The 144,179-nt window shown below is 35.6% G+C and overlaps 1 protein-coding gene across 9 annotated transcripts; it reads left to right on the top strand.

Moving 5' to 3' along the window:
• Window positions 1-32,993: 32,993 nt before the first annotated feature.
• Window positions 32,994-140,774, top strand: ABCC9 (ATP binding cassette subfamily C member 9). 9 transcript variants are annotated; one of them, XM_019738052.3, is made up of 42 exons: window positions 33,161-33,909; window positions 34,248-34,362; window positions 36,879-36,939; window positions 37,352-37,513; window positions 40,415-40,556; window positions 45,224-45,345; window positions 52,932-53,098; window positions 54,123-54,365; window positions 56,035-56,226; window positions 58,091-58,243; window positions 58,742-58,897; window positions 60,801-60,935; window positions 62,936-63,098; window positions 65,572-65,612; window positions 66,550-66,692; window positions 73,989-74,097; window positions 78,746-78,853; window positions 84,801-84,873; window positions 85,811-85,916; window positions 88,482-88,520; window positions 89,938-90,039; window positions 91,738-91,822; window positions 93,317-93,397; window positions 94,331-94,468; window positions 94,614-94,739; window positions 97,868-97,964; window positions 100,232-100,461; window positions 101,160-101,308; window positions 101,538-101,607; window positions 103,657-103,814; window positions 107,412-107,504; window positions 112,028-112,130; window positions 123,419-123,520; window positions 124,127-124,247; window positions 125,463-125,593; window positions 126,336-126,414; window positions 128,443-128,551; window positions 129,873-129,976; window positions 132,282-132,415; window positions 133,518-133,580; window positions 134,269-134,444; window positions 138,071-139,699. In XM_019738052.3, exons 4-41 carry the CDS (start codon window positions 37,372-37,374, stop codon window positions 134,404-134,406), a joined length of 4,647 nt encoding a protein of 1,548 aa, XP_019593611.1. In that variant the 5' UTR covers window positions 33,161-33,909; window positions 34,248-34,362; window positions 36,879-36,939; window positions 37,352-37,371; the 3' UTR covers window positions 134,407-134,444; window positions 138,071-139,699. The 9 variants fall into 9 exon arrangements, with proteins under 9 accessions (XP_074182037.1, XP_019593611.1, XP_019593621.1 ...); XM_074325936.2 differs by lacking the exons at window positions 33,161-33,909; window positions 134,269-134,444 and adding an exon at window positions 32,994-33,120 and having other exon boundaries at window positions 138,071-140,774; XM_019738062.3 differs by lacking the exon at window positions 134,269-134,444 and having other exon boundaries at window positions 138,071-140,774.
• The last annotated feature ends 3,405 nt before the right edge of the window (window positions 140,775-144,179 follow it).

The following is a 144,179-nucleotide window of genomic DNA, read 5'->3' as shown; positions in this document are numbered from 1 at the left end:
GATGTAGTGGCCCAAAATCTCATGCTCCCATACCTAAATTAAAGTAGGCAAACATAATAATGATAAGCAAAATTAAGGATTCACCAAAAGAAACCAATCACAGAACAAGATTAGGGTATAAATTGCAAATTTTTCTTTTTTGAGGTGACCAGGCTTCTTTCCCAGCAGCCTCATCAAAGAAGCAAAAGGGAAACTGACAAGATCCTGAGAAATAGCACTTGTATACTTTAACTAGGAGAAAAGCTGCTAAGGGACTGAGAAGACAGAGTGAGGAAAGAATCCATGAATAGGTCAAAGCAAAATCTCTCAAGAGTAGAAACCCCTGCATCCCATCAGAAGACCTCAGTACAGGCCCCATGACACTGAGCTGGGAAGGAGGAAGTGAGTCACAACCCAAAGGGGTCATACCCTGATTGATTAGAAGGATCTCTAATGAAGAATAATTAAGGGGATTTCTGAAGACTAAGCAGAATTTAGGTCCTTAGCAAATATTTTATTCAGCTCCATCAGGGTTCCCCCTTTCCTTTCTCCACACTCGTAGACTATATAGCTGATGTGTAGACTATCTGGTACGTCAAATGTAGAATATAAGGGGGGCAGGAGAGAATACTTTGGGATAACTGGGTGTAATATTTTTACTATTCTTCCCCAGAAAAATTTCAAAAGCAATCATTAAGAAAATGCCTCTTGACTACAGAAACCTTTGGGATTGGTTTACAAGTCTGTTTCACATGGACAAACAGCCAAAGGAAAAAAATTTTTACATTAGTCCTCAAAGTGTGTCTATATAACATAGTTGTATTTTTCTAACCCCAAAGAGTATTAGCACTCTTTCCCACAGTCATTCTGACTTTTCTGATGTTTCCTTTTAATCAAATTGTCATTAACATCTGTTTTAAGCTACACGACATTCCCACGGTAGCAAAGCTATGATGATTTTTTCATATGGAGAATGTGATAGAAATACATGAACTGAACACAACAAACCAACAAGTTGAAAAGTCTTGGGATTAGGGGGAAAAAACTTTGATCAATTAATATAAACCTTATTTTGTGGGGAGGAATGTGAGAAGGATATACTATTCTTAGTGGGGTTTTCTTTGTTGAAGGCTGCAGAGAAGAATCAACCAGTAGCAGCACTTCAGTTATTCTGAGATAAGCCGTAACTAACTCTTCTGTCTTATTGCCCCTTCTGGGACTTTCTCAAGATGGAAGGAGCCTTTCAGACTTAGTCTTTATTGTCATAAGCCATATGGTAAGACAAACAACTTTTCTTAATAGCTCTAAGAATAAACCAAGGTGTCAAAAACTACTGGATGATACTTAGAGGGAACACTTTCTATTATAGCCATTCAATGGGTAAAATTGTGGGTATCTTACATCCCAACTGATATAAATTTTTACCGATCCCAATCATCAAGCAAAGTACTGAAAGAGGGCAAGTACCATAGAACTAACTTTGTCAATATGTTAGAATAAGTTCTGGATTACTTTCCACAAACAAGAACTATCCGCAGGCCCATTAAAATTCATATAAGATTTGTGGCTCCTTTTAAACACTATCCGGTGGTATTGTACCCAAAATAAACATGCTTCACAAAAGGCAAAGGAAGAATTGGTTTAGCAAAATAATTTTATGTAATTGCCCATAGATGTTGACTAACATTCTAGAAAATTCTTTGTGGAATCAAATTTTTAAAATTACAAGGTCAGAGCTGGAAAGAATCTCAAAGATATTTAGTTTCTCTTTAGTCTACTCTTATTTGATGCGTACTTTCTCCTAATTACATTTCCTCATTTATCTGTTCAACAAGTATTTATTGGGAGCCTACTAATCTCTGCGAGGCACTGGTTATAGAGTGCTGAACAAAACACATAGTCTCTGACCTCATGGAGTTTCAACTTTACTGGGAGAGGCAGAACTAAGTTATCATGCAAATACCTATATAATCCCAATTTGATAAGTTTTAATTGCTCTAGTTGCGTGGAATTTATTATTTTTATGGATAACCATTCTGTTTGTATAGTACTGACTATGAGAAAAAATTTTTGAATGTATTTCTACATCAAATAGTGGGGGGGGGGCATCACTTTCACATGTTTCTAGGAAACATTCTAGCATCATGTTTGCACCATCTCCTCAGGTCTTTGCCAGAGTTTTAAATCCTGTATCTCAGGAGAGTGCCTCTCTTACTCAAGTTTATGTCCTACTTGTATTGACCTAACACCCTCAGAATCCAGCTCCACATGAATTCTCCCAGTTTCTGCTAGTACGTGTTGACTAGATCCCACAACTCCTTTGGGGTAAAGTCCCTTTTCTCCCTTATCAGGTCCAACATGTTCCAGCTGGGTTACTATTATCCTAGTGGCCAGGTGGGGGTAGTGGGGACAGATCTTGATTGTGTTTCATATTGGTTTGCAGGGAGAACCTCTGTATAACCTTCAAGTAAGGAGGCAGTTCAGACCCTTAATGGACAGGAGTAGGCCCCGTCTGAGGTTCACAAGGCAAGGGAATATCTTGACTTGTGAGAGTCAAGAGTTTCAGATGACCCTATCTAGCATATGTGTCAGGATCTCATTCTTGCCCATACAAGGCCTGATCTTGGCATAGCAGGCATAGTGGAAACTTGGAGTTCCACTAATCTTGTTAAGTGCTGAACTTGGGCCTCAGCTTTCATTGACACTAGCTGTACAAAATTAAGATCTTTTGTGTACTACAGAGGATGCCCTCTGGCTTACCTTGATTTTTAATTGCCAATTAATCACTCTCAGCCTTCAATTTTTTTCACAAAGAGTCAACTGAGTTTAGCACTCAATTCTCCTGTCCTTATTACTTACCCTATATTTCTCAAATGCCAGAAATATCACACTTGCTAGTTTACTTAATATCACCAAAAATATGACTTCAGATTACCACCAATGAAAGTTTTAACAGTAGCATGGATACAGTACGCAGGGACTATCTATGTTTCAACTACTACCAATGCTGGAGCCCTCATTACCAGCTGAATGACAGGTAATCCAATTTCAGAATCCCATCTTAGTGTTTGCTTTCTTGGACTCTACTTCTGGTGCCAATGTTGCATGATTAGTCCCCTAGGAAGCTGACTCTTAGAGATTTGAGAGCAGGGAGTTTATTATGGAGTCCTCTTAGGATCAATATCTATAGAATGGAAAAGAAAGAAAGGAGACAGGACTGGGTAAAGAGGTAATCAGACTGCACCATAGTCTCAAAAAAGGCCTCAACTGACCTTATGGGGAGCTCTGGAACTGGATTGGTCCTTTAGAGTTGTCTCAACTTACGGCAAGGGGCTAGACTTTTTGCACCCCTGAGTCAACCAGTCAGTGAATATGCACTACTCTGGGAAGGAACCATGACCTTGAGCAAGGTGAGACTCTTCAAAAGCATGCACCAAAGACATAGCTGGGGCTGTCTCCTGGGAACACCTCTAGCATTTAGGGGAACAAATCCTTCGTTCATGAAGGATATGTGGGTGGTGCATCATATTCATTACTGAGAGCATAAGGGAACTTCCGGATGTGGCCCCTTTCTACCAGGAATATGAGCAAAGGCATGTGGAATGACTGGGCTGTCTCCAGTATTCTCTCTCCTTAAACATACTCATACTCCACACCATTCTCCTCTGTACTAATTGCTTTATGATGCAAAAGTGTGTCTGCATCCATAGGATAGTCTCTTTTCAGAGTAACAGAGAGGACCTGTCTTAGCTCCATTTTTTATCTATCTGAGCTTCAACACCATCTTAAGAACATTTTAAAACATTTCAGTACTGAGAAAAGAAGTAAGAATCTTTGAATTTGACTGCATTCTCTTTTCTCCTTTATCTTGGCTTCTTTCCTAGTTGATGGAATTCCTTATGCTATATTGTCTGAAAACTCTTCACTGTGAGTTATAGATGTATAGTATATATGGCTCCATTGTCCAAGTCTACCAGACTTATAAATGGCACTTTGGAATTTAGAAATTCATTTTCATTTTAGCAAACCTGACTCTTAAATCAAGACTCTCTACAGAGTAAAAAATAAAAAATCGAATTTAACAATCAAATCTGAATTGGGACTTTATGATTCTCCTGATGCCCTGAAACCCATTGCTTTAAAGGATGGGAAGACACACAGAAAAACAAAATCACAATTTAAATGAAATGAACATAATTATATTTAAAGGTTTGCAAATATTATAATTGTTATAACAGTGGTGTTCCAAACTTTACACATATATTTAAATAATATATTTAAATTCAAAAAATTATTTTCATCTTACCCTTATTTTTGTGTCCATTGCCATCCTCTATTCAAGTGGTAGAAAAAAAACTTTCTATATGCACTGCCCTCAAGAGGTGGGAAGATACAGTGTATGACAAATAAGACAATTAAAATTCTTAGTGGGATTTGTAAATCTATAGCAGAAACAAATAATCTTGAAAACAAAGCTTTTATTTGAAATAGTAAGGCTCTATTGACCATAAAAAACAAACAAACAAAAAATGACTTATCTGAGCCACTATAACTTGAAGCAGATTCAAAGAATATAGGATATGACACCAAAGTGTAAATTATACTACCCCCAAGAAGAAAATAAGAGCTTAATGAGATGAAAGAAGGAAATGGAGGTGATATGTTATTGAGAGCTTAGAACAGTTGGTTTCTAAGGAAAAATCCTTCCCTACCTGCTTTTTGAATAGGGAATTGAAATTTCAGATATGTTTCAAAGTACTAGAGAACACATCATAACCAATTTTTGGACTCCTGGTAGTGGCCTAGGAGACTACAAGTTTCATAGAGAAGTGCCATGTATAACATGCCCCATAAGGTGGATCAGAAGTGACTGAGGGGTGACTAGGCTCATGAACCTGAGGATGACCTTATAGAATCACAATCAACTCAAGGGATAGACATTATTAATTCTATTCAATATTCAATTCTCCTTCCCCCTCTGACATGTGAAAGAAACATTTCCCTGTCCTCTTGCAATCAGGTGGGACCCTGTTCCTAATTTGGCCAACAAAATGAGATTAGAGGTGATGTGTCAATTTGAAGTCTAAGGGAGTAAAAAGAAAACACCAAAGTGATTCTCCAGTGTCTTTCTTCCCCTACCATAGTGACAGAGGAGGCCAAATGGTCTGGGTGATATAGCTACAAGATGGTTGGTGGAACCTTCCTCAGCATGGCTGCTGAGTGACTATGTGGAGCAGGGCTCCCCAGAAAACCTCACTGTACGTGCAGCAGGAGTTAGAAACAGACTTTTGTATGTTCAATCTCTGAGTGTTGAAGATAGTTTTTTTCTTTCCTCCCTCCCTCCCTCCCTCCCTCCCTCCCTCCCTCCCTCCCTCCCTCCCTTCCTCCCTTCTTCCCTTCCCCCCCTCTCTCTGTCTCTCTGTCTCTCTGTCTCTCTGTCTCTCTGTCTCTGTCTCTGTCTCTCTCTGTCTCTCTCTGTCTCTCTCTCTCTCTCTCACACACACACACACACACACACACACACACACACACACACAGAGCATAACTTCTCCTATTCTAGCAATGGGTAAGTTGATGAGAATTCTCAAGCTCCCAAATGGCAGGAGACTGGAAGACCTAGAGACCTGAGGTTGGAATAGGGAGGATTTAGAGTATGTAGCTTTCAGCAGTAATTACTGGCAATAAAAAGCCTAGATGTGATCAGAAATACTACAGGAAAGGTCAGAGGCCCTCTTTTGATTGTAGAATAATACATAAGTAATTGTTATGGAAGGAATACTTACATAATTAATTAATACATATGTAATATGTTATATAGTCTCTGGAAATTTAAGTTTACTCTAAGGTGCCTTTGTATGCTGTGTCATTATAACCTTCTGAGGCAGAGATTATTGATTGCCTAACTAATAAGTATTGTTTCTCTTTCTGCCTTGATCTTATTCAGCACCATCAATGATGTAGAAATGAAAATTTGTGACTTCTAGGTAATTCTTGTGAATGACCACAGGAGTGTACTCTTTGGTTTTTCTACCACATCTTTTTTCCCTGCTGCCTAAAATGCAGAGGTATTGCATTTGTGAACAGAGTGGATGGGAGAGCGTGGTGCATCGCTGGGGTCCCTGTGACTTCATGAAGCCCCTGAAATCCCAGGCTGCAGCCTCCAATCTTCATCTGAGCATAAGCTTGTGCTTTGCAGCTTCCATAGTAGGTGGCTATTGTAAACAGCTGAACCCAATCCTAACTAACACACTTTCTTACTCTTGATTATATATCAAGCAATTTGAAGAATCAGAAGCCACGGGAAACTAGCCCCAGATGGCTAGGCAGAAGCAGGACCTCAAAGATAGTGGAGAAGTTTCTTTCCCCTGCTCGTTGAAACAGACAGGTTCGCTAAGATGTACATCATTATATTTGAGTCATCTGTATCTATTGCTTCCATAATTTAGAGAAGCATGTAGACTGTATTTAAACCCTATTTAAGCATTCAGAGACTGATCAGAATAGAAATTATCAGAGGTATTTTGTTCCCTCAAGGGTGTAAGAATCTAAAATGCTTTTTTCCATTTTTTTCTTCCCCAACCCCAAAACACACACATTAATGTGACAGGTTAAAACATTTTAACATAGGTGTTCTTACCTTCTCTTTTACTTTTACCCACTTAAGAGGTACTAACTCTGTCTGGCATGTTTCCTCTCCTCCTTTGCCTTCTGAGGACAGTTCTAACTTTCCCAGATGGGTTTTTCAGAGTTTTGCCTAAGACATCAGGAAGCAAGTGATAGGAGTAGGACAAATACTAGGAAAGAATGTAGAATGAAAAAAACAAAAATGGAAAAGAGAGGTGCCATGCACAAACTTGCTTTGTGAAATAGCAGTAAAGACATCGGGTTCTTTTCAGATTACTGTTTTGTAGTTTGGATTGTGTCATATGAGCTACCACTCTGAGACTTTAATAAGGTCATAGACTTAAGCCCTCATAACTCTTAAGAGACGCCCTTTCTAAACTACATACATATTTCTCAAGTGTTGAAAATCTGTGTTCTTTTTGATAAACATAAGCATTTCTTGACCACTCTACTTCCAGGGATTCAGACATGGCCTCCCAGGGCATAGGTGAAGGTCACTGGGTTATCTCTGTCCTCCCACCAGCCAAGGTGATCTTGTCAAGCTTTATTTTCCGCAGACTGAATTATAAAAGCAATAAAATGCCTTTTCAAGTATATAGGTCTCTTTTAATAGATTGAGTTTTATGTGACCTCCTATGCCAAAAAGTTGGGTATATCCTTCACTATCAATACTGTTACTTCAAATGGAAAGTCTTTACTCCAAATCTGAGGTGAGAGTTGTAGAGATTCTAGCCAACAACCTGCCAGTCAAAGAGCGAAGTATGACCAATTTGAGGATAGGGGTACATAGATTTAGGGGAGTTGGGCAGGAGAGGTGAAAAGTAAAGACTGGAAGCAAATGGCTACTGTTGAGATGAAAGTGCAGAACAGTCATTGGGTAGGTCTCACTGGGTAAAGTAAGCTGTGTTAAAAGCTATCAGCAATGCTAAAGGGTTGTGGGATTTAAGCAGTTCAGTAGCTCTAGCCTGTGACATGCAGACAAACTCCTCAAAAGTCTGTGGGGCACAACACAATATCCAACGGTCAGAGTCGCTGCTAAGTTGGAAACTGCTAAGGTGCGTCTTTCCAAGTGTATTGAATCATGTATTTCTTTCTTTGAAAATGTAAAAATATTTTAAAAGAATTATTCATTTTTTTATACTAGTTGAATAATGCTTTATGATGTTTCTAAAAATTCAGGTGCCACTATAAATAAAAGGCATTTTATTTACATTTTAAAATTCAAAAATTTAAGATAGAGACAGAGTCTTTATATATATGTGTGTGTGTATATGTATATATGCATGTATATATACACACACACATATATTTTACATTCTACATATTCTCTTGGCAGTGGGTCAAAGGATATTTGTTAGGAGTCAATGCTACACTTGCTACTGGATACGTGGTGATGAATAGGACCCTATTTCTGACTGGCAAAAATACTTTTAATGTGTAAATGATATAAGAAGGCTGATAGGAAAAGAATTGATTCACTTGCAATATGGTGTTGGAGAAGAGCTCTAAGGACACCCTGGACCTCCAGACAGACAGTAGGTTCTGGAGCAAACTAAGCCTGAAACATCACTGGAGGCAAAAATGACAAACCTGTAGCTGTTTGACCTTGGGCATATCAAAAGAAGGCACGGTTCATTGGAAAAGACAATAATGCTGGGAAAAGTAAAAGGGAGTAGGAAAAGAGGAAGACCAAATATGAGATGGACTGATTTCATAGTGGAAGCCATAGGCATGAGTGCACAGGAGCTGAGCAGGGCTATTGAGGACAGGACATTGCGGACATCACTCATTCATAGGGTCACCAGGAGTCAGAGCAAATTCAATGGCATTAACACACACATAAGTCTTTTTGTAGTTATTTTTTCTATTTGTTCAATTAGCAAAAATGATTCGATTGTCTCACAAATATTCAGTCTCCCAATTGAACCCTGCGGGGAGGGGAGTGCAACACTGAAGAACAAAAGCTGTGAAAATTTGAGCTTCGCAATCATTAGAGGAATATTAAAAATTTACAAAATTTCAGAAATAGCTGAGAAGTGGTAGGATGCCTAACGGTCTGTGATGGTGAGAAACTTCTGCAACCAGACAGGAAAGCACCTGCTAAGTGAGCCTTCTAAGTGAGGTTAGATGGTAGAAGTTGGTGATGTTGCTTTGAATAGCTGAAATCTTTTTAAGAGAACTTTTTCCAAGACTGAGACTTTTAAAGTCTATACATTAAACAATATCCTGGAAACTAGGACACTCTCAAGGACTTTGCTGCCAAGATTTTCTAATTAGCATGGATAAGTCAAGAGTAAGTAGGTCGAACACGTTTTGGCCAAGAGCAATGCAATTATGACGTGGTCTTAATAAGTAGGCCCTTGAAAACAAAACAAAAAACTTTTAGAATGAATGGCAATTATGTAATACAGAGAACATACTATGTTATATCTTGGTAAAAACATTTTTTAAAAAGGAAATTCAGAATCAAAGACAAAAAAATGATGGGAAAAATATTGCAATACTGAGACAGAAAAATAAAACATATGCTAAGAACCTGACCTTGTGCTTTACATACCATATGTTGTTGTTTTTGGCTTTACTATGATCCTAATCAGGTAGTGAGGGCCACTCATATTTTTCAAATTAGAAAACAGACTCAATATGAGTGAAGTTTATATACTAATACTTAATTATTCAATCACCTCACTGTATTTGTAAAATAGATATGATCAGAAGCAATATAAAACTAGTTAACTTTATTTTAAAATTTAATATAAACACTGGAAGTGTATATTATCTAACAAAAACTTGCAATTTTGGCATTTGACATTTAGTAGAAAAATGAATCCTTGAAAAGTAAACTACATATCTTATTACCAAAGAGGAAGCTGGGCTCATATTGTTCTTGACTTTTAAAAGTGGTGGTTTTAATGTTAACTTATTTGAGCTGAGTGTATAAATAGGATGTGTTTATTATTAGAAGTCACTTATACCCTAGAAATTCCCTGTAAGTCCTTATGCCGATTCAGGTGGTTTTAATGTCACTTTCTTTCAGTGGTCTTGTAATATGATGTGGATGGGAGAATATGATGAACCGACTCAATTCCTTTCCAGTAATCCCAGGGCATTACTGGCTGGTGTGTAGGTCTTACTAAGCTCAAAGCTGAGAACAAAAGGCACTATGAGTTCACCTTTTAAGCACAAAGAATGTCACCTGCTCCCTTCTCCAAAATCTATGAGACACACTACGATTGGGTTTACAAAGTTGTGAGTTACCACAAAACCCTGAGGGGAAAGAGAAAAGTCGTCACCTTCTTGAGAATATAATTCCAGAAGCATTTAACTAGCCCTCAACCCCCAAATGGTAGGAGGCACTAGACTTGTATATTCTGAAATTTGGGGGGGGGGGGGCTTAAAAATTGGGGAATGCCATTGACTTTTTATCTGGAGATTTCGGAAGGCAGGAAGCCAACTGACAAGGAGGTTCACTGAAACAAGAGGCCAGCAGGGCATGAGAATATTATAGTGTGCTTATGAAGAGCTGTGAGGGTCACCATATCCCTGTTCTTAGAGGGCATGGAAGCTAGCGCTCAAGATTCCATGTTGAGAGGCCAAAGTTGAGCAGAGGGATGGAGCCACTTAGATTGTTGTTCAACAGCATGTATCCCCAGAAGGGTGTGTTCCACTGGTGAGGGTCTGTGGGAGATGCACATGAAGACCACCACATCAGTGGAGACAGACTGAATCTGATTGCAGACAGGGACCCCCTCCCACCTCTCGGAAAGCACCTGACTGTGACTTTGTCTTTGGCTAGAAGCTCCAATTCCAGGGCCCAGAACAAAAGATGACATTAGTGGTGGGAGCCTGTGAGGAGAAACAGGATTGGAGGCAAAGGTTGAAAATCAAGGATGTGGAGAAGAACATCATAAAATGATGACATAAAGCGGGACAGTGCATGTTTTCATCAAAAGATTAGGGGACAAAACTCAGTGGGAGAAATTGAATTCATCAGGAATGCCTGAATCAGCATGGAGTAGTGGTTCACAGGCTACGAGCCAAACTACCACATTTGAATCCTGGCTACTCCATTCACTCGCTACAAGACCTAGAGTAATTGTCCCTGCACCTGGGTTGTTTTGAGAAAATTAGATGGGTCACAACAGTGTCCTGAACATAAGGAACACTCAATACATATTAGACATAATGATGATGATGATGATGAAAAATTTACCACCCAGACACAAGTGGGCTCATAAACTGGACACCAATTAGGGGAAAACACATCTTAAGTTTGTACATAACTAAGTTCCAATAGTTGATATACACCTATTATGTTTATATAAAGCATGATATAAAGTTGATTATTAATAAAATACCCTTTACACATGATATAGCTTATACAATTATAAAATATTATGTTAATTAAAATTGAGTTTATAAAAATAATTATAAAGAGAGTTTTTCATTCAAACAAAATGGAACATTTGAAACTTTTTAAATCAAATTGCAAAATGTGGACTTAAAGTTACCATCTTGTGTTGAAACAAATGGTCGTCATACACACTGCCTTTTTTGTAAGATGAAATGTTAACATTTGTGTGACACACAGACTTTAGCTCTAGTGCCTGCCTGCTTGTCAAACCTCTTGGTCTTGTCACAATATCCATCCTCTAGCCTTTAGATGGCGTCTTCTGCTTGTAGAAACACCCCGCCCCCCGCCCCCAACAAACACCCCTTTGCTGTAGGCAACTTCTATTTTCCTCAAATATCATTGTAACCCTTTCCTCCTCTGAGACACCTTCCATGAATTCATTCTTTCAACATTTACTTTTTATTCATTTTCAGCATTCATTTTAACTAATCCCTTCAACAAGTATTTCCTGAACGCATGATAGTTTTAGACATCATTTCCTGCCCTTGGAGTACAGGGATGAACAAGAGACACAAAGTCCCTCCTCTCAAAGAAGAGGTACACTAGTGGGAAGAGACAGAAAACATAGGAAAACAAAAAAATGAATAACATTAACATTTTGATCAGTGATCAGGAAAGACCTCTAAGACAACAGATGTCAGCTGTTAGGACATATACTACATAGTAGCAGAGAGTTGTCTGTTTTGTTCACTGTGGTACTTCTGGTGCTTTTGACAGTGCCAGGAACATAACAGATCCTCATGAAACATTTTTTTTTTGAAGCAAACAGAATGCAGCGGGTACTTTTGGAATGCAGGGTAGCGTATTCCAGGCAGAGGAAAAAGCAAGTGCAAAGGCCTTACAGGAGGAAGTCGAGCTTGGCAGGTTTGAGCAACACAAAGAAGGCCAGGGAGGCAGAGGAAGAACAGTAGGAAGTGGGGTCGTGTAGGGAGACAGGACTTTGTAGGTCCTGGTCTGTGTGTAGTACATTAAGAAGCCACTGAAGGCAGATGTAAACGTGCACATACTTTCATCATAAATTATCAAAATGTTTTATAATTTCTTGATCTACCCTATTAATTTTTTTCAGTTTGTCATTGTTTTCTGCTCCTATCTTTATTATTTCTTTTATGCTACTTTCTTTGGGCTTGCTCTTTTTATTCACTTTTTGATTTTGATGCTTAGTTTATTCAATTTTTCTTAATTTTAACTTGTTTTACTAATATATGAACACAGCACTACAAAATTCATCTAAATATTACTTTATTCCGTAAGTTTTGATATGAAATGTTTTCATTCCACGTAGCTGTTTTTATTTCCATTTGTATTTCTTCTTTGACAATTTAATTGAGAAGTGTGTTTTAAAATTCCCAAATACATGGGCTGTTTGTTATCTTGTTTGTAATTTTGTTATGGTAAGAAAACATGGGTCTGTAGGATATAAATTCTGTGATATTTTTTGAGACTTGCTTTGTAGCCTAATATGAGGTCTAATTTTGTAAAGGTTTCCAGTGTGCTTCAAAATAATGGTTTTTAAAAATGATTAGATACAAGCCTCTATACCTCTATATTATATCAAGTGTGTTAACCGTGTTATTCAAATTACCTACATCTGTAGTAATTTTCCATCTGTTTGTCTATCATTTACTGAAATAGCAGTTTTAACTTTTATGACCATGATTATAGACTTGTCACCTTCTCCCTTTAATTATGTCAGTTTTTGTTTTTCACATTATCATAATTCATATACAGAGGGTGCCAAAAAAGGTATACACATTTTAAGAAAGTAAAGAACTATTAAAATTGTAATACACAGTATATATTGATAGCAAAAGATGAATGCAAGTCATGTTTGACTTCTGCAATTATAAGAGGTGCTCAGAGGGGTTACCATCAGCATCCAGACACTTCTGATTACGGTGAACTATTGCTTGAGCATTGACAACATCTGTTAAAATGTGTATACATTTTTTCAGCACTCCCGGTATATGTACAAATTTGCATGTACAAATTAGAAACTAATATATCGTCCTGACAACTTGTTCCTTTTCTAACAATGCTTTCAAAGTATAACAATGCTTTCTCCTATCTAAACATCTGTTTTGTCTGACACTGATATGGCCATATTAGCTGGCACCATATCCATCTGGTTTTCTACTTCCTATAGTTCACTTTGTATCCTTTCTTCTCCCTTCCTTTTGGCTAAATCATGTTTTGTTTTTTCAAAATTTCCTTTTATTCTCCATTTATTACTGTGTGGCAAGTATTCACTTTCTATTATTTGAGTAGATAACTTCGCAGTGTTCATAGGTGCCATACAAAGTGTAGAAATAACTGGTATTTTTATTCTTCTCTCAAACAATATCAAATTGGTAGAATGCATTAACTCTAATCTTCTCTGTATTCTACTCACATGTCATTATTTCTAAGATTCATCTTGATTTTAAGACTTCATCTCTCCAGAGTAAGCATTTTCGTTGTGGAGATGGTAAGTTTTAGAGTCTATGCCAATTTAATTGAGTCCATATATGTTTACACTTTTTCTTTTTTTGTTTTACAGTTTCTTGCATTTCAGACCTTTTTCCTGAGGTCGTTATTTTTCTTTAGTGAAAATCTATTAATTATGTTATAAAATCTCACAGTCACATCTTAAAATGTCTTTAGTTTCTCTTTTCTCTTTCTTTAGTTTCTCCCACTATCTGAAAATAGAGAGTGCCTCTGAAACCTTTTACACACAGAAATGGCATTATGCAAAGAAGCAATTACCTCAGGACACATCACATTAAATTCGCTTTTCAACTATTTTTGGAAAAGGAAAACTCATCTTTGGATTTCCTTCGGTTAGTGGAAATAGGTACTAATTAGGTCTTTTGTAAACGTGAAGTTGCATAAAGCAAACTTTGAAAAGCAAGGGATACTTGTATTTTAGTTTAATTTAGTTTACATTGACAGTCACTTTCCCCTTTGAAGACATTATGTCTGGCCTCTATGCTTGCTAGAGAGTACATGCTCCTGGTAGTCTAATTATTATTTCTTTGTAGCTAATCTTTTCTATCTGCTTAGTTTTAATGTGTTCTCCCTGCTTTTGTGTTGTGCAATGTCTCTTTCAGATGCATTTACATTTTATTTATCTTATATAGGAATTGTGCTGTTTCCTCTCTTTCATGACTTCTGTAAAATACCCAGACATTATTGCTTCAGATATTGCCTCTCTGCAGTTCTCTATTCTCTTCTCAGGATCTGCTATAAGACCTATGGAGAAACTTCTCTCTGTATCTCTTACAGTCGCTGTCATACTTTGTTTTTTGTCCTCTCCATCTGTATCCTGGATATTCTTCAAGTTGTTTTTCTATGACACAAAGTCCTTAGTAGCACAAATACTTCTGTTATTGTGTCTGCAGACTTTGTCTCACATGGATGTTTTTTCCCTTGTATGTTTCGTAATTTTTTTCTAAAGAGTTTGTCTTTAGAGGTGCTTGTTTATTTTTCTGAGCAAATCCCATGGGAGTGTGTTGAGTCACGTTCCTTAGAATGAGACACTTAAGAGGGGGATTCAGTGGCAGTGCTTATTAAAGAAGTGTTCCATGGAAACTGGAAAGGGAGTGGGGGTAGGGGGGATGGGACAGAAAAGAGGAATCCGAACATGGGTATGATCTCAGGCAAAGTCCCACAGAAAATCATCTCAGGTTGATCCTGCAGGGGACTCTGGAGTTTAAGTTATGCTGCACAATATTGTAACTGAGGTTAGGGAGCTATGAAAAGTTGATATCCTTAAGGGTGATGTGTCTTAGAGGGCAGTTTTCTGAAAAAAGAGGCCCAGTAGGTGCTAGATAGGAAAGCACACCAAGGAGGGAACCCCTCTCCCACCCTCACTCCCACCTGTACCCTAAGAAACAGTAAAAATGGATCTAGGGATCTGGGTGAAGCACAGCCACTGACATTATCCATTGCAATGTCTCTGCAGAGTGATTTCGCCTTTAGCTCTGCCAGGCACTTAAGAGTATAACTGGCTGAGGACCAATATTTACGTTTGCCTCTCAGTTCGGGGACTCTCTGATACCATGTGGGTTTCTATGATGAAAAGTTACAGGCCAAAGGAGATGATTTCTCATTTAAGAATTGTTTTCACCCAAAGTATAAGCCAAGGCGAGTTTGCATGTCAGCTCCCTGGGGTGCTGAGCCATTTTTTTCCCTTCTTAATTTCTCTTTACAGGAAGGGGCCAACTCCTCCAGGGAAGGCCTTTAAGCCAGGTTTCAGTTCCAAACCCTCATCTCCTGTCCTACACAAGGATTAAAATCCAGTCCAGGTATTAGCTGATCAAGTTATCTATCCCCATCCCTCCCACAGCACCTCTTGTGGCCGCACACATGTTTGTGCACAAGTCTGGCTAAAGACTTTGGGTTGTGTCTGCGAAAGGGCTCTTCTTACTCCTGTTTTGGTTTTCTGCTTATTTATTCTTTCAATTTTCAATCTGCAGTCTCTTCTCTCATTTAGATGAGTTTTGTGTGGGAAGAACTTCAAAGTTGAACTGAAAGCAAGGTTCTTGCCCTTCCATCCTTGGTTTGGACCCCAGTAGTCATGAGTGGACCCCAAATGGTTCCTAGTTACTAAGAACTCTATGAGATCAAAGAGTTCCAGAAACTAAAGTGTGTAAAAGTTGATATCCTCAAGAGGGATAAACAGGAAGAAAATGTCACACTCTAACCAGAAGAGGAGGTGAGCATATTTGTGTGCTCTGTGGCCTACAGATATATTTTATTTTCATAGCATGGAAGGAGCTGGTAGGAAATTCTCTTTTATACTCTTTTTAAAGAAAATAATATGAGGTTTCTGAGATAGCTGGTGAAACAACTGAAATGCAGTTTTCCTTCTATCCCCCAAAGCTGAAAAATCCCTATATGAGTTCTGATTTTTTTTCTTTTGTACTTTCCTCAAAATACTGTCACAATACTGCCCCTGCTAACATTGTCTTATAAGGTAACAGCCCAAATAAAGCTGTGCTAGAAGCATTTACGCTTTCAGCAAAGAACACTTTTAACAAATGATTCAAATGCAAACTGTAGGACTGATACCGAACTCTTCAAGCTAGTGTTCCAAAGTATTAAGCATTATTTTGACTTTCCCAAATGCAAGTATCTGTATTGAAAACATTCTAGGTTGGTATTAATGTAACGCATAAGAAAATCAAATAGAAGATTCAAGGCTATTTATGAGGATGCTTGTATGCTGATTCTGCCCATTTTGGCCAAACAGACATGTAAAAATCATGGTCACGTGGGGCCTGCCATTCTGTCAAGAAGAGTTCTTTAACTCTTTATAAAGACAGAAAAGGATTTGTTGAGAATAGCTCTATTCACACTGTAGGTGATAGTTATATTCAGTTTCTTACAGAGATTATGCTGTACACATCATCATCAACTATTCAGTTCCTTTCTGATGTTACTTTCCCATTCCCTAGGAACTAGAGAAACACTCTTAAGCAAATGTAGCAAATATTTCAGCTTGTGTCTTAGGATAGAAGAATGTTTGCCTAAGTCTGGAGGACTGGAGTGGGCAGCACAAGGGTCTGTTTTGCTACCAAGAAAGAAGTCCTCCTAAGGTAAGAGAAGGTAGAAGTACAAAAGTGTGGTCAAGTCCAATATGTGTTTGTTAGAAGGGGGTGTATTTGCACTTGTCACTTAGATTACCAATCAGCTCCGCCATCATCAACCTGAGATCAAAGGAACTGCAATGAAAACGTATAAGCAAAATCTCAAAAAGCTGTTGTTGTACAACCTCCCAGAGACACTGAGTCCTCCTGGAAGTGGTGGCATTATTGACACAGGGACAGAAGGTTAGCAATGTTCACAACAGCTGCATTGGCTGTATGCGTAATGATAAAGTGCTGGTTTCCATGCCTTCTCTTCTCTGTGTATAGGACATCAAAACCCCTGACTAGAGATGAGAATCCTCAGTTTTGGGCTACTTGCCATTATCAGTCGTACTGCCTGTTGAGCAGTGTCTGGGCAGTTACATTGTCAATGTGTAACAATGACTTAGTAGCTGCCACTCTTAACTTAGGTGGAATTAGGTGCATCATCTCAGTGATCTGGACAAGGAGACAAGAAAAATGTGGTAGTCAACAGAATGTTATTAGAATTAGTGTGAGACACTGGCTATTCTTAAATTTATTTGGGAAGATCGGGGGGGGTGTGTTATTTTTTGAGGAATAAGCAGAAGTAAACCAATAACTTGTCCATCATAAACACATGCTTCAAACAACTGAACAGATGATTGTATACATGGACATAATCAGACGGCCAATGTAGAAATCAAATAGACTGTGTAATTGGAAGCAGGAGATGGAGAAGCTGTATTCTCTCTGCCAAAACAAGACCAGGAACAGATTGTGGTACTGATCACAGACTGTTGATATCAAACATTAGAGTACAGCTGAAGAACACTAAAGAATCATAGTGCCAAAATATAACATAGTAACATTCCTGATATTTTAAAGTCCACATAAAAAACAGACTTGCACTGTTAAACTTAATTGACCAAGAACCAAAAGAACTGTGGACTGAAATTAGAAATACTATTAGGGAAGAATACAAAAAGACAATGCTGGAAGTAAAAAGGAAAGAAACATTGAGATAAATAACAGAAGAAACACTGAAAATTGTTAAAGACAGGTGAGAAGCAAAAGTAAAATATGATAAAAACAGGGTTAGAATCTCGAATGTAGTTTGTCAATGACTATCACACAGAGATAAAGCAAACTATTACAATAGTCCACATGAGGAGATAGAAGAGAACAACAAAAAAGGAAAAACGAGAGCTCCACCAGAAGAGTCAAGAAATAAAAGGGAAGTTCAAACCTAGACTAGGAAAGCAGAACAACCAATAAGGAAGCACATTATCTGACCAGGAGAAAATAAAGGGATGGTGGAAACAATACACTAAATATCTATACAGAAGAAACAAAAGGATGATAGATATCGTTGAAGAAGATTCCTGTAAGGAAGAACCTGTAATTCTAGAAAGTGAAGTGAAAACTACCCTAAAAGTATTGGGAAAAAAATAAATCACTACAGTATAGACGGGGTACTAACAGAATTTCAAGCCATAGGGACTGAATCTGTCAAAATTCTAACAAGAATTATGTCAACAAATATGGAAAACAAAACAATGGCCTACAGACTGGAAACCTTCAATATACATCAAATCCTCAAGAAAGGAGATTCCAAGGAGTGCAGTAAATATAGGACCATTGCCCTAATATCCCATTTAAGTAAAGTGACACTCAAGGTGATACAACAAAGGCTTCTATCGTATATAGAGCAAGAAATGCCAGATGTTCAAGCTGCATTCAGAAAAGGAAGAGGCACTCGCAATCTAATTGCAAACATTCATTGGATACTGGATGGTCCAAAGAATTTCAAAAGACGGGTAGTCTATGTTTTATTGACTACAGTAAGGTCTTTGATTGCACTGATCATGAAAAGCTGTGGGTTCCTCTGAAAGAAATGGTTGTGCCTCAGCACTTGATCGTCCTCATGCATAACCTGTATTGTGGACAGGAAGCCACTGTCAGGACAGAACATGGAGAGACAGAATGATTTCCTATAGGCAAATACGTCACTCAATGTGCATTTTATCTCATTGGTTTATCATGCAAAATCATACCTATCATACATATCATACAAAAAAAAAAAACCCCACAAAACTGGGCTAGATATAGAGGAAGGAAAAGTGAAAAGCTATTGATGGAAGAAATATCAATAACTTAAGTTATGCAGATGACACCGTCTTGTTGGCAGAAAGTAGCAATAATTTGAAACAACTTCCGATGAAAGTGAAAGAAGAAAATGCCAAAGCAGGACTGCACTTGAACATCAAGAAGACAAAAATTATGACTACACAAGAAATACCCAAGTACAACACAGACAATGAAAACATTGAAATTGTTAAAGATTTTACTTACCTTGGTTCAGTCATTAATTCAAATGGAGAAGGCTGAGTCTCAGAAGGGCAGCAATGGAAAAATTAGGAAAGATCAAGAACAAAGATCTATCATTAGAGACCAAGGCTAAGATTATTCACACCATCGTATTCCCAATTATTATGTACAGCTGTGAAAATAGGACAGTAAAGAAAGCTGATAGGGGAAAAAAATGATTTATTTGAATTATGGTGTTAGGAGAGAGCTCTGTGGATACCATGCATCACCAGAAAGACAAACAAGTGAGTTCTAGAGCAATTTAAGCCTGAAACATCACTGGAGGCAAAAATGACAAAACTGAAGCTGTCCTACTTTGGACACATCATGAGAAGGCAGGGTTCATTGGACAAGACAATAATTCTGGGAGAAACAGAAGGCAGCAGGAAAGGAGGAAGACCAAATAAATAACTGAATTGAGTCCATAAAAGAAGCCATAGCCATGAGTCTACAGAGTGAGCAGGGCTGTTGTGGACACGACATTGGGGACATCATTCAGGATGAAGTTGGAGCCAGGAGTCAGAGAGGACTCAACAGCATAATTACAGTTAGCTTTTTTTTTCTTAATGGCTCTTTTTGTAGTCTTGTTCTGAAATCTAAATTACTGTTACTCATGAAATGTAGGTGACATATTTACAGACAGAAGAAATGATCTCTGTTCTGCCTTCTCTTCCTGAGTTTTTCGAACTCTGTTGCTCTTCTGTGTCTCTATGACAGACGACAAAGTATGCTGCTCAAATCCCCCTTCAAAAGGGTCTGCTACCCGGCCAGGAGGACTACAGTCTCTAGCAGTTGACTTCCTTAGGACTTGCCTCAGTGTTGGAACAGAGATCAAGTTTTCAGGGTGCCCCCCAGCCAATGACTGAGCAAAGTGCGGCTACAGGTGGTACAAGGGCTTAGCTTTGAATCATCTTTGCTGGGGAGATCCTCACTGAGCCAGCAGAGTTTTTGTCAGGTCTCCGTCGTGGTCTGACAGCTCCCCCTGCCCAATTCTACTTCCTTCTCTTTCCTTTTTAAGATATTATACTTGCCAATAAACCGTTTTCACTCCTAACTCATTTCAGTATCTGCTTCCTAGAGAGTCCACACTGTCGACGTTCCATAATCTGTGCAACACGATATCCTTCTGCCCTAAGACCATTCTTCTTCATTATATATTATCAGACAGTTAAGTTGGTATTCTCAGACAGTTAAAAGGGACCCGGTTTTAGATTCAGACGTATTTGGGGTTTGAATCTCAACTCTGCCTTATACTTAGCAAGTATGAACTTGATCAAGTTGTTAATTTCTATGAGCTCCAATTTTCTCATTCTTCCAGTCTGGGTTTGAGCTAGAAACAGATCCCCCATTGGATGGAAACATGGATGCATGCAACTGCTGTGCTAGACAGAGGGCTCACCTCCTCCTTACTGTAGACTACATGGATTTAGTTATATTTATTCTGTATTTTCTTGTATGTGAAGAATTTACCACTAAAATACATAAAATGAATGAAATATTATTTTTTCTTCTTATTATTAAAATGAAATTACCTTCACTGTAAAAGTTGGTTACACACTTTTCCCTTTCCCATTGGAATTACCATGTTTAATCATATCTTCTGCCTCTCTTGAAGTAAATCTTTACTTTCTTGAAGTTTTGTATGTTTTCCTATCCTTTGATTAAGTTTTATAGTTGTTATTGTTTTGGCTTTCCAAAGAGGACAGGTATTAGCTCTTGGTCTTTATAACTAATAAGTCTGTTTTCAGATGTGAGTTATGTCTATTGTGTTACTTGCTGTATTTCAAAAGAGAGGTTTCACTTTATTTAACTTCCTCTTTGTCTTTTAAAATAACTACTTGAAATATTTTCCCTGGTGTTTTTCCACAGAAACATAAAATTGGGAGAGGGACAGAAAGAAAAGGAGAATTATGGAAAATGTTTTAAGTTTGTTCTCTTTTTTTTTTTTTAAATGCTTTTTACTTTCTTTGCCAAGTTTAAACCCATGAAGTCTTAACTAGATGCTTAAACAGGAAGGCCCCAAACAAATTAAGCCTGTTATATTTTATATATAAAATATATTTTGAGAAGTGATCCTTTCAATGCAATAAGCATTTATAATAAATAAACACCAAATAACTACTAATCTCTTATGATTTTATCGTTTGCCAAAGATTTTCACTTCATCTTATTTTACTCTTGTGTAAAAATACCGAAGAGGCTGAAGTGTTCCTTTTATGCTCTTCAGAGTTTTCTTCATATAACACCAAGAAGACTGAAATAATGTGTAATAGAGGGTTAAAGTGAAAGTCTTGTTTGAGACTGTAAGACAAGAGAGCCCAGAGATTTCAGACACACACGGGACAGTTCTCCCCCACTTTCTGGGGGGGGGTGGTGAGAGACTTGAGAGCAGTCACAAAACAGAGTGAGTGAGCACAACTATAATAAAGAAGAAATACGCTTTTGGGGTCTCTGACAGAATAGCTAGCATTACCTTAGTTAAGATAATAAATTAACAAAATGTACAAAAGAAAAGTCATAATGTTGAAGGTTGTAGTGATACAATAGCTCATATGTATTGCTTTTGCAAAGCAATATATATATATATATATATATATATATATATATATATATATATATACATATATCATATATTAGTCGATAGTGTGAGAAATAAAGATGTTTTTACCACTTAAATCAGTAAGTCTATACTTAGTAATATATTAAAAATAATTCAATTCAAGAAAGTAGGTGAGTACAAAAGATGTCTATACAGGCTTATATATTAAAAAAAAAAGTGGAAACAACATAAATGTTTACCTGCTGACTGATTTCCTATTGATATTAGATTAAAATCTAAAATCTTTATTGTGGCCTCATAAGGCCTTACCTGTTCTGCCTCATCTTACCTCACTCTTCTTTGTACTTACTGTACTGTAGCCAGGGGCTTTCTATTGGTGCCTCAAAGGCATGCAACCCTTTCTGCTGCGGAGCCTTTGTACACGTTCTTTTGACTTGGAACGTGATTATCTCCCCTGACCTCTCTTACCTTTCACCTGCCTTACTCCTCATCCTCCAAGTTGCAGCTTAAATGTCATTTCCATAGGAAAACTTCCCGACAATGTCTGGTCTGGCAATAATATACTCTAATTACACACTGTACTTTCCTCTTGTAGTATGTATCACAATTTAATTGTAAAAAGTGTTTCTTGTTATTTATTTAATGTGTTTCTTCTTACTAGACTTAAAGTTCTAAAAAGGCAGGAGGCGTGTCTATCTTGTTTAATGTGTTTTTCTCCTACCACATGTGAGACACATAGTAGACAGTCAATAAATATTTGTTGGAAGAGTAAGTTAATCCAAGTCTTAATACTCTTTGTTTCAAGAAACAAACGCTGTGCGAGGCTGGTGGAACCAAAAAACATCAACGTATTGATTTTCAGGGCTTCATTTTCACTAAGATCTAATGAACTGTACTTTCTTTGGCTTAATACAGATATATTTTTTCCCAAATGTATCGCAGAAAAAGGAAGTATACTCGTTAAATGGTTCACATTTGCAAACGAATAAAAAAAATGTTACTACGTGACTGACTCAATGTAAGCTTTAGAGCTTATCTAAGTTTATTAAATGACCTCAGGATCTGTTTCCCAGATTAGCCTCTGTGATCTGCTGTTCCAGGAACAACATCATGTTCTTTTTTTTTTTTTTTTTTTAATTTTGACTCTAACCTTATGTCCTTTTATAGTATTTCCTAAGGAAGTTCATCTGTATTCCCATCCCCAGTAGGAGCTTTTGAATATTCAGTGCTAAATGCATGTGTATGAGTCTGTCTTTCCAGATGTATAAAATGCATAGTAATGGGAATATAGCTCTTATTTGTGCTTTTTATTTTGTATAAATATTTTGAGTATCCTTCATTCCTAGAATCCATCTATGGAGAAACTGATCTTTGGTTTCTATTGCTTGGCTTCTATTAACTATAGTATCATTTGGAAGAAAGTTTATTGCTTTGAAAACAATATACCTGACTCAAAATCGTATTGGGCTCACACGTACAAACATCCTTATAGTATTTCAAAGAACACAGCTCATTTCTCTTAACCTTTGTGTTTACTTGAATCTCTGTTCTCATTTTAAAAAAAACTTAAGGGCAGGAGAACATCAAGTTCTTCATAAAGCTTTCGATGGGTTAGTGGGAACAAAGGCATGATTTAAGCGATGATAGAAGACTACTTGTTTGATTAGAGTCCAACTAGCCATTTTTCTTTTGTCCTCTAGGTAATCCATGCTTTGAACTTGAAGGAAGAAGAGAAGGAGTAGCAATTCCTAAAACTGCTGACTTCTAAGCACTCTCGATTTGGGAAGGAGTGTGCTGGCTGGAACTTGATTTGGGAGGACTATGCTAGCTAGAACTGGAGCTTATGTTATGTTGGGGAGACATTGCAAAAGCCACAGTGAAAGGATTGTTAAAACTGCAATTATAGAAAAAAAGGGCTGTAGCACTCAATTTAATATCTACTGTGTGGCAGCTAGATCCACAGTTGGGTGATGCAGAAAATGAGGTCTTCAGGAAGAGGACAGGAGAGGATTCAGAGAGGGAAAAGCATAAAAGAGATCATTTGGGAACTAGGTGAGCAAAGGCAAGGATATTAAAATGGTTAGAGCAGGGGGTGTATTGGAATTGTAAGTAGTAGTTTGGCTAAAATATAAGGGTTGGTGAGAATGAGGCGAGCTTTGTGAGGACCTTAAATGGCATAGTAAATCACAAAAGTTGTATGAATGTGGAAATGCTATGATTGGAGATGCATCTTAGGAAGATTAACATAATATGTATGTGTAAAATGGTTTAGGTAGAAAGAGACCAATTGAGAGGTTGATACAATAACTAATGATACTCTAAGAAAGAAGGCAGAGAGAAAAGAAAGAGGTACATGGAAGTCATTGCTAAGTATAACATAAATGATTTAATCACTGTACGAGCTTAGAGAGGGGAGAGTAAAAGGAAGTGAGCAATGAGTTCAAGATCACTTCAAAGTTTTAAATCTTAGTTACTAGTGGCATTAAATAGAGAATTAGGAGGTGGAGCTAGTTTAGGAGTGGGGAAAGAATATACTATAGATAGTTTAAATTTTTATTATGCCTGCAGTGTACTCTAAAAAAAATATATATATATATTTATATATATAAATATATATATACTTTTTACAGTATATCTCTATATATATCTATATCTATATCTATATATCTATAATCTATATCTATCTATCTATCTATCTATCTATCTATATATACTCTCTGTCTCTCTCTGTCTCTCTCTCTCTGTCTGTCTCTCTCTCTCTCTCTCTCTCTCTCTCTCTCTCTCTCTCTATATATATATATATATATATATATATATATATATATATATATATATATATATCGGGGGTGCCAAAAAAATATACAGGTGGACACTTTGGTCAGCATTGTTCAAGCAGTAGTTTGCTGTAATCAGAAGTGTCTGGACACTGATGGTAACCACTTTGAGCACCTCTTATAATTGCAGAAGTCAAACGTGACTTGTATTCATCTTTTATTATTGGCATATGTTGAGTATTACAATTTTAATACAGTTTTCCTTTCTTAAAATGTGTATACATTGTATATGTATATATAATGTGTATATATATATATATATATACATTATATATATATATACATTATATATATATATATATATATATATATATATATATATATATATATATATATATGTTTCAGAGAAAGGGTTTAGATTTTTACCAAAGTCCTAAAGATATGGAGAATATTTTCCTTATCAATATCAATATTCTGGGATTTCCCTACTGCCCTCCAAAATTATGGCTAAGCTTATTCTAATAACAAAGCAAACATATTTCAATTGCTTGTTTACTTATCTCCGTGCTGTAGAGTTCTCTACTCTTCCTCGAGGGCAGCAGGGGAAATCCTGGTTATATTCCCGGTACTACCGAGTTGGTGGTGGGAGTAGAGAGAAATGCAATTATTATCTTTTCATTAGTTTCTTCAGCAACATAAAAGGAATTGTTGAATTCCTAGTGGATAGAATAGTAGTAATGTTGAGTAAGATGCTTAGTTTGGGGCCTGGCATGTAGTAATTACTCAATTTGCTTGTTATTGTTGTTACTTATCATGAATAGAGAAGGGAATTCTTGTGTCTTCCAGTCAGGCTCATAAAGATAAGACAACTTTCTATTCTTCCCTTCTGGTTCCTTCTCCAGACAAATTATCTGTATAATTGTATTATTTCCCAGTACTTTCAGTCGTTACCTAAAGGATGAGCAAGACTGCTTCAGCTCTTCGCTTCGTAGAGTCTGGACAAAGAAAAGCTGAAACAATCTGCTGAAAGAAGAAAGGCACTAACCACTTGGAGAGTTGGGATTTGACTATTTAAGCAGTCATTTCACTAGTCCATGGCTAAATTACTAAGAAAATAAAGATTAAAGTTAAATTATAATTACTTTAGCCCAAGAGTTGTATTTGGCACCATGACTCAGCACCATTATTTGTATTGAAAAGTATTTCTGAAAGTTATCCCAGTAAACAATCAGTTGTGAGGCCATTATGCCACCATGTTTCTCAAGCAGGGATATGTGCATTAGACACTTGCTTGACACAACAGTAATCATGAAGAATATTTCCAGTGCATTGATTTTACTTGAAGATCTGGGAAGGTATCCTTTTTCCCGTTGACATTAACTTGGATGTATTATTTAGTCATTCAACAAATATTTATTGCATTTAGACAGAATGTCAGATGCTGGGAAATACTGATTTAGAAAATGGATATGGCTTGTTGGTCAAGGTAGTGGTGGTGAGGTTACACGGTAAAGTGCAATATTTATATGCATTTTTAAGTTGAAACATAAGACAACAAGTTTTGATCTGTTGGACTCCTTTGGATTAGACTGCCAGGCTCAGTTTAATAATGGAGCTGAAAAATTCCTATTGCCTAATGATGTGGAGCAGTCATAGCCCAAAGCATTGCTGTTTTGTGCAGGTCTCAGTCTATGTAGTAATGATACCTTCTAGAAATGCCTGGGGGGACTCACCTGGGTCTGGTGAACTTCCCACAGACATCCCCTCTTTCTAAACCAATGTTACAACTGGACCGACCACTGTGGTTCTTATTATGATTACAAGTTTCCCTTCAGCAATAACCACCAGGAAACGTTGAAGTTTATTACTTACAGGCCCTGGAGCATACAGGGCACCAGAAATATACAGCAAGTTGGCAGGGGAGGAGGGAGCAAAGCCAAGGTTCTGCTTTTACTGGGGTCGAAGGTGGGGGGCCTATGGTTTCAAGAGCTTACTCTGTATTGATGAATTTAAAACACAACAGCAGGAATTTAAAGTGCTCAAAGAGAAGAAACAAGTAGCCCAAATGGCCAGCTATAGAAATCAACCAAGATCTAAAACACAGGAGTCTCAGTGGGGAAGATGGCCTGTCTCTTTTTCTAGTCCTGTGGCTGGCAATGAGTTTATTAGATATAGCCTCTGGTTTTCAGGGGCTGCCTCTTTGAAGTGGAGTCCTTTGAATTAAAGCTTAAGTCAGACACTTGCATTACAAAAAGAAAAGCCAACTGTCAGGGCTTATACTCCAATTACTCACGTGTTTGTGGTGATGCTGGTGTAAACAAGCCTACTGCATTGCCAGTCCAATAAAAGTACAGCACATACAGTTACAGCAGTAGGCTCTACCACCTGGCTTGTGGAAGTGCACTCTATGATGTTTGCACAATGACAAAATCACCAAAGGATACATTTCTCAGAACACATCTCCTTTGTTAAGTTGTACTTGACTCTACCTAGATGAATCCAGAGAAGTGTTACAATTAGACATACTTAAATATACTCTGTAAGATTTGGGCAAATCTGACATACTACAACATTAATGAAAAATTACTTCTAGAATTCCGCCTACGAATTTCTTAAACAGTTAAACATATTAAAGATAAGGCCAGTTTTAATTAAAAAAATAAGAATAGAATTCAATAGAAAGCAATTATCTGACCTTTACCTAATGTTAATTAATATAATATAGGGTCTCTGGATGTCTGTTTAAAGGGTTATATAAGAAATACTTATATTATTTCAAGTATTAATAAGTTTCTTTTTACATACATAAAGCAGTTTACTTTTTTGAGTCATGTGATTAGCACCTTTGAAATGTTTACAATATGAATCTAACGAGCTATTGTCAGAAATATTCCAAATGTAAATAATTTCATCAAAATTATTAAATACCCAGATTAGCAGGATCTAAAGTCATTTATTTTTATCATATATTAATATGAGAAATAAAAAATAGTTTTACTATTTTCAGTTTGAATAAATAAATATGTATAGTTTCCTGAAATATTTTATTTAACTAGTAACAAAAGAGTGAATCACTAATTGTGAAGATGTTTAGCTTTGCCAACTATCATGTCTTTACTGAATTTGAAAGATGTTGGAGCCAGCCCAGTCCCCTTTATTTTACAGATAGACTTGAGATGCCTGTCCCATTCACTATCTGCATTATTTTTAATACTCGATATCATTTACATAATATTTTCTGGGTTTTTTTTCTGTTTTACCAAATCAGTGTTGAATTTGTACCAAGAATTAAACAGCATATGTGGATTTGCCTGACCAAATTCAAACAAACCAGTGGCTCATGAAGTCAATAGCAGTGAGATTCACTACCCAAACAATGAAAAGACTGTCATGGAAATGCTTTAGGTGAAAATCGTAGTGGATTGCTTCTGGGTGCCTCTCTTATGGTTCATAGACATGCACCTGAACTTTGGTGCTCACTATGGCCCACATCAAATGAGGAAGCCTCCAATTAGGTGGGCCTTAGTCTTGAAGGCTAGCATGCCATTAGGCCCAGGGAAGGCTACTTTGAGCCATGCAAGACAGTTCCTTGTTGTACCACAGGAACACGCTTGTGCATGCTATTCCTTTCTGCCTTAGTTAACCTATAGTAACACCATAGCAAAATCAAGAGTAAAAAATCACAATCACTAGAAAACACAGCATTTGTTCAACCATATCCATTGATATGGACTGTCTATTGTTTGCTACATAGTGCAATAAATATTGGAAGCTACAGAGTTAACGAAAACATAGTCCTAGCTTTCACAAAGCTCAAAACCTCATGAAAAGCAAGACACATAAATAAATATAATGCAAGTATAGTTTAAAAAATATATAACCAGCAATCATGGAGGATAAAGAATATGATTAACAAGCTATGCTCAATAGCAGGATGAGGAAGAGTGTTTCAGACAACTGAAAAAGCAAAAGCACGGGCGAAGACCTCGAAGACATTAAAAAAGAATGGTTTATTTATGGGTAGAGGGTCTACAGTGTGATTAGAGCATAAAGGGTTTGGATGATATAAAAAAATATGACAGGGAAAGTTAGAGTGCAAACTGAAATATTGGGCTTTTATTGAGTAGGTCATTCTTGCTCGAAATTTAGAAGTGTTAAGAATTACCTAGGATATTTGTAAAAATCTGCTGATTTCTCATGGGAGGGACCCTTCTCCTGATTCAGTAGGTCTGGGCAGAGTTGGGCCCAGGACTCTGCATTTTTAACAAAAACATAGGCAGATTCTGGTGCAGGTCATTGGTAGACCACACTTCCAGAGATTGGAGAGGAGCGACATGATCAGATCTGTATTTACAAGAATATGTCTAGCATTTGTGGCAGAGATGGAGGAGGGTAGTTCATTCACAGAAATACCAGTTTGGAGGTAGGTATCAAAATAGTCTTAGCAAGAGACAATGAAGCAAGGCAGTAGCAGTGGGATGGGGAAGAAGAGATAAGTGGTAAGCAGCTTATGAGGTAAACCTGACAGTCATTCATGATGTATCGAATGTGTGTACTGGAGAGCTGTTTCAGAGGTGTCAAAATTATATGAGTATAGGGGCATGGCAGCATGAACAGACACAGGAAATCAGAGGAAGGAGTGTGGGGTGGTGGGAACAGTAAGTTCAATTATAGACATAGTGAGTTTAAGGTATTTTAAGACCTTTCCTTCCCATCACAGATAGTAGAGTCCCTCTGTGGTTAGCTTAAGCAAAATGAGGAATTACCAGGGATCCTGGGACAACTTAAGGAATCCAAGAAGTATGCTGTTGGTTTAAATTAAAGGACCCTCAAACCATCCGGACTCTTTTCTGTCTGCAGTCTCCTCTCTGCAGATCTTCTTCTCTTCTTTCTCTATTTCTATCAATCAGATTCAGTTACCTAGGGAGAGACTGAGGTCACACAGCAGGTAGTGACAACTTTCAGGAGAATCTATACTTTTTACCATTGCAACCATATTGGCTAGAGCCATGAGGATGAATAAGATCTCTTCTAAAAGGTAGAGAAGGTGATAAAGGAAGAGAGCCTAGAGTGGAAACCAAATTTAGGGAGAAGGAATAAATGAGGAGTCACTGTAGGGGACTGAGGAAAGGTAAACTATTAGAAAGGAAAAGTTTGATGTGTTAAAACAAAGGAAACAAACTTTCAAAAAGGAAGACTTAATCAAGAGTGTCAAAGAGACAGAGAGAAGCCAGGCAGAAATAAGACTAAAAAAGGCTGCAGCATTTGGCAATTAAGGAAGTGCCTGGTGCAGTTATACTTCCAAAAGGATCTTCTGTGCCCTGTGCCACTGTGGCTGTGATAGTTTAGGTCCTCATCATCTGTCACCTGGAATACTATGAAAGCTTTCTCTATTGCATCTCTGTTTCCATCCTCAACCCCACCAATCTATCTTCAACATTGCCTACAGAGAGATCTTTTTAACATAGGGATCTGATCATAGAACCTCATGTAGTTGCTTAGAAAGCTCCACATTGTTTAGCTTGAAATACAGCCTCATCCCAAGCCAGCCTCTAGCAATCTTTCCAGCTCACTGTATCTTTATTATGCCACATTAAGCTGCTTTGAGTTCCCCAACCATAAGAGGTCTTATCAGCTTCTGTGCTTCTGCACATGCTGTTCTTACTGTTTGGGAGACTTTCTGAGCCTCCTTCTTCCCAACTTTAGCTGGTGATGAAAATATTCTACATCTTGGCTGTGGTGTTAGTCACATGGCAGTACATATTTGTCAAAATTCATAGAACTGTAAACTTTACATGTTAAAATTTGCAGTATGTAAATTTTACCTAAATAAATCCTACCTTTAACAAAGATATCTGGATAATCTCCAAATATTTGACACTAAAAGATTTATTTATAAACAATGAGTCGAAGAAATTTGAAAGAAAATTAGACAATACAAAGTCAATGACACCAAAATTATTTTTTAAGCTAAATAAAATTGAATCTCTACCCATACTGATCAATAAAACACAAAGAGACAGTGCAAACTACCAATATCAATAATGAAAGAGGGGATATCAATAAAAATCCTATAGACATCAAAAGGATACTAAGGAAATATTATAAACAACTGTGTGCCAAGGCTCTTAAATATTAGATTAAATTCCTCAAAAAACACAGGTTATCTAAACTAACATGGGAAGAAATAGCAAACAAAATTTGTGTACCCCTATATCTAGCAAAGAAATTAAGTTCTTAAATAACAGCCATTTACAAAGAAAATTCCAAGCACACATGGCTTCAACTTTGAATTCTATCAAAAATTTGTGGGAAAATAATAATCTTACCATTTTCCCCACCAGAAAACAGAGGGGAAGGAATACTTCCAAATTTATTTTATGAGGCCAACAAAATCCTGATATCAAAACTGAATAAAGACATTGCCAAAACAAACAAACAAACAAACAACTTCCCCAATCCCTCCTCAAACCTCAACTTCTATCTCATACACAAAGTTAAATCCAAAGTAGATCCTAGACCCGAATACAAAAGCTCTGTCAATATTTCATATTTCTATCAGATGTAGGAAAAAATGGTTTTAGGTTTGTGTTATGGTCTGTTTGTGTTTGTGTCCCCCCTGAAATCCATAGGTTGAAATACTAACCCCCAAAGGAACTGGTATTAGTCGGTGAGGCTTTTGGGAGGTGATTAGGTCATGGGAGTGGAGTCCTTATGAATGGGATTAGTGCCCTTATAAAAGACTCATCACTGACCTCTGTGGCCAGCAGGAGATCTAGCACAGGATGTGTGCTTTAATAAATCTTTATACATTTGTAAAATGTCTGTAAACAATTGTTTATTTTTTTTTGTAAAGGCAGAACCACAATCATTTTTTAAAATGGCAAACAAGAAAAATATTTGTCATACATATGACACGTGATTAATATCCTTATTAAGAGTTCAGGCTTCTTTTATAACAAGGGAAGGGGGAAATGGGAGGGGCAAGAGGTTACTGACTGTGGACCCCAGACATCTAGGCTCCAGCAGGGGTCCTAGGAAGACTGTGCTTGGTTTGTTGACCCTGGTTGATGTGAGTCCAGTCAGGAGGTTCCTGAAAATCTTTGATAAACAATACGTACTTCCTTTACCTCCTTGGGAGAGGCCCTTTCTGGTAAGGGGCTGTTTTTGTAATACTCAAGCCAAAAGTAGAATTCCTCTAATTATTAGCATGTCTATATGCAAGAAGCCATGGGAACAAAGCAGGCTTGCCCAAGATGGAATCAGAGATATCAAGCATTTCACTTTGTTACAGAAGTTCATATACAGTTTGGGGAAAGTTAATACAAACTTTTTAGGAAAGTAATTTTGCATTCTGTATTCACAGCCTTAAGAATATGTACCACTTTTGACTCTAATTACTTTTCAGAGAATGTATCTTAAAGAAATTATCTGCTACAAAAAACTTCATAAGAAGAGTTCATCATAGGATTAAATATGGTTGTGAGAAATGTGGCAATTCTATGCCTAACAATGGGAAAATGAATTTAAAATTATGGTATAGCCACACAATGGAATACTATACAGCCATTTACATGATTTCTATAAGGATTTTAAAATACCATTGGGAAATAATTGTTTTTAAAAAATTACTGAGGAGACACATTGTTTTGTGATTGCCAACAATATAAAATATGCATAGAAAAAAATAAACATAGCGTACTGTTAGTTTTTACTGAAGGGGCAGGCATTCTCTCAGTCCTTTAAAGGGATTATCTCATTTACCCTCACATCAAAACTATGAAGCATTTTTTTTTTTAAATTTGTCCCATTGAATAGTTGAGGAAACACACAGAGGGATTAAAGTACTCATCCAGAAAGTCTCTGAGCTAACAAGTGGGATAGCAGGATTTAACAGCAGGGTAGCTCCCGCATCCATGTTTTTAATTACTGCTCTATATGGCTTGTTTTTGTTAAAATATAACAAAATGTTTCCAGTAGTTTTATAGGTTTGGGGGCTCATTGGTCTCCCTTATACTTTCCCATTAACTTCCAAAGTTTGTTCAATAAGCATGACTCTTTATCATTCTAAATGATCTTAATGGTAACATATTTTTTTAAAATCCCAAAGTCAACTTGATTTTGTGTAGTCACACTCAGAGCCTATATTTGGGGATTATTTGCACCCTCCACCCCACCATTTCCAGTTCTCTCTCCCGAGATTCCCTGAAGAGCCTCTAGTCCCATTTCCAGCTTGTTCACGGGGTCTCCCTTGGTTCCATCCTTAGTATCTCGGAATCCCATTCTTGAAACATGCTCTTTTATCGCTCCGCCTGCCAAACAGCTCTAGGGTGCAGTTGCTAAGTTTTTAAAGGCCTCTGAGCGTCGTCGCGCCCTCTGGGTGTCGCCCCACGAGGCCCTGCAGACCCCTAGCGGCCACGGGTTCAAGCTTCAGTCGCTGGCCGAGGCCCCGCACCCATCCGGGAAACAACCCAGAGTGAGGCGCCCATGGAGAAATCCCCCAGAGCGTGCAGGGCGGGAATTGGCCTCTGCTTACATACAGTGGGAGAGGCCGGGAGGCCGCCGGGGTTTAGGGTTCAGGTCCCAGAACCAGTCCTGGTTCCGGCAGTCCTGGAGCGGTGCCCTTTGGGGGTCGCGCGTGTAGCCACAGATGCACAAGCCCGCCTGCCAGACCATCCTTTATCAGATTAGGACACTTGCTGAAAACAGTGATTCAAGCTGACTGAGCATTGGCCCTTGAGAAAAATCGAGTGTTAATTAAAGTTGTCCGAGACAATTTACGGCTTGCGCCCTGGGGGGAGTTATTGTGGGGTGAGTGTATTTTAAACACGTTATCTTCTTGAGAATACATGATCTCTTTGGTCGGGAGCAAGAGTGGAGGGAACTGTTTGTGCAGCCGTAGGAGCCAAGGTCCCACTTTGAGGAGCTAGGGTAAGGGTCGGGCTGCGGTAGCGCGGCCACGCGTCCCCAGGAGTAACCAAGTTCTCCGGCCGCTGGGGCACTTATTCGGCTTGAGTCTGCCTTGCTCCTGTGAGACATTCACAGGCACGGTTACAGCCCGGCAGCCGGTTCCTCTGCCTGGAATGAGCCCTTCGTTTCCCGGGTCCGCTCAGGGGAAAGGTGGTGAAATCCCCAAATCTGCTTCCTTATGTGGTTAATAAAAGGTCTCAAGCAGAGCCCAGGGGAAAAAAAAATTACAAGTGCAAGTGAGTGCTTTGCGTGTTTTAACGTTTAAAATCCCGACTCCGGTGAATCATTGACTCATGTATTGCAAGTATCTGTGTCTAACGAAGTTTCGGGGACGCATATTACTGGTGTTTATAAAACCTTTGCACCGCGCTCCCCAAATTTGCCGCTCCGGTGCGGAAAGCTGGGCCGAGCGGGGGTGGGGAGGGTCTCCAGTCCCAGACGCTGCGCTCGGGGCTTCTGCCCAGTTTCCTGCCTCGGAGTCGCCGCGTCCGCCCCAGCCCAGAGCACCAGAGCAGTTTGTGCAATTTAGAAACTCGATAGGAGGCAGCAGCTGATCTCCCACTACCCTAAAAATAATCCACTCCGGCGCCCTGCGTCCTTCGGCTAGGGGAGGAAATCTCTGCCTTCGGAGTAAGTCTTTTACATCAATATCATATGAAATTTTTAAGAATAACTGTAAACTGTCTATTTGGACCTAACATTTCGGCCCCCAAAAGGCGCCCGCTCACTCTCGCAGCGTTTTGCCTTCACGGTGGCTATTTCTAGGATTAAGGGACCGGGCCCCAGCCGGAGATGAGAGGGCGTGGGGATCAGATTTCCAGCTTTCTTACAAAATTCTGCCGGCTCCTACTTAAACCAACTGTAGATAGTGCAAGGAGTTATTACTATTTTTTTTTTCTTTTAGATGTTTCTGTATTGTTGGTAAAGTAGCTTTCTATATGCTTAATTTTTGTTACTCTGCTTTTTAGGAGTTCTGCTTCTCGGTTTGAAACCTACACTTAACACATTGTAAGAAGCCGGTGTTTTGAAGGTAGCGCAAGTGCACCAGTAGGGATTTGAAGCAGCTTCAAGCGATTGCCCAAGGTATTTATTTGTTGCTTTGTTTGTTCAGTTTGGATTTAAAAACAAAACAAAAAAAATCCCGTTGGAGTGTCGGTCTAAGGAATTTTATCTGCTGAGTAGTTCCAACATTTGGTATGCGATAGAACTTCAGTGGGAGCATTCAGATCAGGCACTGGATCAGAAGTCAGTGGTCATTTTTACTAGTGATTTTCCTTCTTGGATCTGTCATTTATAGATGGATAGATAGACAGACAGACAGACAGACAGACAAATAGGTAAATAGATAACCAGACAGACATCTTTCTGTTCATATTTTATGAACCATCGGCTAAATAACTTAAAGTTATTATATTTGTTTTCATAAGTGATCTTCTTATGAAATTCACTTATGAATTTCATAAGTGAAAATGCCCTAGATAATGATAAAGTCCTAAGTAAATTCTTTAAAATGTCGTGTTTCTTTATCATAACATAATTTGGTTAATCTCTGAATAACTGAAAAATGAGTTACCGTGTATGTAAGAATGAAAGCTTTAATGTTACTTTTAGTATGTTTTCTTTAGGTGTTTCCAGCATGTTAAGTTCTCAGGGATTGCTACTGCATTAGAACTGACACTTTCTGCTGGATGAACAGGACAGAAGTACTAGTTTTCACTTACTTTACCTTATATTCACCAACTAAATCCAAGTTTTATAACTCCTGAGTGGAGTTCTTCATACAATGCATTTCAAAGAATTAGAATACTGAGAGTAGTAACCTTGCTATGAAATCCTAAGTTTGGTCACGAAAGTGTATTTTCTTTCTGTTTTCTGCTCTATAGACAATCCCTATGATCAAACATTTGCTTTTGACGTTTGTCTTTACAGTTTATTCAGTAAAGTTCTCCAACACTATTGGCTGTCATTGAACATCTTTCCTTGGGTTTATGCTGGTGGGGAGAAAAATGTCATGTCTTCCTATCTGGTCCCTCTTCCCTCTCTCCTCCTTGATGCTGGGGCCTCTGTCAGTGCTTAGCTGAACTAGCCAGATCCAGAAGGGGCGGGGGCTGAAGGATGTCATGTGACAGAGTTTAGCCAGCAACAGCACTACTTAACCTGGGGTCTGGGAGGGAAACAGTGAATGACAATTGGAGATTTAAGAATTAGTTAAAAATCCTGATTGAATAAAAATGCCTTAGGTAAACACAATATTTTTCAGCATATCCACAGTAAATTTACTTCTTTCTTTTATCCATGTTGGGTTGTACTATGGGCTGGCTGTTAGAATGTGCCACCTACACACTGGATGTTGGAGAAGGTGGCTAAGGGTCAAGAGGAAGGGGATGAAAGACCAGGGAAAGGAAAAAGCAAAAGGAGAGATGTGGTGAGAGACAGGGAACAGGTTGGGAACCAGGGGGAAATGTGAGGTTAGCAATTATGGTAGAAGGAAGAAATCTTTCTAAAGTTTTTGCTTCACCAATTTGAAGTGTGCACCTTAGTGTGATTAGGTCATTGTATATACTTCTGTTTTAGATCATAACCTTTACATTATACCAAGAACTACTGGGATAAGTGTAGTCTAACCGATGCAGTGTAAGACCACAGGGACTGTTTCTGTCATGTGCACTATTGGATTCCTCGTGTCTAGTACATGATCAGCATCAAGAAGTATTTTTACAGTAAATTAATTAATGGCCTAGCATCCCAGACATCAGGTACATGGCTGAAAATGTTCTTTGACTTTTTCAGGTTGTTGTGCTTCTCTGATATTTCCTTTCCACAGTCACACACGTTTATCCAAATGGTACTTATTTGGTTGGCTTCAGGATCGATTCAATACTAGGCAGGCAATGCTTAGAGCTAATGAAGTGTATCTTTTGCAAGTTCAGATTATATTTTTTAGCATCTGACTCAATGATAATGATTAAATATCAAGGTTTATAAGTGTGGCAAATTGGAATATTATAATTTCGTATTTTGTCCAAAATTACGAAACCAGCTAAAATAAATAAACCATTTACACATGTCTTTCAATTTAGAGTGGGCTTAAAGTTTATTTTTATCATCTCCACTAAACAAAGGAAGTAGCCTTACAAATTCTATTACTAGCTACTGTTTTTTACTTTCTGTTTTTTCTATCTTTACCAGAAATACATCTAACACATAATTATGAACTGATAACTTCCGTTTTACTGTTATTAAAAAAAATCTCAAGTCCTTTTTAATTCTTTTATCCAGCTTAGAATCTTAATAGTTGGTAAGGATTTTCCAAGTATATAACCTCATCTTGAGTTTTTATTAAAAAATGACTTTTTAAAGATGAAAACCAGTCTCAACCAGAGAACATCGATAATTTATTTTAAAAAAGAGTTACCAGAAATAATATCTGAGAGGAATGTTGTATAAGCTTTTATAGACTATAAACACATAGGCTTTCTAACTAATTGTTCTATTTCTATAATGCTTTATAAAACTTTTGCTTGAAAATTTGTTTTTTCCAATAATAGTTCGCCTACTGTGGCAAATCTTTACTGTGTAACATTCTGTTTTCTTTCTAGGAAAAAATATTGTTCGTGACCATTGCTAAATCAATTATCAATGAAAGGGAAGAGAGAAAAGGTACTACTTTAGTTATTCAAATCTTTCCCAACTTTTAATAATCTAACTGAGAGTGTAGGGTGACATAAAAATGGAAAAGAAACAAAGTCCAGTGAGGTTAAAATCTTAAGCTCCTTCTTATTTTAATAGGCATAGATATTTTCTTTAAAAAAAAAATAGAAGACTGTGTGATACAGTGGGGCAAACAGTTAGTTTATAGTCAGACAGACGTGGGTGTGGATACTGGCCACTCTACTGGTAGACAAGTTCCTGAATCAATCTAAATCTCAGTTTCCTCCTCTGTGAATTGTGAACAACACCACCAACATTGCATGGTTGGTCTGAGAACTTAAAGTAACACCTTTTTAAGGCTATAATTTGATGAAGGAGAATTTAGTTCTAAGAGGCTGTTCCACTTGTCTCTTCATTTTAGAATAAACCATATAAGAAGAAATGAGCCTTTCATTCTGTGGTAACAACATTTCTTCATATGATATCTGCAATGGTGTATTACAAAATCCCTGCTTTGTGGATGCCCTCAACCTGGTTCCTCATGTCTTCCTGTTGTTTATCACTTTTCCAATATTGTTTATTGGTAAGTAATCTACTGCCCTATATTATATTGCCTAATGTTTATGAAGCAGTCTTCTTTTTATATTGGTTATATTAGTTCCAGTATACAATATAGGAATTTGACATTTTTATACCTTACGATCTGATCACTCTACTAATTCTAGTAATCATCTGTTACCGTGCAAACTTTCACAATTATTATTGACAGTATTCTCCTTCCCCTTTTCACACATTCCCCCATTCTTTCCCTTTTGGTAACCATGCCTTTGGTCTCTATTTCTATGAGTCTTAAAACAGGCTTCTTAATAGCTGAAATTTGGTATAATGTTGACTAATTTTTCCAACATGAAAACTAATATATAACTCTGTGAGAAAAGAACAAGCAAGTATTTTGTGTTTTCCAATTATTTATATTTTTGGCATATGGTATTCTGTAGGTAAAATAGAAGCCACATGCTGTCTTAGATATGGACTTCCAGTATCAGCAGCAATTTTTAAAAAAGAGGCAAAAGAAAATTACATGAGACAGATCTAAAGCGTTTGTTGAGCACTTGCTTTGTGCTAGGTAAAGAGAATGGAAAATGGGTAAAACACAGTACTTGCCTGGACTATTCACTGGAATAGTCTAGCGAAACAGATGTGTCAAAGTTAAGAGAAATGACTACAGTAGTCCCCCTTTATCCATGGTTTCATTTACTTGCAGTCAACTGCAGTCAGAAAATACTAAATGGAAAATTCCAGAAATAAACAATCCGTAAGTTTTAAATCACATGTTGTTCTAAGTAGCATGATGAAATCTCATGCTGTCCTGCTTTGTCCCACTGGGGATGTGAATCATCCCTTTGTCCAGTGTTTCCACAAAGTATATGCTACGCACCCATAGTTACTACGGAGCCACCTTGGTTATCAGATTGACTGTCGTGGTATCACAGTGCTTGTGTTCAAGTCACCTTTATTTTACTTAGTAATGGCCTCAAAGTGCAAGAGTAGTGGTGCTGGCAATTCACACACGCTAAAGAGAAGTCATAAAGTGCTTCCTGTAAGTGGAACAGTGAATACAGTATGATGAGATATTTTGAGAGAGAGAAAGAGAGAAAAACCACATTCACATAACTTTTATTATAGTGTATCGTTAAAATTGTTCTATTTTATTATTAGTTATTGTTGTTAAACTCTTACTTTACCTAATTTGTGTATTAAACTTTATCGCAGGTATGTATGTATGTATTGGAAAAGAACATAGTATATTTAGGGTTTGGTAATATCTGCAGTTTCAGGCATCCACTGGGGGTCTTGGAACGTATCCCCCGAGGATAAGGGAAGTCTACTGTATATCACATTGTAAGCCTAACTACAGATGTAGGAACACGTTATCCTGGGAACTGACCTGCTAGAACTGTGGGGAAGATTGCATAGAGAATGACATGTGGGGGACTTTAAAGATACAGAGCATGCACCTTAAAGTACGAGTGATGGGATGTGTTTCAGGTAGAAAGAATACACGTGCAAAATATTTGGAAAAGAGTTAAAAACACAGTTTTCCCTATTATTTTACAGTTTACATATATACATATATAAAAAAGGCAGAGACTATTATAATAAACATTTATTGAACCTACCCCACTCATCTTATGGAATCTAACAACAAGAATATGAGTGAATCCCTCTGTACCATTTCATGATCCTGTTACTCTTCCCACATTCTACATTCCTATCCCTTCACAGTAACCACTATTTTAAATTTGGTGTTTAATATGATTGATAGTATGATTTTGTTCATAAAAATAAATGAAAAAGTTATCTGATTTTCTCAAGAAGGCTAGCATAATTTAATGATCTGCTTTAAAGGAAGGTTTAAAGTTAATTTGTATGCTTTTATTTATTCATTTAACAAACATTAATTGAGTGGCTGGCATTCTAACAGTGATCACATAATTTCTGTTACATGTCATATCATATCATGCAGAGGCCAACATACTCTTGGCACATAGTTATTCATGTTAAACAAATGTAGACATTAAATATATGGGGATTACAGTGGCCATTTATGGAAACACTGGTCATATATGTGGTATTATTTGTAGGACATTAAGAATGCCCTTTGACCAAAAGTAGAACATCCATTTTTTAAATTGCAATTCAACAATTAATAATTCATTTTTGGCACCCAATTAACTTCTTGAGAGCAGTGAGAAAAAAAGGGTGACAAAAGGAAACAAAGTGGAGTCCTTTCCTAGTACACCGTGTATGAGTTGGCACTACTCTGACTGTCTTTTGAAGAGAAACCATCAAAATTTTACTAAAATATTGTTTTCTTCAGTGATGAGCTAAAGGTGAACCTATAATGTTGAACCTGCTTAAAAGGTCATCAATGAACAAAATTTTAGATTTCTCTGAGAAATCCTATCACTCCAACTGTTGAATAGTACTGGCCCCTTCATAAGTTATTATTTTTGTTACATGATATGCATGTGATTAAGAAGAGTTGACTCAACTAATGAGTCCTTCATTTCATCACCAAATATGGCTTTTTTTTTGTTACCTCCCCCACAGATCCCATGTTTTGAAAGATTTTAGACACCAAATTGTTTTTATTAATATCATCATTAGTGTTTTGTTTTTGAATGAATCGGACATGTGTCAGGAAGAGCTCTGATTAGCATGAAATAATCATGTTGTCACTCAGAGTTGGTGTTATTCCTGAACAATGCAACACATGTTAATGTGTTAACCTAGGCAGTCTTGTAAAAATAAGTTGAAATTGTTATATTTTTTTAACAATAAGAATAGACTAGGATTTCTACTGCTATCTTAGAAAGCACTAAGGTTTCATGAACCCCTCCAAAGTATTTCAGTGTAAATTATTTCCATGATTATAATTGATCCCTTTGTTTATCTCTTTACTTTTTTCTCTTTTTTTCAGGGTGGGGAAGTCAAAGCTCAAAAGTACAAATTCATCACAACACATGGCTTCACTTTCCGGGACATAACCTGAGATGGATTCTTACATTTGCTCTCCTATTTGTGCATGTTTGTGAAATAGCAGAAGGCATAGTTTTAGATTCGTAAGTGACTCGACTTGGTTAATTTGATGACACTATACATACTAGTGAGTGTATTGACATGGGTAGTAGCTAAGAGCACATCAAGTCAGGCTTAACATTCCGGTCACAACTTATTAGGAAATATAGCTGCCACCCATTTTATATGACGATCGTGCATGTTGCCCATATTTTTGAGTTGCTACATAATTTCTCTGGTAACAGAAGTTTGGATATCTGACTTGTGCTCATTGATGTATTGTCTATTTCTTTGCCCCTTCATCTGTGTAGCCCTTGCAGAAAGTTTTGTCCTTTAAACCTTTGATATTTACCTTATCTTCAAAATAGGTATTAATAGCAAGATTGTCCATATGGACATATAGCTCTAATAACTGTATATGTATATATAAATATATAACCATTTCTCAGATGTTTTATTTATTTTGTAAAGAAGCAAAAATACAGGAGGCGGGCATTAAAGAAGCCCGAGAACCAGTAAGAATATAGCTACAAATTGAAGCAGAGCACAAAATTATTTTAAAATCAGGGTTTGTTATAAAACCCTGACTTTTGACAGAATTTTGTCATTTTTATAAAAGAAGTTTGCATTAGGCAGGTAGAATATAATGAATTCTTTTCATAAACTTAAAAATAATGTAGGCAAAATATTTGCATCACATAGTAACAGAAAATAAACTCAAGTAATAGGAAAATTTTGATTATGAAATTGTGCTACATGGTACACCTTTCTTTGAAGAGTTGATATGAAAAGGCCTGTAAAGTTTTTAAAAAGAAAACTCCAAAAATTATTTTCTTCTTATCTAATAAGAATTTCCCTTGACATCTGTTTATGTTTTGCTCTTGCAATTAACAAGAAATGAAACGTCTAAGCTTTTGTCATGGAACCAACTATTTTGTAAAGTTTTATGGGAGTTCTTTGCATATACGAGTATGTGCACATCTTAGTTTCTGATAAAAAGAAAAATCAGAGACTCTAAGGTATGCCATGCCTCAAAGCATTTAGAAGCTTAATTGGCTATTGTCTGATTGATACTTGTTTAAAACTCTTTGGCATGTTTGTGTTATATTGTATTAGCATAGCCAATTGTAGTCATCATTTTTTATTCCCTTAGTATATAGGTGGACTCCTTACGTTTCTGTGTGTGTACAAAGTGGAAGATTGATCAGTCCAATACTTAAAAATTTGACATCATGTAGGCAAGGATGACTTTGCCTTTTTAGCCTCACGATTGATGTGTAGTTTCAGTCTTAGAATAGAGGCTGAACTTATAGTGATGAGGGCATGTGCTAATGGCAGAACCTTGTTTTATTGTGATTGTCATACAAGAGACCCATGCTAAAAACAAGCTGAAGTACATCCATGGTCTTGCATTACCCCCTCCCATTCTTTAGCTATAGACCTCTTCCCATTACTGTTTTTATCTAAGCCTCTCAAAAGTCATCTTCCAGTTACTTCTGAACCCAAAGATTTAGTCTGATTTCTCAGTGTCTTGTCCTATTCTGGAAACTGCTTCTACAAGAATCTCAATGAATATTAATGACAACTTAGTAGATAATTTTTCCTTCTTAACACAGTTATAACATTTGATGCTGCTGATCATTCATTCCTTCTTTCTTTTATTTTTTAACAAAAAATTTATGAACTATTTTTTACTTAAAATACCACTAGTGCTCATTATAATTAGCAAAACAATGCAAAGACCTTCCTAAATGAATAATTGATTTTCTTTTATTGTAATACAAATATTAAAGTGATTAATTTGTCTTTTAAAATATCCTTATCTGTTTTGCACAGGTACTTGTAATGTGTTCTGTTTTTTATTTCTACCTAAATAATTTGTGATTTGGTTTAGATACTCTAGTAGGAATCATTTTCAGTTAGCTCTTTAGTCTAATTTGATAGGTATGTTATTAGGGCATGTAATTTGTTGAATGAATGTCTTTTGGAATTTATTAACATTTTCATTACAATAAAATATTTGATTGTTTTACAAGTATTTAACGAGTGTTAGAAAATACTATATATTCTTTGTAGGAGAAAAAAATTTTATTGAGTTTTCTGATTGATTACTAAAGTTCTGTGTATTGATTATTTTTATATTATTTAATCTATCAAATTATAAAAGTGTGTATTAAAGTCTTCACTATTATTATGTTTTCATTTAGGTTTTTATTTTTTATCATTTTCTCTTTTCTGAAATTATTCTTTTGTCCTTCGTGATGTATGCTTTTTTGATTTTCTTCCTAACTTTCTGACTAAAGAGTTTCTGCTATCATGGGATCTATATGCTTCTACCAGAACATTGAGATCTGTGAATCACACTCTAAAAATAATAGAATTTAAGGGCAAGAATAGGGTTGGGGCAACCACTCAAAACATATACACCTTTCTCAGTGGAGCACTAACAATCTGATAGCAATCCTAATAAAAATACTGGCATGGTTAAAAAACACCTTAAATCCCCAATAAAAAAAATGCCCAGTAAATATAAAACCTTATGGTAGCTGCTGCTATGTTTATTCATCTTTTATTATTGCTTCTTTTTAATGATGTATTTTTTATTCTTTTTCTAACTTCTTGAATTGACTACTTAAGTTATTTATTATAGTCATTTCTTATTGAATATGCTTAGAACTTTCTTCCTGATGTGGCTGTAAAATGTGGTGACAATATTTTGCAGGCTTTCGTAGGTAGTCTGGTCATTTTAAAATTTGCTAAATATTAAGTAAGTGATTTTTAAAATCTTTCTTCATTTCAATAATTAAGGAGTAGCAGAAACATTTTCTTGTTTCTGTACTTATGTAATATTTATTTCCTACTTTTTCTCTGACGATTTTGAACTACTTTTGGGAGGTAGTGGGTGGTTTTTAAGCCAGCTTTTATGCTATCATAGTACTTTCATATTTTCATTACCATGTTTGTATTAATGATTCCAAATTTATCACTGATGATGTTAAAATCACTACATACACTAGCCTATTAGACACCTTTCTTTGCATGTTTATTAGACACTTTCACAATCCACACATTCCTACCTAATCATATTAGCTTCCTCTCCCCAATCTGCTCATCCTCTTAAAATCTTATTTGTTCATACCACCATCCACCCAGGCACTGTGGGAATCATTCTCTACATCTCCATCACTCTCATTCCTTAACACTACTGAAGTCCTGTCCATTTTGACAATATTTTTCAAATCTATCATTTCCTCCATGTTTCTGCTGCCAAAGCTTAACTCAGGCTTTCATCATCTCTCACCTGCCTATACCAGCACTTTGCTAACTGCTTTCTTTCCTTCTATGTATCTCCCCTCACCTCAAACCCACACACTACCTGTCAGCTCCATCATCCACATTACTGCCGATTGGTCTGTCTAAAACCCAAATCTGACCGTGCCACTTACCAGTTAAAGCATTTCAATTTCCTGCAAGATTAGATTCCAGCTCCTTATCATGACATACAAAGCCTTTCATGGTACATCCTATCTCAGGTTTCTATTTAAGGAACATTAAACTACTTGGAATTTTGAGCATGTTACACAGTTTCATGCTTCTAAGCATTTGCACATTCTGTTCCCTCTTTTTAAAGTGCTCTTCTACCACTTTCCTGACTAGTGGATTCCTTTTTATATTTCAGTTCCCCTTGTCAACCATACATCTTCTGAAATGACCTTCCCAATATTCCTCTTTTCCTCACTCTCAAACTAGTTACGTGCTTCTCTATACCATTTGTGTACTAATATGTTTAAGTAATTTGAGAAAATATGAAAGTTTAAATGTGTGACATTTATTAATGCAAATGGAGTTGAGGGTTGTCTACCATGCAAATCTGTCCTGTCATATTTCAGATACACCTGAAGCTTTCTATTGCTCTGAGAATGAAGCCTGGTCTCCTCGTAATCATACTGAATTGTTTGCACTACCCTTGAACATATCTAGACCCTCTGCCTGGATCAGCCCCCTCTCTTCTTCTTCTGGGTAGCAGTTTCTCTCTCACTTGAGATGTCTCAGTTTAGAAGTCCATTCCTTCACAAAGTTTTCTGCCTCAGACACTAGCCCTGTATTTGCCCACAATCCCTTCACCTGTGTTATAATTTACTATTTATTATTGCTATCCTCAGTAAACTAGATTTTGTGACCACAGAAACTGTATCTTGTCTTGTTCACTGTTGCATCCCAGAATCTAATACAGTGCCTAGACCAGCAAACATGTATGTGTTCAATGAATTAATGAAAAAGGAGAAATCACTGAAAAGTTTAGGAAAGCTGTAAAAAAAACCCCATATTTCTCACATACGTTAGAGTTCATATTCAGTTGATTGTTTTTACTTGCTGTAGGTGTTAAATTATTTCAGCATATCTGCCCTTCAGTATAGTAGTACTTATATATTTGCTTTTGTTGTAAGAATTTTAAGGTCTTGTTTAGTTTTGTTTACCTAGCCCTCCATGTAGGAGAGATGCTTTCAGCAGGATTATGTCTCCCAACAGTCTTCCTTTATATGTTCTCTTAGCAACTACTACTGCACTCTGTATTTTAAACATATTACTGCATCTTGTATTTTAAATCTCTTAATGCTAAGAGAGAGGTTTAATGAAAAAATTGGAAACAAAATGAAAGACTACCTGGAATCATCAGCTATAGACACTGATACTGTACTGCTCTCCATAGACGGCGGGATTCACGGCATCTCCACCTCTTCATGCCGGCCGTGATGGGATTTGTGGCCACTACAACATCAATAGTATATTATCATAATATCGAAACATCAAATTTTCCTAAATTACTCTTAGGTAAGTATGACCAAGTGTTTTTCTTTTTCCCCCAAAGAGCTATTTGTTTTCCTTTTCCTCATAGTAAATGCTATCAGAGTGGGTTGGGATTGAGAAGCACAGGGAAACAATGATTAATTCTCTAGTAGTCCCCCAATAAATATGGAGATGAAGATAACCTGAGTTGCTCCTGGTTGTGAAAAGGACATCTGTTCTCCACTGAATGCCCCTCAGGATGTGTTGGTGTGTGGCGAGAAGACAGTGCAGGGAATGTGCTGGCCTTCTGGCTTGCAGAAGCTGTACTCTAAGAATCAGAGCTCTTACGAGGAGGTTTCTTGCTGTACAGCCCCACAATGAAGTCACCTCGTCTAGTTCCATGTATTTCTGCCTTTGGCTTGGAGTCCTGAGGCATTTTCCAAAGGTTCATGTCTGTCATTTGTACTGTGGGAGTGTCGCACGTTTCCTAGAATTGCTCCTGAGGCATGGTGGTGGTGGGGTGACTCCATGCAGCAGGGTATCTTTCATGGCATCCCGAAAACCATGTTGTCCTGAGAAGCAGTGCCCCAAAGCACTGCCACTCACATGCACATCAGGCCTAGCGTTATTATTTTAGCCTCTCTTTCCTCCTATAGAAATTGGAGGCTAACTAAAATGTTCCTAATTTAATTTTTGCCTTAGGCTGAAATAATATAACTCATCCCAATTACTTATATTTAATACTCTGACCCATCCTAGCATTCCTTGGTGTACACTTTCATATAGAGAGCTGAGAGGAAGGTATAGAACATGGATCATGGATGGGGCTTCAGGGGGCCTGTGAATCTCCTAAAATTGAAGACAGAGCTGTGTGTGTGTGAATGAATGCTTATAATTTTTTAATGTTCATAGATTTCATTTGATTGATACAAGGTGAAAATGACATTGACTAACTGATACAGAAATGAAGAAAAGCAATAATTAAACCACACATACATGATTTGCTTATCCAGATGACATTAAAATTTAAAATGGATAAGAGGAAGTTACTGATGATTTAATTTTATGTTGTACTGCATTATTTGATTGGGCAAAGGTAATCTAATAAAACAAGTAGACAGGGTTAAATGTTAATTTAAAAGTCTTGTCAAAATCTGAGTTATTTTAGTAGAAAGCTGTTCAGTACAAAATGCCAGGCAGATATTATCATAGAAATCTTTTTATGAAGGTGCCAAAAAAAGCTCAAAGTTTCCAACAGGCAACAGCAAAAAGTATACATAGCACTGGGAATTCGATGTACTAGACAAGTTTATGAAAACTGATGATGCTATAAAAGTATAAGATGTAATTAGAAAGGAAAGGTGCATTTTAATGTTATTTTGAAGGAAATGTGATCAGAATCTGGCTGTAATTTTTATGTAGATAAAGGCAGAGGGCACAATTCAATCATATTTCTGGAAGGACTTCTAGAGATTAAAGACAGTCTAACTTTCTCCTTATTTTAGGAGAGAAATATTTGGATCTAGCAAAATCACACTCATTTTAATATCACAAAACTAGTAATTTTGTCTTAACATTATATTAGGAACATCACCGAACATACAGACAGTTGAAATAATTACGTGAATACTCATATATCTACCAACTAGGTTCTTCAATTTACATTTTATTCTATTTATTTTATCAATATCTACATCTTTTCATCCCTCTGTTCATCCATCAAACCGTCTTATTTTTTGATGCATTTTAAAGTAAGTTGCAGACATTAATATGCATCACCCCCTGATTATTTCAGCATGCATATCATTAACGAGTTAAATACTTGTTTACAGTTCTTTTTGTGAGATAAAATTTACATGATGAAGTATAGAAATCTTATTTTGCTAAATGTATACACCTGTAGAGAGCATTGATTGTCATCATCCATGGAAGTTTTCTTGTGCTCGTTACCCGTTAGTCGATCCTTATTTTCACATCCACAGAGACAACAATATGAGGATATGAGGGAAACATATTTTGAGGGAAGGTAAATATTTATCTGATTTTTCTCCCCCACCATGGATTGAATTTGCCTGATCTAGAACTTCACATAAATTCAATCATAAAAAAGAAAAGAGTATAAACTCTTTTGTGTAAAACTTCTTTCTCTTAGCATGATTTTTTTGAGGCTCATTTATAATGTAGTATCGATTAGTATTTTGTTCTTGCAATTCTTGAGTATTCCCTTTTATAAATATACCACAGTTTTCTTGTTGATATACACCTGAACTCTTTCCAGGCTTTAGCTATCATGCAAAAAAGCTGCTATAAACATTTGTGTGCAAGACTTTTTGTGGATATATGTTTTTATTTCTCTTCGGTAAATTCCTGGGAGTGGAATTGCTTGGTCATGGGGTAGGTAGGTAAATGTTTATATTTGTAAGAAACCACAGGATCTTTTCCCAAAAGGGTTTTTTTACAGTCACATTAATGATGTATGGGAATTCCAGTTGTTCATATGCTCACCATAGTTTGATGATCTTGATTTTCTAATTTAGCCATGCTGGTGGTTATGTACCGTGTACTGATAACACATTGTGGTTTTAATTTGTGTTTTCCTGATGACTAGTGATGTTGAGCATTTTTTGATGAGTTTATTGGCTATGTGTTATCTTTGTGAAGTGGCTATTCATATCTTTTGCCCACTTTTTATTGAGTTCCACTTTTATTATTGAGCTGTAGGAGTCCTTTTACAGTCATCAGATACATGTTGTGAGAATATTTGCCTCCCAGTCTGTGGTATGTGTACTCATTTACTTAGCAGGGTATTTTGATGAGCAGCAGATTTTAATTTTGATGTAGTATAATTTATCATTTTTTCATGTGTAGTTATTGATTTTTGTGTCTTAAGAAATGTTTGCTTTCCCTCAAAATATGTTTCCCTCATATCCTCATATTTTCTTTTAGAAGCTTTATAGTATAAGCTTTTATTTGTAGAACTATGATCCATTTTAAATTAATTGTGTATATGGCATGAGGTTGGTGTCAAATGGATATCCTTATGCTTGAGCACCATTTATGGAAAAGACTCCATTTCTTATTGGATTGCTTTAGGACCTCTGTAAAAAATTAAATCAAATGACTGTTTATGTCTAATCTATTTCTTGGCTGTATATTTTTTACTCCTTTAAACTATTTGTGGATTTTTTTATGCCATTACCATTCTGTCTTGACTACTACTGTGTTTCCCCGAAAATAAGACCTAGCCAGACAATCAGCTCTAATGTATCTTTTGGAGCAAAAATTAATATAAGACCTGGTTTTATTTTACTAAAAATAAGACCGGGTGTAATGTAATGTAATGTAATGTAATGTAATGTAATGTAATGTAATGTAGTGTAGTGTAGTGTAATGTAATGTAATATATAATATAATATAATATAATATAATATAATAATATAATATAACACCGGGTTTTATATTAATTTTTGCTCCAAAAGATGCATTAGAGCTGATTGTCCGGCTAGGTCTTATTTTCAGGGATACAGGGTATAGCTTTGAAAGTCTTGAAGTCATATATTATAATCATACAACTTTACTGCTTTGGATATGAGAGTTCTTTTGCATTGCCATATACAGTTTAGAATCGGGTTGTCAGTTTCTACCAAAAAACCAACCAACCAAACAAACAAACAAACAAAAAAGAATCCTGGTGGGATTATGATAGTGATTACACTGAATGTATAGAACAATTTAGGGGAGAATTGACATCTTAAAAATATTGAGTTTCACAATCCGTTCTTCATTTATTTAGGTTTTCTTTCATTTTCTTTAGCAATGTTTTATAGTTTCAATGTAGAAATCTTCCATGTCTTATTAAATTCATTACCAGCTTTTTTGTTTTACCACTGCTATTATAAATATAATTGTATTTTAAATTTCATTTTCCATTTTTTTCTGCCATTGTATAAAATACAGCTGATTTTGTATAATGATCCTATATCTTGCCACATTGGAAATTTACTTATTGTTTCTAATTATTGCTTTGTCAGTTTTTGGTATTTTCTATGTAAACAAACACATCATCTGAAAATAGAGATAGTTATAGTTTTTCTTTTCAGACTTCATGCTTTCTTTTACTTTTTCTTGCTATGTTGAACGACAGTAAAGTAAGGACTCCAGTCAAATGCAGAATAGACATGGTGGGAGTGAAATCCTTGACTAGTTTCTGACTTTAGGGGAAGAATAGTCTTTCATAATTAATTATAAAGTTAATTATAAGCTCCTCATATAAGACCTTTATCAGGTGAGTAAGTTTTATTCTATTCAGAGCTTTTTATAGAGTTTTTGAAATCATTAATAAATATTGAATTATTAAAGATTTGTTCTGCATTTTTTGCAACAGTTATATTTCTGTTAATACATTGTGTTTCTGTTGCTGTACATTGATTGATTTTTCAAATGCTAAAGTAACCATGCATTCTGGACTAAGCCACACATGATCATGATATATTATCTATGCTATACATTACAAGAGTTTATTTGTTAAGGTTTTTTATAGTATGCTTTAAGGGCTATTGGTCTGTTTTTTTCTCTCAATAGTTTTATCAGGTTTTTAGATATACAGATGAACTGGAAAATATTCTCTATTTCTCTATTTTCTGAAAGGCTTGATATGAGATTAATTTTATTTCTTCCATTAATGTCTGGTAAAATTCACCATTGAAGTCATCTGGTCTGTAGTTTTAACTAAGGGAGGACTTTAAATTATAAATTTATTTCTTTATTATATGTAGATTCTTCAGAGTACCTATTTTTTCTTAGGTCAGTTTTAGTAAATTACAGTTTTCAAGAAATTTTCCATTTCATCTAAGTTTTTTATTTATTGTCATAAAGTTGTTCAAGATACTGCCTGATTACACTTTTTAAGTACACAGGATAAGTAAGGAGAGCTCTTTTTAAATTTCTAATATTGGTAATTTGTATTCTTATTTTCTTAATCAGGCTAACTACAGACTTATCAATTTTCTTGATCTTTTCAAAAAAATCAATCTTATTGGGTTTGTTCATTTTCTCAATTATTTGTTTTCTATTTTATTGCTTTCTACTTTTATCTCTATTGTTTTTATTTCTATTTATTTATTTTGTTCATTGTTCTTCTTTCTCTAGCTTTTAAACTTAGATCATTGATTTTGGACCTGTCTTTTTTCCTAAAATAAATATCTAAAGCCTTACATTTTCATTTAAGTATTGTTTTATGGAATCCTTAAATTTTTAATATTGTAATATTTTCATTATAATTTAGTTAAAACATTTTCTAATTTCCCTAGTGGTTTCTTCTTTAATATGTGGTTAATTAGAAATGTATTGTTTAATTTCCAAGTATTTGGAGAGTTCTAGATATCTTATAGTATGGAAAGACCCAGAGGTTACCTCTGTTATCTGTGTGCCTGGTGTTCACCTCCTATATAATCCTCACCCCTTAAGTGGGAGTGGGACCTATGACTTGTTGCTAGCCAATAAGGTATGGCAAAGATAAGGATACCAAATCTGTTGAGACTGCAGCCCTAGTCCACATCTGGATTGCACCCTGAATCCATGGAAACCTATGATCCATGGAAACTATGAGATAATAAATGTGTATTGCTTTAAAGTTGCTATACCTTTTACAATTTGCTAAGCAGCAATAGAAAATCAATACACTTATTCTTGATTTTTTTTTCTATTTCCATACTTTTTAAAATTTATTTTATTTTTTTTTATTAAAGTTTATTGGGGTGACAATTGTTAGTAAAGTTACATAGGTTTCAGATGTACAATTCTGTAATACGTCATCTGTATATCACATAGTGTGTTCACCACCCAGAGTATTCTTGATTTTTAATTTAATTTCACTATTGTCAGAGAACATGCTCTATATGTTTAGTTATTTTAAATTTATTACTCATTGTTTCCTGAGGACATAGTCAGTACCAGTACCATGTACATTTAACAAAAATGTATATTCTGAAGATTTTGGGGTATATTTTTATAATATTAAATACCAACCTTATAAGTATCAAATAGTTCAAGGTGGTTGATAGTGTTCAGATCTTCAAAGTCTTCGTTAGACGTATCTGTATTTTTATTGTTGTGTCTTTCTGAAAAATTGACACATTTGTCATTATTTAAAGTTTTAAAAGTTTCTAATAATGGTCTTTGTCTTGAAGTATACTTTATCTAATACCAGTATAGCCACCTCAGGTTTCTAATGCTTACTGTGTTCATTGTGTATCTTTTTCCATCCACTTATTTTCAATCTGCTGTTCCTTTATTTTTAAGGTGAATCTCCTTAGGTAGTATGTTGTAATTTGGTCTGTTTCTATTTTTTTAAAAAAATCCATTCTGACAATCTCTACATTTTAAGCTAAAAAAGATAAACATTATGAGTTTATATGCCAATTCAGTTCTTTTTCACTAAGGAAATTGTGATCATCCTTAAACTTTCTTGCTTTGCTAAGTATGTCCAAAAGGTATTTTCACATGTGTGTTTTAGATTTTTTCTTCCTCATCCCATATTCATTTGTATTGACCTTTATTTAAAGTTCGAAGTGTGCTGAATCCTTGACAACAGATGTTGAGGAAAGTTTCTGCTTCCATCTTATATTTGCTACAATATTCTGGCTGTGGTTGTGAGATGATGTAGATCCCTGTCTTTTTGACCTGACTTCTTGCTGCCTGGGTTTGCCCTATAGGATCGTTGTTCTCTGTGCTCTGTGGAAGTGTGTGGTATTTTAAAGGAGCTAGGCCATTCACTACTTGAATGCTGATCCATAAAGCAAAACCTTATTACATAACTACATGGATGCCATGATAATTCAAGGGTAATGCTGTTAGACATATCCCTGGAAGTTTCAACATACTTAACTTAATAGATAGGTTACACAGATACCAACTTGTGAATTTTTCAAGGAATATCATCAGGGCTTTTTAAAAAACAAGACCAGAAAAGTAAGCCAGTTTTAAAGTCTACAGAATTACAGATAAGTTCTAAAGAGTGTGGCTATCCTTACTTACATGTTTCCTTATAGTTGCACACCTATTACATATAATTGGAGTGAAAGCACTAACATTTTAAAGTCATTACTGGAGGGATAACTTCATAAATTATATAATTGTCTAGCTACTGTGCTGTACACCTAAAACTAATATAAAATAATATCAAATGTCAACTATAATTGGAAAAAATAGTCACAGGGATATGAAGCACAGCGTAAGAAATATAGTTAATGATATCGTAATAACTATGTACAGTGTCAGAGGGGAAATAGACTTATTGGGTGATCTCTTTGTGAGGCATATACATGTCTAATCATGTAATATGTATATACATGTTGTTTTGTACACCTGAAACTAATATAATATGTCAACAGTAATTTAAAAATAAATTTTTAAAAACTAAAATTATTAATAAATCAGTACCATACTTTCACTTCAAAGCTCCAAAAGTACACTCAAGCATGTATGTTATTTTCTTAACAAATTGTCTGGAAATAGAGTATTTAAAATTGTCTTTGTTATTAAAAAACATATTTATATTGAAATTTCAGTGAAGTTTTAAAAAATATCAGGGAAAGATTGCATCTTTTTCTTTTCACTTTTTCTTTTTCCAGCCCTATTCCTATATTGGGTAATGGCCTTTATTACGAAAACCATAAAATTGGTCAAGTACTGGCAGTCTGGTTGGGGAGTATCAGACCTGCGTTTCTGCATTACAGGCATAATGGTCATCTTGAATGGACTCCTGATGGCTGTGGAGATCAACGTCATCCGGGTCAGAGTAAGTGTCTGATGTATTTTGTTTAGTTACTAGAATTCAAGACCCCAATATTAAAGATGGCAGTCAGCTAGAAATCAGTAGTATAAGAGGATGAACAAATGTATGACATCTATGTGTATAATTATAAAGTTGAATTAATCACTAAGTTTCAGATCATTAATGTTCCAGAAATCTCAATATGACCCTGGAATCTATTCATTCACAAATATTGATTGAGTGCCTGTTATGTGCCAAACATTATGCTTAGTTCATATTGTAGGTAAAGTTTTTTTCATCAGGACATTCCATTATCTGTGATTGATCCAAAGCAAATTTTGGTTAATCAAACTAATGTATTCTTGGAAATTTCCAACTGAAAAGAAGATAATCTAATCTAGGTTGCTGATTTCATTGATGAAAAAACTTCTGTAGGGTTAACTCTTGTTACATCCAAAGTAACATGGTTAAGACTCATATCCGGTCTGTGATTACAAATCTACTGTGCTTTCTACCACATAATGATGTCGGTTATATTGTGTGACATATTAGTGACTGATTTTTCAATATTCATTTTCTATCAGAGCACTTTGAATTTGCTCTGAATGGCAAGATACTTGCTGTAATAAATAGTAAAGAACAGTCAGTTGACATCAACCAGATCACTAAGTAACAGAGTGAGTCAACAGTGGTGTCGATAACATATTTTCATAATCTAAAGAATATAAAAATCTTCATTTAGTTGACTCTATTACAAGGTATCATGAACAATTGATTTTTAGTAATAACTAGCTTTTAAAGGGATAATTGATTTTTTAGAGTTGGCCCCAAGTGGATTAAATGTAAAATTCTGGAATTCAACTAGTTAATCTACTCACAACAAAAGGGAAATATTTTAAAGAATATTTCAAAAAGTGATGGAAAGTGGTATGAAAATATAAATTTTAGCCTCCTGAAATGAAAATATTGAAAAAGTTAAAATTTTATTTTTCATATGTAGAAAAAGAATCGGGTTAATTGTTATTCTGTGGAATTCTTCTTGTCACAGAGATATGTATTCTTCATGAATCCTCAGAAAGTAAAACCTCCTGAAGACCTCCAGGATCTGGGTGTGAGATTTCTTCAACCATTTGTGAATTTACTGTCAAAAGCAACCTACTGGTGGATGAACACACTTATCATATCTGCTCATAAAAAGCCTATTGATCTGAAAGCAATTGGAAAATTACCAATAGCAATGAGGGCAGTGACAAATTATGTTTGCCTGAAAGATGCATATGAAGAACAAAAGGTAATTTAGTATCTGTTGTCGATAATTGTAGAGAATGGGCCTATTAAACATAAAGGCACTAAGTTTAAATAATATCTGTAGTTAAGGAAGAGCAGATTTTCTTCACCTGTCTTTCCCAGTAGTTTTGAGTCATGTTAATTGGGCTACTGAGAATAAACCAGAAATATGTGTTAGTTGCCCAGTCAATACATGAGGCATAGAGAGAGCACTGTCTTTTCTCTGGGACCAAGTGGAAAGTAAGAGTTAAGTTACTATACAAGATAATGATCATGTATGTCTAATCCTTGTTACTATACAAGATTAATAATCCATGGAATTTTTGTTGTCTTTTTTCAAGTATCTTGTCAATAATTTTGTTGTTTAAAGAGAAAGTAGATCATATTCATTAATAAGTTACTTTTAAGGAACTAAAATTCTGGGTTCTAAATTCCAAACTTGGAAAAGTAAATTATATAAAGGGGAATCATCTACAAATACTATTGTAATTAAAAATATGAGTATTCACAACAACATTGGAAGAGAGTAGGGTATGGTGAATCAGTTGTAGAGTTTTTGGCTGTTCTAAATTAAGATCAACAAAACATTTATGGTAAATGATGAAAATGACCCCTGTTTTGTGTCAAAAATGTGTATTATGAAATTAATATTGCAGGAAATGGTTACTACAAATGAACCTGAGTCATGTCTCTGGTTTCACCTCTGGGAAAAGTATTGCATAATATTTTTTTAAACTTTTGTGCTAAATTAAAGGTTAACAATATAGCCTAAGCATAACTTAAGTTTTTCAAGTGCTCTTTATAACACAGATCAACTTGAATTCGGTGTGTTAATGTTTGTTATCAGTAAACTTTAAAAATAATCAAATTATTCATCTAACAGAAAGTTGAATATGAAACACAATTGGACTCTATTGTATTAGGTTAGCTTCTTTGCCACAAAGAGAAAACTTTATTCACCTTCTCTCCAAGGTGTAATTATGATGATTGTTCAGGCCTTAAAATCTTTTCAGCAAATGACTATAGATGTGTGAAGCCATTAGTTGGCTTAAGTATACATGCCGTTCTTCAATTTGCATTTTTTAAGGAACAACTTGGAAACACAAGTCTAACATAACTTTAAAAAGTATCTACCGTTCACAGAGATAGAAAATACTTGGAGGAGAAACAGTTAGAAGTTGGAATGATGATCTTTTTTGTTCAGCTTGTAATAATTTGGTAGGTGAATCTCTGGTGATCTAGTAATTCCAGAAATCCTGACTATTCTGTCAGTAACCGTGATCTTTGTACTTTACTACCTGCACTTCCATACAATGTTATTTGGTATATGCATGACACATTTACATTTTCCAAATCAAAGGGAATTAAAATTAATTTGGCCTTAAACATTTTGGGTCATCCTTTGACAACTAAAAATAATACAAAGTCTTTGAAAAACTGGCCTGGTTACTCTTTATTCTATTTCATTAAAATGCGTTCAGTAGTTACTGTTTGCATACGATGCAAGGATACAGAATCATACATACCGTACTGCAAGGGACTCATGAAAGTTATTTATAAACTTTTAAAATATCATCAGAAATAGCAGGAGGCACTTCCATAGTGGCTAAGATTAATTGCTGCTCTAGTCATTTTATTTTTGTTCATCCGTTTGTTTGTTTGTTTTCTTTCAGAAAAAAGCAGCAGATCATCCAAATCGGACTCCATCTATATGGCTAGCAATGTACAGAGCTTTTGGGCGACCGATTCTACTTAGCAGCACATTCCGTTATCTTGCTGACTTACTGGGTTTTGCTGGACCTCTCTGTATTTCTGGAATAGTTCAGCGTGTCAATGAAACCCAGAATGGGACAAATACAACAGTAGTAAGTTCGTGGTATTTAGGAAAGTAGACATGTTACTGCCAGGTTTCATTGTAATTGTTACTTTTTATTATGAGCAGTTCAAACAGTCTTATTTATAGAGAATTGAATGCTTTGTAAAAAAAAAAAAAAAAAAAAAAAAAGACAACAACAATAATTTTCCTGGTAGAGAAAATCATGTGTTTGTGTGTTTGTTGAATAGATCTGGCCAACAAAATTTTTCCTCAGATTCAGAGCCTATAACAATTTAATAAGCATTTACAGCGTGCCAGAAACTATGCTCGGAAATTTCACACCGATTATTTTGTTTGATCTTTATAGCAATCTTTAAAGAATTTTCATTCATGAGTATATGAGTGGTGGCTGAGTCACTTTTTTAGAGGCCTAGGACCAATAACGTTAGCGGTGTGATTTGTAATATGTTCATTTCCTTGTTCTTATGTAATAAAAGCCATCCTGATTCATAATGATAAGGGCAAGTCATATTATGATATTTTTATTAGCTATTATTATTTTGGAGGCTATATAATATGTTTCCTGTTACAAATTTTTAATTTTTTATTTTTTGTTCTTAAAATCTGCATCATGAACTTCCTAGTCTCTTTCTAAGATAGTAGGAGTTGATTTCCTTAGTTTCACAGTAGGAGTTGATAGTAGAAACTCTAGTCTAGATGCATCAGTTTTCCTTTTCTAGTCTCTCAGTCTGACTTACTGTAATTTTTTTTATGGATTTTCGAAGCCTGCATTAAATGCTGCCTTCTTAGGGAAGCCTTTTCTGATTGTCTTAGTTGAAATTTGACTCTCCTTGGTGCACCCCTAACACATTGTTTACTTCATGTTGGCACTTATTATAAACACTATTTATAATGAAGCATATTGTTTGTGGATATGCTTATCTCTGTAGGTTGTAAGCTCTTTAAACAGAATGACAGTGAATAGTTCATATTTGTCCCCACAGTGCTTAGTCCAGTTCCTTGCATGTATTAGTGCTCAGTTGTTAGTGAAGTAGAGCAGATGTTTTCACCATTGAATATACACTTTTGTGATGTTTTGCCCTAGTGGCCTAATTACATATAGATATTTAAATTTCATTTAGAATTCTTCTACCATCTCACTTCCTTACACATATTACTTACACATATTAACCGTGTGGTTTTTGAGAAGGAACAGAATTTCCACATTTTTCGAGTATTACTTTTCCCTCACTTCTAACAAGCAAGTTACCATATCCTATTGTTATAAATAAAAAGCGATTACTTTTGTATATCCTTATGATGACTAAGTCATATTCCTACTAAAACATTGTTTTTATAAGTTGTGTTTTGTCACTGGAAGTGTCATGTGGGTGAAATCAATAGCCAAGTTATACATTTTATTTCATTAATATAAATTAAGCTATATGAGAATCAGAAAAAATCAACTGTGCAGAGTTATTTTAAATTAATGCTACAGAAATCATATTTCTGTCCCATTGGTCTTGCTGACCAACTATCAGTTTCCACTTCTAAATTACAGGCTAAATTAACCTCTATCTTCATTTACTACTTTCCGTTTAACCAAGGTAGACTATATCTTTGCAGAAAATATACTCAAGTTTTTTCTTAATTAAAATATACCTTTTATTTTTCTACATCTCCAGCTATCTTGATCAATTTGGGATTTTATGCATTGAACTGATGTGTATTTGTTTTTGTGGACATTGTGAGGAAAAGCCAAAATTGCCTTTCTGTGGCTCATTCCACTGCTGTATTACAAAGACATTGAATTTTTAGATTTAAAAATCATGTGTCATTTAATAAATGCAAATTGTACAACAGATAATTGAAAATACTAGTTTTAATTTATGTCTTTTTACTTTTGGGACAAGATTTCAGGAACCCTCTCATCAAAGGAATTTCTTGAAAATGCTTATGTTCTAGCAGTTCTTCTTTTCTTGGCCCTTATTCTGCAAAGGACATTTTTGCAGGCTTCTTACTATGTAACAATAGAGACTGGCATTAACCTCCGTGGAGCTCTGCTGGTATGTACAAGCTTTGAATGACCTTTGTTTCTTTAAAATGCCATGCAGAGATAAAATGCAATGCAGAGATAATAGGAAGGGTAGTGAGTGGCTTCAGCTTTTTTTCATTTCATTTTATCTTTGATGTTACAACATCAACACTTCTAGGACCTACTTAATAAAAGAAACACAGAGCTGATTAATAAACCCATTGAATTCAAAATAACTTTTACAGTAATATATTAGGAAAGATATTTTGAAATCTTGCTTTTACTTATTTCTATTGTTAAGTTTAAATATACTCGTATGTTTTTATTATATCACTAACAAAAGTAAGTTTGTATTTAGTTGAGGACTAAAAGTAACTACGCTAAAATGAAAATAATGGTTGACTGAAGATTGCATTATAGGATTTTTTTCCCCCTTTTGAAAAAATATTATTTTTCAATGAAAATAAATAAATATAGTATTGACTATTAAATTTAGAAATTCAAGTACATTTTTTGTTTTCTTTTGCAGGCCATGATATACAATAAAATCCTTAGGCTCTCTACATCGAATTTATCCATGGGTGAGATGACCCTGGGACAGATCAATAACTTGGTTGCCATTGAAACCAATCAACTCATGTGGTTCTTGTTCCTGTGTCCCAATCTATGGGCTATGCCTGTTCAGGTAGATCAATATAAGTAAGATTCTCATTTGCAGAGGAAATAAAACAAAATGAGTATAAGATATTTAGCTCAGTAAAGGGTAATCTTTTTGAATGTTCTAATGTTATTATACCTTTCTTATAGAAAAGGAAGCTGAGACTAAGAAATGCTATGACATAGGTGAAGAAAGCGGGGGTTGGAATTATGTTGTTTGGGTTCAAATATCTGCTTCGCCCCTTGTTTGCACAAATGTTTAATGTCTTAAAACATCAGTTTCCCTAACTGTAAAATGGGAATGATAATAGCATCTGCCTCATAGAGTTGTTGGAATTGTCAAAACTAAATTAGTTAATACGCATAAAGCATTTAGCACAGTGCCTAGCATTTCATGGGCACTCAGGAATTGTTATTTGTTATTATTGCCCGAATTCATGCAAGTCACAGAGCCAAGGCTTGACCTCTTTCATTTTGATGAACTCTCTTATAGCATTTCTAAACTAGAGCAATTACTTTAATCCATCCCATCATTTCAATAGCTGGCATGCTATAAAATATCAAATTTATAAAGTGGTAGGAACACTGACAAGCTGGAGGACTATTAGCTATTTCTTATGGAAAAGAGCATTTCAGTAAAGACATGTTGTTGTTGGTTTTTTTTTCCCCCTCCTCATTGGGTAAAAATGGCAACAGAAATGTATTCAGGTTTTTCTTCTATGTGATGCTGAATATTTTTAATAATTTCACATTTTGCATCCTGTAGACACAGCTTAAACTGTAGATATTACTTGATGCAGGATGTCATCTATGTCCCTGTGTACCATATTTATTAAAGTGCATAAAATAACAAAGATATGGTAGTTTTTAATTTATTGTTTGCCTTTTTATTTTTTAATGGAAATCCAAATCAAATCAATGTGTGCATCATTCACAGTATTTGACATGAAGCAAGATTTAAAATATGCTTTGTCTCATCTTATCAAAATGTGTTTACACATAGCTCAACTAGGTAGCTTCTTACATGGTATAATTTAGTGTACCAGAAATCCCAGTCTGTATCTGAATAACTGCATCATGGATAACATTAAGGAAATTTTCGTTTTGATTGGAATTTCCAAGGAACCTAATTGGTTAGGCAGTAAAAGTGTGTCATTGACTCTAGAAGGCCACAATAAACTAGTATCATTGGCATATAGGCATAGGTTAAATGCTTTCACTGCATGGATACAGTTTATTAGTTGACATTTTGAGCTGTGACGAACTGAACTACTGGGAAAATTTTTTTCAGAAAAAAATAAAGGAAGAAGAAGAAAGTGACAAACTAGAGAGGATAGGCCTAAGTGGGTCAGCACTGAGTTTGGGGAAGTAAATTTAAGAAGGGCAGTGAGCTAAGATGGGGCACCAACTTTAGCTTCTTCAGGTAGGCTTAGGCCTCTTTTATTAAGTGACTTCTGGGGTCATTGAGGAAGTGAGTAGCTCAGATCATTCTTTTTGTCCGCAACCATTCTATATTCACTTACATTATGATGCTGCCCCCTACTTTTGTTCCTCTCAGCCTTGAAAAGCTAGTGCAACTTCAAGTGAATATGGACAATATTGTGGGTGACAACATTTTCAAAAAAAATTTCACACCCTTTAAAAAATTTGAAGACAGTTTTAGAAGGTCAAAAACATCATGGGACCACTGTGCAACTTCATGCATAAAGTGGTTTGACGCCAGTTGTACAGATCCTCATACTAAAAATAAATTTCTACTACTTAGCTTTCCCTAAACAAATCACAGAGAAATCCACTGTCACAGTTGCATTAACTTTCAAGTAACCTAATATAATAATTAAGAAATACTCTATTTTCATTTAAAACATTTCCTTTCATATAGTAGTCCCCACACCCTCATTCATTTTCCCTTTTCTGTGTTTCCTTCTTAGATCATAATGGGAGTGATTCTGTTGTATAATTTACTTGGATCAAGTGCATTGGTTGGTGCAGCTGTCATCGTGCTGCTTGCGCCAATTCAGTACTTCATTGCTACAAAGTTGGCAGAGGCTCAGAAGAGCACTCTTGTAAGTAACATCTTTTGGAAACTCTATTAGGAAAATCTGGTAATGCCGTTTTATTTTTAAAATATAGAAAATGAATACATACCACACAGGATTATTTGGAAATCATTATATCTCGTTACAATTCTTAGGCAGTTAATATGTATTTTCTGTATTATAAAACAATTTTAAAAAGTGGATTTGAAATCTAAGACCTGATGATCTTAGACTTAAAATACCAGGATCACAGTTTCTGATGTTTTTAAGTTTCATGAGATGATGAGGCTTTGGATCTCCTTCTAGATCACTTGCCTAGAGAATACTCTCAAATGTACTTTGAGGCCATTGGATGTTGATTATTGACATGAGAGACATGGATCAAGAAACAAATAAAGGGTCAGGTTTGATGCTTCTGAAATTCAGTTTCCATAGGGTTGAATCAAAACACATGATGATCTGTGGAGTTACACTGAAATGTTTTAGTGGCAGCTGCTCTGGCTGAGTACCATGTTTCCCCGAAAATAAGACCTAGCCAGGCCATCAGCTCTAATGCATCTTTTGGAGCAAAAATTATATTATATTAAATAAGACTGGGTCTTATATTGTAGTAAAATATTATATAAGACTGGGTTTTATATTATAGTAAAATAAGAATGGGTCTTATATTAATTTTTACTCCAAAAGATGCATTAGAGCTGAGGGTCTCGCTAGATCTTATTTTCGGGGAGATAGGGTATGTTCATGGTCAACTAGGCAAATAAGAATGTTGACTCTTTTTGGCTTTGATTTACCACAACAATATTTTATTTGAGCAAGAATTGGCTTCTTTGAAAGAAATATTTGTAAATAATAAAATTGTTGACAGAATGTTTAGAAATAAAGTTTGATTAAATAAGAGCCAGGCTGTCTGTAAATCAGGCATAAAACATAGGGATGCTGCCACTGATGGAATTGTTTCCCAAGTTGGTGTTTCTACTGTGACAAACAAGTTGCATGTCACACAAATGGTTTTTATCACTTGTTTTTTTGCTGCTTCTGGTGAGGTTACTCATTATTTTTGTCTGAGCCTTCTATCCTCTTTACTCCAGGACACAAATAGAGAAAGATGTGAAAGTGGGCACAAAAGTGGAGACATGATGAGCCCCAAACATCTTTCACTTAGTCGTTTGTACTGTATTCATTCACTCATTAATAGTCACTTCATAGACATCTAAGACTCTGAAGAGAGAAAAATATGAATTAAAAAGCATGCTATTTGCTACTTTTGCTTCCTCCTAGCTATCTTTTGTCACTGTACAGCTCCTTTGATAGTTCACAGGTCATAAGGTGACTTACTAGTCATTCTAAGGTAATATATGGTGGAGAGGAAGCTGAAACAGTTGACTAAATTGAAGCATTTGTAGCTGCTACAAATCTCTCTACAGTTCATCCAAGTTCTTGGTGATCAGTAATCTAATTTAGGCCTTAAACAAGATTTTATGAAGAAGTATGTAGAACTCTCTTGAAGTTAAAGATAATAGGCTTGGTTTTGATAACTATATTATGAAGACACAATGTGAACACACACAATACTGTACCTTCAACATTCCCAGATAAGAACTAACTTTTCTTAAATTCATTGTTTCTTTTCTAAGTGTGAGTAAGAGTGCTGAGAGGAGAATACAATGATGTAGCTATTAGAAGGAGCCATTAGAAGTCTCTTTATCTTTTCCCTAAATGTATGTATATATTATTTGTAGACATTCAAAGAAATCAGGTCAAACTTATGAAACTGCTTTTATTTAAACCAAAGCAACAGAGATATAAAAGTTTTTAGGTGGCAAGAAATTTGAGGTCATCTCACGTAACTCTTCATTTTAAACTTGGAGAATGAAGCACAGCGAGTTCCCAGGTACCTCATAGCCGTCATTAGTGGCAGAGCCAGGCGGAAATCAAGATCTTCTCCATCTCTCTCCATTACATGGTCCTGTCACTTGTATTCACTTGAATGCAGCTTGCATTGTTTTTATTCATTTGTTTTGTAGGATTATTCCACTGAAAGACTGAAGAAAACCAATGAAATATTGAAAGGCATCAAACTTCTGAAGTTGTATGCCTGGGAGCACATCTTTTGCAAAAGTGTAGAAGAAACAAGAATGAAAGAACTATCCAGTCTCAAAACCTTTGCCCTTTATACATCACTCTCCAGTAAGTGACATGTGGTCTGTTTAGTTAGGTTGTGATCATTGAGGCATTCTAGTAATCAGAGGAAGCATGTTTAATTTTTACATATGTGCTGTCCAATAGCACTGGTCACATGACGCTATTTAAATTAAAGAGTAGAGTTAGCACAGGCTTACAGTCAAGTAGACCTGAATTTGATTCCTTACAAGTTTTGTGCCTTTGCCATGTTACTTTACACCTGAAACCCTGGATTTCTTCATATGTAAAATGGCAATGGTGTCGGTTACAATTGGGATGGATAGTGAGTTTTCAGTAAAAATTTGTGTATATAAATTCATTTGACTGTATTTACTATTGACCTTCTTATTCCTAAAGTTTCTTAAAACTTATCTGCAGTTATCTTGTCTGTCTCTTTGGAGCTTATGATATTATGTTTTTCTTGAAGATTATACTCAAAATTCCATTTTTTTAAAACTGGGGAGAAAAAATGTCAACATTTCCAGATGAAAGGAGCCAAACTACATTTACGTAAAACCTTTTTCAATACATTTTTAAGAACTGCTAAATACAGAATACTTTTATCCTCAATTTTGAAAAAGCAATTGTTATAAAAATTTGGGGTGTTTTTTTTATTGAAGAGTGACACTGAGGACTCTCAAGAATAATGAGTTTATGTTAGTACAATTCTTATGAACTTAGCCCAAGTACTCCCACTAATACTTGATTTGGTTTTGCTTATCGCTATTGTTCCTAAGCCTTTTAACAACTTAAAATTTTGGAGTTTTATATATTGTTTCCTCTTGAATTCTAAACTACTTTAGTTTTTAGAGAGTATAAACACTTCTATTGTGAAATGGATTAAGAGAAAATATTTGGTTTATATAGGTCATTTATTCTAGCCCTAATGCTTTAAAAATGAAAGGGGAAGAAGATTTGTCTTCCAGCTGTGTACCACTGCCAATATGGTGTCAAAAATGCTAGAAGATGGAATGATTGATTATCTACTTACATATATAATAGTACTCTAAGTTGGTGGCTCCCACAACACATTCCTTTCTTCAGTGTACTGAAATTCTCATAGGGATGGTGGATGCAGCCAGAAATAACAATCATGCTGCTGCTGCTGCTGCTGCTGCTGCTACTACTACTACTAATAATAATAATAACAAAAATATATGGGGCTACTCAACCAATTATTGCCATACATGGCTTTACAAATATCATCTCATTTAATCCTCACAACACCCCAATGATTTAGATTGTGTTATTAACTCCATTTGAGAAATCTAAAGATTGAGTTGGAGAGAACTTAAGTAACTTGAACTTCCCCCAAATGATCTAGCTACTAAATAGCAGAGGTGGGTCGTTAACCCAATTGGTCTCCATACACAAGATTTGGAATGGTTTTTGAAAGTCAGATACAAAAAGAGGACAGAAGAGATCATTCTAGGGGAGGAAAAGAAGAAGTCATGAAGGCAAAAATGCACCATCATGTATTTATGATAGGCAGCAGGAATTCTTGAGTCAGTTGTGGAAAGGACCAGTTAGACCACTTACACGTTTTATGATTTGGTTAAGTACAGTGTTCTTGGTGGTTAAGAGTCCAAACTAAGCCATGTCTGGACCTGAAAAAGCACAGCTGATTCTCTGTATATGGTGGTAGGATAGTTCTGGCCAGTGGATCATTAGAGCTGCTGCTGATTTTTGGGTAGACTCTCTCCTGAGTGTCATGGAAACTAGGTTCTAGTTCTTACATTGCTATCGCCTGGCTTTGTTACCAATACTTCACGTAATCTTTTGGTCCTCAATCCCCCAAATTTTATGGCTTATGAAAAATATAATTATATATCATCAACATGATGTTTAAATTTTTACTATGATTTCCAAATGCTAGTATTTTAGTCTAAAATATGAGCTTCCCTTGTTTCAATTATTCATATCATGCTTATCAAATGGTAGTGCGATATATTCCTGAAGAGATATTTAAACTAGCAGAGGGTCCAGGATATGAAGTTATTCTATTAAGCAAAAGGTCTGTGAGTGAAAGTTAATATCAATGCTGGAGAGCACTTGAAGTGCTGTCAAATTCTTGTTTTTAAATCTGTGTAATAATCCAATTTTCATATATGTGTTAGTTTAGTAGACCAAACAAAATATAGGTTGTGAATACTCTCAAGAATGTACATTTGTTAAATTCTGATAACTTACATCATTAAAGGATTATTTTATCAGAATTTTGTTGTTTGTAACATTTCACAAAAAATAATTTTTCAATAATAAAACATTTTCTGGTTAAGACTAATGTGTGGGAGCTCATATAATTGTGAACAAGGAAATATCAACTGGGAAATGTTTGTGGACTCCAGACAAGATGTTATTGAATGCACTTGGTCCTTCCTGACTTCAAGAAACTTAATGTAATAATAGATGATTAATTAACGTTACTGAAAATGTTTCACAGTTCACTGAAACTAATGTATTTGATTTCTTTCCACAGTCTTCATGAATGCAGCAATTCCCATAGCAGCTGTTCTTGCTGTAAGAAACCTTTTCTTCCTTTTCGATATGGAACTAAGTCAGTGTTTAGAAATGATTTATGAACCAGAATGTGTGAGTGATAATAAGTATTACCCCACCTCTGCCAGTTTTCTTTTTTTAGTTTCCATTGAAATAATTCTAATCCAGTGTTTCTCAGCCGTGGCGCTATGGACATTTTGGCTGAGATAATTCTTTGTTGAATGGCCTGTCCTGGATGTTAGGATGTTTAGCAGCATCCCTGCCTTCTACCTGTTAGATGCCATTAACATGACCCACCAATCATGACAATCAAAAATACCCGCTAGACATTGCCAAATGTGCCCTGGGATCAAATTTAACAGTAGTTGTGAACTAACTGTCCTAATCTCCATGACCTGGTTCTGGATGTTCTTACAATAGGATAGTGCTAATTCAACAGTCAGGAAATGTTAAATAATTGCATTACATTTCAAACTTAAATTGAAAACCCAAGAGCTAGTATTATATTTAGAAATTAAGTAAGTCTGAATTGGACACCAATGTTGGCCATTTTAGTAAAGGTCAACAATAGGGACCTGAAAACAATGGAATGTTCTCTTTTTCTCATAGAAAGTTTAGTATTGGTTGGAAAGAGCCTGGGTGGTTGTTAAAAACTCTGGATTCTCCTCACTGTTACTTCCCCTATTCAGTTATTTGACAGAAGTCAGTTTTCTAATCTGTAGATAGAATCTGTTTTGACCTTCTCACAAGTTTACTACTAGAATGAATATAAACCATTGAGCACTCTACCAAACTAGCAAGTATTATTTTTCTTAGGGAGTAATTTTGATGAAGTAATTATTTTTATAGTTCCAATGGACATATTGGCAGAGCAGAATATATTAGGTTTTTAAAATTGAATGTAAACATTTGTGAAACTTTGTTCACCTTTCTCTAAAGAAATCCTTTCTTTGCACAGACATTTGTGACTCATGCATATGCCAGCGGGAACAATCTAAAACCTGCAGAGGCCTTTGCTTCACTGTCTCTTTTTCATATCCTGGTCACTCCACTGTTCCTGCTCTCCACAGTGGTCAGATTTGCAGTCAAAGCCATTATAAGGTATGAACTGGAGTGTCTGGAATTTTTTGCTTGTTATGGAAATAACATATGCTCATGGGAGTAAATTTGAAAAGTATAAAAAGAACATTAAACTCACTATCCAGAAGATGTGGTATATATACACAGTGTAACACTATTCTGCCATAAGAAAAGCTGAAATAGTGCCATTTGTGACAACATGGATTGATCTTGAGCTATTATGCTAAGTGAAATAAGACAGAAAAAGTTGAGAACCATATGATCTCACTGATATGTGGGATATAAAACTGAAAGCAACAAAGGAACAAGACAAATAAAGAAACAAAAACTCATAGAAATAGATAATAGCTTAATGGTTACCAGAGGGTAAGGGGAGAGAGGGCGGTAGATGAGGGTAAACGGGATCAAATAAATGGTGATGGAAGGAGAACTGACTCTTGGTGGCGAACATACAATATGATATATAGATGATAGATTACAGAATTGTACTTTTGAAACCTATATAACTTTACTAATCATTGTCACCCCAATAAACTTTAATTTAAAAAAAAGTCACTATCCAGAGTTAACCATTGTTAAAATTTTGGTATGCTACCTTTCAGTATTTCATTTATTTCATATAAAAATAGTTATTCTAAAATGAAAATTTTGAATTTATATAGATTTAACTCTATGTTTTACTTATTGTTTTTATTATTTCTCCCCTCGTTAAGATCATAATACATGATGTTTACTGGCTATGTGATATTCCATTGTTTGGAAGTATTATAATTTATTTAATGACTACCTGTTTATTGGACATTTAGAATGCTTTTATTTTCTCCCTAACACAAAAATATAAATAACACTGAGATAAACATCTTTGTTTATCTTTAAACTTTTCTCTGATTATTTTCTTAAGTCAGATTTCTATAACTGGGAATACTAGAGCTAATACAGGTACATTTTTAAGGTCCTTGATGCATATGACTATATTGTTTTCCACTGGAGTGGTAGGTCAAAAGGTGCACATATTTTTCAGATTTTTTAAATGAATATGGTCATAATGTTTTCCCGTGAAGCTGGACCAGTTTATATTTTCACCAAAAGTGACAAGAATGTTCACATTGACATATCACATCATAATCTCACCTGCCTCCCAAAATTCCAGGCTCACAATCTCTTTAAATGGAAAGACTTGATAAAACCACTGAGTGTTTTGTTCATTTTAAATATGCTTCTACAGTATTTCTAACCAGTGTAAATTTTGTCTCAGACTCACAATTTCCCATAATGCACAATGATAAAAATAGATGTGATATGATAATGACCATTTCCCCACCATTTTTACTTGTATTATATAATAAATATGTTACAAACTATATTATAATTACACTGTATGTGCCATAGTCTACCATGTATGAGTCTATATTAAACAAGGCAGTCTTAAAATAGTATTTTGCTTTTTGCCATAAGATCTTATAAACTTTATAAAACATCAGCATGTTACATAAACAGTCGTCATATTTATATCTGGCCTTTGAAAGAAATGCCAAGATGTTGCAATACTGACGGAATATTGAAAAATTGAGGTCTTAAATATACAAAGCATGGTGTTGTCGTTGATAGCAATGTAGAACATCTCTTGTAAGGTCTTTTAAAATGAGATATTTTTCCAAATGTCTGTGAATTACTAAGAAAACTAGTATTTAATATTCAAAATATAATTTTCAGTTTTAAGCAATAGTTTATATTGGCTTCAAAATGGCTCAATACAAGGTAACATTAAAATGCATAAACATCTAATTATTATACAAGTTCTGATTGGTTATAATAATAGCATAACATAATTTCAATCCTATTCTAGAAGATATGCCATTAATAACCATTTATGGAGCTGTCAGAGTTTAAAGCTGAGGTCCTCAGGCTTTATCTGCCCTCATTTCTTTTCTTATTGTTCTGCCTTCTGAAACACTTCTACAGATCACTGACTGATTTTTGTAGCGCCACTTCCAAATTAGGCAGTGCTCTGGAAGGGAAGCTACTTCAAACAGTAAAATTGATAAATGGCCAGAGTCTGCTATTTTGGTCCTTATTTTCATTTTCTCCATTTAATAGCTGTCCCTCTCATGGTTGCATTTTTAATTGGAATTTGACTTGGTGCTACAAGTGGAGAGGGAAAGGAGTTGATAACTTATACCAGATAACTGCTCTGAATCAGAAGGTTACCAAGCACCAAAAGGACATTAAGAGTTGATATGAAAAACAAAAACCAAAAAAATCTAGGCGTGTCCCCAAGTTCATAGTATACAATCCTGCTGTAGTAAATCCTAGTCAAGTTGAGAGTGGATAATATTCCCTGTATATTTCTGCATAGCACCCTCTCTTCTGTATGTCCCAGGGAAAAGGCATTTGCCAGTTTGATAAAGACCAGTCTGTTTTCAGGGCTCAGTTCCAGATTTCCCAAGGCATAGGCCAAGTGGAATCAGCTTACAGAAACTTGCTTCTCTAAAATGAGCTTCAGTGGTTGATTCGTGGGACCTACAGAGATAAGCTGTCAGTAGAGGAGGCCAGTGCTTTTTCCCACTGTGCTGGTTCTAGGAACCCAACTGAGCATTTTCCCAGTGTTGACTGGGCTCGGGATTTCCTCTGTTCTTGGGAACCCATGACCAATCTTTGATTCCAGTTGGCCCCCAGCGAGTTGAGCAGCCTGTTTATAATTGGAGACTTTGGTCAGCTTATTTTCAAACCTCCTCTTGAAGGCTGTAGAAGTCATAAGCTCTTCACTGCATCCTTAAGTGCATTCAGAAATTTGGTGGGTTAGAATGGGGTGTAGCATATTCCCAAACTTGTGTTATACATATGCATGTAAGAGACTTGTACGTGTGAACATCTCTGCTATAGGAAATTCCCATGCCATTCAAAAGTCTTTGCTATGAGAAGTTCTATGTTTTCTTTTATAAATGTTTAGCTTGTTAGATGAAATTGTCGTCGTGGTACTCAATGGATGGCACCCCATGTATACATAACCATTTGAAGAAAGGGGCAGTTACAATTCAGGTTACCTCCTCATATCCCCAGTACCCAATACCATTGGAGTTTTCTGGACATTTTATGATGTTGTGGGGGCAGAGCCCCAGAAAGTAGTTTCCAGGCTCTCGGCCTCACATAGACAGGTGCTGGTCAGGTAGTAAATGGCCATCAACTGTGATTGCATGGCCATCAGCTGTGGCTAGTTGGCCATCAGCTGTAACCAGTGAGCCATTGGCCACTAATATAACTGCTGTGGCTACGCTAGCAGAGAGAGAGAAGAAAGAGAGGATGGGGGCTAACAAAAAGATGGCGGCTGGGCTGGCAAGCGTGGATGGCGGTTTGCGGACAGTGTGGATCCAGCCTCCAGTGAGAGTATAGTGCCGCCAGAGAGAATATAGTGGTATGACTCCCCTACCTATGGCTCCATGGGTGTTCCTTTTTGGCCTCACCATATCCTGCGTTCTTGTGTGGGGAGTGGGAGCAGAGACCCCGCAGGCCGCCCTGCATGACAGATGTATTCCAGTCTAAATTTGCAAAACAGAGTGAGCAATGAAGGAAAATAAGAAAAGTCACTATTATCTAAAAAAAAAAAGCAGATCCCTGAACACAGACTGGTCTTTATCAAAGTGGCAAATGAATTTTCCCTGGGACACACTGTGCTGTGCAAAAACATACAGGGAATATTGTCCATCCTCACCCTGCTTTTCTGGAGGAGAATGTAAGTTGATGTTATATCCTTTATAAATAATTTGAATTTAGACTTCTGGTATTTGATGTATAATGAAATATCTATGTCCAAAGATATTATTTTGCCAAGGGAAAAATGTGTAAAATGGATACCCTCCTTTGAGGGAAAATAATGTTGTGTCCTTTCTCTCATGTACTTCCCAAAGGAATGTATGCTTGGCTAGTCCACCACAGGTACCTTCAATCAAATAAATTGTTACTGATGTTTATCACAGAGCAGGCAGGCACTTTGACCTGTTCCTTGTTTACAAAAATTTCATAGTTCCAACAAGCAAAACATGTAACTGCTAGCAACAACAAAAAGTTATTCCCAGTTAATATAATACCTATGTGGTGTGCTCAAGCTATGTCTAAACACCCAAAGTGAAACTTGAAAAGGGAGAAAATCACAGGTGTAATTAAACCTTTAGATGTGTTTGTGAATTATCTAAACATATGAGAAACTGGTAAAATAATTACGTACAGGTAGTGGAGAAAAGATAGCAAATTGGTTGATATCAAATATACCTGCTTTCAAATTCTGGCACTGCTGTAGAATACTCATTATTCAACCTCAAACACATTATTTAGTGTTTCTATAGCTCAACCTCCTCACTTATCAAATGGGCATAATAATAGCTCCTGATTATCACAGTTGAGATAATTAAATGAGATAATACATGAAAAGTGCCCAGCACTTTTATTTTAGGTATTTAAATATTTTAGGTATTAAAAAAAATCTCCATTTTTCTCTCTCTATTTCCTACTTCAGAGAGATAGCTTCTGTGGGTCTACATGCATTTATTAACACTTTAGGTACATTTTGAGGTGTAAGGGATTGCAAAGATAAAATGTAGAATGAAATCCTTAGGGAGTCCATAGTCTAGTTGTAGAGACCAGGAAGGGAAATTGATTACAATATAGTGTGTTGTGCTGTTATAGAGCCCTACACAGAATGTCATGGCCCATATATGAGGATCATTGAAGTTCATCAAGATAAAAGGCAGACAGTCTAGTCAGGGAAGGTTGAAAAGAGGTGGTAGATTCTTCATAGAGCCTAAAGAATTAGTAGGACTTGGTTATTTGAAGAAAAAGGGAAAACATGTCCTACGTGTGGGAGCAACAGATGCAAAGGGAAAAGGTAAGTAGGTAGGTGAGAAATCTTGGTACATTCAGGGGGCTAAAAGTACTTGAGGGTAGTTGAAGGAAGGTTCTGATATGGAAAGAGTCGGGGGATGAAGTTGGAGAGTGAATTCTGTCAGCCTGTACATGATGCTAAGGATGCTGAAAGGAAAGGGGTGCCATTTGTTATTTTAAAGAGAAAATTGTTATATGAACAGATTTGGATTTCCACCTGGCAGCACGGTGGAATTACTTCACCTGTGGTCAGGATTCATGCTTTTTTCCTAATTGTTTTGCCTCTAATCTCTGAAAGGACCTCATATGTACAGAAAATGCTTTTTGTATCACCCATTTATCCATGTACCAGACATTTCTTGAGGAATTACTATGTTATATTTTTCGCATTGGGCTAAATTCTGAAGATGACAATCTTTGCTCTTAAGGAGTTCACTGTCTAGTCGCAGAGATAAACAGTAACAAAACAATGACTAAATAGCAGTGCAAGGGACCCTCAGCCAGAGAGTCTGGAATGACGGGGTCACAGGTGGGGAAAGGAATGGGGAGGTTCAGAGAAGGGTTAATATTGGGGTCCCTCGATGTTCACTGTAATTGGAGTTCCAAAGTGGGATGTTATAAAGGGAAAGAAAGTTCTTCCCATGTCCCAGTTATGCTCAGAGACCATTGCTTCTTGATGTGCAACAAAAATGCAGCTGATTAATTCCATAAAAACTTCAGTAAGATTGTGTGTGTACTAGAAACGTGAAATGAAGAATTGAATCAACTAACTTAAATGTCTGAATCATTGGTTTATTCCTTCTTTGATTTAAACATTCATTGAGTAATATGTGCCAGGGGCTGCTAGACTTTAAGAGTTACAAAGGCAAGTGAGCCTGGCCCTATACTTCCCTTTGTGTACAAAGACGTAATGTGAGATTGTTTGAAAGGTATTCCTTTGATTGACAAATCTGTGCTTTTAAAAATCCAATCTCTTCCAAACATAAGAATAGAATGACAATTAAAAATCCATAAAAGAAGGTCTTATACTACTACTTTTAAGGTATACCTTACAAGTTCTCATCAGAAGAAAAAACAGTTCTGTGGTTATGTCTGGAGGTGGATGTTAACTAGACTTGTGTAATCACTTTGCAATATATACAAATATTGAGTCATTATGTTGTATAACTGAAACTAATATGTTATATGTCAATTATCCCTCAGTGAAAAAGAAGAAGGAATAACTACCATATATTATAGATAAAATGCCATTTAATAAGCCATTTCTAATACTGTCTTTTAAATCTATATGGTTAGGCTTTGCTGACAAAGACCACGGAAGATCTTCTTTTTTGGGATCTGAAATTCTTTTTTAATGTAACTTGGAAGTTAATACATTGCCCCGATGCATTTTGTCTAACTTTATTTTTCAATGAAAGGAAGCAGTTTCAGTTGCATGCATTCATGGGCAACAGACTGAATGAAATTTACTTTTCAATTTAGCATCCTAGAATGCTAAAAGGAGCATTTTTTTTCGTTTGCAACTTCACAGAATCTTCTTTATTATTTCATTTACAGGAGGACATTTTCAAATCATATAGTTTTCTTTGATTCTTTCTTTTTGCTTCTAATCCTGTGACAGTGATTTGAAAAAGTTAGAATGGGAGGGAATAGGAGGTCCAAGGAGTTTTGTGTCCAGCTCAAGGAGACCATAGTGAAGAAAGTTTGCAAACCGCTCTTCTAGAGCAGGGCTTCTCAAATTGAAATATGCGTATGAAGCATCTCTGGATCTTGTTAAAATGCCTGTTTTGATTCAGTAGGTCTTGGGTGGGGCCTGAGTTTCTCTTTTTCTAGTAAGTTCCCAGGTGATGCTGCAGCTGGTCCTTGGCTAACACTTTCAGTACCAACTCTCTAGAGGGCCCTCTCCTTGCCAGGTTCACAAAATATGTGTAATATTTTGCTTAAGCAAGATAGCAAGTGGTCATGGACACCAGATCTCTGTTCATATTAAATGCTTTTAGACAGGTTACTTCACATCTCTGTACCTTATTTCCCCTCATTTGTAAAACTAGAATAATAAGAGTACTTCCCTCATCAGTATTATTATTTTGAACCACCCTGTCTCAAGTTCCTCTCCAACTCTACTATCTTTGACAAGGAATATAATTGCAAAAGAAGAAGTGAAAAATAAATTTGGCTGGATTTAGGTTGACCAATCGGTTTTGGTTTCCCTGAGATTTTTCTAGTTTTAACATTGAAAACCCCAGGTCCCAGGAACCCATCATTCCTGGGCAATTTAAGAGGTTTGTTCTGAGCTGAATTCCTACTTGGTCTTGAGACATGACTCTCAGAGACAGCTTTCTCAATATAATAATGAGGAGGGAAAAAACTTGTTTATTTAGGTAGATCGTCATTATTGTTGGTTTTATTTTTGGCCCTTATTTTGTGTCTGCTTTTTTGCAGTGTTCAAAAGCTGAATGAGTTTCTCTTGAGTGATGAGATTGGTGAGGATAGCTGGCGAACTGGTGAAAGTTCAGTTCCTTTTGAGTCCTGTAAGAAACATACTGGAGTGGTAAGTGCTTTTTCTTATTATGGAAACTGTGAATAAGGAATAGTCCCAAGAGTGGATGGTTTAAAATGGCTGCAATAAGAAGAAATTATAAGCTTTACTTATAATTTATTTGAAGAAAGATTTTCACCTGCTTCTACAATAAACCTCACAAATCTAAAATCAATGAACAAGTATGTAAGGCTTATCTTTATAAATCATCAAAGAATTATCCCAAGAGAGACAGCACATGTTCAATTCAAGCAGAAATTGAGAAGTTATACCCTAAGCTTTATATAAAAATAATGCAAAATTAGCTTACAACTCCTGTACCATATTCTTATAATACCTTTTAGCTGTATTATACTTTTTAGTTCAAAAAGTGATTTCTGATGCATTATGTCTTTTGAATCATTTAATATATTATATCACATTATCTATATTTATTTTCCAGATGAATATATTGAGTTTATGTGGTATGTGGCTTGAATAACATCAGAAGGTTAGTAAGTGGCAGAGCCAGAATTAAAACTTGAGTCTTATAACCCTTGAACTAGTTTATTCATCAATTACACAAATATTTACTCCGAATCTACATAAAGGCTAGATATACAGTCAATATTGTTTTGTCATGTATTACATGTAATATAACATGGATTATGTATCTGCCTGTGTTTCCAGACTTATTGGCTACTCTGTACTTCATGCCAAGACCTAGGGATGTAGCAATGGTCCTTCTTGTCATAGTTTGTTTTCTTGAGGTAGAAGTCAGATGACAAACAAGTAAACAATGAGATAATTTTGCTGTGGGAATAAAATACAAGAAAGTATTAGAGAGTAACTGGGCTACTCAATGAAGGGTGGTCATTTCCCAAAAGGCCCCTTCGAAGAGTCAGCATTTGAGCTGAGACCTGGATGAAGAGTAAGTACCTGTTCTGTGAAGATCTGGGAAAAGAGCATTTTAGGTAGAGAATGAGCAGATGCAAAGACCCTGATGTGGGAATTAATTTGGTGTATTCAAGAAACAGTGGCGCATTATGATTGAAGCCTGATCAAGAAGGGAAAGGACAAGTAAGAATGAGGATTAAGGATTTTATAGGTTATAGAAAGAGTTTGGATTTTATTGGCATGCAATAGAAAACCATTGAATGGTTTCAGTGTAGGCACTGATATAATTTTGTTTATATTTTTAAAACATGACTTTGGCTACTGGGTGGAGAATAGTCAATGGGGACAATAGTAGAACAGATATATCAGTAAAGAAGTTGTTATAACAGATGTAAGAAATGATGGTGGCTAGAATTAGCAGTTGCAGTGGACATTGTGAGGAAATGATCAAATTCAGTATATATTATTTAGGTTGAGCTGATGAAGACTTGCTAATAAATTGGATGGAGAGAATAGGGAGAAAAAGGACTCAAGGATGAATCTTAGGTTATTGGCTTGACTGTTGGGTAGATGGTAGAGCCACTAACTAAAATAGGAAAGCTGAGGAACGGGTAGTTGGTGTTGAAATGGAATCAAGAGGTGTATTTTGCACAAGATTATCTATATATCTGTATCTATAGCTATAGCTATATATCTATATCATCTTTATATATATAAAATCTTTATATATATAAAATCTTTATATATATATATATATCCAAGAAAAGAAATAAGCATTGGAGATGTAAATTTAAGAATCATTAGCCATTCTCTTGATAACCAGCATGACTTGCAGTGGCTGTCTGGGCACTAAGTTTATTAGGCCTCTTGCTGAATGATTTTCCTACAGAGTTCTTATTTTAGAGGCTTTAGATTTTGGGGTATTTGTGAATCTCCTGGAATTGTATGTAAACTTTTGCTTGCATGTACAATGTTCTGATTCGTGGGTTTGTATCTTCATCGAATTCATGGCAGTGAGTCTATAGATCCAAGGAATCACTCACTGCTTTGTGACATGGAAAATATTTCTTGTGTCTCAACCACCTTTTCAACTATTAAAACTTTCGTTATCTCAAAAAAAAAAAAAAAAAGAATCATTGGCCATTAGATAATATTTGAATCAATGGAACTAGACTTTTGAGAGGTGTGTCTGAAAAATTCTGAATAAAGCCTTTAAAATTAATATGTGTACTTCATAACAGTAAAATAGACGTTATTCTAGTATAAGTTATAAGTTAATATTAGTTACTCATGTTACTATTCGAGAAAAATATGAATATATTTACCATTTATGTAACCAAACAAAAATGCACATGCAATCTCCTGACTGGAATTGATTGAGGCTTGGAAAGCCTTTATCAGGAAGTCAATGTATATTATATTTTTATTTACATTATGTTTTAAAATACTGAAAATAATTAAGACTAGCACTTGGCTATATTTACATCTGCTGTTTTCTTCTGCTGTTCAGGGTTTTTTTTTTACTCTCTGTTGTTATTTTATTAAGCAGGTGTGATTTTGTCTGAGCAGGAACTGCCACCCATACTTCTACAGTCTAGAGTAACTGCCTCAAAATGCTTGTTTGCTATTGTGTGGATATGGACACAAAGACAAAAACACTTATCGTGTCTACGCTTTGAGGCAGCAGGAAAGTCAAGCATTTAATTAGAACCAGCCGTGTCACACTTTGAATGATAAGAGAGTACCAAAGAACTTATTAGGTCATCTTTCAGAGATGGGATGAGCAGAGTGAGATGACTTCAAGAAAGGGGATGTAGGAAGTCAAGTTTGTAGAGTTAGGGAAATCTGAAGAATCTTTTGTATGAGATGAGGCATAGAAGAAAAATTGAACTGAGAAAAGATTTTTGGAAGGAGGAAAGAATCCTCTTCAAATGCATCCAATATCTTTAGGGTTATTGAAACCAGACTGGACTTCTGATGTCTTTCAGGTCATTCATCACTGCTGATGGGCCAAACCACAAACGACAAACTTTTTTTAAATGGAGTGAAAAAAGCTGTGTGTTTGAAAATAACACTAATGGAAACTCCTTCTTGAGAGTGTTTAAGATGCTATGTATTCTGTAAAAGCTTAGAGTTAAGTGGTTTTGGCTGTAGAATTTCCGTGGAGAATTAGTGACATTCTAGAGCCAAAGTCTCTTCAAATTACATCTGTGGAACTCCAACTCAAATCTCTGTCAACACTTCTCCTCCTCCCACCCTCTCCTTCATTTTGTGAAGAATGTGAAGTCATTCCTTTTGGACCTCTGGGGGCAATACTACTATAGAATTACTCCAGAAGACAGTGAATATATGTATAGGTACAGACTTGTCTTGTGTGGAAAAATATACTTAGCTTAAAGATAGTGACTTTCTATAGCATCTCATGCAATGCACTTCCATGGTCATCTGTGAGGACTGTGAGAAGAAAAACAAAACTAAAATAAAATTTCATAAACACTCTCGCTCCCTTTTTTATTTTTTAAGTTAAAATGCATTCAGCATTTTCTCTGTGACAGAGCCACTGCTAATTCTTCTCAATGGCTTTTTAATCTATGGATTTATTTGCATGTAGCCTAGAAATATACTGTTTAATAGTTTGATGTTCTGTTGATACACCAATTGGTGGAAATTGGAAGAAAGAGCAGTATCTTGTTTGGATTAAATTACTGATAATTTGAGGACATTCCTAATTCCTGTAGTAGAACTCAATGGATTTTCCAAAAAGCTAAACCTATAATTCCAACCCCCCACCCCCCCACAAAAAAGTTTCAAAATCCTAGATTCCTTTGCTTTTATAGGTAATTTAGCAGTTTTAAAGTGTATTACAATTTAGCCTTTGGAATCTCTATAAGGTATTTAAGTAAGACATTTTATGTTGAAATACTTGCTCATTTTCTGGGACAAATTTTGAGCTTATGAATTTTTCTATATTAGTTTACAGAGCTGAATTTTCTACATTCTCTTTAGCCACTTGTCTCTATGTGAAATTAGTTTAAAAATTGGAGAATAAAAAATTTCTAGTTATGACCTAACAGATTCATTTTAAGTATATGAAGACTGTCTAACCTCAGCTGGCATCTTCTTTATTATCCTTTAGTCCTTTGACTAGGAACAATGCTATGACATTTGAGAAAGACTTGATCATTATACAATGCTTGTGGGTCTCTTTATGAAACAGTATACATGTTTGGGCAAAAGCAATTCTAGACCTTTATGCTTTTGCTCCCTCCACCATGGATCAGGTGATGTGTAGCCCAATCTGATTTATGTGAGTGTATGAGATTCGAAATCCTCATGATTCGTCGGGTGATGAAAAATGTACTGTTTATAAGCCCAATGGCCTAACAAGTAGATTCAGGTTTAACCTGAGGTAGTCTGCTTGCCTTTTGACATGACGTACAGTTTTTTATTGCCTGCGTATATTCATCCAGACAGCTGGAGAAAAAATATCCAAAACCTAGTTTGGGGCTCGGCATTTTAACTTCCATCATTTGAAATTATCACATCTTTGTATTTTCGTTTTTCTTAAAAGGCTTGTAAATTAGGTTGAAAATTATAGCTTAGCATTTTTTCATTGTCATTTGCCTTTTGGTGGGGAGAAGCTTTTGTAATAATTTAAATATGGAATTCACTTTACTTGTTTCTTTTTCCTGGAATTCAAGTGGAGAAGTAGCAATATGAGTTCAGTAAAACCTCAGTTTTTTCATAAAGCATCAACTTGTGTTCTTTTTCATTTGGAATGTAGCAGCCGAAAACTATAAACAGGAAACAGCCTGGAAGATATCACCTGGACAGCTATGAGCAATCAACACGACATCTCCGTCCTGTAGAGACAGAGGATATTGCAATAAAGGTTCTTTTACTTCCTGGAATCTCACATGAATAGAAATATTTATGTTACTATTTTATGGTGAAATTCGGCAAATGTGTGCTAAACCATGTCTTTAAATTCTCTTTACAGTGATCATTAATCCTTATACATTAAAAAAAATATTCTAATGAGTTTATAATTCTCAGTTCTTGCTCACCTCCCATCTACAGTTTTGCTCTAGCAGTATGTTTCCAACAGCTGGAGAATGAGCCTTTCTTCTGAATCTGTGTTAGAAACTCGTACCAACATATTTCCTCTTGGACTCTTACATTTATCTATCACGTAAATTAATTTATGGAGAACACCAATACTATAAATCCAATTTTTAAGGAAATACATTAGATAATAATTGTCTTTAACCAGGAATGGTTTAGACCAGTGTTGCATGCATTCGTCCAGGTTCCCAATACTGCCTTTGCTCTAATTTCAAACTCAGCCCTTTGTACTCTCCTCGGAAATGGGTGCTTACATAGAACAGGCCACCAGAGGAACCTAGGCTGAGGACTGATAGTAGTGATAAGCCCTGGGGAAGGGTAAGTGCTATGCAGGGCCTGGAAAGGATGCCTGCAGCAGTTAAAGTCCTCTGGACTTTGGAGTCACCAGAGTCCAGGATACTAGCTCCTTCGCCTGCTCCAGACCGTCCAACTCCCTGTACTGCCCAGCCAGTTGCAGAGTGAGGGAGGCTCAGTGGGGTGTGTAGTAGAGCCAAGGGCTACATTTAGTTCTTCTGTCTCTTGTTACTGCTTGGCACAATACCTGTCCCACAATGAGCACTTACAATTGGAGCCAATGTATTAGTGCATGGAGGAAGCTAATGGTAGCCCTACCTGTGCCATTAATTTGATGTGTGATTTTGGAGCAAATTACTTTGCCTCTTTGAGCTGTGATTTGCCCATCTTGAGGTGGGGATGCCATTTTAGTGTGGTTGTTTTGAGGATAAAATATGTCACCTATGAATTTTAAATGGCTGTAGTGATTCTTAACCTTGGCTGTACATTAGAATCACCTAGGAAGATTTAAATGTGCACACACACACACACACACACACACACACACACACATATATACATATACATATACATATACATATACATATACATATACATATATATATATATATATCCTGCACACCATTTAAAAAATTAGTTCTAGTAGTTTCCTAGGCAATTATAAAGTACAAGTAGGGTGTAAACTACTATGCTATGAAAAAGTCAGTAATGAGAAATACTAGAAAGGGTCCTCTATGCTTCTAATTCTCATATATTCCCAGAATTTATTTATTCATCCTACTTTTGACGGGCTTTTGTTATTTTTCAGTTTGGGGCTATCATGAACAATTGCTGAGTCATAGGGTCTGTACACCCTCAACTTTCCAAGATGATGGCAAACTGTTTACCAAAGTGTTTGTGCCACTTTACATTTTAACCAAAGTGATCAAGAAATCCAGTTGCTCCACATCTTCACCAATGCTTCCAATATATTGCCAAAGTGTGTGTTGTGTGTTGGGGGGAAGGGCAATTGTGTCTTCCTGTGGTTTTTTATTTGTATTTTTTTCCCATTTTCTAACAAGGTTGAACACCTTTATCTCTCTCTCTCTCTCTCTCTCTCTCTCTCTCTCTCTCTCTCTCTCTCTCTATATATATATATATATATATATATATATATGTATATATATATATATATATGTCTATATATGTCTCTCTCTATATATGTGTGTGTATATATATATATTCAAATGGCATATATATATGCCATTTGAGTTTGGATTTCTTCTTTTGTGAATTGCCAGGTTATTTGTCCCTCTTATTTAAAAAGATTCTGGGTACTACTTCTTTGTCAGCTATGTATATTACAATTTTTTCCCCTCACTCCGTAGCTTGGCTTTTTACTCTCTTTATGGTATTGGAAGTTCTTAATTTAAATAAAGTTTTCCTGCTGGAGGTCATGAAGATATTCAATATTAGCTCCTAAAATCTTAGAAGCTACCCTTTTCATTTTTAGTTCTTTAATTGACCTTGAATTACTTTTTGTGTTTGATATGAAGTGAGGATGTCATTAGTATGGATCTCGGAAATCAATATTTTAGTTATAAATTTAGCTGCAGTGAATTTGTTGGTAGTAATTTTGCTACATTTAGTAGTAAGTCAGTAAGGTCTGATTTAGTTTTTTATGTGATTTCTAGTTGTCCCAACCTTGCACATTGATCACTGTCCCCACTGACCTTTAGTGCCATCCCAGTAACACATCAGGGATCTTTGTATTTCTGTATTGATTGCTGATCTTTATTTATTTTTCTCTGATTTATTTGTCTATCTCATGTTCCACTGTTGTTAACATTATGACTTTGTAATAAACATGAGCATCTTTTAGGACAAGTTCTTACACTGCTGTTTTCTGCTATTCTTGGTCTTCTGGGAGAAGGAGGCTTAGGTGCTCTTGGGCTTCCGTCTCTGTATTTGTGCTCTTCCTTATACTTTGACTTGGCATTTCCTTACTCCTTTCTTTATTGAGCTTTCTCACAAATTATATTTTATTTAACATTTTTACTTATTCTCAGCAGGAGAAAATGGACAATGGTCTGTGTAAGGCCGTGCCTTTAAATTAAAAAAACACACAAATACTTTAATTTTGAAATTCACATAGCATAAAATTATCCACTTTAAAATGAACAATTCGGTGGTATTTAGTACATTAACAGTGTTGTGCAACCACCCCTTCTATCTTGCTTCAAAAGATTTTTTATCATCCCAGAAGGAAACCCCGTATCCATTAAGTAGTCATTCCCCACTTCCCCCCTTTCTCCTGCCCTAGGCAATTACCAATCTGCTTTCTATCTCCATGGATTTACCTGCTCTGGATATTTCATAGCAATGGAATAATATAATAAGTGACTTTTTGTTCCTGCCTTCACATTGTAATTCATTCTTTCCCTTTATCTCTGATCCTTACTCATATTTCCTCCATCGCTTTCACCATATTGGTACCAGTTCTAGTGTGCTTGATATATGCACTTAAACATATGACTATTCCTGTAAAATATGTAATGTTATCGAGCATTAATAGGAGCATCAATGTGCTTTCAGTTTACTGAAATGTATCATGATGGTTTGCTCCTTCTATCTGGCACTACTGTATTCTGTTGTACCATGTTCCTCCCAAAATAAGACCTAGCCAGACCATCAGCTCTAATGTATCATTTGGAGCAAAAATTAATATAAGACCCAGTATTATATTATATTATATTATATTATATTATATTATATTATATTATATTACATTATATTCCCAGTCTTATATTAAAATAAGACCGGGTCTTATATTAATTTTTGCTCCAAAAGACGCATTAGAGCAAGGTCCAGCTAGGTCTTATTTTCGGGGAAACACAGTATGCATCACTTATCCCCCTATCAATGAACACTGGATATGCCTCCATCCTCCCTCTATCACAAACCTTGCTAGGAGGATCATTTTTGTACTTGTCATTTAATGAAGCTTTGAAAAGATTTATATTTTAGCTATACTCCCTCACCTTCATTGAAGTTTTGGGTACCCGTTTTCTAGTCCATCTTTCTATGGTAGTTGGTGCCACACATGGAATGTGATTTAAGCTTCCATGTGCAGAGCTTATCTAGTATCCCATCTACCATCACTTTAATCACTTAATCTGCCATCACTCCGTTTCTACAACTTCACTTGTGTTCATACTTGTCCACCACCTGGAACTGATGCTCTTCTGAAATCTTAAACTGTGTAGTACCAGTCAGTCACTTACATCACATCCTACCCTCCAGCTCTCTCAGGCCTTCACCTTCACTGTTACTGTTTTTTTACTCCATTGAAACCTCCAGTAACTTGCGCCCCATCCTTTCTCCTAGTCCGTTATCACCTTTCTGTAAACAATCCAACTGCATGCCTTCTATACTCCTATAATCAGTCTGCTGAGGACTATGGAGAAAATGATAACAATGGTACAAGTTGGTGGAGACACAGATTTATTATCTCCAACCTCAACTGACCCTCAGTAGTTCTTGGCAACTCTTTTGCATGCTTATCATCAGCATTAGTTTCCATAACTTACATTAGTTCTTCAATTGTCATCACTCTCTTTTCACCTCCTATCTCTCCTTTTGCCTGCTTTTTCTGCAAGTAACCTTCACACCAATTCACTGAAAACATAAAGGTTGTCACGTAGGGCCTCTCTCGGTTCCACGCTGACTCTCTTCCAAATCCATCTATATTTGCACTTCTTTTAGCCTCCTTGTTTACTGTCTTAGAGAAAAAGAGATTCTCAGTCTCTGAGGCTGTATAATTTCTTTGAGCATTAATTGTCATGTAGCCACAGCATCTTAACCCCTATCCCAGCCATCTCTATTCATTATTATTTTCACAGCATGATTCATGGTTTTCTGATCTTGCACTTATTCTTATTGTAGTTCTTTATCCAGCAATGCCTTCACTGAAATTCAATATTTTTCTCCAAAACTAGTTAAAAGGCCTCCTTTTCCTAAAAGTTTTGTTTTTTTTCACCCATTTAAGACATAAATGATTTTCTTTCTGAACTGCTCTTACACGTACTGTCTGTTCCCTCTGCTTATTACTTAGCCCACACTGTCTTGTAATGTACTTATGTCCATCATTTATTTATTCATGTGATTGCAAGCTCCATGGGAGCAGGGAGGGTGCATTATACCTTCTTTGTAGCCTACATCCATCCCAACACGGTGCCTCACACAGACTGGGTGCTCAGCAAGTATTTGTAATCCATAATTTGAATCCATAATTTGAATCCATAATTCAGCCCTTCCATGCCATCCTCATTCCAGGACTAATTTTATGCATATCGATGTGATGGATATTAAAAATGACACATATTTTATAAGCTAGAGAAAACATTTTATAAGCTATATACAGGGGAAAACACAATCCAGCCTTTTCAAGAGAATTTTTAAAATCTTTAAGTTGTTCATTTTATCAAGAGCTTTTTAGGGATATATTTAGTTATAACTCAGGCATCACCATTCTATTCTGCAAAATTCCTAAGCAATAATGTGCTTAGAAATTTTATCATTTGTGGTTTTGAAACAAAATATTAATTTTTGAACAAGGTGTATCCTTTAATTTTTCTGGCACCTTCCCTCCTTTTATCTGTCTCTATTTACCGTCCCAATCTTTGGGTTGTGTTACTTTGGATGATTCTAAGATCTTGTGATCTTTGCTGGTTGTTGAGGTTCATACCACCTAGCAATGTTGCCTCATTTCTGTGCTTCATTTCTTCTGCCTTTATTCTTTAAGTTCAGTAAATAGCAATGAATCCATACAGTCAAGAAACTCATTTATTACAAAACCTTCCTCCTCAGCTAACAGAATCATCTGGTTGGAATAATTTGTAGTTATTTCTGTTCTTTACTTTGCATCACCAGGATTCCAGGAATTGCCTAACAGGGAGAAAATAATCAATGTAGGGGTTACATTGGAAAATATCTGGGATGATAGCTTTTTAAGAATGTTCAGATGACTCTGGGTGGTGAACACACAATGTGATATATAGATGATGTATTACAGAATTGTACATTTGAAACCTATTTAACTTCACTAAACATTGTCACCCCAATAAACTTTAATTAAAAAAAGGAATGTTCACATGTAAATGGCCCGGTAATCCCAAATTTTCATAGAATATTGTAATTTTTAGCATTCTTCATAATATCACTAATTCAAAGACCCTCCTTTACTTTTATTCTCTTTTGTTTTTCATTTATACCTCTTAAATAGTTATAACTCTAAATTAGAATTTCACCAATGTGTGTTCTACCTTGTATTGAAAGTCTTTCAGTGCTTTAAAAAGAAATTTTATTTTAATTGGAATTATTCTCTGACACAATATATTTACATAATTTTATAATTTAATTTTTGTATTCTTATTTTCTAGGTCACAAATGGGTACTTTTCATGGGGCAGTGGTTTAGCTACATTATCCAATATAGATATTCGAATTCCAACAGGTAAGAATCATTTGTTACTAATTTTTGTAATTGTTAATTATCACAACCTTGGATTTCCAACATGATGGAACTTAGCAACAACAACAAAAAAGGCTTTTTGAAGACATAAACATTATTTCTAGTTATTTATTTGCACTGTGGAACTCATGAGTCACTATATCACTGTGGAAATGACTGAAAATAATAAGACTGTCTGTCACTACTGAATGTAAACCTTTGAACATGTTATTTGCTGTCCAAATTAACTGTCATCAGTTCATGTGTTGATTTGTACCATTTAAATAATGGGGTAGTTGATTTCTCATTTTGTTTGAGAAAGGATTTAAAGAAAGAGTAGAAGAGAAAATTATGTTTTTATCCCTGAGGAAGACTGATGAGGTTTTCAAGGTATTTAAGGCTGAAATACCTAGTGATTTTTATTTTAAATGTCTGGATAATTGAATAGAAATATTTTTTTTGACTTTGCCTGATGGTCAGTGGCTTGGGATTTTTCTATTATACATGCAAATCAAAGTAAGAGATTGGAGAAGACATCATAGTAACAGCCCAAATCACTTGTATCCCAATTATCAATTTTAGTCAAAACTCCCTTTCTCTCCCGAATATATTGAATAATAAAGTTAAAACTAATCTAGGTGATTTAGGCAATTCTTTCTTGCTCTGTTCACCAATGTCAGTCAGTTGGTCTCATAGTTTGAAAAAAAATAAGTAAAGACTTATATCTTTTCATTTTTCTTTGCCTTTTCAAAAAAACCCAACCAAACAAACACAAACAAAAACAACTTAAAGAAAGGCTGTTTAGAATACCTTATTGCTGGCGACCAGTTTTGGTGAAACCAGTTTTGTGAAACATCAGCCTTTTCTAAATGTGTTTTGTTTTTATTTTAGTAAGAGAATTTCATCTCATTCTGCTACTATCCTTTGTGCATTTCTCTAGGTCAGTTAACCATGATTGTGGGCCAGGTGGGATGCGGGAAATCCTCTCTTCTCCTTGCCATCCTCGGTGAGATGCAGACACTGGAAGGAAAAGTTCACTGGAGCAAGTATGTGTAATATTAATTGATTTGTATTGCTCTGTCACACATGTGATGATCTTCCAAGGGAAGAAATTAGAGCAATAGATTCCCATGTTAAGAATCTGAGGACCCGCTTAGAAATAAGCACAGTATTTATTTATTTATTTATTTTTTATTTATTTATTTATTTAAATTAGTGGAAACCTTAAATGTCATAAATTAAGAATTACAAAGCAATTTTTTATGGAGGTTTATAATAGTATAGACTAGTATGTTGCTCAGATAAAAGTAAGATTGAGATTATAAAGCTAGATTTTTATGTTAAATGGATAACTCTCAAAGAAATAATTTAAAAATTCATTTGGTAATAAAATAATTTATGGAAAATCTGCATTATGTATAAAGCTCAAATGCAAATAGAGCCTTAGTGGTTCTATCAAATAATATCAAATAATCTTTTCTAGAATCTTTATAATGGGTTGAGAACTCAGCCATTTCTCTTTATACCCAGTTTCAACTAGACACTAGGAATATCTAGTTAGAAACATGGATAGGTCAGACTACTGTGTTGTGTAATCCTAAATACATGGAAAAGGAGGTATCTAGCATGGAGCTTCTTCTGGATAATTGAACGGTTGACTTGGAGTCTTCAAAGCACATGGCAGTAATAAAGTGACTCAGAATCATAATATCATCTACCTAGTAGGCTCCCCATAAGCAGTTTAAAAAAAAAAAATTAGTTATAGCTTATCTAAGAAATTGGACTATAGACCAGTTATTCTCAACCAGGTGTAATTTTGGGGACGTTAGGCAATGTCAGGAGACGTTTCCGATTGTCACAAAGGGGAATTAGACTGCTACTGATCTAGTTGCTAGAGGCCAGGATAATGCTAAACAGCCTACAATGCACAAGACAGCCCCAACCCCCTCACAACAAGGAATTATCTGGCCCCAAATGTCAGTTGTGCCAAGGCTGGCAAACCTTGCTCTAGACCTACAGATGTTTAGTATCATTTCGTACCTACCATTGTGAATTCTATTGTGGCTTAGTCTGCTGTTTACACACACAGAGGCATCTCTCAAGAATGAGTGAAGACTCTTTAAGATCATTTTAAGAATGATTCTAATTTAAGCTCCAATTAAGAGAAGGAAGTGCTTGGATGTGAAATTCCAACTGGAAATGATAGAACTATAAATCCTATTTTTAGTATCATTGGCAAAAGAACGAAGCTGAGAAATGTGGAGTGTACATTTTATTCCTGTTGGGCAAATTTAACAGATAGAAGACATGAAACTATCCCATGACTATCCAGCAAAGAGCTTGATAAATAATTGTTACTTGCAGTTTGCTTCATGACACATTCCTGTTGCTCACTAAGATCAAGCACCAGGCAGTGTTTGCCCTGCCACTGTCGCTTTCCATTTTGGATGACTATAGGTTTTGAGAAGCAGGTCTTCCTGGATTAAATTATACTGTGTGACATGTACAGCCATAATCAGTTCTATTGTTTCAAAATGTTGCAATTCAACTGAATTATTAAAGTGCAAAAAAGTAAAATGAATTAGGTCTTCAGGTGGTTTTTCCCATATATAAATATAACTAAATTTAATTAGTCAAACACCTCTTTTTACAAAAATCATATCAATCAGTAATTTATTATACCCAAATGTTGCAGTTTGATCTATTGTGAATATCTGTCTTTCTAACCAGTTCCTTAAGGGCCAGGCTGTGTCTAAACCTTTCAAGTTTAGAGCCCCAAAAGTATTTCTTCCTCTCAAACCTTAGGGTAGCTAACTAGGAATTTAAGTAAATTAAATTTGAATTTTAAAGGTAGGGAGGCCCTTGGAGATATTGAAACCTTATACAGACTAGGAAACTATTCTAGAGAGCTGACCCAGATTTATACAGCTAATTGGAGCAGAATTCGGGCTAGAACCCAGGTCATTGTATGAACTCAAATTTTATATGCAAGAGAATAAACAAGATGGTCACTGGACTTATCAGGGAGATCACTTCATCGACTGTGTAGATGCCCAACCACTGCACTAAACAGTTGAATAATATTGCTGAAGTTATTCAGCAATAAATAATAAAACTGAAAATGAATAATATTGAATGTCAACTATAATTATGTATATATATGTATATACATATATATGTATATACATATATATATATATGTCATGGGATGTGGAGTACAGCATAGGGAATATAGTCAATGATGTTGTAACAGCTATATATGATGTCAGAGGGGTAGTAGATTTGGGGGTTATCACTTTGTGAGGGGTGTAATGTCTAACTATTACATTGAAACAAGTAATACCTGAAACTAATAACCAAAAAAAAAAAAAAAAAAAAAAGGAAGAGAACAAACAGTGCTGTCTTTTGAAATCTTACTAAGTAATTATTTCCTACACAATGAAGACATAAAAGAAGACTACATCTGATTCGCCTTTTAAATTAATATTAAAACCATTTGGGAAGTGTAGCTATTTAGTATGTCCAATGTTTATTTTATCTCTGACCTGATATGTGCAGTCATTTTGTATTTACATTTCATAATTAATGAACATTGTTTGCCATACTTGCAGTGTAAATGAATCTGACCCTTCTTTTGAAGCAACCAGAAGGTATTATTTCTATTTTAATCTGCATTTAATAAGAATAACTTCCTTCTTCAGACTTTACTTGATACTCAGTCTCTTACTCCTATTCATTTCGTTCATGCTAATGATGTATAAAGTTATTTATTAAAATGAGCTAGTGTATTTCCAACTGCAGCGGTTCCCAACACTTGTAGGCTGCTAAAATAATTAAATTGCTGAACCACATAGCCCATGTGTCGACTGTTTTCCTCTCAGTGAGTCACATATGTCTCAACTTTGGCTGAAACTCAATCTAGCAAATGGGGTTTGGGATTTCATAAAATAAAAATGGAAGAATTAATATGTATATTGTTTATGAGTTAAACGGTGACGGAATTTGTGAATAAGGTAGAGATGGAGAGCCAAGTGCTTCAAGTGTTTAAAAAGAAAAAAATATTTAAAAGACTTGGGGGGAAGGGAAGCAGATGTCAGAAGTTGGGAACCACTGTTTTACTGCACATATGGTGATATAAGAGACTACTACCATACTATATATTAATCATGTTTTCTAAACTCCCAGACATAATGTTTCAGGATGGTTACTGAGCATTTCTAACTATTATTTTTCTTAATCTTACTCTCTTTTAACCTTAATTCCTTAATTAGTACTTAAAGGCAATGAACTAACTGGAAGTATGGTTTTTAAGCTGACCCCTTCCCTGTCCCAATCCCATCGTCTTCTTTGTCTTTATTTCAGCTCACATGCATTTTCCCAATCATTGCAAATTAAAATCTCATATATAGATACCTGGTAGAATTTGCAAGCCTAAAAATAGGGCAAGGGGTTATCATTTTAGTAAAATAAGTACAAAACTAAAAACTACGTATTTCAATACCTATTGAAATACGTAGTTTTTAGTTTTGCACATATTAATGTTAAAATGGACTCCTCAAGATATTATTCTTTGTATTGAAATATTTATATATTATCTATTACCTTAAAATATGTTGATTTGGTTAAGCCACAACACATATTGTAATTATAGTATCAATTCACATCTTTTTTTAAGGTCTGCATAGAAAATTCATAGTTATGTAAAGTAAAATATCTGGGGCTAGCAGAGTGAATTGTTATTCATCTTTATTTTAAAAATTATACTCATTTTAGAAAATAAAATTTCAGTTATAGTTTCTACCTTAAAACTTTTCTTCAGTATAGCAAAGTCAAATTTTGTACATTGTGTGACATTTTGATTGCATTCTAATCTCTTTAACTTAGGTGGTATATTTAACCATTAATTAATAAGGTTGCTGGTTGTTAAAATGTTCTCTTTTAGAAGTTTTCCATTTCTGTGTTTGAGACATTTTATCAACTTTATTTTACTTAATTATACTAAAATGCACATACAGCATAACACCCTTGCATAATTTTGATGTTTTGTTTTTCTTTGCCATTTTACAGTAGGAGCCGGTATTCTGTGGCTTACGCAGCTCAAAAGCCTTGGCTATTAAATGCTACAGTAGAAGAAAATATTACCTTTGGAAGTCCTTTCAACAAGCAGAGGTAATTTTGAATGTATAAAATTTAGAGCTAAAGTGAGCAACTATTTCTAATCCTTTAGAATGGTCCATGGTGTCTGGAATCTTTACATTGGGAGTTCTTTCCCTCCCTGCTTGCCCTACTTCCATGCTCATCTCCAGGTCTTTTGATTCAACTCTTTTAAGAGAAGCCTCATTGGAACTTTAAGCCCATTCTGTACACTTATTGAGAACAAGTTGTACACCAGAACTAAACAGCCGAAAATGAAGTTTGTGTGTATGTGTATGTGTGAGGTGGGGAGGGCTGCGGGTGGTGGTAGTGCTGAGATTACTGGTAAGCAGAAGGAAAAACCCCTAGTGAGAAGCAGAAGGATGGATAACTCTGGAAAGCAGAGGAAAACTGGGCTCTGAGGGGTCTAGTGACTGGGAGTAGCCAGAATATGCCATCTTTCACCCATCTTGTAAATATCACTGGAATGAATGTACAAAAGTCTGACCCTTTCTTTAAACCACCTTCATCAGAGTAGGTCTTAAGACCCTACACTGGGTCTTGAAAGTTAAGGAGAATTAGGTCAGAGGAGAGACATGAGGAAGGGGACAAGAGCAGGAAACAGTGTGGGAGGAAGAACCTAAATGACAGGTTGTCATTTGGGCCTGGGAACAAACAAACCAGACAGAAAGGGATTTGGGGATGTAGGCAGTGGGAAACTAAATTGTAAAGGAAGGCTGCGACAAAGTAGCGGAGGGTCTTAAACGCTGATTAGACATAATTGTGTGTATTCTAGGGAAGCACGTTTTAGACAGAGAAATAGTAAGGTAAATGTGATGTTCAACCGGGCAGTATAATGACAGATATATATTGGATCAATCTGAATTAGGAGTAAGGAGACATTTAGAAGTTTGTTGGAATCATTATCCAGGCATGCACTGTTTGTTGCCTACCTCTGAGGGGTGACTATAGGAAAAGAAGAGGTGGTTGACAGAAAATCACTCTAGCATAATAATGGATGAATAAGAGCAGGGAGAAGAAGGGGAAGAATCAAGAATGCCCTGAATATTTTAAGACGAGGTGATTGAGAAAATGAAACCATCAATATTTTCCCCAGCACTTTCAATCTCTAGATTTCCCTATATTACCAATACATCTGATGTCCAGTCTCCGCCTTAGATCAGCTTGAGTTCTGCCAGTCCTCGTCATCTTCCACTTCTCCCTTCAGCATGCATGACAGTATGCAGAGACACCCACCTGCATACAACCTGCACATTAGTCCTGGCGGACCTCCAATTGTCCCTCATAGGTATCATGAACGCTTCCACTTTCGTGCAGTTTTTTAAAGCTGTCTTTCCCTCATTTTCTTCCTGGCAAATTATGACTCATCTTTCTGGATGCAGTTTACACATTGCTTCCTCTGCAAAGATGTTACTCACTTCTCAGAGTGGTCAGTCACTTTTTCCTACGTATTCTAGGAACACTTTGTACCTACTTCTGCTACAGCACCTAACATGTTGATTGTATATTTCTGTATCAGTCTTGTGCTCCCTTTACCAACTTTGTAAGAGTAGGAACCCGTACCTGTTTTTGTCTGTATCCACAAACCTAATGTAGAGGCTAATATATACAATTGCTCAATAAATGTTGTACTTCAGCTTCCAAGATATTGCACCTGGGATGTAGTTTATGAACAGGATATTAATAGTGTTCTAAAAATCATTTCTCCTAAAGGTATAAAGCTGTCACAGATGCCTGTTCTCTTCAGCCAGATATTGACTTACTACCATTTGGAGACCAAACTGAAATTGGAGAGAGGGTGAGCTATGGCTAGTTTAATTAAATGATGAACAACAATCTAGAAAAGTCTCCTGGTTGTCTTTACCCTTTAATGAAGCATAATAAAATCTGAGAGTTTAGGATGTGTGTGTTGTCCTAATGACAAGTTCCAGAAACAGGAACAGAGGAGCTCTTTGTTGCCACTCTCCCTTAAGTGTTTGTTGAGTAATCACCATATACTTAACATTGTGCTGGCCACTCGAGAGTTCTCAAGGAAAATAAAGTAGTCACTGCCTTTGATCAAATATATTTTTGCTTGCTTAGAGTTTACTTTGAATTTATTTGGAAACTGAGATTGCCTCCGACAATTTCTTCCACTCTTGTCAACATCGATTTATTCTTGTTCAAGTGTTCTTGTTTTCTTTGTGTAAACATGGTTTTCATTGGTGTTCTACCATTGTGCCCAGCTGAAAAATATTTATACCTGTCTGTAATCTTTACAACAATGTTGCCAAAAATTTAATCCCTTATAAGTGTCAAGTATTGGGCAAAAGGTTTTATATGTATTATCTACATTTCACAAGAAATCTGATATATGGATGTTATTGTTATCTGTGTGTTGAAGCTGAGAAAATGAAGGCTGAGAGGAGTTAAGGGATTTGTCCAATCACAGTTTGTGGTACAGCTGGAGTTAGTCTGAGTCTCTAGTCTGCATTCTTAATGACTATTCTTTATTGCTGCATAGTATACGAGTATATAGTGTTCAAGAGCATGAACTTCTCAGAATCTCAGTTTCTACATGTGTAAAATGAGGATAACAGTACCTACATGTTAGAATTGCTATGAGGATGAAAGAAATGAGGAATGTAAAACCATTCACACAAGTCTGACACATGCTAAGTGCTCAATAAATACAACAGGTCCTGGAATAATGTTGTTTTATTCAATGTCATTTTGCTATAATGTTGAGATACCATAGGAACTTAACTTTTGTTTGTATCAAGTATCCTGTGATAAAATTGATTTCGTAATATGTTGTTTCACTGCAGTTCCAAGAATGATGACGGCGACGTTAAATGAGGACTTACTGTACTAGTTTTAAAAATATAATTCACACTTGATTATAAAAGCATATTGCTGCATAGTTCTATTGAACAAAACTTGTAATAGCAAATTTAAGAGGTATGCGATAAGTACACCACAGACACAATTCACAAAATGAGAAGAAATTTGGAATTGCTTTCAGTCTTCAGCACTCACCAAGTGTTTTGAATATAAATGCTTTTGTACAATAGAGTTCTCTATCAGAGTGAAAGAAGGATTAATATTATCAGTCAAAAATTTCTTCATATAATTCAAGTATTGACCAATAGATAGTTTTCATTTTATCTTATCAATGTTATCACAGTTTAATTAGTAAATTACCGTTATTTTAAAGATTTTTTAGAGAAGTTTGTATTTAAAGGTAATGTTTTTTACCAAGAGATCATTTACTAATGGAAAAGGTGAATATTTATGGATATTTCTTCTCTAGGGCATTAACTTGAGTGGGGGTCAGAGGCAAAGAATCTGTGTGGCACGAGCTCTCTATCAAAATACCAACATTGTCTTCTTGGTAAGAGTATGTCCTTTACTTTTATTTCTACTTCAGTTTTCCTTCTGGACCAATGAATCTCTAAAGAGACAAGTCAAGTAACTCAAGGAAAGTTGGTTTAACTTGTGAAATCATAGAGAATATAGAGGAAACAAATCCTTACAGTATCCAACCAACATGTAAGGTTGAGAGTTGGGGGATCCAGATTGATGTCCAAGAGACTGAGATGCCCACATGGTTGTTATATGAGTTTCTTAACCCTGAGGATCATTAATGTGGGAGTGCGGATGGTGCTGGACAAGATTATAGGTCTTCCAATTTTTATATTTGCTGGCAAAAAAAGAAGTTCTGGAAAATACACTCCTGGTGGACATAGGGGTAGGTAAGCCTAGTACTCCATTCCATTTGTGAGGAATTCAGGCTGCGGATAAGATTTGTCTATGAAGTTTCCTAAAACCATATAAATCTCAGTGCCACCCTAGACCTATTGAATCATAGTCTGTAAGGTCAGAGTCTAGAGTGCGTGTCTTAAAAAAGCTCCATCAATGGTAGGAAATTCAGGAGCCTCCTATTTCGCCATCTTGGCCAAGAGTCTATGCCTGTTTTTAGCATCTAAAATTCAACCACTCCAATTATTATTTCATTCTTTATTTTAGTTTATTGTTAAAGGTTGTCAAGAAGTGTTGGTTTTTGAACTTGCATATTCCAGATATAAGACTTCAAACCACTTTGAATATTATTTACTTTTAAAAAAAATTTAAGGTGAAAGAAAATAAAAATTTCATTTTAATTTAGTTTTTCTGATAATTTAAAGTTATATGAAATATGTTTTTTTATAAACTGGATTTGAGGGATAATTTTTCCTTTGTTATTTATATTCCTACTTTCTAGAGGAATTAAGTTACATAAAAAGTATAGAAAATTTTCACCTTCTCTCCATTTTATTGGTTGTAGGATGATCCATTCTCTGCCCTGGACATTCACTTGAGTGATCACTTAATGCAGGAAGGGATTTTGAAATTTCTCCAAGATGACAAGAGGACACTTGTGCTTGTGACTCACAAATTACAGTATCTAACACATGCTGACTGGGTGAGAGTTTAGAAGAAGTTTTATCAATTTTTATATTATAGCCATATAAATAAATAACACTAAGAAATGCTTTCTGAGTGAAAGGTAATTCATTTGGCCAAATCAGAGTGTTTGTCACAATTCTGCTAATATGTGCTTTCCTTAGATCATAGCCATGAAAGATGGAAGTGTACTAAGAGAAGGGACTTTGAAGGACATTCAAACCAAAGATGTTGAGCTCTATGAACACTGGAAAACACTTATGAATCGGCAAGATCAAGAATTAGAAAAGGTAATTGCTCATTGTTTAGAGGAGTTCAGAGTCCAGTTAAGAAGAGTCAGAAATATACTATATAATTACAAAAAATAATTGTAAAGAACTATTTAAATTTAATATTTGATAATGGTTCTTATTTAAAATCCAAAGCAATTGTATGTTTATACATCATTAACAAATAGTCTACTTTGAAACTATAAAGTTTCAGTAATGTCTTTTGGATGAAATATTGTCAGATTTTTAGAAGATTTTAATTTGAATTTGAACTATATTGCAATTATATGTATGCTTTAAACTTAGACTACTTGCTGAAGCAAGGTGTATCCTTAGTCTTATTTTTCTGTTCTATATCTTATTTTTTCTCATCTGTACTGTGAAAATATTTTCATTCAACACCTACAAATGGAGGAGGCTCATGGGCAAAACAAAATCCAAGATAATTTTGAAAAAAAAGAAGATCTGTGGGTGAAGTTGTAAAACATGTATGGGATAGAGTTAAGGGTGAAAGAAGGTGATCAGAAAGAAATACAATAAAATTTTACATTTGTAGACTTTTAAGGCCCACAAAGCATTTTTTACACAATCTCATTTAATTCTCACAAAACCCCAGAAATCAGAGAGAGAGAGAGAGAGAGAGAGAGAGAGAGAGAGAGAGAGAGAGAGCGAGAGCTGTTGGCTTGATTTTATACTAATGCTACTAAGTATCACTATTAAGCAAGCCAGGAAGAAAGTCCATTAAGTTGTATTTAGATCACTAGACGTAGCATAGCTCTATAATTAAAGATACATTACAGGGTTCTAAATCAGCTGAGGAGTGTGGACAGGGTAAATCCAGTTGTGAGGTGGAACAGTGGCCAATAGAATCCAGAATGAACCATAAATCTGCCCAGACTCCTCACCTGGGGGTGAAGGAAGGGTACTGCCACCTAGGGGAGGACAAACATCTGAATTCATCTGAAACCAAGGAGAGTCACACTGTGGAGACGAGACCACTAGAACACCTTGGGGAAGTGTTTGTAGCAACAACTTCTTGTTTAATTTATGTGGCAGGATCAGGTGTTTGCCTAGAGTACTGGTTCTCAACTATTGTCAATTTTGCCATCTAGGGGACACTTGGCAAGATCTAGAGACATTTTTGAATGTCATGACTAGGGTGTAGGTGGTACTGGCTTCTAATGAGTAGGAGACAGGGATGCTGTTAAACATCCTACAATGCATAGGGCAGCCCGAACAACAAGCATTTATCTGGCCCAAAGTGGCAATAGTGCCAAGACTCAGAAAGGCTGTCCAGAGCTAGAACAGATCAAGCAAGCAGAGAAAGAAGGTGAAAGAAACTAAAGGACCCACAAAACATTCTGTCACAGAGCTTTAGACAGAACTGTTAGATTAAGGGTTAAGGGGTAAACAGAAAGGAATGTGTTAAAATGATAGTAATGAAAACTCTAAGAAGGAGAAAGAAATAACCTTTCAGCTGATTTAAATATTATTAAAAATTCAACCTTGGATGGCATCAACCATTATCGTCATGTTATTAAGCAAAACAAACTAGCATCATTTGATATTTCCTTCCCCAGCCCCCAGTCCTCAACTTGAACTGACCCATAACAAGCATTCAATAAATATTTATTGGATAAATGAAACTCAATCCATATTTACTTAATCCAAATGTCAACACAATTTAAAATATTTAACCTGATATGAGCCTAATATGAGTATTTACTTATAAGAAAAATTATTTTAAGGATTTTGTTTTTAAATGTCTACGAGATGTTGCATCTTTTGCTCATACAGCACGGAGATTGAACAAGACCCAAATCTTCTATTTTTCAATGTGCAGGTTCATGTTATTTCATTATACTATTCCCAAAGGATCGGGTGCTCTTTAATTGTGTCTTTACCAAATCTCATGTACAAATGTTTTCATATCATTAGGCAAAATTAAAAGCTGATGTGAAGTTGTTTCTGAAAAAAATACTATTTTGGAGACACTTTCACTTTTACTCATGTTTAACCAAAAATCTGGAAGCAATAGAGCCTTCTAGAATAGCAAGTCTCCTGAATCACACATGTTATATGAGCCTAAATAAATAAATAAACCCCAAACCAAAATCACTGCCTAGAGACTGATCACTTCAAAGGTTTATTGGTTCATTGGTGTAACAAACTGCAACTTTTTTTTTTTTTTTTTTTTTTTTTTTGTACCAGCATATACAGGAAACCCTCAAATTACCATAGATTCCAAAAGCTTGTGGGTCTGTTGTTTGGAACTCAGAATTCATTTCCCCACAGAAAAAGGATATGGTTAGTTCTCCAGAATGTCCCGCAGAAACTGATTTAACTTATAATGTAACATAATGCTGCTCCAGTTTGGAGGCGGGGGGTGGGGAGTGGGGTGGTGGGGCAGGGGTGTTGGAAACAGAGTGGAGAAAACAAAATGCTTTTCTTTTCTTGAGCACAGGACAAGTCTGGAGCAACGCTGAAAAATTTGTAGTTTGTTTTTGGCACCTTTCCTTTGTCTTTCTGCATATATCTCCCTCCTAGGTCTTTTTCCTAAGCTACTAGACACCTAAGTACCCTCATTTTCCATTTGCTCAAAATTACCTCTGTTCTTTCAATTTCTGTTGAAGTCCCTTTCTTTTGTGCAGCTACCTTAGTGAGATGCCAAAAAAACTCATTCTGATTTAGTAATGCATAATAGTGGATAACTGTTACAGTGCTTCAACAAGTTTAGAACTACATGTATTTTAAAGGAATATGTTTGTTAATATAAATAAATCTTTAGTCAGAGAAATTACAAGGAGAAAGTGATGTAAAATTAAACACGTGTCAGTGGTGGAACTCCACTTTATGGCTGGGGGGGGGGGAGTTGTGTTCCGCCCTCCCCTGCAGCTTCATCATATCGTTAGTACTCTTTCAGGCTTCTTCCTGCTCGGCACCTCTTAGCTCTGAAGCACTTCCTACAAGCCTCAGGCATGTGCCACAACCACTCCTATAACAGGAGTTGTGGGTTTCTAGAGGGAGCAGAGAGCCCAGACTGGTAAAAGTAACTAACTATCTGTATGTGTGGGTAGGTCACTGACTGGTAAGTCAAAACCTTCCTGTGGCAATGAGCTCCTTGAATGATAGTACAATGTTTGCTGTAGGATATGGAAGCTGACCAAACAACTTTAGAGAGGAAAACTCTCCGAAGAGCCATGTATTCAAGAGAGGCCAAAGCCCAAATGGAAGATGAAGATGAAGGTAGATCTTTTTCTTATATCTATCTGAAACAGTCAAATGGGTAATAGGACGTGAGGGTTTTACCTTGGCAATTGATGCATGAGTGTGCCACTGAGGAATAACAAGCCACTTTGCAGGGGGGAAAAGATCTAAGTCGAATACATACTACTGAAAATGAAAGGAATAGGAGTGAAGGAAAGCTGTATATAATCAATCAATAAGCATCTGAGGAATTTCCCATAGTGTGTCTCAGTATATTTGTACAATGTGTGAGAGAGTGGAAAGGAAAAGGCAGTAGTTTGTAAATGAATCTGGACCCTTCTTCAGATTAACTGGAAAGGTCTAGTATAATGACCAAATCAAGTTATTAATAAGTGAATAAACAATAGATGGGGGATCGGAGATAATACTGTTTTGAAATATACTTGAATCAATGGGGTTTCATGACAATATAGCAATGAAAAATAAGATAATTAGAAAGGCATTTGTTATGTTATGGCTTTTCCTGGGGGATAAGAGGGAGAAAAAATATAGAGGGAAAAAAAGATTCACTGGAAATTTGAGGTATGAGATGAAATAATAACATTGCCTTGGCATTAATTGCCAATAAGTTTGTGAGATAAATCACACTTAAGTCCACAGAATAAATACACAATATTTCATTTTTCCTATACAGTTTTTGCTCTAAGACTGCATTTTTACAAGCCATTTAAGAAACAGAAAATTATTTCAAGACAAAAAACACCAAAATATGTTGCCTTTATGTTTTAGATGATAGCTATTCAGTGTTTCAACAAATACGGAGTGAATGCATGAATGGATAGATTTTGCACTTCAATTTGTTACATTTAAAAATGTCTTTAAAGAATGTTTGGTGACATCCGCCTCTAGAATTCTAAACCAATTATTTCTAATGCACACTGAAGTGGAGTCGTGCCCAACTATTCTCTCCAGTGCTCCAGTGAGATGTTGACTCTGCCCTAGGCTTGCTGTGTTAACCCATTTTATCAGGTATAAAATAAGATAAAAATATTTTCCTTACAGAGGAATATGAAATAATGTATATTCAATTGCCCAGTATGGCATTTTTATCTACTAGATTGCTGTGTCTGGTCCTATCAGTATGTCTGTTCAAGCCACCAGGAACAGAAGAATAAAAGTAGTTGCACGTATTGTTTCTACTGCTTCCCATTAGCCTGTTCAGTTCATCACATGTACAGATTAGGTACTGGGAAAGGGCAAAATGTTGTCTTTAGCTGAGCATAAGCAAGTTTTCAATTAATACGGAAACAGAAAGTGGATATTGGGGAGACAGCTAGTAGTCTGCCAGTGTCCACCTCTTTGAACCCATTCTTTCCAAAAGAGAGGTTCTATGTGACCTGTTCATGTAATGTATCCAGCTCAAATATTAGGATCCTTGGTTGCGCTTAGTCTTCCCATCATATCCATATTTAGATCTCTGTGGTTTGATAACCTATAAACCAAATACAAGTTGTCTATCCTTTCTGCTCACACCTACTAACGGTGCAGTAGTGGTGTGTATACAGGGTAACTGAGATGAACAGTGCCTTTGGAAAAGGAAAGAATGGGAAACACACAACAGTCACTGGGCTATGCAAATTACCACATTTTACTGGTCAGGAAATGCCAAAATTTCCTGTCCTCGTAATGGAGTATGTTATTAGGACAGCCATCTTGGAGTTTCCAGATGGTTTAAACATCTGAGCCGAGCTCCCTGCCCACTGTTTTCTGTGGCTCCTGGCCTTGCTCTCTGGAAGTTTTCTCCTTGCCCATGCTCTGCCATGACCACATCAAAAATGGGTCATAGAGAGCATGGATCATGCCAATTTAGGCTATGGAGAAATTTCAGAGCCTATTTCTTCCTGGTGCAGTTTTACAAATTCAGAAATTTAGAGTTCAAAGAATTACATATAAATATCTTTAGGCCAGGCATGTGGTTTTACTGGCAACATAATTCCTTCAGTAACCTAGTGAACTTCTAGTCTATAATTCCAGTCAATTTGATGTGTAATAAATCAGCAAATTATAGCAACCAGACATAGATTTTATGATTATTTTTTCACTAACTCATTCATTCATTCATTTATTCATTTTCATCTATTTTTTAAAAAACGAAGTTTTCCCTATTGAAAGCATTCAAATTTTCTAAGACCGATACTTGTATTTCTATAAATTTGAGGGAGATTTTTGTATGCTTTTTGGTGGGATAATACAAATTCTATCTACCTGTTGCCCATCTGAAGCTTAAACAAGTGTTTTGTATGCAGAGGAAGAAGAGGAGGAAGATGACGATGACAATATGTCCACTGTAATGAGGCTGAGAACTAAAATGCCGTGGAAAACCTGTTGGCGGTACCTCACTTCTGGAGGATTCTTTTTGCTCTTCCTGATGATTTTCTCAAAGCTTTTGAAGCATTCAGTCATCGTAGCTATAGATTACTGGCTGGCCACATGGACATCGGAGTACAGTATAAACAATACTGGGAAAGCTGATCAGGTACAGTGGGCTCTGTTTTTAAATCATCCAGGAAATGTTGAGATTAACAGTGATACCCTTTTATCTAGTGACATACTAACAGCCAAAATGTCACAGGACTTTTGTAGTGATTCCGTAATCTAATTAGAATAGGACCTGAAACAGAATAAACTTTCAGAATGGAATCTATTATTATCACTTTAATTTTTTAAAGTTTATTATAGAAACATTTAAAGATAATATTTGGATTTGGATTCAAGGGACTTATACACACATGACATACACATGCACGCACACGCATATATGTGTGTGTGTATGTGTGTGTATAACATACACATGGGGACTTTTGTTGTTGTTGTGAAGGTCTTTGATTTTAACTACCTATACCAGTGAATTAGCTATTCATTCTGAGCTTATGGATAAAAAGAATGAATTCTACAATATAGAAAGCCAAGAATATTTCAAACCTGAAAACAGACTCTGAGTTTTATCTGTCCTTATGCAAACCTTGAAAGCAAATGAAGGAGGTAAATGGGGACTTGGCCTTAGGATTATGGAAGGGTTTCTTCTCCAAGTCTCCAAAACCTGTACTCCTTCAACTGTGAGCGAATGCCAGATATTGAAGTTGACAATACTGTCTGAATTTGATATTTGACGTTCTAGTAAGAAAAACCTCAAATGATCATTTCATCTGTGCTTTTGTGTTGCTTGCTTTTTAGACCTACTATGTGGCTGGATTTAGCATACTTTGTGGAGCAGGTATTTTCCTCTGCCTTGTTACATCCCTCACTGTAGAATGGATGGGCCTCACAGCTGCAAAAAATCTTCACCACAACCTCCTCAATAAGATAATTCTTGGACCAATAAGGTAAAAACAAAAAAAACAAAAAAATAGTTATCTCTTACTCCCACACACAAAATCATAAAAACATACACTTTTAAATTGAAGCGAAATGTGAACTTTTAAAGAATTTATTAAGTCCTTGAGCAAATGAATAGGGTCCTTCTTATTTTCATGAGTCCAAGATATCCATTAATACTGCTCAGGTTACAGATAGTTTAGAGTTATCATACATTCCAATCTGTTTATTGCCTAGATTCTTTGATACCACACCCCTGGGACTGATCCTTAACCGCTTTTCAGCTGATACAAATATCATTGACCAGGTAAGTGCCTAAGTTACTTCCAAGTTCAAAAATAAATTTCCTAGTTAAGCTAAATAATGTTTTGAGGTAAACCATGATTCCTGTTAACAATAGAGGATTTCTAAAACTTAAATGAAAGCCTGTTTGCATTCTTAATAATATTATATGCCTAAATGATTTCTAGAATAAAATCTTTAAGTAAAACCTTAATTCAAAATAATTTATGCATGTAGAAGTGAATACTTAGAGACTTAACATGAATAAAGAGTAATAGCAAAGAATAAACTAACATTTAATTTTTTTAAGAAAAAGGAATGATTTTGTTCAGTGTTGTACCTTTATGCACAGTAAAGTTTTTAAAACTTTAACATTTATCCAAAGTGTCTCCCAGAGTAAAGGACGAATGCCAAGCTTAAATGTCCTTTACTTTTATTCAATTGGCTCTTGAATGAGAAAAACTAGATGGTGTGATATTTTAGGAATATTCAAAGGATGCCCATTTTAGTCTTAGATCTTTAGGCCTCTAGAAGTTTGTCCTGAAATTAAAGACCTCAGGCTCTGAAATCGAATCACTCTGAGAACAGACCCCTTACGATGAGAGAGAAAGGAATCCATTGAATCCAGTCTTGCCTTTTCTGATTTTCTAGAGTGGCCTTAGGACCACCTAAATTACCCTCAATTTAGAAAAAGAGTGCTTGATGCATGCAGCTGACTAAAACGTATGCCGAAAAGTTTTGATGTTTTTATAGCACTGATGCATCTAAAACACTTCAAAAGGAATACATATTGAAAAAGGAGAGAGAAAACAGTCCTTATTTAGAAGATGATATGATTGCCACCTAGAGATTTCAAAACAATTAGTACAATAAAGTATCAATTAGTTCAGTGAAGTCGATAGTTCTGCATAAGACATATGATATAAAAGTAATAACTTTCTCTACAGCAATTAAAAAATTAAGTGAAAAATAAATTCCGCTTGTAACAACAAAAACTATAAAAATAGAAATAAACCTAATGTGAAGAGATCCAACAGTCCTGGAAATCATAAAAATCCTGTATCTACAGAGAGAATTTCCCTATCAGACACCTACACAATACTATAAAATTAAAACACTCTGGTGATTATAGAAAACAAGTAGATGAAAAGAACAAACTGGAGAATGAAAAAAACACCAGCATATATAGAGATTTAATATAGGATAAATGTGTACCTTGAATCAATAAGAAAAGGATTATTTTTTTCAATAAAGGATGGTGGGCTAACTAGCTATCTATAAAATACAAAGCAAATATATATGGAATAAAGATGGCCATATAAAAACATAAAACTATAAAGTAAATTATAGGAGATTAGTTCTGGAATTTTGTGGTTAGAAAGTTTTTTTTAAGTAAAACACAAAACTCAGAAACAATCATGGAAAACACCAACAGAAATGACTGCATAAAATTTTAAACCTCCATTTGTGTAAAAGCATCAATGACAAATTTAAAATATACTAGGTTAGCTGGGAGAAAAACTAGCAACATATGTAAAGAAAGAGGATAAACATCCACAATATATAAGGAGAAACTAAAAATCATTAAGGAAGATAAATAATCCAATCAAAAACATGCGAAAGATCTGAGCAAGCAATTAGAGAAAATTAATTTAAATGTCTTACAGTAGAGGAATAGCTAAATATGTTTAATACTGTGCAGCCATTAAAAAGAAAAAGATTTGTATGTAGTGGCATGGGAAAATTTATAATCTGTCTTGTTCAGTAAAATAAAACAAGCACATGGACAAATAAGATTTATAGCATAGTGCCATTTATATAAAATCCTTAAGATAAATAGGTAGGTAGGTAGATAACTGATGATAAGTAGATCAGTAGACAGATGGATAAATATACTAACCTACAGGAAGTGAATGAAGTGGAAGGACTGAAGAATTGCTTACAATAAAAAGGTTTATAGATGACTTGTGTAACTATATAACTTAACACTAATATAAAAAAAGTATTTTGTTGCATCGTAACCAATGTTTTATTCGAGTTAAAACACTTTCCTTTCAAACTACCTTCTTGATAGCACATCCCTCCGACTTTGGAATCTCTCACTCGCTCAACACTGCTCTGCCTGTCTGCCATAGGCATGATTTCTTATGCCACGCCTGTGTTCCTGGTCGCTCTTGTGCCTCTTGGAGTTGCCTTTTATTTTATCCAGAAGTACTTCCGAGTGGCCTCTAAGTAAGTAAAACATTGTTCTATTTATTTTTAAAAGCCTATACACTTGATTTACTGTGATCCAGATTCGCTGTAGTGTTTTTCAAGATAAGGTATGGAATTTGGAAATGCAACCTATTTTTAACATGATGAAACCTATCCTGATATTATGTTTCATTTGGAGATCTATTATAAATGTTCTTGTAATTGGTTGTCCGAGCCTTGCATAGCCCTCCCTGGACATATAGTAACACATGGATTGACCTATTGAGTTGTGAGTCCACAGACTGTGCCAAAGTTTTCATTCCATGGTCCTAGCTCTGAACATGACATTAACAGAAAATTTATGAAATTAAATACAGTACCAAAGGATAAGTTATTTAATATCATTATATTCAACATGTGGAAGAAAACAAGGTAAAATATTTTTAAATGCTTAAAATACATCCTCAAAAAAGAAAAAAACACACTAGAAATAAAAAAAAACACGTTAAAAAGATAAATCAGAACGGTGACTATGAAAGCAGATAATCTTGACTGTCTGAAGAGAGTGTTGTAAATTTAAGAGACTGGAAATTTTCAGATTGGAACATTAAACATGCAATTGAGTATCCAGCCAAATCACTAAAAGATAGCCATGAATTTTAAATTCTTCTATTAATATAGTATTTGTCATTTGCTGAGATGTTGAACATTTAAATGAAGCCAGTCATTTTGAAATTTCCAGTTTAACTTTGAAGCCCTGCTATAAATTGTTCAGTAAATGTTAAATCATTACAATAATCACATTATTTCAACAAACACTAATAAGCATTTACTGTGTTGCAAATAATTTGATATGCCATGTGGCAGATAAAGAAATAAGCATGACATCAACGTGATAAGAATTTGTTGTCAAGAAACAGACTCTTGGAAAGATAAAACATATATAAAGTAACTCTCACATGTGAATTAAGTACTGGAATAGGAAGACAGATATTGAGTTTATTCAATAAACTAAAAATATTTTATAGGACTTGAGTGCAGGGAAGATGAAGAAAACTCAGGGAAGGTAACAAGAAAAAGCAAGATTATAGTTGGGAGCCTCTGAATACATCATACAACATTTCTTAATTTAAAAAGTATAGTTGTTTCTCCGTCACGGCTATGAATTAGGTAGGGCCCTTCAAATGTTAGGGATCTATATTAAATCTGAGTGCTTTTTCTTCCCCAACCTCATCCCCTTTTCTTATAGCAAACTTGGACCAAAAGGGAGAGAGTAGCTATCACATTCATTCTTTCAATTTTTTTGGTGTTATTGTTGATGATGCTTGCTAAAGGGACAAAAATGTTTAATTACTTCATTTCTGCTGGCTGTTTCCAAATCTACCCTTGCCTTCTCACCACTAAATTAAACAATCATGTCTTATTTCATTCAATCACATACTTATTTGGGCCTATTTTTGCCTTTTAGCAATACAAATTGAGTGCAAAGTGTAGGCAAATGGTCCTAGTCCATTATTTTGAATTATGAATTCTGTTCATTGTAAGTATGGTTAACCTGTTATCACTGGTAATAAGCAACTAAAATACAGAAAGGAATGACCATTTTTGAAGAATTAACATTGCTAATAGATTATAAGCCAGTCTTATTTGAAATCTCACAGATTAAAAAACAGCTCTTCTAGATGTTGAGGCTCTGAAGGACACAGCCATTTTGGAAAGCTCAAGCAAATGAACTGACTATTTTATAAACACCGAAGAACATTCAAACAGGGTGATGTGCTACAGGAAATGCCACGATATTTTGAATATCTGAAATCAATGTGTAGTTAGCTCTGTACGTAAGTGTTTTCCTACTTACAAGAATACAAGATCAAGCTGTACCCTCACCTTTTTGGTTTCGCAAAATACAGTTCTATAAACAAAGGTATCTCCTCCCTAATTTTTATCCTTCACTACAAACCTCAATGTAGTGACCACCTGTTGCTTGTGTCAAAGTTACAAATAGCCACTTAGTTTTGTTTAAAAATAGCAGACTAGTCACATTGCTTCATATTCATTCTCCTCTGCTCTCTCATCCCTTCCCCTCATCTGCAGTTTCTGAAATAACCAAATCCATTTTAAAAATTCAAAAAAGACTTTGCATTTGTTTGTGAGACTACACAGGAAGCCCAGAATGTCCTAAATTGATTGTTGAAGATTATATGGAACAGTGGAATCAGTTCATTTGAAGCGAATGTCAGTGTTGCTACTCTAATTCCCTCCACCTCAAAGACCTATAGAAAGGCAGAAAATAAGACTGAAAAGAAAAAAAAAAGGAAAGAAAGAAAGAAAAAAAAAGTAGTGTTTTGAAAACTGTGGTATAACTCTAAGCCGATCTTCTAGAAATGCTAGCCTATGTGGTTTTAAGAAAAGTTGTCAGGAGTATGCATCTTTATGAAAAGGGAGAGATTCAAGCATTGGTCCACCAAACATTCATTAAACATTTTTAAGAAAGGAAAAAAAAAACTGTATTAAAATTGTAATGAAATGAATGACGCTAGCATTCATTTGATTCAGGCCATCTTTTGAGCGAACGTCATACTACACATTGCCACATAATTCAATTCAACTTCGAAAAGTAATACATAGATAACATCTCTTAAAATGTGTATACATTTTTTTGTCACCCCTGGTAAAAATTCCTTGGAGGACCTGTGACTAGAAGTTCCATGAAGTCAAGGATACAATCTCATTACTGCCAAAGCCAAACTTACTATCTTTTTCTCCAAATACCTTTATTCTGGGTCCCCCACCCTGGTAAATAGCCCTGTCATTTTCCAAGTGTGCAAGCCATATTTGACTCTTCTCTCTTATTCACCTTCACAACTATTTTATTGTAGTGGTTTAGAAAGCTATGTCTAGTAAACTGTCTTATAGTCCTCCCCTTATTTTAAATCTCACCAGCATCACACTAATTCAGAACTTTAAAAATGTCTCTTATATAGACTATCCTAACCCACTCATTCATTCTTTCATCCTTTACACTGTCTCACAAGTAATGTTGCTTAAGCACAGCTCTGATCATTTTATTTCTAGTCTTCAGTGATTTTTTCCCCGCTAACCCAGGATCCTCTACAATTGAGTCCCACCTCTCCTTTATGTAGCCTTTTCCCTTCTACACCCCCAAAGGATTCTGGGAACCAGCTAGATGGAACTTGCCAGATTCTTTAGTCTTCTGTGCTTGCTCTTGTGTGTTCCCTTAGCTGGAATGCACTACTTCTTGTCTGTTTGGTTGAAGCCCGCCTTATGTTTAAGGTTTGGCCTAAATTCCACATGCTCAAAAAATATATACGAGTATATTACCCATCTCCTACACATGAATTATTGCCCATTTTTTTGTGTCGTCATAACAGTTTACTTTAGCTGTTATACAAAGCTGGTATTTTTGTACAACACATTACATTCAGCCTGGACCTATATTCATTATGTGCCATCTTTCTATTCCTCTTTAGACTGTAAGTTGTTGAAGTTTTTGTTAATTGGGTGCGAGAGGAATATAGTTACAATGACAAATAATAACCTTAATTTAGAACGAACATGGTGGTCTTTGAGCCTGAAGGCATTTGAAGTTTATTTTTACGCTTCTCTGTATTCTAGGGACCTCCAGGAGCTTGATGATAGTACCCAGCTCCCTCTGCTTTGCCACTTCTCAGAAACAGCTGAAGGACTCACCACTATCCGGGCATTTAGGTGAGTAAACATGTTTTCATTTTGTTGATTACGCAATTATATTATCAACAAATATTTATCTACAAATAATCATAATCGCTACCATTTTTTTGGATACACACTGTGTCTGTGGCAGTGTTCTAAATTAGAAGTAAGGAAATTAGGCAATAAATGAGCAGTGTTAGAGTTTAATCACCTGACATTTTAACAAGAATAAAGAAAGAATGAAGCACCACACTGGAAAGATACTAGCTGTGTGATTTAGACCAGACTTTTAAATTCCCTAGACTCATTTTCCTCACCTGTGAAATGGCAAAATCGATTTTGGCTTTTAGGGTCATTGAACTAATTGATATAATGCATATAATGCATGAACCACAGTGACTAGCAAAGAGGCACCCCAAAAAACAAGTTAAAAATGTATTAATAACAAAAAATATTATTATTCCAGAGTTATTTTAGGACTTAATCAGTTTTATTTTAATGTTGGTAAACAGAATAATATCCCAAGCTTTTGATAAAAAAATTTTAATACTCTTTTAATGTTGGTAAACAGAATAATATCCCAAGCTTTTGATAAAAAAATTTTAATACTCAAAAAAATTTTTTAACACTCAAAGAATTTTTTTAACACTCAAAAAAATTACTTGGTCCTGTTATCCCTGTTCAAGTAAATCAGAAAAGAAGTTTACATCACTGAATATTTCATTTAATCTAGAAAATTCACATCTTAATTAAAGTATTATATCTTTCTTTAACCCCAAATGCAAATGTGTATTGATTTTAATCAGGGATTTTTATAACCTAAGAAATATTTATATTATTGTATACATAATTGAGTCAAAAAATATAATATAAAGATACAACCATCCATAACATGTATCCCAGAATTTCTACATCAATCTAGATAGGTTTCATCACGAAGCATTCATGTGTTCTGCAGTGGTATGTTTTCCCATCACAGTGTGCAATGTCTTTTATTAGCTGTGACTAAACTATTGATTGATATTGAATGTAGATATTAAGACAAAATTTATATTTAATAGTCACCAGCATAAGTATACCACATTAAAGTTTACGTTTTTCACCAAACAAATCTTTTCAAGTGAGTCTAGTTAAGTATTGAACACATGCGAGGCACTCCTCTTGCTGTGTCTGTATAAAGACTACAAAGACATGGCCCTTCATTTCCACCTGAGACAAATGCCACAAAGAAAATGGATAGGATAACATGGTAGGTGGGGGGCAAGCCGTGGATTCAGGCCAGCTGGTAGGTGGATCAGCAGGAAGTTGATGGGTTCAACATATAGCAGCCTGTATTTTCTCCCTGAAGAACAAGGTGAGGTTATTTTCTGACAGTAATGAGGACTAGAACCAGGTAAAGCATCTTGGAGAAAATTCAGATGGTGTAGAATGAAAGAGGAACTTGACCAAGAGTCAAGGGTTAGATTTTTCATTTGCTGCCTTCAATAAACACATGAGCAGAATTTAGCATGACTATTTCTAATTTTACCTCAGGAAAATTCTGGTGTTAACCTTCAAGGCTTGAATTATAATCAAAAGAGACAAAAGACAACCCAACTTTTATGTAAAAGTACCTGAGTCCTGCTCAGTCAGATTTAGATCTTCCAGGGTTCATTTTAAAAGTAAATATTAAATACCACAACAATCAGCATTTTTAAACTAGAGGAAATTTTAAAATGTGTGGATGATTCTGCAACCATGAGTAAAATTCTAGAATCATTACATTTGGTACTTGTAGTGGAGAATCAAACGTATTTTTTTCCATCCACTTCTTCCTTTCTTTCAGGCTACCCCGAGTCCCCAGAGTCTTTAGCTCTTTTGGAACGTTAGTATTTACTGATTAGGCTGCTTTTCCTCCCCTGCATTCAGAGTTCGTGGTGTACTCACATGCGGCAGTCAACTCCCTCAAGTAGTTTACCATGAAAGTATCACAGTTAAATTAGACTGAGATTTCAGTGACCTTTCCTATTATTTTTCGTCTGACAGAATAAAGGTCTAAGAATGCTCAGAAGATGAGCTGGATGTGGATAAAAAGATACAGACTGAGTGTGTCAAAGTTTCCATTAGGAAAACAGAAGGTTTCTTGCCAAATAGAAACACACAGAAAGAATGTTCACTGCATTTCCACCCCTCCCCTCTCATTGCTGTTTCAGATGGTTGCCAACTCCATTTACAAACTCTGTAAGAGTGTATCTGAAACAATATCCTAAAACTAAAGGAAGAGTAAGAAGAGTCCCAGACAAAACACTTTGTCAGAATGAAGTGTTTGATGTTCATCTCAAATGTAGCCACTGGCTTTGGTCCAACTGGCACCACCTCCAGTCTCTCCACTACCACAGTTCTTCTAGGGAGAGGACCCTATCTTGAGCCGATGAACATTTTGAGTTTTCTCGTTTCTGTGTCTTTGCTCTTGTTGTTTCCCCTACTTCCAATGCTTTGTCCTCCCTTGTTCACCTGAAAAATTTAGCTCATCCCTTAAAACCTCACTCGGACAGTCCTCCAAGTCCTCTTGTGAAACCTTGCTTAATTATTCTTTTCTCACTTCCCTCCACCCCATCCCCTGCCATCGAGATCCTCTGGTCAGTATAAATCATCCCCTTCCTTTATGTTTCTGTAGCATTTTGTACATAGGGCCATTATTACCATCTTCTGTGTTGTACCATCCTTACTTGTTAATACCTTGTTTACCTCCTTCACAAACAGTGGGCTTCTCAAGGGCAGATGTTATGTACTGTTCATATGTATATTCTAATGTCTCACTTAGAGTTGGTGCCACCTACATGTTCTGAAGAACTGAATGAATATCTGCCTAACATTGCAAGTAGAGAAAGAATGGCCCTTACGTCGATGTATCTCTTTACAGTTCGTATCCACTATCTCAGTAAATCCTATGACCCTGTGAACCATCCTATCTTTTAAGTATTCACTGCATTTATCTCTAAAAGAGTCATCACAAGGGTAGGCACATTCCTAGGACTTCTCAGACTTGTCCCAGTGTGTCGTCGTTGAGCACAGGTCCTCCTGTGCCATGCATTCGGGTCAAGGCAACATAACTCAAAGTGAGGTCATTATTTGGCTCTGATTGCTGACTCCTTTGATTATTTTAGATCAGATGTTACTGTCTGACTCAGCTATCTGATTTATCGGGTTGGGCATATTGGAGTGATCAGATCGATTGGACAGATATCAAGTATCTGCTTTATACTGGCCTGTATGGATGGTTTCACGGGCCAAGTGAACACCCCACCCAGACTTCTTCATTCTTTGACATAGAGATGGTTTAGTATAAAGTTTTATAAATTGATTTGAACATTTTGGGGGACTTGGGACCGTCTTTTATCAGACAGGAATCAGTGCTGGGCTGCCAGAGGAAATTTGGCTATTCCTTACAAACATGACATGTAGACAGGTCTGTGTGAGACCAGCCATGGCTCCAGAGTTCGAAACCACATTTTGATTTGGCATTTCCTACAACCTTCAAACAGTTATTTTGATTATATTCTCAAGCTTTCCATTGTTTCTGTTATTCAGGGAGAATAGCTAAAAAATGAAAAGGACTATTTTTGTGATTTAGAAAAGATTTATCACCAGGTAGCCTGAGTTACTATAAGAGTAGCTCATGTCCTCAAATGGATAAGGTTTTTGTTAGAAGTTTCCTTTATAACACAGGTTACACAAAATTTGATCAGATTATGTTGTTCACCAAGAATGACCTTAATTTGGTCAGGCATTAATATCTCTAAACTGTATGTGTCGTATAACCCTGTACGTATTAGGTTGGTGCAAAAGTGATTGTAGTTTAAAAGGTTAAAAACATTTGCAAAAACCGCAATTACTTTTGCACCAACCTAATGCTATAGACTAAGGGTTCCTTTCACACAATGACCATCCTTACAAGTAGTTTAGAACTTTGAGGTACAAGATATCATGTTTTACTTGCATAATTCTTTTAAGGATATCAGCCATCTCAAAGGACCCCTATCTTCTATTTCATGTCACCTCAGTTTCCTTTTTTGGTTTCCAGAAATATCAGGCAAAAAGAATATATATTTCCTACAAATGCATAGTTTCCTGTCTTCCTTGGTTCTCATCAAGCACCTCCCACCCAACTCTAACTGCGCCATCTGAAAAAGTAAAATAAATGCCATAAAACGAAGTAGGGTATTTTGCATTTTTGTACAACGTATTCTGGTTTGTGTAAGGCCCTTGCAAAATAGGTCATACCTTGTTTCTATGACTACAATAATTATGTGGAAATTTAAGAAATGATCATTAATAATACTTTGTCATCAGAAAGATTGCTTTTCATAGCAAAGGTCTGAGAAATGAAGGAAACACTGGACATACCTTTTCTACGAAGAGTACCGCTGGCCTTTATTTTGAAGTAGGAGTCATTTACCAGTCATTTCATCCCATAAGTTTGTCATTCTGTTGAGTAAATAGTGCAGTAGTAAGTGTGATTGTTTTTTATTATTTCTTTCACTGTGTGGCTAACATTATAATATTTTTGTTTTCTGTAGGCATGAAACCAGATTTAAGCAACGTATGCTGGAATTGACAGACACAAACAACATTGCCTACTTATTTCTCTCAGCTGCCAACAGATGGCTAGAGGTCAGAACGGTACGTTCATTTCATGATTTCGAAACGTAAACCAAACAGAGAAGAGGCCTGATGCAAAGAGGGAGACAGTTGTAAAAATTAGTCTTCCACTGAGGCTCAGCATTAACTTCACATTTTCTGGACTTTAAAAATAGCTCAGGTTTGTTTATGTTACAGATGAAATTTGTCATAATGTTTTAGCTAATGGCAAGACAAATAGCCCAAAAAGCAAAAATTCATTTTGTGTTCATTAGGCTCTAGATTACATAAGTTAATGGAATGGCAAATATTTGTGTAACTTTACGTTTTCTTGAAAAGAGCAAATTTGACAAGTGAACAGATGTACTCATTTCCTCCACTGAACTGACAGCCCTGGAAGAAATGGTGACTTTCTATGTTTTAAGCCAGTGGAGGATCATATTAACACAAAATGTAAAACACTGCCATTAATCATCTACTGCCTTCTTCTGTCCTGTATGAAGTAGGAGAATGGACATAAGCCCTGGCATTTACACACTTGGTCTAGCAAGTTAATTAAATTATTTGAGTTTCTCATCTATAAAACAGAAGTAAGATTATGTGCCTCATGTGGATATTAGGATAAAAATAATAATAAAAGTCTCCTAGCAAATGCATTCAACAAATGCCTTTTAAATGGATGGATGGATGGATGGATGGATGGATGGATGGATGGATGGATGGATGGATAAGTGAATGAAAACAATACCTGCCCTGATAAGTGGTTCATAGGCCAATCAGCTAGAGTATGAAGCAGGAGATAGATAGACACAAGTTCCAGCAGGGAAGGGCATATACAGTTGACCCTTGAACAACAGAGGTTTGAACTGTGTGGGTCAACTTATGTGTGTATTTTTTTCAATAAATACTATAAGTGCATTTCCTCTTTCTTATGATTTTCTTAATAACATTTCCTTTTCTCTAACTTATTTATTGTAATAATACAATAAATAGGTGTTAATTGACTGTTTATATTTTCAGTAAGACTTCCTCCAGTCAACAGGAGGCTATTAATAGTTAAGCTTTGGGGGGAGTCAAAAGTTATATGTAGATTTTCAACTGTGTGGAAGGTTGACACCCCTAACCCCTGCAATGTTCCAGGGTCAACTGTAGTTGGCATACTGGTCTGTATAATCTGCATTGTGAGTAAGCTAATTTGGTGGTAGTGATGAATTGTCTGTAATGTTTTCTTTTTTTTTTAAATATCCATTTGTAAAAGGGAAAAGGAGGTTTATTTGTACTATTGTAATAATCTCACTTCTACTGATTAAATATCCCTACCATAGGCAGGCTTTCTTTAAAAACTCAACAAACCAGAGACGACACATGAAGGAGCCCAAGTTAAAATCTAAATTGTTGATGGATAGATACAGATTGAGATTGAATTCTGCCCCCTCCCTTGAGATTTAGTTGTTAAAATCTGAATTGTTGATGGATGGATACAGATTGAGATTGAATTCTGCTCCCTCCCATGAGATTTAATTGTCATGATTTCTCAGTAGTTTACAGAGATTATCTACCACTATATTAGTTATTATGTATAAACTATTCGGAATGTAACACAATTATATTTCACAAATTTTGGATAGAAGCATTGCTTGTTGATGAGAAATTCTTTCCAGGTAACCGTAGGGGCTGGGCAAAATGTCTTCTGAATTACCTATAGGTAACATAAAGGCTGATGAAGTATTGCTTAAGATTTATAACAAAACCCAAATATTATTCCTGATACTAGCCAGATCCTAAATCTTTGTTTAAAGCTTCTGTTTGTTTATTTGCTTAAACCTGTTTTCTCTAAGGAAAAAAAGTCGTATCTGAATAACAGAATTAATGATGAAATAGCTTAATGAAAGAATGTTCCAAAATCATAAGGGAAAAATGTCAGTAGTTATTTTTGTATATGATTTTCCAAAACTTGAAAATCAAGTATGTTTTTTAGGGGGCAAGTGTGTTTACTTTGGACTTGAGGTGAATGTCTCATTTGACTCCTGTTTTTGCTCTTTAGCACTTCCTACTGTCAGGTTAATGGGCAAGTATTTAACAAGAATCTTCAAGCAAACCATATGTTCTGTTCTCATAGCCAGAACACGAGATATTAGAACCTTCAGACTGCCAAGAAAGGAAAGGTCAGGAAAAATTAGAAAGGAACAGCAGCCAGATTCAGAATGAGTTAGTTTAGTTTGACTCACAACCCACTACTTTAACCCCCAAATGAAAGGCAGACAGACATACCCGAATATTAAAAGAATTCTAGTTCTACTTGGCGAAACCTAAAGAAAATACTGATATTTTCAGCAAGAAGTGCACAATCTGCCATTCATTCTGTTACCTATAATACCTTTGTATTGTCTTGTCTTTGTTTTCTTTGTATTGTAATTTTTCCAAGATTTGCTATCTTGTCTCATTACCAGAACTCTCCCTTAAACCAATAATAATTAAAAAAAAAAAGTGATGAAATCCTTTGCTTCTATCTCTGATGAGTAAAGGTAAATTTTGGTGAGAAACTTGTTGATTTATTGCAAACTTTTAGGCATATCTGCTAACAAAAGTCAAGATCCAAAGTTCTTTGTGTAGGATTTGTCTTCATCAATTCCATTTATGTGACAGTAAATTTATGTGGGTATGTGTACACACACACTCGCACACATCTCTAAACAAACCCAGGAATACAACTTAAGAACAGTCAGATTCACTCTCTTTCTGTGCATTGAGAATTTTTATTAGAGCAAGAATAATTGGAATATTAGATTAAAATACTTGTTTTAATATTTATATGTAAATGCTATAACCTAAGAACATCTACCACAGTAGGAGTATTAAATAAATTTAGTAGATGACTGCTATTAGGAAATAACCTTTCTCCTAACTGCACACATATAAATGATCTCATTGCTATTGTGCTCCTGTGGAAGTGTTCACATCACTGGAGACACAATTTCAGTTTGAAATTAATGAATCTTGTATCAGAAATATGAATGTTGAGATACAGGACCTCAGAGACTAGGGTGTGAACTGCTTTCTGAATCCAACAGCTGGACATATTCTGCCTTGTAAGTCATTTAAAAAAAATAAGTAATGAAAACTTTTATTTGGCCCAGTGAATCTGCATTGATCTTATCCACAGTATTAACACCACCCCCTTTGCCACATTACTCAGTAAATTAACAAAAATACCTGCTTATAGAAAATATTCTTGTGCTTCCAGAGCAGAAACACAACCAAAATGGTACAAGGAGGGTTGAGGTATTGGGCATGCTTCAGAAGAGGCGAGCAGGATTTCTTGACAACAGGTCTACAAATTTGATCACCTCTAATTCATGGACTCATAATCACTTTAATGGAGAGAAAGAGAAGAAATGCATCATAGCTTTATGTGGCTATTTTTCTCTTCCCTTTCTATCCCCAATTCTAACTTTCCAAAGCATGCTATTGAATTCTATGGGCAGAAAATCTCAAGGAGAAGGAAAAGAGGGAAAGCAGAGTAGAAACAGCTTTTGTTGAATTTGGGGAGATCCCTGAGCCCCTTCCAAGTTTTATTTATTACCTAATTTATTTATTTTTTACTATGTGGCTTTCACTTATTTTCTGGTGCTGTTCAGTACGAGTTAAGACAGTCACAAGTTATTCCCTTTCTCTGGGTAAACAGTTTTCCCTATGGAAGATTTAGCCCTGCCCATCTTATTCATTGTGAATTGGGAAAAAATATAAAGGTCAAACACACTCAAATCAAAAACGGACAAGAGTCTAAAAGAATAAAATAATTCGGTGGGTGGAAAAGTAGCTAGTCTTGTGACCACCCAGGTTGCTTTGGCAACAGAAGGGGTTGTTGTTCCTCTGGGTGCCAAGTGGAGTGGGCCCCAGTTCTGTGCAGTGTGTCACTGTGTTCTAACCTTTGCATGCTGCTTACGTTGTTTTGTTCAGCACAGAGTTTTCTCTTCAATCCCTCTGCACTAAACAGTTCCAGTTCTCTGGCATCGATGTTTCCATTTGCAAAGATTGTGTAACTCTATCTAATGGCTGTCTTTCCAAGGCTTTGTCTTGCTGTGTGGTGAAAGGATAAAAGAAAATTCACATCAGGAAGCCAAAAAAAAAAAAAAAGAGGTCTCCAGAATCAACAGGCTAAAGTGAAAATGGTCTTGAGGGCGCGCTTGCACGAGAGTATATTTTCTGAAACAGCACCGAGCTTTTTTCTGTGTTCCTAACTCCATGATAAACAGGTGTGCCTTGACCTTGTAATTTGGAGGCCCTAATATATTCTCCCAGACACTCAGTGGTCTCATAGACTTCTGATGGCTACACGAAGAAAGAGGTTGTGTTGCTGTTAACTAATTGCAAGTCTGTTTTAGGGAAAATAAAAAATTTCATTATCATTTCATATACAGATAGATGTCGTGGAATCACTAGAAATCTGGCAAGAGGCCTTGCTTTTGACATAGGATTCAAAGGCTTTCCTTCTGGAGGGGAGAATTGAATTCACAAACTTGATAGAAGTTATAATTTATCACTATACAGATGAAAATTCCTGTGGTTAGGCCCTCATTGATTGAGTGGGTAATTCACATATATAGTAGCTTCTATTTTCTAAATTGAATCTCATTCCATTGTACTCTTTTGACCATAGGTATTTTTTCATTGAATTGATAGGTTAGAATGTGTAAGGCCTTCGCCCACAAAGAAGTGCTGCTGGTGATCCTTAAGTATTTGCATTCCCATGTGTGCATTATTCAGACCATCTGCTGCTGCTTTATCAGTTTATTGCCTTTAAGCCATTTTGCAGAGAATAGGAAAGAAGATGTAACTGTAGGGTTACTTTGTAATCCATTGTGGGGACAGAGCCCCAGAAAGTAGTTTCCAGGCTCTCGGCCTCACATAGACAGGTGCTGGCTCAGGTAGTAAATGGCCATCAACTGTGATTGCATGGCCATCAGCTGTGGCTAGTTGGCTGTCAGCTGTAACCAGTGAGCCATTGGCCACTAATATAACTGCTGTGGCTAGGCTAGCAGAAAAATGGGGGCTAGCAAGAAGATGGTGGCTGAGCTAGCAAGAGCGGATTGCAGAGAGGTGGATGCCGCCAGCGAGAATATAGTGGTATGACTCCCCTACCTATGGCTCCGTGGGTGTTCCTTTTTGGCCTCACCATGTTCTGCGTTCTTATGTGGTGAGCGTTAGCAGACACCCTGCAGGCCTCCCTGCACGACATCCATTAAACTTACTGTCATGCAGGGAGTCATGCGGGGTCTCTGCTCCAGCTCCCCACATAAGAATGCAGGATATGGTGAGGCCAAAAAGGAACACCCACGGAGCCATAGATGGGGGAGTCATACCACTATATTCTGGCTGGCAGCTGGGTTGGAGAAACAGGAAACAGAAGCCACACAATTCTCAACCCTCACTGCGCTGCTTGCTAGCTCAGCCACCATCTTCTTGCTAGTCCCCATTTTTTTGCTAGCGTAACCACAGCAGTTATATTAGTGGCCAATGGCTCACCGGTTACAGCTGACGGCCAACTAGCCACAGCTGATGGCCATCCAGTCACAGTTGATGGCCATTTACTACCTGAGCCAGCACCTGCCTATGTGAGGCCGAGAGCCTGGAAACTGTTTTCTGGGGCTGTGTCCCCACACTTATTAAGTTTAATGGTAAAGGAAATGGAAAATGGGGAGCTAACACATCCCCTTACATTATCTGTCAATTTCATGTTTCTGCACTCCTGTACTATTTGAAGAGAAGTGATTGGAATTTAGTGATTTTGCTATGAACTGTCTTGATAAACATTGGGCACAAAGGATCTTCCTTATTTCTGCAGCTCAAGGTAAAATTCTGATCAAATGCCTCCAAAATTTTTCCATTGCCTTAGAAAAAACATTTTTGAGCAGTGGTAGTAACCCAGGAGTAGTAACCCAGCTCTCTAGAGCTAGAACGTATCTAATTGGTATAACTAAAAGACAACATGAATAACGCTTTCTAAAAAGAGGATAAAGAATATTTTTATGAAAAATAAAGTAACTTTGTTACAGATACTAAACTGTAGACTTATTGGCTTTTAAACTCTCATATCTGTATGAATTTAGCAGATGGTAAATTTTGAAAATGGGTTTTTCCTCTGAAAATTTTTTCAGAAAGCTATGCCTTATTGTTGAAGTGTCAAAAATATTATCTCTATACATTACATATAATTTTAGCATATTTTATTGACTGGCCTAATAATTGAAACAATAATGTCTAATGATCACATGGAAAACTTTACAAGTAGTTTTGAAAACATTAGCCTTGTGAAAGAGATCTAGAAAGTACATGTTGACTCTAATTTTTGATCAACCTTCTCCCTTTCCTCCCTGCATCTGTTTTCACTTCTCCTACTGGCTCTATTGCCAGGATTAGGCTACCTACCTGTTACCAGAATTACCATTTCAATTCCATAGAAAATAGTTAACATTATCATCTGATTAAATCTATCATTTACTTCTATATAATGGGTAAATCCAGGACATAAAGATTCCATAGTAAACTAAATTTAACAGGGAGAGAAAGAGATTGAGTGCCTAATGTTTTGCATTTCCTTGATAATATTTATATTAGGCCTACAGTCTAATTTTCATTTATTTAGACTCAATGATTAGTTTGTTGCTTCAGGTATCTAAATGTGCCCTTGTTCTATTCTAGTCCTATTTAAATCTGCTATTTTTACACGGAATATGGCATTTTATGAATTTTTCCTGCACAACTGAAATTGTAAAAAAATAATATTTGGAACTGAATTATGAAGTTCATAGCTTAAGTAAGAGTGCTTCTCACTTTAGAAAAGCATTAAATATATGGTGATGGAAAGAAAACTGACTCTGGGTGGCGAACACACAATGTGACAATATAGATGACGTATTACAGAATTGTACACCTGAAATCTATGTAACTTTATTAACAATGGTCACCCCAATAAACTTGAATTAAAAAAAGAAAAGAAAAAAGAAAAGCAAAGAGCCTGTAACATTTAGAGTAAAGCTTTCTAGGAGACAATCATATTACAGTTCAAAGTGGGTCATTAAAAGATTATAAAACTTTGTGTGGGATTTCCCACCTTATCAAAAATTCTTATAATGTTTTTACATGTTCAACTCTTAAAGTTTGGAAAAGGGATTGGTGGAGAATTAAACGATTCATGAGAATCCTAAAGAAATTCAGAAGTCTTGATTTAGAAGATATCTGGCTCATATAAATATTCAGTGATTGTTTTATGAAGGGATGATTTTATCCAGTCATTTATTCCACACAGAACTACTGAACCTTTGCAATGTACTCACCATGATACCTGTTGCTGGAGATAATAGTGGTAAACATTCAGACAGACTCTGCAGCATGAAATTTAAATACTAGTGAGAATAGACACTGAACTTGTAGAAAAATAAGCACATACCATCATTTTAGATAGCTCCAAATGTGTGGAAGAAAACAAAACAAGACAATGGGATAGTGAACAGCTTCAGGGCTGGGGGTGGGACCAAGAAAGGAAGGCTTCTCCAAAGAGGTGACATTTGAGTTAATCCTCAAATGATGAGAAGGAACCTGGTGTCAGAAACCTGTGGTACAAACATTTCAGGCAGAGTCATTGGCAGAAACAAAGGTGGTGTGTTCCTGATGTTAAAATACAAAATTTAACCAAGTAAATTTGAAGATCTAATGGCTGTATTATGCGATTCATGCATCAGACAGCATCCCTTCTAGCTTCATGAGTTGTACAAAATGGAAGGCTTTTGTAGGAAGAAGGACAGAGCAAGGGAGCTATCAATATGAGAAAAGAAAGGATTCTTTATGGGCCTGGGTCATCTTTACTTTGAGGGAAAGGGAATAAGGAATGGGAATGGTGTCTATCATGCAAATTGCCTCTTCTTTTTTTGGGGGGGATGGGGGTTGAGGGAGTGGGATGGGGAGGGTCCACACGACAGATTATGTTACTGGTGCTTGACCAGAAAATGTCAGACTGGTTGATTAAGATTTTTGTTTCTGACAGAGGTTGAAACTGCAATTAGATCAGGTAGTAAATCTAGATTTGGTATCTGGTATCATGAGTTTTTAACACTGAGAAGAAGAAAACCAGCATGGTTGGAGCAGAGTGAAAAAAAGAAAAGGATTCTCAGATAAGGTCAAAGTAGGTAGGGTCTAGAATCCAGACTTTACACCATATTAGGCTTTGTAATTCATCAGTGTCTGAATTTATTCTAAGTGAAATAGAAAGGCATTGGTAATTCTAAATAGAGAAGTTTTATGAACTGACTTATACTTTTAAAAGAATGTATGGACGAATGAATGGATGGATGATGAATGAATGAATAGATGATGGATGGCTGGATGGGTGGATAAATGGATGGATGAATAAATGAATGAGGCTCTTCTTCCCATTGAGGTCAGCTGGGAGGAAGCGGAGAGTAGAAATTAATAAAGCAAGTGCCTTCCTTCAAATGCTTAATGTATATAACATTGCCCACAGAAATTTCTCAGAAGCCAAACGGCATATTTCCTTATTTCAAGGCAGAAGTACTTTGCTGGAATTATCTTCTGGTGCTAACTTACTTTCTGGGACTTATCACAGAAACTCTTTATGAGTCTTCTTAGAAAAGATAACATGGAAGTAACAAATTTATAACATAACTTTGTATGGGCTAACTTTACACAAGAGGGCTAGAAGGAAAAATTCATATTGCTGTGAACATTTTAAAAGAATTTGGGGAGCATGTTGGAATTTACAACATAAAAGAGCAGCCCAAACTGGTTAGATTCTACATCCATGTGGTTGTTGCTTCAAATAAAAAGAAAAAGAGGAAGAGCTGTCTGATTGGGATGTGACAAGTTGTTAGCAAATTGTTACATCAGACAATCAAAGGAATATTTACTACTTCTGTGAAATTTATTACTTTAAGGGATTAACTCTGCATGATTTCTTTCTTTATTCTTTGTAAAGATTATTGGAATTATTATGGAATTAAATTTTAGTGTCTGCTTTAACCTTTGATGTTTTATGACACACACAAACTTTTAAGCTTGCTTCAAACATTTGGAAATCATCCAGGGGAAAGAAGACATCCTGACACATAAAGATGGGGAAATCTAACTGGTATTTAATCTGTTTTATTCCTTTCAAAATCCCTGTGAATCAGTCATGATTTCTATTTTCCAGAGAAGAAACTGAGTCTCATAGGGTTTAAATTATTTGTGTAAGCCCACTGGTTGGTAATTGGCAAAGCTAGCATTTGAACCCAGATCTCTGATTCCAAGGCTGGGATCATTGATTGCTCCCTAAAATTTGATCTTTGCAGGTATTTTAAAGAGGCAGAAATGTGCACATGTGAGCTGATTTGAGAAGCTTCATTCTTTGACTTCAGCATGTTAAACACTCCAGTACCGTTATTAAAATCTCACCACCTACTTACTAGTTTGGTTTACTTTGAAGGATCAGAGATGTAACTAGCTAGAAAAGGCCATTTCCAGTGAGATCAGACTTGACATAGTTCTAGAAAGTGCTCATGCCTAAAATTCCACCTGCCTCTGGGACCTGTGACATATCAGCATGATAATTTTTAAGATTTCTTTTTTGAGTGATAAGTCATAAGAATACCTAAGAATGATGGGAAATTGGGAAGGAAAAGGGTGTTAGAAAATGGACAGATGTGGCCTGTCTTTCATTTGAGTTTAAAGCAGGCCGTAAACAACCAAAATGTGCTTCGATAGATGAATGGATAAAAAAGTTGTGGTATATATACACAATGGAATACTATTCGGCGGTAAGAAAAGATGATATAGGAACATTTGTGACAACATGGATGGATCTTGAGAGAGTAATGCTGAGCGAAACAAGTCAGACAGAAAAAGCAGAGAACCATGTGATTTCACTGATATGTGGTATATAAACCAAAAACAACAAAAGAACAAGACAAACAAATGAGAAACAGAAACTCATAGACACAGACAATAGTTTAGTGGTTACCAGAGGGTAAGGGGGGTAGGGGGTGGGGGGTGGGAGATGAGGGTAAGGGGGATCGAATATATGGTGATGGAAGAACTGATTCTGGGTGATGAACACACAATGGGATTTATAGATGATGTAATACAGAATTGTAAAAAAAAAAAAAAAAAAAAAAAAAAAAATTTTGCAAAAGAGTTTATCTGTGAGTCATAGACAATTCAGATACTCTAATATAAGCCCACAGTTCTAATTTATGAGGAAATATACCTTTATTCTTATTTACATGGAATCTGGAGATTTAATGTCCCAGACTCTAAGCCCAAATAGCTGACAAAAAGTTCAGATAAAAATTCCAACAAGTTAACCAGAGGCAAATTTCTGCAGAGGCCTTAGTACACAAGGGAGCTAATCACAACCCTAACATAAACACACATGAAACTTAAGGTAGAAAATGAAGTCCAAAAATAATTGCTTGTCTGGCAATGCAAGAAAATAGAAGGGGGGAGGGGGAGGAAACCCCAATGTCTGATATCCTAGTTGTGCCACAAATTTCAGCTTAATTTCTGGCAAGGTATTTAACTTCTCTGAACCCATATCTGCATGACTATAATGAAGACATTGCATCACTCCCATTTCAGCCCAAGTATTTGTTTTAAACGATTAAAAAAAAAAAAAAAAAAAAAAGAAATCATGTTTATTATCATGTATATCTCATACATGGGAGATACCCAGGGAAATAAGTCACCCAAGGAGGTGGCTTAGAATTTGGGCTGAAATACCATCTTAACCTGAAACAAACAAACAACAAACAAACAAACAAACAAAATGAAGGGTGTGAATGAAGCCAGTTATGGGAAGGTGACCAGGAAAAAGTAAGCTAAAAATGAGTAAGGTTTATTATGTGATGTTAAGTCAGTACCTTTTTCATTGATAAGAATTTCTGATGTTTCAGGCATCCTTCTCCCCCTTGTACAGAGAAGAAGCTACACTTACAAATGGAGATTTATTTTATAAATATATACAACTCTTACAAAAGAGTAATTTCTCTGTTTTTCCAGCTTCTCCTATGTCTGCTGTTTCTAAAAATTATCTGCTCAAAGTAATCCTTATGCCAAAGAGGCATACTTTGGGATGGCATATTCTGTTCTCTTACACCTTTATCTGCTTCAGCCTGAATATTTTGAGTTGCAAGTTTTCATAACTTAGGTAGCCTTCCTCTTAACAGGACACACAGGGAATGACGTGTATTCTCTTAGCAATCACCTCAGTTGATTGGGATCTTTGGTTTAAGAACTTGGGAAAAATATTTTAACTTTTTTTTCTTGTTTCTTTTTAGGATTATCTGGGAGCTTGCATTGTCCTCACTGCGTCTATTGCATCCATTAGTGGGTCTTCCAATTCTGGATTGGTGGGCTTAGGTCTTCTGTATGCACTTACGGTAGGTATGGATGAAAATCTATTTTTTGTGCAATGTTGGAGAAGGTACTTTCCAAATTTATTATAAACTCTTATTCATGGATGTTAGGGAATAAGTTTGAAATTCATTACAAGAAGATATCTTGCAAATATTAATAGATTGGGGCCCAAAACCACTGTTAGGACAGCCTGGATTCATGTCTGATATTGTGAACTAATTTTTATAAACTATTCAATTTTTAGAAACCCTACGGTCAGAGTGCCCCCAAGCCTCCTTGGGTTCCTTGTTCTGAGTTTCTCACCATTTGGGCACACTAAAATGAAGGTGAATATAAATGAGATAAGTGCTAGCAGAGGTACATACCACTATCAATTGTGTAGGCAAATCAGGACTTCACAAAACAGTGACTTTTGAGGAACCTTGAAGAAGAGCAGATACCTTCCTTGCCTACTTTATCCCATGGCATCCTCTCTGGTCTCTGATATCCTACGGCATTTATGAATTGTACCATAGGATGTACACAAACTGCCCAAGTCATTCTATCTCCAAATACCCAGCGATTGCAAAAATGTATACTTCATTTTAAATGTTTTTTGTTTTGTTTTGTGTTTTTGCTATCTGGCACAGATAACCAATTATTTGAATTGGGTTGTGAGGAACTTGGCTGACTTGGAGGTCCAGATGGGGGCAGTGAAGAAAGTGAACAGTTTCTTGACTATGGAGTCTGAGAACTATGAAGGCACCATGGGTATTGCTTGGAATATTTTGTTTCACTTAAATATGTATTTTATTTAAATATTCATCGTGCGTCAAACACATTGTCATTTTTGCTTTTGTTTTCCACTTCAACATCCATAGAATACCCTCTTATCTTGACTTTACTTGATTAGGTACACCTGAGATAAGACTTTTTATGCCTGAAAAGTCTTGGATACAACCAGAGTCCAAAAATATATTATTTAGTCATGTAAAAAGAATTATAAAAATATTTGGACTTTATTACATTAATTACCAGCCCAAACTAGAAACAATTGTATTTTCTTTCCCAAGACCTTATTAACTTAGATGTCAAGAAACTTGGATCTTAAAATACTGACTGAGATTCTCAGCTTTGCTGGAATTAAATTGCCAAGAAATTCAATACTGAAGACAGAATAATCTTTCTTTAATTCAAATCTCATCCTTAAAATGCATTCCTTTTCCTAAATCCTCCAATAGCTATCCACATCTTCAAAGACAATCCATATAATTTAGCTAAGACCACTAGACCCTTCATTGGTCAACCCTTGCCTACCCACCTCATCTCTCATCCACTCGTACGCCGTTTACTCTGGCCATGCCAACAGGCTGTGTGCCTTCTTTTTATTTTTTTTCTTCTCTCTATAAATACTTGAAACAAATTTCCCCATCTCTTATCCTTTATGATTCATCTCAGACACCATCTCCTCTTGAAACCCTCCTGGATAGGTTACCACCTTCTATGCTCCCAGAACACTTTGGGCTGGCCTCCTTCATGTGACTCTCTGTGCAGTACCGTAGATGCTGACTTGCTTATGTGCTTCCCCCAGGACACCTTGAGGCATGTCTTTCATCTCCATGTTTCCAACACCTTGCACAACACCCTTCACTTTTTAAGTACTCAAATGTTTGATGACCAACTGACTGAACAAACGAATCAACTCACAAATGAACTATCTTGAGTAGACTGGACTAATGGAATGCTGAAAAGACATAATACTGTTTAAGCCTCCAAAAAAACAAACAAAACCCCCCATTATATTAAAATATGTTAATCAAGAGGCCTTTACTCTAAATGTAATTTTAATTTTGAAAAAAAACAAACAAACAGAATTTCAATCAGTATTGCTTTAAATTTAGAAAATAATTTATATGTTTGTGTGTATAAATGTATACAAGTATATGTGTGTTTGCCCCAATCCCCTGCTCTATCCCCATCCCCCAGATCCTTCTCAAGTTCCAGAACATTGGCCACAGGAAGGGGAGATCAAGATTCATGATCTGTGTGTCAGATATGAAAATAATCTGAAGCCTGTTCTTAAACACGTCAAAGCTTACATCAAACCTGGGCAAAAGGTACGGAATTCACTGCCATTTCATTTATTTCATACAAATCTTCTTATGGGAGCACTCTATTACCACCTAACCTCTTCAGACATCCCAGCCAAATATTTTCACAGGATTCGTATATTATTCCCTACCCTTTACATGTCAAATTATCTACATAAAAGAAAAAAGAGAGAGAGATAGGATCAGAATAAAATACATGTTCTCTAAGTCATAGTGGCATTCATTAGTCTCCCAAGAAAATCAGGGAAGTCAACAATAGATGTGTTTTTCAAAATTTCTGGCTCTGGCTCATAGCCATACTAGACATCCCCTTGAGAACATTTGCATTTGGACAGCTATTGTCCCCAAATGATTTATTTCAGTTATTTTAAAAAGAGCAAGTGTGCAGAAAAAAAATAGACGCATTCTACTTTTTCTTATAAAATCATAACTTCCAAGATAAAATGAAATATTTACTAGTTCAATAATATACTAAATGTAAAAGTGAAGCCACAAATGAAAAACCACACAATCATAGAAATAAAAACAGTTAGAATAGAATCACTGAAGATTGATAAGGACCCTATGTTTTTATCTTAATAACGATTATTCATAAAGGAGATCTGAAAAGAGAATGATGATATTAACGTAAGTATTTAAATAGAATTTTGGTTTCACTGTGGTGTCTTGTCTAAGTTAAAAGTATGTTTGCTCATTTTCTATCATTTGTCTGAGTCCTCTTCTCTCTGAGTTACACTTGCATTTTTAGGTGGGCATATGTGGTCGCACTGGCAGTGGGAAGTCATCATTATCTCTGGCTTTCTTCAGAATGGTTGATATATTTGATGGTAAGTTACTAACTAAATTTTTTCATTGATCACATGAAGTTTTCCCCTTAAAAAAAAAAAAAAAAGCAACATCAACTTACCTAGTCCTGCAGAAATAAAAAGGAAATATTTATAAAGACTTCGTGTCCTACAGCCCATGGGTTGAGACAGGTGTACCATATAAACGGTCCAGAATTAAAGAAAAAGAACATAGAATTGGGGGAAATAAAATTATTAGCCCAAAACTCAGTTCTAGAGATTGTTGTTAAAGAATTCCAGTAAACTGGTAAGATGAAAACAAGGCCACCCATTTTTAATTGCAGTAGATGGTGGTGGCATTTCAAGAGGAAGAAGAAAGAAGAAGACCATCCTATTTCCCACAGACTAAAAATGTATCCCTTTCTATCCAAGGAAAAAATTCAAGGAGATATGTCATTTGCATTTTTAATTTTGGTGCATGACTCTAATCATCATCTTTTTTTTAAGTTTATTGGGGTGATAATTGTTAGTCAAGTTAGATTTCAGGTGTACAATTCTGTAATACATCATCTATATATATCATATTGTGTGTTCACCACCCAGAGTCAGTCATCTTCTTAATAACGTTGTTTAATGATGTTGAACATTTTATGAGGAGTCAATCTTTGCTGTAAAATGCCAAGCACATGTTGACAATATACAAAAATATTCATTGACAAAATTATTTATAATGATACATAGGAATAATTTAATCTCTGCTTTAAAAATATCACATTATTTAGTCTATCAAGTGGCCTATAAATAGGCCAGCACATAAGCCATCTTGAATAAAAGAGGATCCATCAATGTGCTTGACCATCAGCTCAGAGAAGTGCTTACTATTATCTGTAATGATTATGATGATGATAGTACTTAACATTTTTATTGTACTTGACAGTTTGTATTATTTAATTTAATTTATACAACAGCTCTATGAAGTAAGAGGTCAGTTTATGAACACAAAGTTGAACTGTGGTAATTGTACTTTCTTTGGGGATTAGATTCAAGAACAGGGTAGTTAACTGCCACTGGGCTATCAGCTTGCCCTTTCCAAGACTAGTAATACACAGATGCTTTAAGGATTTTCAGTAGGGATTTGCATTATAAGCCAATTGCATGATTCAAAGACAATTGATAGACACTTCTCTTAAAAAAAACCCCAAAAAAACAACAACTGTCATTATGACTGAACATATTAGACTAGCCTGATCCTCAGGAATCCAGAAACATGATTTCATATCCCATATGCACTCTATGACTTACTCTCTTATTAATAGTGTTAGGCTATTAAGATTTTAATAGATTTAATAGATTCCTGAAAGAAAGGTTAAGCTAATCACTTTTCCTGTTCTTGAATCTAGTCAGCTAGAAAAAAGGACTCCAGTTGCCATTCTTCACCTGACATGCTCATCTCATAGGGCCATATTGATTTGCACAAAGTGATATGATAAAATAAATCTATCAAGTTGAGGCAAGGACATCATGATTGCACAAGTCTCTACAAGTCTATGTACACTATGAAGAAATTCATTAAAATTTGGCATCTATAGAATTTACTTTCTTATTTGTACTCTGTACTCTTCAATCAATACAAGAGAGAATAAGACAGAAACAAATCCCTGTCTTCAAGGAGTTTATATCCTAGGTGGCAGAGAAAGAGACACAATAGAAAAGATCAGTAAATGTATATAGAATGTCCTATGAAGGAAAATGAAGCAGGGAACCAGAATAAAGGAATACTGGGAGGAGGATGACCCACTAAGGGGGAAAAAAAGAACTTTGGGTCTGTATGAACCACATAAACTGAATAAAACCAGAAAATTCCTTTAGGCGGAAATAGTTAACAAAGAAGAAATATCACTGAAATGTATATTTTTCTTAGAGACATATAATGACTTTTTAATTCCTGAATGCAAAGCCTCGTTTTCTGAATTTAAACCCTGAACTAGGAAAGTACTTTCAATTAGTAAACAAATATTATTTTACTTGCGATTTTGCTACATGCCTGTCATTTTTGTTTCTCTTTCACAGGAAAGATTGTCATTGATGGGATCGACATTTCAAAACTACCACTGCACACACTACGTTCTAGACTTTCAATCATTCTCCAAGATCCAATACTATTCAGCGGTTCTATTAGGTAAGTGACGCGTTCAACAGAAACCTGAGTGCCGCAGGATTTACCTTTTGTCTCATAGGATGTGTTGCTCAGAATTGCTTTACAGGTAGGTGTGAAATGACATTATCAAGATGATAAGATCAAATATTCTGTCCAAAAATTTGGATCGGGGAACCCTAGAATTGCTAAATTAACCTATAGAGGCCAATCCTTTATGTCCCCAGGAACTCTTTGATTTTACAAAAGTCACTTTTCCTCTGTACTTGTGGCAGTGATTCTTGGCAGATGTTTCCTAGGTGTTCCACCCTACAGATATCCTGCTTAACTCTTTTATGTCTGGCCTGGCCTTAGCAGATATTGAATCTGGTTAGTACCTTTCCCTCACAACTTTTCTTTCAGCTAAAATTGCTTTTAAGAAGCTGCTTCAGCTGTCTTTATGTGTGGTTTGTGGTTACCCATGGAGGGGGAAAAATGGTGGAGGTTATCTACTCTCTGCTAGGTGCTTTAAATATACTCATTAAATCCTCAGACTATTACTCTATCCTAGAAATTATTATCCCCATTTTACAGATGAGGATTTTGAACCTCAGAGAAGCTGTCACTTGCCCAAGTTCATACACTTAGTGATAGAACTTTGATTCCAAACAAAGCTTGTTGGACTCTAAAGTCCGTAGTGGTGTCATCCACCCGATCGTATGTCTCATTTCATCCATCCTTTGTTCTCTTTTGCTCCTCTCCTCCATCCACTTAATTACAAAGAAGTATTTGGCACCTCCTTTTACTAATCACTTCTTCTCTTGAAGAGAAAACATACGTCAGATTGTGCAATATTCAGCTGTAACATTAATTAAAAGTTCTGGATATATCAAGTTATTAACAATACCATAGTAAATTTATATCTCTAAATATAATAAATATACTACTTCTATTGTGGTTGGTACAGCACAGCTCATCTAAACTAGCTTTATATGCTCCTGTATAGACTTACGTATTTAACATCAGTTCTGTAGGGATATTTTGCTAGACATTATTCCAGTTATATTAAATGTAATATTAAAATGGATGCATCCAAATGATGAATTTCATTATATCTTATCATGTATATAAACTTCCTAATTATATAATAAAAAACCATTTTTCATAACATTAAGATCATTCATTCAATCATCAAACATAAGCTGAATGCCTGCTCTATCCTAAGCACTGTTTTGGTACTGAAGATACAGTAGGAACCAAAACAAATGGACTTTACATTTTAAGGAAAGGGCAGCAATACACAAACATATGTAAAATTTTCTTTATTTTTACTTATTAACTAATTAACTGATTTTTTCCCCTACAGATTTAATTTAGATCCAGAGTGCAAATGCACAGATGACAGACTCTGGGAAGCTCTAGAAATTGCTCAGTTGAAGAATATGGTCAAATCCCTACCAGGAGGTCTAGGTAAATTTTCTAAATTATACATTTAGTTTTTACATTTACAATTAATTCTACATATCTCTGGCTATGTTTTATGCGAGAATCACATGATTCTAGTGTTAAATCCCCTGATGTTTATAATAATCTTCTAAAGGTCATTAGGGCAATTCAGAATTTAACGATTTTGCATGAGGTACAAGAGGATGAACTTTATAACATTCTGTTCCATGTGTGCACTCCAGAATATTCCAGTTAATACATTTATTGCCTTTTCACCGTTGGTGGGCACAGGTCACTTTACTATTTCCTTGTGGTCATTCTGGTCACATGATCAACACCATTACTTACCCTCAGTACATGGATAAAAGGACTGAAGAGACTATTAGGTTCAAAGAGTACTCAGTGCCATCTAGGAGCAGGCATTGTCTTCACATTGGGCACCATTTTCTTTGCTGCGCAGATGGCATATTCCTTTTATTTATATAACATAATTTTTTGAAGGCATTCTTTTCTATTACCTTGTCGCAGTGTCAGTTTTGGTAACTTGCGTAAGGAATGGAACATGGACTCCAACAATCTCTGATGTAAATTCGGCCCCAGAGGTAGTACAATTTCTGTCAAATAACTGATGACAGAACAAAAGAACAACATGGGTAACAAAAAAACATGATTAATGAAACAACAGAGAGTTCATGATATAGTCTTTAGTTTATAAAAATGAACATCTATAGTTTTGGGCTTGTGCCTCCTTAACATTTGAACCTATTTAACAAAGCAATCAGAAAGATAAAGGTTGGCTGGTAGTCTAGTGTTAATACAAACTATGTAGTTACCAAATTGTGTTTTGGCATTTTTTGTTGTTGTTTTTTAAATCAACCTACAAAATAAAACCATGTTTATTTGTTAGTTTATTTGGGAAGGAGGACCTTGTCCAAAACAATACCTTTTACAATTTTAAGTCCCAAAGAGAAGGTATTTTGCAAACAAAAATTGAGACAGCATGTTTTTAAGAATATTTTCATTGACCTTACCAGTGTCAGACTGTGGGAATAATTCCAGGGGTCTGGATGAACTTTTCCATGATAATTTTGATGTCTCATCTGGAAAGCCCAGCAAGTCTACTTGAGTAATTGATAATGCTTATAGACCTTCCCCCTTGGTATTTAGAGACCATTTCCCTTGCCATTAATAGTCAGAAATACAGGCAATTATTATGTTGGTGCAAAAGTAATTGCGGTTTAAAAATTTAAAAATAATTGCAAAAACCGCAATTATTTTTGCACCAATCTAATATATCTTTATTGTCCTCTTCTCTGACATGAGAGCTGCATGCCCCTGGTTTGAATCATGTGCATGGGGTTATGGTACAGTGTTAGCAATAGGGGATTGTATTTACACTATATAATTGAATGCTGTTTATGCTCATTGCCTTAATGAAGAGTATATCAATTGCTTGAAAAAGACCTGGTTTAGGCCAACTCTGGTGAAAAACATTCATCATCTCTAGCATCCTCCTTATTTTTTATGTAAATTAAAATTTAGAGAACAAATGCATAGCTTCCAAGCATGAGAAATTATAAGACTTTGATAAATGAGACTATAATCAATAGATATTACCCCCACCCACACACAACCCTACTAAAAAATGTTTGAATTCTAATAAAAGAGACATTTTGGAAACAAAATTTATCTTAAACTCACAATAGTACATTTTTTGAAATGTGGAGAGAAACAAAACAAAAGGAAAAATAATGAGGATATAACATTCATTTGTCTAAGCAACAATGTTTTATTCAGCTACTATGTCAGATGCCATGGTAAGTGTTGAGGACACATTGATGAACAAAAGCAAACCCAGTCTTTACCCACTTGGAGCTTACAGTTCAATGATAGTATAATGGAAAAAGAAATGAGTTTTGGAGTTGAGAATATTGTTTCTTGCCACAGTCTAATTTATCTGTGTGATCTTGGGCAATCCACTTTCTCTCTCTAGACCTTAGATAATTATATGAAATAATCTCCTTAGATAATTATATTACATAATTAAACAATCTCCAAGACCTTCCAATCTTCAAAATGTTTAACAGTATTTTATGTTCTATGCTACGGAGGTAACCTACCGACTGCTGTCAAAACTACAATGGCCTAAGGTCATAGTCATTTTTCCAAAGTAAAATTCCTCTTCACATTTCACATAGGAAATCCTTGCATCCATACAGAATGACATCCAGCATGCTCTTTAAAACTCGATGTGCTTTTCACTATTTTGCCCAAGGAAAATGGTAGCAGTGTTTCATTAGTGAAATCCTTGTTTCTTCCTGTGTCTCAGATGCAGTTGTCACAGAAGGTGGGGAGAATTTTAGTGTTGGACAAAGGCAGCTGTTTTGCCTGGCAAGGGCCTTTGTCCGCAAGAGCAGCATTCTCATCATGGATGAAGCCACAGCTTCCATTGACATGGCCACAGTGAGTGCACTAAGCTTTTTAAATTGATGAGTTGGAGAAATGCATGTGAAAACTACCATGTATTTTTTCCTGTTTGGGTTCTGAGTTCTCAGTACTATTATTTTGAGTGTCTTCTCATTCATCTGGTTGATCAACTGATGATAGCACATTGAGAATTACAATAAAGGAGATGGGCCACTAGTTTTAAAGGTGTTCCCATTGCCAATAAACATAAAATAAATTTACCATTACTTTTTGTTAAATTCTCGAAACAGTAAAATTCCAGGTCTCAATTGTTGAGGATACTATACTGTATTCAAGTATTCAAATATTATCATGGAAATTCTAAAATGAAGTATGCAGGTATTTATTTAGTAGAATCTATTGATAACCAAAACCAAGCATTGCTTTTTAAAGCAGTTTGAAGAAGGATTCACTAGAATTAATAATGGCTAGAATTAATAATGGTCTTCTCAATATGTTTATGGTAACAAACCAGAAATTTTGTCTTTTGGAAGAAATTATTTAAAAGCATCAAATATGTCCAAGAAAGATCTTTCTAGAAGGCTATGATTGAGAGGAGAAAAGTCATATTAAACCACAAACTGTATGACCCAGCAATGAATGTTGTTCTTATAAAAGTTAACTTGGTATTAAAAGACTGGCATCAGAACAGACAAAAATAAAAAATATCCACAACCTTATGTTATTTTCTTGCTGTACACTTTAGAGTGGGTAAAATTACCCATAAAAGTGAGACAGTTTCAAAATTAAGAGTAATTACATATGGAGATGCTAGTTTGACATCATTTCTTCCTACTAAGACTGATCAATTAAAGTACCTGTACAAAGTTACAGTATATTGTTCTTAAAGTTAACTTAAAGCAATAAAACAGTTTTTAATCAAGGCATTTCACTAAATAAGCACAACTACGTACAAATTAGTATTAATTACTCAGGCTTTACACTATTGAGGGTTAACCCAGCATGAGCTTGCTGCTGGGGCCTGCTCCCTGTTGTACCTTCCGTGGAAGACTTAGTGGGAGTTCTCAGAAGGGCTTGGGCACACTGGAGCATTGTTCTTGGGGACAAAAGAGATAATTCAGACTTTATTTTTTGGCAGGAAAACATTTTGCAGAAAGTGGTAATGACAGCTTTTGCAGACCGCACCGTTGTTACAATAGCTGTAAGTATGGGAGATGGAGTTCATTTATTCCTCTTTGGTTTTTGTTCCAAGATTCAATAATCTTTATTTTTCAACAATTTCAATATGCTTTTGCTGAATCACATATTTCTCTGCTAATGTTTCTGTATCTTTGCAAAAAAGAAAAAAAGAAAAAGAAGAAACAACCTGCTGTGCTCTGAAAGCCTTTACACTGTTTTGTTCCAGACTGTCTGCTCTACCCATAGCCCCTAAGTTACAATGATAGGACTTATTCCAGCAGGTCATGTCCTGTGCTTTTTCACCAGATACAGATGGTAGCTCATGTGGGATAATTCTCTTTTCAATAATCTGATGATCTGATGAGCAGTTTCAGAAGCAAAATTCTTAAATTTGACTGCCAGTTCTTCTACTATTTACACTTAATTTCTCTGTTTCTATTCACGTAACTGTTTTAAAAAAGAAGGCAGTGAGATACCTCCCAGCTGAGGCAACTACTTTTCTCTGAGCTCCAAATTGAGAATTGCTTAAGTCTTTGTAATTCATGTTACAGCTTACTTACAATAGGCCATGGTTTTCTCTCTTCCTCTTTGCAGATGGGTAGATTCTTGCTCACATTTAGCCTCCTTGTTTAACAAAAACTGTTTTGCACCTGGACAATTTCCCTTTTGCTGATTCTCTTCTTTTCCTTCCATTTTTCTTTTCTCTCCAGCACCGTGTCTCTTCCATTTTGGATGCAGGCCTTGTTTTAGTCTTTTCTGAGGGTATTTTAGTGGAATGTGATACTGTTCCAAACTTGCTCGCCCACAAGAATGGCCTCTTTTCCACTCTGGTGATGACCAACAAGTAGACCATCATGAAGTACTCTGCCGAGAATCCCATTCTCTGGTAGCTATCTTAGCGGCGTCCCCTCAGTAAGGCAAAGCTAATACAAGGATTCCAGGGGAGGGAGGTGGTGAGGGAACTAACTACAGGTATTATCACACAAATCAGCCCAACCAGGTGCTTCAGTTATTTTCAACTCGAATGAGGCACAAGCTTAGGTTCTCAAATATATGCATGCAAGAGAGAGTATTTACGGAAACCAGAAACTGAGAACCAGATTTATCTCTGTCCTAAGTACCAGTTTCACTATTGCTTGGGGAGGTTTTGTTAAGTGTCCTTAAAGATACCATGCATGTTCTCCACCTGTCCTGAAGAATGCATTAATTTAAATAATTACTTAAGTTCAACTGTTGAGTAATGGGAGTTATGTATGGAGTGCTTGCTTAAGCTTCCACTTTATTGAATGATGCATGGGAAAAAGAGTACCCTTTGGAATATGACTTTTTCAAGGCTGCAGGAAATGATGCCCCATCAGGGCCCACCTGCTGTAAACTGGGCCTAAGAAAAGAAAACCTACTTTCTCTCACTTTACTAGTGAACTTGGTGATTCCTTCTGCCCTGGAGGAGTCACCTGATTAATTCATTCACACTAAAATATGAATGATAAAGTGTTAATGATTTAATGGGTGAGAGAATTGCCTAACTTGAAAACTGGTTCTATAATATTTTCAAGAATTTTCTCACTGGAGAGATAGGAAGATATTTAGTAGGGAGAAAGAACTTCCTGTTCCCCTTAAGTGCACAAGTGAAAATGGGGAAAAATAAACCCTTGCTTACTCAAAAGACAGGTTTTCTCTATTCTGCATGAAGCATGGAGAATATTGTTGGGTGGTCCCATTTAGTCTACACCTGGAAGATTACTTGAGCATAATCTGTATTTTTCACCAAGAAATTATGTTATCTTACTTCATTGCTGTTCTCCTACATTCACTGAATACTTTTATATATATTTATATATCTTTCACCTATTCTTCATTTCAAGACTACTAGTGTGGGTGGCGGTGGGCACCAGGATACCTAGAATTATACCCACTAGATACACAGAAAGCTGTGGGAGAGAACAAATTACTGTGGGACCAACTCCTCTTAACAGGTGCATGGGAGAGAACGCACCACCAACTTGTGGTAGACCCCTTGTAAAATGACATTCAGCTCTCTTAAGAATAACTATTTTTCCTTTCTTGCTAAAAGTTGTTCTGTTAATTTTGTTAACTGCCAAGTGAAAATTGTGGACCAACTTAAGATAACTTTCTCTGGCTTCTAAAAAGAAGCTTTCAGGCACCAAAATTGCGCATGGCATTTATTTGTGAAAGTTATTTATTCGTCACTCTTAATTGGATTAATTTCTCTGGAGAATTTTGAAAATTTTCCCAATGCTATTGCAATTGACACCATACGTTGTCAAGCAAAAAATAATTTGGATTAATGGAATAAACACCAGCTATATTTATTTTCATTGGCCAAGTTTTTCCAATGTTTTATTTTTTTAAATAAACATTATTTTAAAATATCAAGGCAATGTTTATAATATTCTATTTATGGATTTAGAAGTCAAATTCTTTTTTTAGCATCTATGATATGGATATTGAAGAACTAATTATTTTTTGGAAGGAAAATACACAACAGATATCAAACAGCGCATTAAGTTTATTTTTTTCTAAATGTGTGAGTTTGCAAGTAGCTCTGGTCCTTTCTCAAAGCTAGACATTATCTTCCAACTTGTGCTAATTCCTAAATATGTATCATTAGTTACCCATATTCAGTGAATGATAGATTTGTCTGTGGATGCTGAAAATAGTGGTGCATATTCTAAGCTGTCATCTTTATCACACTCCATATGCGTGTTTCTTTCCCCCTCTAGTTATGAGTCCCAACTCTGACTGCTTGCTTTTCTGAAAGCGTGAACATTGAGACTACCTCATCTAGATAAGCCTGGGCAGAAGATAAGCCTTTGCCCCTCGAGGTGGTTTTAGGTTAGACTCTGGGTTGTTAGAAAGCACTTTGAAGCCTGTGTATCAGCTAAACAGATGGTATTTCTAGGTTTAGTATTCCTGTCAGCATGTTAATGTTTTGACCTGCGTGGTCCAGGTCCAATATGGTAGCACCAGCCACATGTGGCTATTGTGCTCTTGAAATATAGGTAGTCCAAACTGAGAGATGGTGCAAGTGTGAAATATTCAATGGATTTCAAAGACTTCCTACTAACAGAGGAATGTAAAAGACCTCATTAGAAATTTTTGTATCAGTCACCTATTGAAATAACATTTTGGATATATTAGGTCAAAATACGTTATTCAAATGGATTTCACCCATTTGTTTGTGCTTTTAAAAATGTGGCTCCTAAGAAATTTAAAATTACATATTTCTCACATTTGTAGCTCACATTATATTTCTATATAGATAAGCACTTAGCAAGAGTAGTGAAAAGGCCCACTGAACAGATTTTTTCCCCTTGTAAATCCTAACAATAAAAAAAAGTAATATTAATAGTAGCTGGAGTTTATTATTTGCTTGCATGTGTCAGCAAAGGTGCTGAAAACTTTTTACGTGGATTATCTCATTTGATCCTCACCACTGTTCACAGAGGCAGGTACTATTATTACCGTTATTGTATAGATGTGAAACTTGAGGCATAAAAAAGTCAAGTTTGTTGCTTAAGATCACACAACCAACCGGTGGTGAAACCAAAATATGAGCCGAGTCTAATTTTAGATCCTGCACTTTTAACCATAACACTAACAATGGCAGATGAACAATCCTCTAAAGTACCAAATACTCATTATGAAACATTTCGGTGGCAGGGTAGAAATATCTCACATTTTGAAGTCAATTTAATAAGCCTGGTTTTGATGCTGGTTCTGTTATTTATTATCTATATGATCGCCTGATTTTGCTTTATCTCTATGAACCACAGTGGTCTCCCCTATAAAATGGAGAGAGAGAACACCCACATTTGAGAAATGTTCTGATGAGTAACAAGTATGTGCGTGGGGCACTTAATGTGCAGTATATGCTCAATAAGTGGTGGCTTTTATTATTATTAATTACTAACACCAAAGCTTCTCTCCAGAGGGTGCCACGTGGAAAGAGAGAACGAGTGAGTGGTAGTGATCTCTGAAAACTAAGAGACGGATGTCTGCACCCCTGGATGATCCACTCTAACACTGCATGCCCGAAAGGACTTCCCCATATTGTCTTCCCAGAATTGACTGCCTTCCAGGGTTATTCAAATTATGTTTACCCCATGGAATTAGTTGACTCTACACAAGAGATACTTTTAGTCTATACTAAGCTTTAACCCAACTGGTTCACAATGGCTCTTCTTATTTAATTATTTGACAAAATATTTATTAGCCTACTTACACTTCCATGAAAATGATGAAACTACTATGTTAGCTACAGTCAATTTAATACAGCCCATATAAAACCCAACCCTATTGGCCAGTATTTTTAAAATGTAGATAAATGATATATTAAATGAGAAAGAAATAGAGGGACTGTACTTCTTGCACCTCCTAGCATACCAAGGTAAATAAATGTCCCTGAGTAATTGGTGAAATGTTCATATCCATTGCTTTGGCTTGTACCTTAAAATTTGTAACAAATACATGTATTCTTTTTACTTACAGCATCGGGTTCACACTATTCTGACAGCAGACCTAGTTATTGTGATGAAGCGAGGAAATATTTTAGAATATGACACTCCAGAAAGCCTCTTGGCTCAGGAAGATGGTGTATTTGCTTCTTTTGTTCGTGCAGACATGTGAAGGGATGTCTTAAAATGATACACGTATTTAAAATAATGGAGTCATAACCTACTTAATGGATCATCAGCTTGACCTTCATAAAGTGCCATCTTAAACTTTTACCCATTTTTATAAAGCTTGTTTGTTACATTGTAGAACTTTGTAATTAGTAACAATGTCACTTTACCAGTGAATAATTGTATTTCCTATGTCGACATTTCTTCTTCCTAGTTTTTGTTTTGTTTTCCAAGCTATTACTGCTTAATATATTCATTACTAATGTTTTTCTAATGATTATGCTACTCTACCTTTAAGAATAGCATGTTGTATTAAATCATGTAAGCTATTTTAAGTATTAAGTCAACAGGTATGTTTTCTCATAATTTTAAGTCTGGTAAATATCTGTCAGGCTTAGAAGTTACAATGAGTATTCAGTATTATTACACTTATTTGTAAGAATATATTTTCCTTTTTCTTGTTGTTTCCAGATGTCACTGGACGAGAATAAAAGGACAAGTTTTCTAATCAGTTAGAAAATGAAACACTCAAATTCATTGTCTACTCTATGGGACTATTTTCTGTATTCATTAACATTAGTAATACTGATGTTTCCTTTAGCAGTCTCTCTCTTTTTTTTTTTTTCATCTAAATTGTTTCCTATCACCAAGAAATTATCACATTTCTAGTAGCTCTGTAAAGCCAAAGCCTTAACTAGGAAGATCATGAAAAGAGTTTGAAATTTGAAAAATGATACTCAAGTTTCCATTTTAACCTGTCTGGTAAGAAGATAGCTGTGCCTTTTCCAGACTGACGTTCAAAGAGTCATTAAGTCCAATCCTTCAGTGGCAGGCTAGCTAAAGCTTTCTATGATTTAATTCATCATTAGTTATAGTTAGGATCCTAAGCCCTAAAATGCCACATTATTCAAGATTCAGGAGCATAGGCAACTGGTCTTATTTGCACAGGACATATGTATGTGCCTTTTTTCTAGGGGAAGAGTGTACTTCTTTTAGAAATGTGTGCCCAGTAGTGTCACACATGTATCCATTTGCTCCTGCTGTAATTTAATGTGCATGTAAAAAGTGCATCAAAAATGTTATTCTAATTGTAATGTGCACGTTAAGAGTACATCAAAAATTGATGGGATATAAGTGTTATGTTTTCGTAAATGTAAATTGAAAAATTCAAAAATACTAAAAGTTACCTTCACTGTCATGCTAGTAGCCAAAGCTTTTGACTATACTAATTCTGTGCCCATCTAGTATAAATATCATTGATTTTTATATGAGGATCTGCATGCATTGTAAAATTTGAAGAATTATGATTAATGGAAAAAGAGAATTTATACTCCCTTCCTATAGTTCTTGTGTTCAGTTTATTGTATAGTATATTCAGTCTTGGAAAATCTATAATACTTATCCAGAATATATGACTGGCCCTTCACCTGAATATAGAGTCCTGATGTTTACTTAAAATAAATTCCACAAGATGGACAAAAATGTTTTTTGTTATTTAGCTTAAATTTTCACCCATTGTTGTATATGTAAAAATTCATTGGGAGGGAATTTTTTTTTTTTTTTTTGAAAGCTAAGCAAACAGAATCAATAACTATTAATTTGATCTTGAAAATATTTTCTAAAAATCCCACCAATCTCCACAAAGTATTTCTGGCATCAAATGTCTTGTAAGTCTGAATTTGCATGATGCTTGTTATCAAGTTGTATCTCATTCTCAGAGAGAAATGAGGGTTTACCTATAGAAATAATCCTGCACAATATTTGTAAATTATGCCACTATACAGGCAATGTCAGTAGAAGCATATCTAATTACACTAAACTGAGAATCATGTTTATCATTCTTTCATTCCAGTGGTCACTGATTCCCTCATAACTTTTAGTCACTTAAGTTGAGTAAGTGTGTAAGTGTTTACAAAACTAAATTGACCGAATAAAGTCGGGGATGATTTTTTTAATTCTTTAATTATTTACTATGTTATATGTATCATCTATTGAATATAAAAGACTTATCCTGAAATATTTTTTTACTGAAAAGATATATATCTATAAAAACCCAGCCTCAGCAAATCAAATTTTATAGTCTCAAATTTTACATTTAATTAACCAAATCAATTTTACAAATTTTAATTCCTTAACATTTGTTAAAAGCAATAAATGCATAAAACCTTATATGAAAATAACCAGGTTACTGATTATCACTGAGAAAGAAATAGATTTCACTTAAAGGATTGTGCATCCTCACCTTTTATGCTACTACTGATAGTCCATTTAAAAGTCAATTTAGCTCTGGAATAGATATCAGAAGACCCTTCAAAATAAGTAATACTTGAGATCTGGGACCATGTCGCATTTGTCTTTGCACCCTTGGCCTGTGATACAAATGCCAGGCCCTATTACATACAGTTGATTGATTTATTGATTAGTTTCACCACTACCCATGTACCTAGAACTATAGGTTATTCTTTTCACTTCCTGTGTTATGTTTATTCTACTGTGAAATATATTGGTTTGGTATTATATAGTAAGTTACTGTTTTGTTTGCTTGATTAAACAAAGTGATTATTCTTTCACTTATAATACCATTGGGTATCAACGAGGACTGATCAATAGGTGTAAACCCATACCAGTTGCTGAGACAATACCTACCCTGCTTTGACAGTTTTGTTTCACATTTGCCACGGTCATGCACATCATTCGTTTTATGTATAGGTTCCAGGGAAGTTTTCATTAAGTGGAACAGCTATATCAATACATTTTATTACATTTCTAATTAAATAGCTGGATGTCTGGACTTTTCTGCAAGGTTTATTGATCAATTCTTATGGCTGTCTTCCAATCTATCTTTTATCACTTACTTTGGAGTACATTTTTCGGAGTTCTGTCATTTATATGTAGTACAGTGATAATCTCATTATTGACCCATTAACCAAAGTTCAAGGCAGTCTTCTAGTCTCAGCCTCGAAATAAAAGAAACAGTAGCCAAGAGGATGTATGTACCCTGTCACTTTAGTTTAACTTTTTCTTTAGTAAATACACATCATTTACAACAGGTTTTCTCAAGCATTAGTAAGAGTCACTGGGCTCAAACTTTCCAATGCAAAGGTTTTATCTGTATCTCTGGCCAAGTGCTTCCAGAGGAGATTCAGTTAGCCAGGTTTAGAAATCCTTGATATACCTAAGTCACTGCCCTGGTTTCTCTTTATTATGCATAACACGGAGCCATAACTCAGCCATAAAGAAGAATGAAATCTTACCATTTGCAACAATATGGATGGACCTAGAGAACATTATGCTAAGTGAAATAAGTCAGACAGAGAAAGACAAATACCATATGATCTCACTTATATGTGGAATCTAAAGAATAGAATAAATGAATGAACTAATCAGAAACAGTCTCAGAGATATAGAGGAAAAACTGCGAGATGGGAGGTGGGGTGAGGAAGAAGGAGAAGGTGAAGGGATTAGAAAGCACAATCAGTAGCCACAAGATTGCCACGGGGATACGAAAGACAGTTTGGTGAATATAATCAATAACGTTGTAAAAGTTTTGTAGGGTATCCCATGAACACTAGTCTTATTAGGGAAACCACTTCAGGGATGGTGTAGGTGCCTGATCACTGCACTGTACACCTGAAGCTGAAGCTGAATAATAATGAATGTCAACTATAATTTTATATATATGTATATATATGTGTGTGTATATATATATATATATATATATATATATATATATATATATATATATATATATATATTCACAAGAAGCGGACGGAGTACAGCATAAGGAATAGAGACAGTGGAAATGTAATGGCTGTATGCAATGTCAGAGGGGTAGTAGATTGGGGAGAGGAGTTATCACTTCATGAGGGGTATAAATGATAAATGTCTAACTATTACATTGTTTTGTACACCTGAAAATAATAAAAAAAATTCTGAAGGTGATGTTCATATGCTTCCTCTCTCTCCTGACGTTACCTTATTCTGCATTCCTAAAACAAGCCCCTCAGAGTCATTGAACAAACTGCCTGAGTTCCATCATAAAGGAAATGAAATTGAATGAACTGAATCTTAGCTGAGAAGATATAAACAAGGATTCTGATTGCTATTTTGTTTCATAGTTTCATAAGAAATATGTGATCCAAGAAGAAATGTTTTCACAAAGTTACAAAGTTTGTTTTCCCTACATCTGAATTAGCTATTGAATCATCTGCACATTATTCTGTTGAATTTGAATTCATATTTCCAAATGTTCGTATAAATGTGACCAGTTTGGGTAGGTTTTACTATTGATGTTTCACAATATGGAAAGAAGTTAAATTTTCTGTGATCATTCCCCTTTCCACCTTCACATTTTTATTTTTTTTTTGCAGGTGTTGTCATCATCGTTGGCATATGAAGGTTGATATACTCATTCTACACACCTACTACATAGGATTTAAATTATTTCCTTTTATATGGGCAGTAGCAAATTTCCCTTGGCTATTCACACCGTGGTCACCAATGCCCTCTTTCTAAATTGACAAAGATCAAAGGATCCATAGTTGGCTAAGTTAATTGGCTCTAAGAAGAATTCCCTCTGTGACCTCAGTGTCACCAACCATTACAGACCATCTCCAATTATACTCTTCATACTAGTGGAAAAGAGCTTTGTTTTCAGACCGTTATTTTTATCATTTAATTTGCACACTGCATTAAAAAGTAACTTGTTCGTATACAGCAACAGTGCAACACTGCTTAATGCTGTTCCCATTTTTCTCTTAGAAAGGGCTAAAGTATGTGCTATTTATACACAAGATCAGTTATTATTAAGTGAAAGACTATTGACCTTTAAAATTATTAGAGTCAAGTGGATTTAGACCAGCTCTTACATATCTAGGTATTTTGTTCTTTGACTCATAGTAGTTGGGGCTTTATTCCAACACTAGGTAAGTGAACAGCAATTTTTAAAAAAATTCTTAATCTCTTTCTTTCTGATAACCAAAATGTTTATCAGTCTTTTGAATGTAGACATAAACAGAATCCTCAGCTGAATCCATGAACGTGTACTGCTAACCTTCTTCCTATCTTCCAATCCCTCAGTACATCTGTGCCCCTAATACACACACACACACACACACACACACACACACACACACACACACATACACATTCACATTTTATCTTTCTGACTTAAAGAAAAGTATAGTGTTATGAATCTTTACATCACATATTAATATAATATACAGATAAGTCAAATACAAGTGCTCAGAATGGATGACATAAAGAGAAAGATTCTTACAATCACAATAATCTGTAAATGTACCTTCTAGACCTTAGGAAGAAATTTCAGTTCTAGATAGATCATAAAATGTATTTCCAGTGATATGAGGTTCAATCCACTTTTTCTGTCAGTTTTTCCAATAACAATTACAACACATTGCTAGGTCTTAGTGAGCAGGCTCTTTTTAAGTTCAACAAAGGGATGATAATGGTTGTCATGAAACATAGTGAACTGAGCATCTATGAAAGGTGACTTTACCTACTAAGGGATGCTGCATGAAAATAACCTTTGGTTATTTCATCTTGATTGATAATTTGATTATCTCAACAAAGGTATTCACCTTTGAGTAATAAAGTGTGATACAAGGAGATAGTCAGGGTAGTACAAAGCTTTAAGTATATTAAAATAATATAAAATCTGAAATAATTATCTTTATTGCTTCTTTTACAGGTAAGGAAATTGCAGTTAGGATTTATATGAATTACCTACAAACCATTGATTTAAAGTCTGTCTGACTCGAGAGATGGCACTTTAAATACCAGGGATGGGAGTGGAGAGATGGGTGTGATATTGAAAGGATACATCTGTATAGGCATCTAGAAAAAGTGGAATTATCAGCTCTAAGGAAAAGTGAGAACTGGACTGGGTCTAGGGGCTTGTCCAGGGACAATCTGCTCCCTCAATTCCATCTCTCTGTCTCAAGCTTCTCAGCTTC

The sequence above is a fragment of the Rhinolophus sinicus genome, chromosome 1 (genome assembly GCF_057876585.1).
Source record: "Rhinolophus sinicus isolate RSI-liver-muscle chromosome 1, RSI-T2T, whole genome shotgun sequence".
Lineage (NCBI taxonomy): Eukaryota > Metazoa > Chordata > Mammalia > Chiroptera > Rhinolophidae > Rhinolophus > Rhinolophus sinicus.
The sequence above is the reverse complement of the archived record's forward strand: the minus strand, read 5'-3'. Positions and strand labels throughout refer to the sequence as shown.

Coding starts and splice junctions, on each gene's coding strand:
- ABCC9 (XM_074325936.2), top strand. CDS start 37,372: ATGAGCCTTTCATTCTGTGGTAACAACATTTCTTCATATGATATCTGC. Junction 74,098..78,745: donor GTAAGAAACATACTGGAGTG/GTAAGTGCTTTT, acceptor TTTGGAATGTAG/CAGCCGAAAACTATAAACAG. Junction 90,040..91,737: donor AGTCCTTTCAACAAGCAGAG/GTAATTTTGAAT, acceptor TTTCTCCTAAAG/GTATAAAGCTGTCACAGATG.